This window comes from Pongo pygmaeus, chromosome 5 (assembly GCF_028885625.2).
Source record: "Pongo pygmaeus isolate AG05252 chromosome 5, NHGRI_mPonPyg2-v2.0_pri, whole genome shotgun sequence".
Lineage (NCBI taxonomy): Eukaryota > Metazoa > Chordata > Mammalia > Primates > Hominidae > Pongo > Pongo pygmaeus.
In genome coordinates this window covers 25,821,145-25,950,176 of record NC_072378.2, presented here as the reverse complement: position 1 = coordinate 25,950,176, position 129,032 = coordinate 25,821,145, and the positions used below count along the sequence as shown (strand labels likewise).

Genomic DNA, 129,032 nt, shown 5'->3' with positions numbered 1-129,032 from the left:
CTCACAGGACCAACCTCACTGCACTTAAAAATTCCTGAAGTTGCCAATCCAGAAGGCCCTAGTCCATAACACTCTCCACTTCCAATTGTAAATCTTTTATCTCGTGTCTTGTTTCAGATATTTCCTGGTATTCCCTCCCCAGGTCCCTGAATATTCAACTCCAATTTCTCACACTAATCCAGGAGCTATGGCTGCAGGGCCTTCCAAATATTCACTCCTTCTCAAATATCCTTTTTCTCCTTTTGTCTTCTTTGTCTGTGGGGTACTCTAAGTGCCCCCCCCCCCACCCAACCTCTGGCAGTCAGGCCCCCGTCGTCAACCTCACACATTGCCTCTTAAATCAGTCACACACCCCTCTTTCTTCCAACTGTTAAATTTGTTAGTCCACACAAATCCAGAAGTTCACGGCCCTTTCTATTAACCTAATTACATAACCATGGTCCAAAATAAACCTGCATCTTACCTACTCAGCCAATCCATTCCTGGAACCTGTTTATAATCTTTCTCAGCTAAACACCTTTCCCTCCAATCTATCAAATCCACTCACATCATCACACACAGGGTCGTCACCGTCCTTCACCTCATAACCTCTAAACTAAACATGTTACAAGCCTGATTCCACAAAACACCTCTTACCAATCCCTCCCCTCTGTGCTGGCCCAGCTTTTCCAGCTCCCTGGAAAAAAAATGCACACACAATTCCCTCAACTGCAATCTATATCCTTCTGCCCCATCAGGGCCACAATGGCTATTAGTCAACAAAAACCCATTTCTCTCTCTCTCCAAAACCAAACAGTCTTCACCTCCTCTCACACCAACATTCCCTATCAGACCCTCACAGGGGCTTCCCTTGCTAATAGCTATTCAACCTGGAGAAACAAAATGTTGGAACAAAAAGTTTGTCCAGGATTCAACCCCCATCTTCTCATAGCTCACTACATTCACTTACAACTTTTGCCTCTCAATCCCCGGTCTTTAATTTCTGTATGGCACAAACTCTTATCTTTGCTTGCCGGCAATTTGGTCAAGAACGTACACCCTGGTTTCAATCTTCAAACATTAGCATTTTGCTAAACAACCAGACCATCCAGATTCCTTTAGTAGCTTTTGTCTCATCTTCCTCCACACTCACTAAGCGGGCTCTACATCTCATTCCTCTGGTAACAGGATTAAGCATCTCAGATGCACTTGGCACTGGAATAGCAAGTATATCAACCTCAACTTCCCTATATTGAAAAAATCTCTACAGTCCTCTATAATACCTTAGAGGACATGCATACTTCCATTACAAGCCTCCCAAGGCAGATAAACTCTCTTGTGGGAGTCACTCTCCAAAATCAAAGGGTCCTAGACCTGCTAATCACTGAAAATGGGGGCACATGTGTATATCTCCAAGAAGAATGCTTTTTAATGTTTATGAATCTGGCATTGTTCGCGAAGAAGCCCATGGGCTCTGTAACAGGGCTGCAGAAATCCAACATCAAGTCACTAACTCTTGGTAGCACGGGTCATCCCTCCTAAAGTATATGCCTTAGGTAAACCCTTTCTTAGGGCCCCTAACCTTCCTCCTCCAAATACTAACAATTGGCCCATGTGTACTCACCTGCATATCCTGCTTTATCTCCCGAAGGCTGAACTCCCTTGTCCAGGCAACCACCCAGAAACCCATTAATGCCATCCTTCTCCTCCACGCCAAGTTTGGCATCAGCGCCTCCAGGAAAACAACTCTGAAGTCGAACACCCACTACTTCAAAACCCCAACCCTGATAACAGAGCCCCTGTTTAGCAGGAAGCAACCAGATAGTCAACAACACCCCTTTTCCTTTTATATTAAAGTAGAAGGCAAGAATGTTAGTCCAAACTACACGACTTTGTAAGCCTCCCCCACCGCCATTTCTCAGACCTTGGTCAAAGTGAAACATTCCACGGGGGTTTGGGCCATAAGAAACAGCCTGCCTCTTACCATATTCTGCTGGGAGAAAGTGCAAAAGTGCAAGGAACACTGCATTCAGCTGGAACAAGGGCTCAAACGGCCTCATCCTGGGAACACGTAATCAACATTTTCCCAGGCATTAGGCCATGCCCCCGCCAGACCCCTCCTGCCCAGACCTATAAATTGCCCCAGCCTTTAAGCAGCGGTGGGCCCTGGCATTAAGCTGGTCTCCCGCCTCTGCAGGTCTAATGCTGGACATAAAGCCTGCATTTGCTGTTAAACCACCCTCTGTGTGTGTGTGTGTGTGTGTGTGTGTGTGTGTCTTTCTTTAACCCTTGCCTTCCCTTCAAAACCCGATACCCTGTAGCCAACCACTGATGGATACTGGCATATAAATACTCTAACTTCTGTACCTTTGGTTAGGATGAATCTGAGGTGACGACTACACTGTTCCCACTGCTGTCTTGTAACATTAGTCCAAAATTACCTTCCTCCAGACTTGGCTTGTTTTCGTACCCTTGTTTGGTCTCCTTTCTTTCCCTGCCCGCTTCCCAACCTCCTTACTATTTTTGTTGTTGATTTGTTTTCCTGAAAATACCATTACACCACTTTAACATTAATCTTCATTTCAGGATCTGTTTCTGGGGAAGGCAGCAGTTTATTTTGGCAATACTATTAGTATTATTTTCATGTTAATATAGGCATGCTATGATAAAGCAAAAAAGTGTATTCATTGGGAACAAAGATATTCAACAAAAGAGAAATATGTAAGACTATAAAATCAAAGGAATTTTGAGAATAGCCCTAATCCTAAATTTGAATTAAAATATAAGGAAAAAAATATAATTTCTTTTCAAAAAATACCCTTTTCAAGTTCTTCCACTGAAAACGTCTAAAAGCAGTGAGACCCAGGAACAATGAGCACTTAGTGTTCAGAGTGTGGTCTCTAAACATTATTTCCTGCTGAAAGGAGCCAGCACTTCCTAAGAAAGCCCAGATCTGAGAATAGAAAAAAAAAAAAAAAAGAAAGAAAGTATATAAGAGGAAGCTGGAAAGTTTTTTGTGTGTTGGAAGACAAGGAAGCTATTCAAGACCACAAGAGTCATACCATAATGACATGGAAATCAGCTTGAAGGGACTCCCACTGACCAAAGAAGGAACAATTGGAGCATCGAAAAGGAATAAGAACTGCAATAGATTGTAAAACATCAAATAAAATCCATGAGGTCATGATAGTACTTGGTCATTTTTGCTAAGACACTAACTTATTCTAGAACTTTATCAAGTAACTATGGTAACTTTCCTATTAAATCTGTATTTCTAGCTTACTAAATGTTTGATAAGGTAAATTTCCTTTTTTATAAAAAAATTCTAGCTCGTAAATGAAGGAGACATGACAGAATTAGAAAATCACCATTTTATAACTTTTTTTTTTTTTTTTTTGGAGACAGAGTCTTGCTCTGTCACCCAGGCTGGAGTGCAGTGGCACAATCTTGGCTCACTGCAAGCTCCGCTTCCCGAGTTCATGCCATTCTCCTGCCTCAGCCTCCCGAGTAGCTGGGACTACAGGCGCCCGCCACCACGCCCGGCTAATTTTTTGTATTATTAGTAGAGACGGGGTTTCACCGTGTTAGCCAGGATGATCTCAATCTCCTGACCTTGTAGTGCGCCCGCCTCGGCCTCCCAAAGTGCTGGGATTACAGGCATGAGCCACCGCGCCCGGCCCATTTTATAACTTCTAATCAAATGATGGATCTAGGCAACATTTACTAACTGTAGCTAAAAACCATAGGTGAAAGGTTGGTGAAAACTTTATTAATAAGTCAGGCTAAGAATATCTGAAACTACTGATTAATCTTACCACCACTAAAAGTGAGACAACCTGCTATTATGTGCCTCCCAACACGGAGCGATAGTACCCTGTATCATCCCATATCCCTGTGAATTGTTTTTGTGCTGAATCTAACCAAGCTTCTATATATACCTCACAGTTTGCAGGATGTAAGGAAATACAAAAATATATTAAATGATCCTAAAAGGGAGCTCTTAGCCAAACCAATTAGGAGAGACACTCTGCAAGGGATCCTGTTTTATTGTTGTTGTTTTTAAGTAATGGCAAATGTAAACCGGGAGAGGGGATTATTATAAAATAAGAGACATGACAGCCTTAACAATTAAGTGCCATTATGTGGATCCTATTCAAATCCTCACTTAAATCAAGCAAATATAAAGGACACAATTTTGAAGCAATTGGGAAAATTGTCATAAAGGTTGGATATTAGGTGATGTTAAGGGATTATTGTTTATTTATTAGATGTGCTGATACCATGTTAGTTATATCTTTTAAAGTCCTAATGAATTAGATAGCCATGCTGAATGTTTTATAGAAGAAATGACATAATGTCTGAGATTTGCTTTAAAATGCTACAAAAAACAACCATTGAATGTTGTTGATAACATTCAAATGGCCAAATGAAAACTCAAATGGCCAAATATTGATAATTATTGAAGTGGGTGAATATGTACACAGTTATCTTAAACTGATCTACTTTTTTGTATGCTTAAACATTTCCATAATAAAATGATAAATTTTAAAACTTAATACATAAAACACAGAATCCAAAAGAAACAATTTCAAAGAATCTCACAGAGCAGCAGAAAGCACTGGGGCCAGCAAACAGAAAGATGGTTCTCCTTCAGGTAATCAGTACCCAGAACTGGGATACTGATGGCAGATGGGAGTGTTATTATTTAACACATGGACATTGAACAACTGCTGACCTAGGGGTTTCAATCACTAAAAGGGCTCCTCTTTCAGAAAATGCCAGAAATTGCCAAGCATGAAAGAGAACAGACAGTACAAACATTCTGCAGCATATAGAAGAGGACCAGCAGAATCTGGACTTCTGAAAAAGAAAAAATCCAACTGAATAACAACATCAAAGTCTCCTGGGCAAAGAGGTTAAAGATTTACAACATTTCTTTAGAGGAAAAAAATAACTGGTTCAATTTACAGAGCATCTGCTATGTGCCAAACATGTAATGAGCACTTTAAAAGCATGATTTAAAAAAAAAAACTTGTTAAGCATGAAATAAATTATCTATAATGCAAAATCACTGATTTTAGTGCTTGGATATTTTTAAGTAATTAGTAGATTACCTTCAAAGAGTTCTCAGTTAAAAGTATTAGGGGCCAGGCACGGTGGGCTCACACCTGTCATTCCAACACTTGGGAGGCCAAGGCACGAAGATTGCTTGAGGCAAGAAGTTTGAAATCAACCTGGGCAACACAGCAAGACCCTGTCTCTACCAATTAGCTGGGTACAGTGTTGCATACCTGTAATCCCAGCTACTCAGGACTGAAGTGGAAGGATCCCTTGAGCTCAGGAGTTCAAGTCTGCACTGAGCTATAATTGCACCATAGCACTCCAGCCTGGGTGACAGAGTGAGATCCTGTCTCTCTATTTTTTTTTAATGTTTCTGGATATTGCTATAACCAAGTGGCTGAACCAGAACCTACAGTAATTGCAGGAAGAGCCATGAGAGAAGCCACATCTTCCAGAGGACATGCCTCAATAAAATCTGCCTCTTTCTGAGTATGCTGAATGTCAAACAGATGTACTGTTTAGAGAGGAGTGTGGAGGAGACAGGGTGAGGGAAGGAGGGGAAGCAAGGAAGGAGGGAGAAGGAAGAAGGGAAAGAGAAGGAAGAAAGAAAGAAAAAAGGAAGAAAAGGAGGAAGAAAGGAAGGAAGAGAATTAAGAGTAAAAATTTAATAAGGCATTTATGGGGCATTTAGAAAGCCACAACATTCCTGTGAGAATAGCATTGTATACTCAGAGCCATCCTTTTTTTTTTTTTTTTTTATACTTTAAGTTTTAGGGTACATGTGCACAATGTGCAGGTTAGTTACATGTGTATACATGTGCCATACTGGTATGCTGCACCCATTAACTCGCCATTTAGCATTAGGTATATCTCCTAATGCTATTCCTCCCCCCTCCCCCCACCCCACAACAGTCCCCAGAGTGTGATGTTCCCCTTCCTGTGTCCATGTGTTCTCATTGTTCAATTCCCATCTATGAGTGAGAACATGTGGTGTTTGGTTTTTTTGTCCTTGTGATAGTTTGCTGAGAATGATGGTTTCCAGCTTCATCCATGTCCCTACAAAGGACATGAACTCATCATTTTTTATGGCTGCATAGTATTCCATGGTGTATATGTGCCACATTTTCTTAATCCAGTCTATGATTGTTGGACATTTGGGTTGGTTCCAAGTCTTTGCTATTGTGAATAGTGCCACAATAAACATATGTGTGCATGTGTCTTTATAGCAGCATGATTTATAGTCCTTTGGGTATATACCCAGTAATGGGATGGCTGGGTCAAATGGTATTTCTAGTTCTAGATCCCTGAGGAATCACCACACTGGCTTCCACAGTGGTTGAACTAGTTTACAGTCCCACCAACAGTGTAAAAGTGTTCCTATTTCTCCACATCCTCTCCAGCACCTGTTGTTTCCTGACTTTTTAATGATTGCCATTCTAACTGGTGTGAGATGGTATCTCATTGTGGTTTTGATTTGCATTTCTCTGATGGCCAGTGATGATGAGCATTTTTTCCTGTGTCTTTTGGCTGCATAAATGTCTTCTTTTGAAAAGTGTCTGTTCATATCCTTCGCCCACTTTTTGATGGGGTTGTTTGTTTTTTTCTTGTAAATTTGTTTGAGTTCGTTGTAGATTCTGGATATTAGCACTTTGTCAGATGAGTAGGTTGCGAAAATTTTCTCCCATTTGGTAGGTTGCCTGTTCACTCTGATGGTAGTTTCTTTTGCTGTGCAGAAGCTCTGTGGTTTAATTAGATCCCATTTGTCAATTTTGGCTTTTGTTGCCATTGCTTTTGGTGTTTCAGACATGAAGTCCTTGCCCATGCCTATGTCCTGAATGGTAATGCCTAGGTTTTCTTCTAGGGTTTTTATGGTTTTAGGTCTAACATTTAACTCTTTAGTCCATCTTGAATTAATTTTTGTATAGGTGTAAGGAAGGGATCCAGTTTCAGCTTTCTACGTATGGCTAGCCAGTTTTCCCAGCACCATTTATTAAATAGGGAATCCTTTCCCCATTGCTTGTTTTTTTCAGGATTGTCAAAGATCAGATAGTTGTAGATATGCGGCATTATTTCTGAGGGCTCTGTTCTGTTCCATTGATCTATATCTCTGTTTTGGTACCAGTACCATGCTGTTTTGGTTACTGTAGCCTTATAGTATAGTTTGAAGTCAGGTAGCGTGATACCTCCAGCTTTGTTCTTTTGGCTTAGGATTGATCAGTGATGCGGGCTCTTTTTTGATTCCATATGAACTTTAAGGTAGTTTTTTCCAATTCTGTGAAGAAAGTCATTGGCAGCTTGATGGGGATGGCATTGAATCTATAAATTACCTTGGGCAGTATGGCCATTTTCACGATATTGATTCTTCCTACCCATGAGCATGGAATATTCTTCCATTTGTTTGTATCCTCGTTTTTTTCATTAAGCAGTGGTTTGCAGTTCTTCTTGAAGAGGTCCTTCACATCCCTTGTAAGTTGGATTCCTAATAGAGAAATCTTGAGAGCACTTATGGCAGGCAAGCTCTACCTCCTGGGCAGGGAGAGAGACTAAGGGTGTCTGCTTATTATGCCATGAAATTACTGGCAGATTCCCAGTTTCTGGTCCACTGGATGATTTTGACCCACACGCCTTCCCTGAAGCTTTAAGGAAAAGGTAAAAGTAAAGTTAAAAATTAAGCTTTTAACTTTGACACAGTGATGTCAAAAGATTTGGTAAATGATTTATGGGGCTAAACTTGGTAATCCTAGAAAGTCAATATTGTGTAAAGTTGAGAGAAAAGTCTTCACAGCGGAAGAAGAAATCACTTTTTTGTCCCGAATCAAGGTTAGTGTCACTCTTATAAGGGGCTCATTAAATGAAATGAGCAATCAGTTGATTCCCCAGAGAGCCATAAGGGGGCATTCCCTGGCAAAGATATTATTGAAAGTACTCAGCAATAGGCGAAAATTTGGGGAGGGGTGGAATATGCCTTATCTTCTAAGGCTTTTCACAAGATTTTCTTTTTTAGAACATATTTTTAGCAATCAGTGTGAGGTTCACAGGGACGCAAGGAAAGAGAAGTATGTGTTGTACAGAGTGTGATGCTTGTATAGCTGTGGTGTGCTGTGTCTGTAATGTGTGTGGCACACTGTGTATGCCTGGTGCATATGTGCCCATTGTTTATGTGTGTGTGTGTGGTTATGCGTGTGGTGTTTGTAGTTTGTACTTCCGTTTTGAGGATGCAGTATTGTAACGTGTTTACATGTTTGGTTTGCTATGTGTCTGGAGTGTATGTGTGGAGAACATAAGGGGAGTTTGTACCATGTGTTTATGTTGTATGTATGTATGTGGTGCATACATATGGGTGGTTTGTGTGTGCGTTTGGTGTATATGTATATATGTATTGAAATAAAGAGCAGCCCCAGAAGAGGTTCCAATGTGTGATAATGATGGTTGACAAACTGCTTATTCAAAAATACTTTGCAAATCCAATCTCAGGACTTTGGTATCTTTGGGGCACTAGGTATCATATAATCTGAAATGGTAAAATCCTGAGGTCTAAGCTGACCAGCACATATTGATGCTGAATTCTGATGGTAAGGGGTTACCTGATAGGAGACTGCTCCATTCTGATTCATGCACTGAGCTTCCTGCCATAAAACTTTGCAGCAGTGGCTGCTCTATCCACGGAAACTGAAGATATGGACAGGGGCATGTGGAAGTATAACGAATGATTAGCCTCTGCTTGAGTTGGTCTTATCAATAAGCAGATAGTATCTTTCAGCTCTATTAAGATACAGGGGGAAGAAAGGAATTTGTTTTACCTTTGCTTACTCCTTTTCTGACATTCTTCCTTTCTTTTCGTACTGCCAAGTTTCTGACCTATAGCAATCTTCTGCCTCAGAGGCTTCTTTTAATGTTCCTTATAGGGCAGGTCTACTGGCAATGAATTCTTTCCATTTCTCACTTTGGAGGAATATTATCACAGATTAAGAATTCTGGATTGGCAGGGTTATTTGTTTGTTCTCTGTAGTTTTCAGGTCCTCCATATATTTTTAATCAACCAAAACAATCACAAAAGTAAAATAAATATCAAGGGAAGCATATAATGGAGGTGAATGGGCACTGCTGTGATGGAGCAAGTTATCCTTGGAAGCAGTTTTAAATCAGAGAGGAGTACTGGGTAGTGTTTGGTCAGTTGCCTCTCTACATTATGCTGACATCAACGTGTTTTGCACTCACAGTGGGTGGAGGCCAAACCCTTCAGCAAGAAGAGAAGTAACTTCAGCTGTGTATGCAAATGGATAACCGGTTGCCTCCCAAAAAAGGTAGCACTTTATTCTGTTCCATTAAACAGGCTTTCTCTTTCTTAAATATTACATCACAGATTCCATGTGGAAGAATATTTTTGTGATGTACATATGGGGTCTTAAAAATGTTCAGAAAAGAAGGTAGAAGAAACCAGTCCTACTATGGTTTTCCACCAGAAAAGCCCTAAATAAAAAGATTCTACATACTCTGGTGGCTCACACTTTATTTTCATTTTTGCACGCTTGTCAGTTTATCATTTAGTGGAAAATATCAGAAAAAAATTGGGCTATTTTGGTTCCATCTCCAAGAGAAGGAGAGATAGATCTGTAAGAGGAAGTAAGGCAGGATGAATGTTCTTGAGTCCCTGCATTCTTGGACGTCAACAGCTGAATGCGTACTGAATATTTTTTGAGAGAAGCTGTTTATTTTAGGCAGGGTAGTGTAACGACAATAAAGGATTACTGCTATTGGCTTAGCGTTGTGTCAATGTCATAGGGGACAAAATCCCAGAAAAGGAGATGAGCAATAGATTGTATACGTTTTCAACTTATGTAAAAGTTACTGTATATTTAAATTATGTATTTCTTCTTGTATCAACTTTGATACTTAATTATTTTGATTGTTTAAGTTGTCCATTTAATCTGCATTCAAAGTTTATATACATATATATGTGTATATATATATTCTCTATATATCATTCATTTCTGCCCTTATGCATTTATTTCCTTTTAGACTCTTTGGGTTTGTTCCTTTGTTCAGTTTCCAAGTGTTTAAATTCTTTCTTTTTTGATAAATATATTTACAGATGCACATTTTACTCTGTCCATGAGTTCAATATGTAGTATTCTTATTACTCAATCCCAAACACTTTAGAATTCCCCCTGTGGTCTTCTTTTTAACTTAACTTGTTTAGCCAAAATTCATGGACTTTCTGGAGCAATGTGGAGGAGAGAAATGAGTAAACCTCAAAAGTGTATCCCTAAATGACTAAGACAATGAGCCCTTCTCTGACATGGTGACAATGACTTCCCCTTTACCATGTAGAGACTTTTTTCTCTCCTGCAGGGGTGTTTACAAAGTTTCTGATAGCTTTCTAGATCCATTCACTTCCCTAAGATAATGAGTTTAGGCTGCAAATCAAAGGAAGGGCTGGCTGATGATTAAATTTCTCAGGGGTAATCTTTTACCCCCTTCTATTCAGCTCTTAAGTTCATATGGCACAAAATTTCTTGGCAGTCCACTGACAAGATAAGGGGGCAATGTGTTCATCCTCCATTGACCATGTAAGTCTTTGACATCCAAGCATTTTAGGAGAGAGTTTCCTACTATATGCTATCGCATTGCTAGGACCTTGGTAGTTGATTCCTGTTGTCCCCATATCATGGAAGGCCAAAAATCCCAAGATCAAAGTCCAGAGTGAAACATCTGACTTCAATTATCAACTTATGTTTTGAGGCCCCCATCTTCACTAAGCCTTTGGCCTGAATATTTCATCTTTCCTCTTAGATCACCCATGCTTTTAAAAAAACGGTTTATTTTAAACATATTTTATCTAATATTCTTATCTTTTAACAATGGAAGCTCAGGCTAGTCCAGAAAACTAGCCAACTATTTGTTGGGTACTAATGCTTTTTTTCAGTTAACAGTTTATCTAAAGAGTATTCCACAATTTTTGGCAGAGATTTTCCTTAGCATTTTTATAGCTGCAAATGACTTTGGTATGGATGGATATATTATAATTTATTTAAATGGTCACTGATTTATAAACATCTAATTTGTTTACAGTCTTTTACTAGTTCAAATGATTCTATAAGAATGTTGCAAAATGATATAAAATTCAATTCAATAAGATGATATAAAATATTTATACATCTAATAAAATAGCTTCCAACATATAAAGCAAAACAGTTTTATGAAAATTATAAAGATACCAAATCCTAAATAAAATATTAACAGAACAAAACAAATCTAAGGATTTATAAAAACATTAAAAAAGCAACCAACAACACTAAGTCAGATTTATTCTTCAAATAAAAGAGTAACTTAATGTTAGAAAATGTATACATGTCACTCCACACAGACTAATTGAAAGAGGAAAACTGTATGATTATCTCAAAAGATATAAAAAATCTATTTATGACATTAATATTTATTTGCAATAAAAAATTCTTAGTTAACTATGAATGTGCAGTAGACAGAATTCCAAGATGGCACCCAAGCTCCCTGGCCCCTGTTTTATTCTTGGGTGGAACAATGAGCACAGAGGATACAGCCCAAAGCCCAGAGGGTGGAGCCAAGAGCCACAAGAATTATCTCCAGACCTCATGAAAAATCCAACATTGGCCTGGCTGAACTTCAGAACCTTTATGGATCGATGACTCCTTTTCTCCTCTATTTTTCCCACCTTGGAACTGGAATGTCTATAGCTTTGTCCTATGCCTGTTCCACCATTATGTGGTAAAAGTGTTAGGGGCATATAACTCGTCTCTTTAGTTTCACAAGCCCACAGATAGAAATTGTGCCCTAGGATGGATTAATCATAGGCGCCTCTTCCACACCTGATTTAGATAATGAGAGTTTGGACTTTGTGCTATGAGATTTTGATGAGGTTTTGAACTTGAGCTGATAATGTAATAAGATGAAGAATTTGGGAAGCTTGAAATGGGTGAATATGTTTTGCATGTGAAATGAGCATGAGTCTTTAAGGGCCAGATGGTGGACTGTAGTAGGCAGAATTCTAAGTTTTCTCTCAAGATTCCCAGCCCCTGGTGTATACACACTTTCTCCCAGTTATTTAAGCAAACATTAAGCTAGGTGCTACTTCAAGGGGTTTTGCAGATGTATTATGGTCCCAAATCAGTTCATCTTAAATAGGGAAATTATGCAGTTAGGAGAGATCTAATCACATGAGCCCTTTAAATCTGGTTGTACAGGTCAGAGACAGAGTAGTTAGATTAAAAGTGTGAGAGGGATTCAACATAAAGTAGATTCCCATTGCTGATTTTGGAGATGGAGGGGGCCATATAGATTAACTTTGCCTGTTTTTGAACTTCATAAAACTAGATTCCTATAGTATATACTGTCTGGTGTCTAGCTTCTTTAACTGAACATGTTTTTGTTGAAATTCATCCAGATTTATCCAAATTGTTGTGTAAAAGTAGTTCTTTCCTTTTATTTCTGGGTAATATGCATTGTATTAACATACCATGATGTGTCCATTCTTTCCAAACATTCTGCTATTTTGAATAAAGCTTCTATAAACATTTCTGTACATGTTGTTTTGTAGACATATACCTATATTTCTCTTGAAGAAAATGCCATTTGTTGAAAAACACTTTACTTTCCTCCAATGAATTGCATTAGTACATTTATTTTTAAAAAGTTAACCATATATGTCTATCTGTTTCTGGACTCCCTACTTTCTTCCATCAATGAACTTGTTTGGCTGTACACCAACAGATTACTCTAGCTTATATCAATAAGTAATTACATTTTTTAAAAATGCCATTTTTTCTCTGCATTGGGCATATATGAGTCTTTCAACCAGAGTATTTTTTAAATGTTGGAAAAGGAATAGTTTTCTTGACAGAAAATGTCTTTGTTGTTATTAAGGGGACTTATGTCCAAGAGTAACACAGGGTATTTATAAAGGGTCTTTTAAAAAATAGACATGAGCCAAAGAACTTGAAAGATTGGCTTGATTTTCTTGGAATTTCTAGTTGGAATTATAATTTTAAGGAGAATATGGTATTATTACATCAGTCTCACATCTTCCTATTATATAATAATTATCAAAGGTCATTAAGTACAATAAAATTTTAAATTAATATCTAGGGCTCGAAATTTCTGAATGTCCCTCCTATAGTTAAAGTATGTTTTTATCTCAACTGTGTCAACAATTGAGGCTTTCTGTTTTACTTTGTAGTTCCAGGTTTCTGTTCCTTTCGCTATGGATTGTCTTTCCTTGTGCACTGTTGTAATGTTATAATAACAGCACAGCGCGCGTGCCTGAATCTCACAATGGTAGTCATGGTGAATAGCACAGATCCACATGGTTTGCCCAACACCTCCACAAAGAAGCTCCTGGATAATATAAAGGTATATCAATAATTTTCCTCACAGTCAAATGTTTAAAAGCCTGCCTTGCTAACTAATTTATGTAGATATGAAATTGTATTGATATGATAATATAATTGAAAAAGAAGCTCAAGTCTTCATTACCTTGCCAGGAGTGACCTGAATAAAATGTCCCATGATTAAAGTATGCCTCAATATTTCTGAAGGGCTTGTTGTGTAAATCCTTCTATGTGAGAGAGAATAAAACCCAAGAGTTAGGGCTTCTTTGCAATCAAGAAATTTGGACAAGAGAAAAAAAAGGAAAGCATTTTAAATCAGAAGTGGAAGGTGAAAACACATTATATTTTTTAAGTTTTTGACATGCGGGATATTTAAATGTTTCATTAATTTCATCTCTGGGAGATAATCAATTGTTATCTACCAGAAGATGTAGATGCAGGAAAAAATAAAAACAAGATAGGTAATGTCAGTAAAGAGATGGAAACTGTAAAAAGAATTAAAAAGCAATATTAGAAATCAAGGAAACTATAACAAAGAATGCTTTTGAGGGGCTCATCAGCAGACTCTACTCCACTGAGGAAATAATTAGTGAACATGAACATAGGTCAATAGAAACTTCCGAAGTTGAAATGCAAAGAAAAAGAGAATTTTAAAAAATTAACAGATCATTCCCAAATTGTAGACAGTATCAAATGGTGTAACATGTGCATGACCAGAATGCCAGAGAGAATAGAAAACAAATATTTTTTTTAAAAAATGGCTGAGAACTTTCCATAATTAATGACAGACATCAAACCACAGATCCAAGAAGCTCAGAGAACACCAAACAAGATAAATAGCAAAAAGAAAAACAAAGAAAAGCCACCTAGGCATACCGTATTTAAATTGCAGAAAACCAAGACAAAAAGAATATTTCAATAAAACCAGAGGAAGAAAATACCTACAGAGGAACAAGTATAAGAATTACAGCAGACTTCTTATCAGAAACCATGCAAACAAGGAAAGAAAAGTGAACTTTTTAATGTGTTGAAAGAAAGAAAACCCCTGCCAACTTAGAATTCTGTACTCGATAAAATTATTGAAAAAATTGAAAGACTGTAAAATTTCAAGCTGTAGCTATAATTTGAAAAAGACTTTATTGTCTTTCAATTTTTGTCCTTCAATTTTCCCTCTATATATATGAATTTACTGCCAGCAGGCTTACCACAAAAGAAATGTTAAAAGATGGTAGATTTTAATCCAACTATATTAACAATCACTTTAAATGTGAATGTTCTAAACACATCAGTTAAAAGACAGAAATTGTTAGAATTGATAACAAATAAAGATCCTCAAATATTCTATCTACAAGAAATCCTGTTAAAATATAAAGACTCAGATAAGTTAGAAGTAAAGGGATGAAGAAAGATGTGAACTATGCAACCGTGAAAACACAAATCAAAAGAAAACTGAAGTAGCTATATTAATTTTAGACAAAGCAGAGTTTATAGCAATGAAGATAACCAGAGATAAAGAGGGCATTACCCAATGATAAAAAGAGTGAATTCTCCAAAAACAAATGATTCTAAACATGTGTATCCCTAACAACGGAGCAGCAAAATATAGGAGGCAAAAACTGTGAGAACTGAAAGGAAGAATAGAAAAATACACACTTGGTAACTGTTTTCTATTTGTTAAATCTGTTCTTTGTTAATTTTTTTTCATTCACATTTTGCCTTTTCTGGGTTTAACTGAGCATTTTATATGATTGAATTTTATCTCCTCTCTTGATATTTCATTTATACTTGAAAAAAACTGTTTTAATAGCTTCCATAGGTTTTCTAATATACATTTGTAATAATATAAATCTACCTCCAAATAACACTATACTATTTCATGTATCATGAAGGCATCTTGTAACAGAATATTTCCAATTCCTCTCTCCCATCTCTGTGACTACTGTTATTCATTTTATATATCTATATGTTATAAACACTCAAAACATTCCTTCAACAAAAAGCTATCTTTTAGATCAATTCAAAATAAAATATTTTCCACTTTCATTTATTCTTTTCTAATGGTCTTACTTCTTAAACGTAGATCCGAATTTTTTAGCTATATCACTTTTCTTCTGCCTGAAGAACTTCTTTTAACATTTTTTTGTGGGTTGTGCTTTTGTTGCATATAAGAAATCTTTGCATAACCCAAGATCAAAAAAAATTTTCTATGTTTTAGAAGTTTTATAATTTTTCATTTTACTGTTAAATCTATGATTCATTTTGAATTACTTTTTGTATATGTTGCATTAAAGATTTTTTTTTTTACATATGGATATACAATTTTTTTCAGCCCAATTTGTTGAGAACACTTTTCTTTCTCCACTGAATTGCCTCTGAATGTTCATTGAAAATTAGTAGTTGGAGGTGTAACACTACCTACTACTAATTTTAAGACTTACACAGAGTTATAGTAATAAAGACAGTGTAGAATTAGTGTAAAGACAGAAAATAGATCAATGAAATATAATAGAGAGACTGACACACATATGAACAACTGATTTTTCAAGATATGCAAAAGAACAAACATAAAACTGGACTTCATCAGAATTTAAAATACTGTTAAGATAATGGAAAAACAAGTCAGCGACAGGGGCACATGTTTGCTAATCATATCTTGTAAAGAGCTTCTATCAACACTCAATTAAAAAACACAACCCAATACAAAAAATGGAAAAAGATGTGAACAGCTATTTCACCAAAGGAGATACACAGAGGAAAAATACTCACATGAAAAGATGCTCTATATCATTTGACATTGGAGACAAACATCAACTACAAAGACATACTACTGCACACTGATTCAAATGGCTAAAATTGTAATGATTGCAAATACAAAGTGTGCTCAGGAATGTGGAGGAACTAGAATTCTCCTACAGTCTTGGTGAGAATGCAATGTGGTACAACCACTTTGGAATACACTTTGTCATTTCATAAAAAATTAAGCATACGCCTACCATATGAGACAGCCATTCCACTGCTAGTTGTTTACTGAAGAGAAATAAAAGCATATGTCCATTCAGAGACTTGTACATAAATGTTCTATAAACATTTTTGTCTAGCTTTATTTCTGATAGCCAAAAAACTGGAAATAACCTAAATGTCCGTCAATAGGTGAATGAATGAACAAACTATGGCACATCCATAAAATGGAGTACTACTTAGCAGTATAATGGAATGAACTACTGACACAAAGAACAACATAGATAAAACTGAAGATAATTATGCCAAGTGAAATAAGCTAGACAATAAAAAAGAGTACATACCATAGGATTCCCTTAATATAAAACTTCTAGAAAATGAAAACTAAGTTACAGTGACAGGCAGCAGATCAGTGGTGGGAGAGGGCAGGAGGGAGGAATTACAAAAAAAATAGGAGGAAGTTTTTGGAGATAAAGAATATGTTCACTGTCTTAATTGTGGTGATAGCTTCACAAGTATATATATAGATACAGTTTATTGTGTCAATTATCTATTTTACATAAAATCTGTTCTGTATAAAATCTATTTTGTATAAAATCTATTTTATATAAAATGTTTTGAATTATATTCTTAAATATTTATGGTATTCCAGTGCTTTGGTTTAAATACTGAGAACCTCATATTCTAGAGAAATGGCTACTCACGGGAGTTGTACTTTAGAGTCTTCACTATGGCTCTAAAAGGGGAGGGAGCTCCTGAGCTATAGAGCTTGAAAGATCAGCCCACCACCCCATGAAACCTTTTGCCATCCCATGAAATTTCCTGTCACAATTCAGTTTACTGCTACATAAGGTACTACATTTAAAAATGAAGAAATATAATACATAATTATTCTAAATAGAAAATCTCACCAGAAAATTATTCCACAAAGCAGATCTAAATTGTAGTCTAACATTACAAAATAACCTAAAAATTAGTAAAGCAATTATAGCTATGGAAGGAACACCACAGTGCAGTATCTACAAGAACTCAAAGTAGACGTGGCCAGACCACAAGAGGCTTTGCTTGGAGAGCAGATGAATGAAAAAAGGAAATTGACAGGAAAGGATTATGAAAAAGTCAGAAAGAACATTTTAGAAAAAATGACGAAATAACAGGAAAAACAAGGAAGAACAGACACACACAGATATTTTACCACTCTAAGAAACACTGATTATAGAAAAGAAAATGAGAAAGAAGGTAGATGAAGAATATTCTGTAGTCAGTCTTCCCTCTTCCATCGAAATCAAGAAGATTGTGTCATTATTCTTTTTAAAGCATACCAACCTGACAGTTAGAAATTCTACCATAACTTTAAAGTATATATTCTTTTATTACTAATGGGATTACACATTTGTATATTTCTGTGACCTATGTTTATTGATCATTTCCATTTTGTTCTCTTATAAATTATCTATTGATACCCTGGATACATTTTCCTTATTGAGGTATCATATATTTCTTATTCATTTATATGACCCATACAAATGTGTATATATATTTATTTCTAAGATTTACATAGAGTCATTTATACATTTATATGTGGAGTACTTTGTTCAATGGCAACTAGTTAATGCACTGAATAGAAAAATATAAACTGAGGATTTATCTTTCTGGTGTGAGTAGTTTCAGTCTGAGCTCAGGGGATTTAAACCAATTCCGGTGAACTTTTTTTATTTTCTACATTCTGCTGTGGAGAGTGATAGCTTTAAGCCGTAAGAAAAACTATCCAAGATTTTGAGTGATCTGTTCACATGCACAGAGAGAGTTGAACAAATGCCTGCTGGCCCACCTGATATAGGTAAGGGTGAGTATTGACCTCCTTGGTGCTTCCTGTGATTAAAAACAAGAAAAACAAAACAAAACAAAACCTGGCTGAGCATTCTGCTTCATCTTCTGCGTAGCTTCCTTCCCCTCAGTGGAAAAGATCTGGAACTTCCCTGGCACCCAGGCTACTATACGGATGTGCCTCACTGATTATTATTTGGTATTCTCAGAGAGTCACGCCTACCAGATTTTTCCATGGAAGTCCTTTTCCATCCAAGAGAAATATTACACTCTAGAGGCCACAGCTATAGGGTGACAGTGACTTGAAAAGGAGAGAAATAAAGAGGAATGGAGGGATGATAGTGATGACAACAAACATAAGGATTCCTACCTATTTTATTTAATATTCAACCAAAAATAACATCCAGCACATTCACTGTTTATTCAGGAAACTCTTCGTTATTTAATGTGTTCCTCCTAATTATGCAAGTAACAGAGAAAGTTTAGAAAATGCCACTATCTTAGACACTTCCAAATAAACTTTATCCTGTCCTCCTCTACTACCATTAAGATTTCTCCCTGTTAAGTGGGTCCAAAAGCTTGTGCAACCTCCTCCCTCGTAGTCTCAACAATAAATTCAATATTAGGATTTTCTTTTATCTTTTTTTTTTTTTTTTTTTTTTTTTTGAGATGGAGTCTAGCTCTGTCGCCCAGTCTGGAAGGCAGTGACGCGATCTTGGCTCACTGCAAGCTCCGCCTCCCAGGTTTACGCTATTCTCCTGCCTCAGCCTCCTGAGTAGCTGGGACTACAGGCGCCTGCAACCACGCCCGGCTAATTTTTTGTATTTTTAGTAGAGATGGGGTTTTTTAGTAGAGACGGGGTTTCACTGTGTTAGCCAGGATGGTCTTGAGCTCCTGACCTCGTGATCTGCCCACCTCGGCCTCCCAAAGTGTTGGGATTACAGGCGTGAGCCTCTGCACCCGGCCATCATTCTTTAATAACGTAAAAAGAAACAATAGAAGGCCCTCTAACCTAGGAATGGACTAACAAATACATTTCTGGAAAAAATATGCCACATCAGAGCCAAGTGAAAGAAGAGAAATGGCCTTTTTCTTTTTATTGTTCCTTGCAGTTGTTTTCACAGCTCAGGCTGAGAACTCTTCATGGTTTTATCTGCTGTGTATCACGACTTTGCTCTCTGGGAGCAATATGTATATGGGGAAAAGTGTTTTGCAAATGAGCTTAAATTAATGGAGGAGTTAGAGAAAGCGAACAGGGAAGAGGAAATTCACAACTGCAGTATAAGTAGTACTATGAAGTACAGGAAATTAACTATTTTAATGTATGTATGCTACGCAGGAGGAGTTTACATGCAGTTTAGCAACATTCAAGAAACAAGCATTAAATGTCTATGCTGTGAAAGGTACCGGAGGGAGGTACAGATGGTGTCCTTGGCTGTGAGGACTTTACATTACTCCAATGATAAAATGTAAATATGTACAGAAAATGGTGTGATAAAAGAATAAAGAAGGTCCTGTGATAAAGAATACTAGTAAGAGGGGAGCTACTTCACATGAGGTGAGCCAGAACAGTTTCCCTGAATCCCTAAATGTCACAGTAAATTTCTGATATGCAGAGCGATTCAACATGTCCCCCCTTGTCTTTTAGAACCCTGTGTATAATTGGAGCCCAGATATCCAGGGAATCATCTTGAGTTCCACTTTCTATGGTGTCATCATCATCCAAGTTCCTGTTGGATACTTCTCTGGAATATATTCTACAAAGAAAATGATTGGCTTTGCATTATGCTTCAGCTCTGTGTTAAGCCTGCTCATCCCACCAGCAGCTGGAATTGGAGTAGCTTGGGTCATTGTATGTCGAGCAGTTCAAGGAGTAGCCCAGGTATTAAAATAATGCTAAAACTGAACAGAGTTTAAATTCACAGGAAGTATTAGAGATTAAATGTCAAAACTTTCTCATTTCAGGGGATAGTTGGAACAGCCCAGTTTGAAATATATGTCAAATGGGCTCCTCCCCTGGAACGAGGCCGACTTACTTCTATGAGTACATCAGGTAAAGAGTTAGAGCCTAGAATGTTTGAATCCTATTTTCATCTCATTGTATTATGTTCTTCCCTAGAGCCATAAGAAATGTGTGTTTTCAACGGTCAAGGGCTTTGGAAATCATCTATTTCAGCATTCTTGCTATGAAGATGAGAGAATTGTATAGAATGGAGAAGAGGCATCCTTATCTCAAACAACAGAGAAAAAGAGAGAAAAGAAAATATTTTTATTATTTTCTTCTGATATTTGTGTTATGATACACAAATTTATTTCATAGGAAATTGTTCATTGCTACAGTGAGGCTACATTATCTCTACTTTCAGATGCCTGCATTAATTAGGGGTGTTCTTTGTACCTACTGATTAGGGTTTTTGCTGGGACCCTTTATTGTCCTACTTGTGACTGGAGTTATCTGTGAATCTCTGGGCTGGCCCATGGTCTTCTATATTTTTGGTGAGTCTCTTTCTGTAAAATCCTAGTTATTATTCAGAATCTAAGAAAAATTTAAACATTAAAACCCAATATAATGTAATAATTCATATAAAGTTAATATTAAAAATCATGAACTCCACTGAGTGAAAGAGAGAAGTCAATACTCATTAAGTTCCTATCACAAGCAAGGTATTATGCTTAGAACTATACCTGTATTTTTGTACATAACTTTTATAATTCTATAATGTAGGTGATATAGATGCATATGCTTTTATATGAAACTCTCCAGGAAAAGGATGATCAGAATAAATAAGTTTACAGATTTCAGAAATATATTACTTTTTATACTTAACATTCAAAGCATGATGTGGAGCACTACCACATAATCAAACACATTAATTTCTACAGTAAAAAATGAAATCTGCGAAAACTAGAACACACAAAAAAACTATAAAGAAATAAGGTTTACAAATAAGTGATAAAATCACTTTCGGCTCTCTGATCTTGGTTTCAGGTTTGTGAATAAGAAAATGTGGATAGGTTCTATTATGCCCATTTGATATGTGAGGAAACTTCAAAAGGCTTAGGTAACTTGATCAAAGTCATACACTTAAGGCAAATTTGGAAGAATTTATTTACAAAATGATCAGTTAAAAAGGTAGGTATGAGATGCGGTGGAATCCTAGGAATAGTCCAGTTACCTGGGGCTAGCGATACAGGAGCTCGGAACATCTAGCATCCCCAGGTCCAGAGGCATCAAGCAAGGAAGTAGTTATCAGAATCCATTAGGAGAGCCCTATAGAGCAGGATGCCTTAAAAGAACTCATGATTTTTTATAAAAGGACACATAGATTGAGGCAATCATAAGACAGAGCTAACCAGGGTTTGAAAAGACACCTTGATCTCACTCAATTCTCTCCCTCTCATCTCTGCCTGGAATTTCTGTTGGCCAAATCCAGGTGGAAGCAGAGGACATGGGGGCCTACTGATGTTCATTCAAATCAGCCATCTGTAGCCAAAGCAAGGTGAAGAAGGATGAGGAGTACATCTAGGGGGACAAACAGAAGACATCCAATACATACAGTGAGCAGATGGCAGAGGCATAATCTGAAAACACATCTTCCATCCTCAAAATTCCATTGCTGTTAATGACTGTGTTAGTCTTCAGTAGTAGACGATGGTCAGTATAGTGATGGAACATAAGCCCCTTATCAGGAAAGGGGCTGAAAAAACTGAGAATGTCTAGCCTGAAGAAGAGAAAACTTGAGAGAACATACCTTGTAGGACTGTCATATAAATAAAGTGCAGACCTGTTTTGAATTACAAAACTAACCCAAATATGCAGAAATTACGAGGGAGCGGGGGAGCAGGGATAAGGTTTCAGCTCCATATAAGGAAAACTTTTGAATAACTAATGCTGCCCAACATTGCTGATCAAGGGTTGAATGATATCTAATATTTATGTTGTATTTCTATGATAAGATCATGTACAGCAATGTATGCCACTTAACAGTTATCATGGGTGGCTTCATGAAACTCAAAAGGTGTTACACAACTACACATTGTACTATGATAATAGCTTTACTGTGAAGTCCCTCACATGTTTTTTCCTTATCACTAAGAATTGAGGAAAAGGGATTAGATGACCACTGTTTAGGAATTTAGGTGTCTGCCTTCCACCACCTTTTTACTAGAAATTACATGATGTCCACTTATGTCAAATGACCTGTCTGTTAGTGGCAGAGGGAAAACTAAAACCAAGATTGTCTTAAAATTCCATTTGGATATTCTTGCCAAGAAAGTTGAATAAATCTGAATAGATACTGTTTTAAAGAATAAGACAATAACTGTATTTAAGCAGCTGATAATTGCTGGAGATTACCAAATAGAGTAAATTGAGTCACAGACTTACATTTGCACTTAAAATGGCCTGGCCAGCTGGGCTCAGTGGCTCACGCCTGTAATCCCAGCACTTTGGGATGCTGAGGTGGGTGGATCACCTAAGGTCAGGAGTTCGGGACCAGCCTGGCCAACATGGTGAAACCCCATCTCTACTAAAAATACAAAAAATTAGCTGGGCGTGGTGGCGGGCGCCTGTAATCCCAGCTACTCGGGAGGCTGAGGCAGGAGAATCACTTGAATCCGGGAGGCAGAGGTTGCAGTGAGCCGAGATCGTGCCATTGCACTCCAGCCTAGGCAACAAGAGTGAAACTCTGTCTCAAAAAAAAAAAAAAAAGGCCTGGCCATCCTGCTATATTTGTCTCCTAAAGACTATATCAAACTTCTTAATTCTTCTCAAATCTCTAAAATGATTCCCTTTCCCTGTCTTCTATCTCAAGTAACCTCCCTTTGACCACTGAAATCATTGCGTAGTCTGTCTGTACCCATTGCCTACATTTCCTAGCATCTCATACTCTCCTTAACTCACATCTGACTAGTGTCTGTGCCATTAGACACAGCTGTTGCCAAGATCACTTATGGTTTCTGTCACCGCTGCCCTGAGGCCCAGGCCAGAGGGCCCTTGCCCTAGATTCCACGCTGTGGAGAGCCCATTCTAGCTCCTCTCTAGCTAGGCTCTCTTCATAGGGCAGGTGACAAGACAGTAGGCTCAGTAGAGCCCATGGCTCTGCTTCTAATCATCATGCCTGGAATGTCTTGCTTAAATAGAATCAAGGCTATTGGTTATATTGGAAAAGACCGGCAGGGCTCTTCCCAATATCCATTGAACTGGGGAGTGACCAAGGGAGGTAGGAGGCACTATTTGCAGAAGATATGAATGGTGCACAATGGGGAAGGCAAGGGTTTCCACATATATCCATTCAAAGTACCTAGTGAGGTGGGAATGGAATGGATCTGGGTAGGAATAGGTCAAGCTTCAGTCTAGTCGCCAGAGATTTGTGTTCAGAATTCTAACTTTAAACATGACTCTTCAGGTCATTTATTTCCCTTTGGCTTCTTTCAAAATTGTCTTTGATTTACTGAAGTTGAATATTATATTGTAACCGAAAATCAAGTTAGTTGCTTACCACACGTAGAGTCCAATTAACAAGAGAGGGGTCTGGTACAAGAAAAGTGGATTTATTCCAAAACTAGCTTGGGGAAGGGACACAAAATTTCTTGCTTTTAAATGTGCCGTTTCTCCTTTGGAGCTGAAGTGGCAAAAAAAAAAAAAAAAAAAAAAAGTGAGCATTTTCACATGGTGGGGGAAGAAATGAGCAAGGGCAGGGGTCCCCTTGCTACCAGGCAATTATCTATTGCACAGTTGAGGTGGCACTTTCATGGACAGAAGTAGGTTGAAAAAGTGACCAAAAAGGGCATGTTTTCAATATGCTCTCCTGGTGGAAGAAAGTTCCAAGGCCACTCCTGGAGAGTGGAAGTTCTGAGGCCATGCTCTAGAGATGAAAGTTCCCTGTCAATTTGGTCTGCAAATTGACTGTCAGCTCTGAGGACAGCTATGTCTTGAAGCATGTAGTTAGGAGAATTTTTCTTATAGCGAATGTCTGGTGAGGGGAGGAGGTGAAACGTTATATTTGCATTTCTGAAGGGCTAAGTTGGAAATGAGGAGCAAGAGGAAAAGGAGAAAGGGGAAAAGAAAAGAAAATTTTTAAAAATAGTAATTCATCTCAGAAAAAAAAATAGTAATTCATTCCCTTTTTCTTAAAAAACTGGGGGCATTTGGTTACAACATGTCAGTTTGTAACTTTTTTTTTTATTTATTCTTCTTGGCATTCTCTGGGCTTCCTATATCTGTGGTTTGAGGTTTATTATTAATTTTAAGAAATTCTCAGTAATTATTGCTTTAAATATTTTTTCTTTCCCCTCCGTCCCTCCCTCTCTTCCTTCCTTCTTTCCATTCTTCCTCCCTCCCTCCCTCCCTTGCTACCTCCCTCCCTTCCTTCCTTGCTACCTCCCTCCCTTCCTTCCTTTTTCTTTCTTTCTTCCTTTCTTTCTCTTTCTTCTTTTTTTTCTCTTTCTCTGTTTCTCTATTTCTTTCTTTCTTTCTTCCGGTATGTTTCTTTACATGTATATTACACCTTGTGGTATTTTTTTTATTACATGTATATTACAGCTTTTGTAATTGTCCTACAGTTCTTAGATATTCCATTTTTGTGTGTGTGTGTGAGACGGAGTCTTGCTTTTGTCACCCAGCCTGGAGTGCAATGGCAGTATCTCAGCTCACTGCAACCTCAGCCTCCTGGATTTAAGCGATTCTCCTGCCTCAACCCCCTGAGTAGCTGGGATTACAGGGGTACATCACTATGCCCGGATAATTTTTTTGTATTTTTAGAAGAGACGGGGCTTCACCATGTTGACCAGACTGGTCACGAACTCCTGGCCTCAGGTGATCCGCCCGCCTCGGCCTTCTAAAGTGCTGGGATTACAGGCGTGAGCCACCGCGCCCAGCCCATTCTGTCTTTTTAGTTCTTTTTTCTGTCTTTGCAATTCAGTTTTAGAAATTTCTATAGCCATTTTATCAAGCTCACTGATTTTTTCTTGGTCATGTCTAGTCTACTGATGCATCAAAGGCATTCTTTATTTCTATTATAGTATTTTTATTTCCAGCACTCCAGCCTCCCCATCTAGTTTCTCCCCGGACAGTATAATTCATGCTTATGGGTAAACTACCACTCACTAACATTTGTGTCCCACAAATTATTTGATCTTTCTGAGTCTCAGTTTGCTCATTTTGAAAAAGAGATAATAAACAGTATTATATGAATTTTTGGGGAGTTGATTGAATAAAACAATTTTTTTCTTTTTTATCCACTACAAAGTCAACTCCATAAAGGCAGGGATTTTTGTCTGTTTTATTCACTGCTGTATCCCTAGTACTTAAAATAGGTGCATGGTAAATAATCGGCACTTAATCAATATTTGTCAAATGAATGCAAGTCTTCTGTAAGACTGACTGATGAGCACTATATACTTTCTGTCCCAACAGAGAATTCCTCACAGTCAAATTATTAATATAAAAAACTCATAGAAACAATTTGTCAAACTCTTATAGAACTCCAATAATCCCTGAAGCCTGGGCTGTATCTTTTGACAGCTGAGGCTAAGCTGTCAAAACTGGGTGACAATAGCAAAGACATGGAGTCAACCTAAATGCCCATCAATGATAGACTGGATAAACAAAATGCAGTACATATACACCATTGACTACTATGCAGCCATAAAAAGAATGAGATCATGTCCTTTGCAGGGAAATGGATGGAGCTGGGGGCCATTCTCCTTAGCAAACTAACACAGTAACAGAAAACTAAATACCGCATGTTCTCATTTATAAGTGGGAGCTAAATGATGAGAACACGTGAACACATAGAGGAGAACAACACACACTGAGGAGAACAACCTCTACCACTGGGTAGAGGGTGGGAAGAGGGAGAGGATCAGGAAAAATAACTAATGGATACTAGGCTTAATACCTGGGTGATGAAATAATCTGTACAATAACCCCCTATGACACAAGTTTACCTATATAACTAACCTGCACATGTATCCCTGAACTTAAACATTAAAAACAAAACAAAACAAAACAACTGGGCAATTGTCAAGCCCTGTGCAGGCTCAGCTGTGCCATCCTCTTATGGTGGAACACATGAGGAATTTGAAAAGATGAGGGCCTGAGGGCAGGGAGGCCCAGCTGTCATGAGTGGAGGGAGCAGAGGATAGGAGATCAGGAAAGGGCATAGGCGTTACCCCATTTCTAGTAGGGAGGGGTCCCTGTGGGTAGAAGAAGAACTGAAAAACACAAGCCTTGTTGCAAAGTTTCAAAAAAGAAAGAGGAGGTCCAGGTTCTCAGACTAATACATTGAAAAATGCCAATTTGGGAAAGAGATCCACTACAAACAGAAATTTCCAATTCTAACTTATCCTGCTTTGATAGGTGCTTGTGGCTGTGCTCTATGTCTTCTCTGGTTCGTTCTGTTTTATGATGACCCCAAGGACCACCCATGTATAAGCATCAGTGAAAAGGAATACATCACATCCTCCCTGGTGCAGCAGGTAGAACACAGTTCTCCATATTGGCATCTCCCAGATTCTACTCCAAACAGCATGTTCTAGTCTGTTCTAATGTGCTAATTATTAATGAATTTCTTTCCAGGTCAGTTCAAGTAGACAATCTCTGCCTATCAAGGCTATGCTTAAGTCGCTTCCAGTCTGGGCTATTTCCATTGGTAGTTTTACATTTTTCTGGTCACATACCATCATGACACTATACACTCCAATGTTTATCAACTCCATGCTTCATGTTAATATAAAAGAGGTAAGTATACTATTTGTTCTTTTTTTAACTTAGGAAAGACTCTGTGTATATTTTTCTGTCTCTAATGACCCTAGTCTCAGCTCTTGCCAGCTCCTCACACTGTCTGGCTACTGCTCTTCACCTGGAAACTAACTGTTTCTGCTCTTTATATGAACATTGCCCAAAACAGAAGGCGTTGATGTAGACATAAGTGTCTGGCACTCCAGCAACAGCACACATGCATCTATATTTCCACACATTCCCCATCTCCCATTCACTGTGTGACTCCCTTTGTATATTACTTAAGGCTCAACACCACCATTCCCTGCAGGGACTGGGGGCCTCCTATGAAAGTCACTTAGCCAGGCCCTGTCAGTCTGCCAAGTTTTACCAATCTTCTCCAAGGTAAGGCAATGAGTCTGGGCTATGAAGCCAAGGCTCAAGTCTTACTTTGGAAGGACTGACATACCCATTGCTCATCTGGCTTGGAGAATCACTGATATGGGCAAACTCCTATTGTTCGATACCATAATAACCAGACAAGACAAGACTCCTTTAGAAATGGAGTCTGTCTGGGCTTACCACTTTACTGCATTCTGTAATGAACTTACAGTAAACCAGCCTAGGGGCCGGCATAACAGTAAAGTCTTATAAACTCTCTCTGACTCAATTTTATACTTCATGAAACCCTGAAGTTGTTGCAAGGACTAGTAGCAGCTGGTCCAGTGTAAGCACCATACGCATGTCCGTAATTGTCATCTTTATCCTCTCTATCATTTTCCCCAAGGCCAGTATTTCCCATTCTGATGTAGTCTTCCTTCTCTATCATCCAGTGCTTTTATGTTTCATGATACTGAAATTGGAAGATTTAACAGATTATGACAAATATTACTGACCTCAAAGCTATTTTTCTCTTTCTTTTGGGTAATGTGGTCCCAGCAGTAATTCTGTTGTTGTATGTTGATGGTTTCCTATATGAAAGTACACATTTTAGATAATAAATTTTAGCATAGGGATTACTCTGTGTGTCAGTACTGCTTTACCCATCAAACTCACTACAAGAATAATGTTTCCTCTTCAGAATGGGTTCTTGTCTTCCCTTCCCTATTTGTTTGCCTGGATCTGTGGTAACCTAGCAGGTCAGTTATCAGACTTCTTCCTGACCAGGAATATTCTCAGCATAATTGCTGTCCGGAAACTCTTCACAGCAGCAGGTAAGCAACAGCCAGAACATTTAGGCACTTGGGAGATACTTCTCCCCTATCTTTAGGATGCACCTGACTAAGTTGTCTGAATCACTCCCCAGGATTTCTCCTTCCTGCAATCTTTGGTGTATGCCTGCCTTACCTGAGTTCCAGCTTCTACAGCATTGTCATTTTCCTAATTCTTGCTGGTGCAACAGGAAGCTTTTGCTTGGGTGGAGTACTTATAAATGGCTTGGATATCGCTCCCAGGTAGGATTTGTTTACATGCTTTTTTTTAACCTTTAACAAATAAATATTATATATATTTATTGTGTACAACGTGATGATTTAAAATATGGACACTTTGTGGGATGGCTAAAATCGAGCAAAGTAACATAAGCATTACCTCACACACTTAGCATTTTTTTGTGCGTGGGAACACAAAATTTACTCTTAGGAATTTTCAAGAATATAATATATTGTTTTATGCTATAGTCACTGTGTTATACAATAGATCTCTTAAGCTTTTTCCTCATATATAAATAAAATTTCGTGTCTTATGGCTAACATCTCACTCCCAGTGCCTAGTAATCACTATTCTACTCTAATTCTGAGTCCAATTTTGTAAGATTCCACATGTAAGTGAGATCATGCGGTGTTTGTCTTTCTATGTCTGACTTATTTCACTTAATGTCCTCCAGGTTCATTCAAGTTGTCACAAATGACTTGATTTCCTTCATTTTTAGACTGAATAGTATCCCATTGTGTATATATACCACATGTTTGTTATCCCATTCATCTGCTGATGGACACTTAGGTTGATCCTATGTCTTGGCTACTGTGAATAATGCTGCAATGAACATGGTAGTGCAGATAGCTCTTTTGACATTCTCACTTAATTTCCTTTGGATAGACACCCAGGAGTGGAAATGCTGGATCATATAGTGGTTCTACTTTTAATTTTTTGAGGAACATCCATACTGTTTTCTGTAACAGCTGTACTAATTTACATTCCCACCAATGGTATGCAAAAGTTCCCCTTTTGTCCACATCCCCATCAACACTTATCTTTTGTATTTTTGATAACAGACACTCTAACATGTGTAGGGGGATATCTCATTGTGGTTTTAATTTGAATTTCCCTGATGATTAGTGGTGTTAGACATTTTTTTCATATACCTGTTGATAGTATATCTTTTTTTGAGAAATGTCTATTCAGGCCCTTTTCCCATTTTTTAATTGGGTTTTTTTCTTGTTATTGAGTTTGAGTTCCTTGTATTCTTTGGATATTAACCGCTTATTATATGTATAGTCTGCAAATATTTTCTCCTATTCTTCAGGTTGTCTCTTCACTCTGTTGATTGTTTCTTTTCCTGTGCAGAAGCTGTTTAGTTTGATATAATCCCATTTGTCTGTCTTTGCTTTCATTGCTTGTGCTTTTGTGATCCTAACCAAAAAAATCATTGCCCAGGTCAAAGTCATAGAGCTTGTCCCCTGTGTTTTCTTCTAGTAGTTTTACAGTTTCAGGTCTTACATTTAAGTCTTTAATCCATTTTGAGTTGATTTTTATATATGGCACGAGATGAGTCTAATTCCGTTCTTCTGCATGTGGATACCCAGTTGTTCCAACAGCATTTATTGAAGACACCATCCTTCCCCCATGTTGTGTTCTTGGCACCTCTGTCAAAAATCAATTCACCCTAAATGTTGGATTTATTTCTGGACTCTCTATTCTGCTCCATTGCTCTATGTATCTATTTTCATTCTAGTATCATGTTATTTTTATTATTAAAACTTTGAAGTATATTTTGAAGTCAGATAGTGTGATGCCTCCAGTTTTGTTTTTTTGTTTAAGATTACTTTGGTTATTTGGGACCTTTTGTACTTCCACAGAAATTGTAAGATTGTTTTTCTATTTCTGCGAAAAATGTCATAGGAATTTTGATAAGGATTGCATTGAATCTTTAATTGCTTTGGATTGTACAGACATTTTAACAACATTAATTCTACCTATCCATAAGCACAGGATATCTTTACATTTGTTTGTGTCTTCTTCATTATCTTCCACCAAAATTTTAGTTTTCATTGTGGTCTTTCACCTGTTCAGTTAAATTTATTTTAAGAATTTTTTTCTTGTAACTATTATATATGGGATTGTTTCATTGATTTGTGTGTGTGTGTGTGTGGATAGTTCACTGTAACTAGGGAGAGTTTTAAAAAATCTCTTTCTTTCTTAAATCCAAGCTCTCAAAAGCATTTCTAAAAGTTGTTTGTTTTTGTATAAATTTAAGGCATGCAAATACAGTTTTGTTAAGTGGATATATTACGTAGTGGTGAAGTTTGGGTTTTTAGGGTAACCATTACTTGAATAATGTACATCGTACCTATTAAGTAATTTTTTAACCCTCACCCTCCTCCCACTCTTCCAAGTCTCTAATGTCTGTTATTCTACACTCTGTCCTTGTGTATACGTTATTCAGTTCTTACTTTGTAACTGAGAACTTGCAGTATTTGGTTTTCTGTTTCTGAGTTGTTTCACTTAAGACAAGGGCCTCTATTTCCATCCATGTTGCTGAAAAAGACATGATTTCATTCTTTTTTATGGCAGAATAGTATTCCATTGTGCATATGAACCACATTTTCCTCATCCAATCATCTATTGATGGACACTTAGGTTGATATCTTTGCTATTGTGAATAGTGTTGCAGTAAACACATGAGTGCAGATATCTTTTTGATACGGTAATATCTTTTCCTTTGAGTAGACACCCAGTAGCAGAATTGCAGGATCTAATAGTAGTTCTATTTATAGTTCTTTGAGAAATCTCCATACCGTTTTCCATAGAGGTTGTAATAATTTACATTTCCACTAACAGTGTATAAGCATTGCTTTTTCTGTGCATCCTCATCAACATCTGTTGTTTTTTGACTTTAATAATAATCATTCTGACTGGCATAAGATGCCATCTCATCATAGTTTTAATTTGCACTACTCTGAGGATTAGTGATGTTGAAAGTTTTTTTCATATGCTTATTGTCCATTTGTCTGTCTTCTTTTGAAAATGTCTGCTTATGTCTTTTTTTCCACTTTTTTAATGTGGTTATTTATATTTTGTTGTTAAGTTGGAGTTCCTTGTTAATTCTGAATTTTTTTTTTTTTTTTTGAGGAGCGCATGACTTTCTTTTATTTATTTATTTATTTATTTATTTATTTATTTATTTGTTTGTTTATTTTTTTCTCCCCCCTCCCCCCACCCCACAACAGTCCCCGAAGTGTGATGTTCCCCTTCCTGTGTCCATGTGTTCTCATTGTTCAATTCCCACCTATGAGTGAGAATATGCAGTGTTTGGTTTTTTATTCTTGTGATAGTTTACTGAGAATGATGATTTCCAATTTCATCCATGTCCCTACAAAGGACGTGAACTCATCATTTTTTATGGCTGCATAGTATTCCATGGTGTATATGTGCCACATTTTCTTAATCCAGTCTATCATTGTTGGACATTTGGGTTGGTTCCAAGTCTTTGCTATTGTGAATAATGCCGCATTTTTTTAAAAAAAATATTCTTTTTATTTCAATAGCTTTTGGGATACAAGTGGTTTTTCGTTACATGGATGAATTGACAGTGGTGATGTCTAAGATTTTAGTGCATCCATCATGGGAATAGTGTACATTGTACCCAATATGTGGTTTTTTATCCCTTGCCCTTCCTCCCATTTTCCCCCCGAGTCTCCATGGTTCATTATATCACTCTGTATGCCTTTGTATACCCATAGCTTAGCTCCCACTTATAAGTGAAAACATACGGCATTTGGCGGCAAACATATGAAAAAATGCTCCACATCACTAATTATCAGGGAAATGCATATAATAACCGCAATGTGATACCACCTTACTCCTGCAAGAATGGCCATAATTAAAAAACAAAATAATAATAGATATTGTCATGGGTGTGGTGAAAAGGGAAAACCTTTACACTTTGGTGGGAATGTAAACTAGTACAACCACTATGGAAGACAGTGTGGAGATTCCTTAAAGAACTACAAGTAGAATACCATTTGACCCAGCAATCCCACTACTGGGTATCTACCCAGAGGAAAAGAAGTCATTATATGAAAAAGACACTTGCACATGCATGTTTATAGCAGCACAATTCACAATTGCAAAAATATGGAACCAGCCTAAATGCCCATCAAACAATAAGTAGATAAAGAAAATGAGGTGATATATATATTATGGAATACTACTCAGCCATAAAAAGAAACAAAATAAAGCCATTTGCAGTAACCTGGATGAAGTTGGAGACCATTATTCTAAGCAAAATAACTTGTAACTCAGGAATGGAAAATCAAACATTCTACGTTCTCACTTATAATTGGTGAGCTAAACAATGAGGACATAGGTATAAGAATAACATAATGGACTCCAGGGACTCAGGGAAAAGGGTGAGAGGGGAGTGAGGGTTAAAATACTACACACCGCGTGCAATGTGCACTGCTCAGATGATGGGTGCACCAAAATCTCAAATATCCTCACTAAAGAATGTATCCCTGTAACCAAATACCACCTGTTCCCCCAAAATTATTGAAATAAGAATTTTTAAAAACATATGGCATTTGGTTTTCCATTCCTGAGTTACTTCACTTTGGTCTCCAGCTTCATCCAAGTTGCTGCAAAAGACATTATTTCATTTTTTTAATGGCTGAGTAGTATTCAATTGTGTATATATACCACATTTTCTTTATACATGCATCAGTTGATGGGCGCTGAGGTTGGTTCCATATCTTTGCAACTGTGAATTGTGCTGCAGTAAATATACACATGCAGGTGTTTTTTTGTTTGTTTGTTTTTACAATGACTTATTTTCCTTTGGGTAGATACCCAGTAGTGGAATTTCTGGATGGAATAGTAGATCTACTTTCAGTTCTTTTGGAAATCTCCATACCGTTTTCCATAGAAGTTGTGGTAATTTACATTCCCGTCAGCAGTGTATTAAGCAATCTCTTTTTATCACATCCACAACAATGTCTATTGTTTTTTAACTTTTTGATAATGGCCATTCTTCCACGAGTAAGGTAGTATCTCATTATGGTTTTAATTTGCATTTCACTGATGATTAGTGATGTTGAGTATTTTTTCTTATGTTCGTTGGCCATTTGTATATTTTCTTTTTTGAGAAATGTCTATTCATGCCATTTGCCCACTTTTTGATGAGATTATGTTTTTCCTGCTGATTTGTTTGAGTTCCTTGTAGATTGTGGATATTAGTCCTTTGTCAATGCATAGTTTGCAAATCTTTTCGCCCATTCTGTGGGTTATCTGTTTACTCTGATGATTATTTCTTTTGCTGTACAGAATCTTTTTAGTTTAATTACGTCCCATTTATTTATTTTTGTTTCTTTTGCATTTGTTTTTGGGGTCTTAATCATGAATTCTTTGCCTAGGCCAATGTCCAGAAGAGTTTTTCCTAGGTTATCTTCTAGAGTTTTTATGGTTTCAGGTCTTATGTTTCAGTGAAACTTGTCTCACCCACAGCCCACAGGCAACATGCAGACCGTAATAGCTTTGAATGTGGCCCAACTCAAATTTCTAAATTTTCCTGAAACATTATGAGATTTTTTTGCAATTTTTTTTAGCTTGTCAGCTATTGTTAGTATTATTGTATTTTGTGTGTGGCCCAAGACAATTCTTCTTCCTATGTGGCCCAGAGAAGCCAAAAGATTGAACACCCTTGATTTAAGTCTTTGCTCTATTTTAAATTGACTTTTATATAAGGTGAGAGATAGGGATCCAGTTTCATTCTTCTAGATGTGGCTGGTCATTTTTCCAAGCACCATTTATTAAATAGGATGTTCTTTCCCCATTTGTGTTTTTGTGTGCTTTGTCAAAGATCAGTTGGTTGTATTTGGCTTTATTTCTGGGTTCTCTGTTCTGTTCCATTGGTCTATGTGCCTACTTTTATACCAGTACCATAATGTTTTGGTAACTATAGCCATACAGTATAATTTGAAGTCCAGTAGTGTGATGCCTCCAGATGTGTTGTTTCTGTTTAGGATTGCTTTGGCTATTTGGGTTCTTTTTTGTTTCCATACGAATTTTAGGATTATTCTTCTAATTCTATGAAAAATTATGTTGGCATTTTGATAGGAATTCCATTGAATCTGTAGATTGCTTTGGGCAGTATGATTGTTTTCATATTGATTCTTCTAATCCATAGCATGGGATGTGTTTCCATTTGTGTCATACATGATTTCTTTCAGTAGTGTTTTGTGGTTCTCCCTGTAGAGATTTTTTCCCCCTCCTTGGTTAAGTATATTCCTTGGTATTTTTTGGTTTTGTTTCTGTTTTTGCAGCTGTTGTAATAGGGATTGAGCTCTTAATTTGATTATCAGCTTGGTTATTGTTGTTGTATAGCAGTGCTACTGATTTATGTATGGTCTTGTAACCTGAGACTGCTGAATTCATTTAGAAATCTAGGAGTCTTTTGGAGTAGTCTTGAAGATTTTCTAGGTATACAATCATATTATTGGTGAACGGCAATAGTTTGACTTCCTCTTTTTGAATGCTCTTTGTTTTTTTTATTTTGCCTAATTGCTCTGGCTAGGTCTTCCAGTAAAATGTTGACCAGAAGTGGTGAAAGTGGGCATCCTTGTCTTATTCAAGTTGTCAGGAGGAATGCTTTCAACTTTTCCCTATTCAGCATGATGTTGGTTGTGTTTGCTATATGTGACTTTTATTATTTTGAGGTATGTCCCTTCTATGCTTAATTTGTTAAGGATATTTATTACAAAGGATGCTGGATTTTATCAAATGCATTTTCTGTATCTGTTGAAATGTTCATATGGGTTTTATTTTTAACTGTTTATGTTATATATCACATTTACTGACTTGCATATGTTAAACTGTGCTTGCATTCCTAGGATGATACCCACTTAATCATGGTGTATTATCCTATCTATTTGATGCGCTGCTGGATTTGGTTAGCTAGAATTTTGTGGAGGATTTTTCATCTATGTTCATCAGGGATATTGATCTATACTTTTCTTTTTTTGTTACAGCCTTTTCTGATTTTGGTGTCAGGGTGATACTGGCTTCATAGAATGAGTTAAGGAGGATTCCCTCTTCCTCAGTCTTTTGGAATAGTTTCAGTAGGATTGGCACCAATTCTTTGATTGTCTGGTAGAATTCAGCTGTGAATCTGTCTGGCCCTGGGCTTTGTTGTTGTTGTTGTTGTTGGCAATTTTTTTAAATTACTGATTTAATTTCACTGCTTGTTATTACTCTGTTCAGGGTTTCTATTTTTTCCTAATTTAATCTAGAAGGGTTGTATGTTTCCAGGAATTTGTCCATTTCCTCTAGATTTTCTAGTTTATGTGCATAGAGGTGTTCATAGTAGTCTCTAATGGTCTTTTGTATTTCTGTGGTGTTAGTTACAATGTCTCCAATTTCATTTCTAATTGTGTTTTATTTTAATCTTCTCTCCTCTTTTTTTGGTTAATCTAGCTAATCATCTAATTTATCTTTTCAAAGAGCCAGGCTTTTGTTTCATTGATCTTTTGTACTGTTTTTCTTTCAATTTCATCTAGTTCTACTCTGATCTTTGTTATTTCCTTTCTTCTTCTAGCTTTGGGTTTAGTTTGTTCTTTTTTTCTCTAGTTCCTTGAGATGTGACATTAGGTTGTCAATTTGTGATCTTTCAGACTTTTTGATATAGGCACTTAGTACTATAAACTTTCGTCTTAGCATTGCTTTTGCTGTATCCCAGATGTTTTGGTAACTTGTGTCACTATTTATTTCAATCTTGATTTCATTGTTAACCCAAAACCCATTCTGGAGCAGATTAATTTCCATGTATTTGGATAGTTTTCATGGTTCCTTTTGTAGTTTATTTCTAGTTTTATTCCACTGTGGTCTGAGAAGGTACTTGATATAATTTTTAAATATAAGATACTTGATAAATTTTAAAAAATTTGTTGAGACTTTTTTGTGGCCTATCATATGGTGTCTCTTGGATAATGTTTCATGTGCTGATAAGAGGACTATATATTCTGCAGTTCTTGGGTAGAATGTTCTGTAAATATGTTAGATCCATTTGTTCTAAAGTGTAGTTTAAGTTTATTGTTTCTTTGTTGACTTTCTGTCTCAATGATCTGTCTACTGCTGTCAGTGGAGTGTTGAAGCCTTCCACTGTTATTGTGTTGCTGTCTATCTCATTTCTTAGGTCTAGTAGTAGATGTGCAAATAAATCTTGGAGCTCCAATGTTAGGTCCACATAAATTTAGTATTGTAATATCTTCTTGTTTGACTGATGTTTTAATCATAATATAATGACCTCCTTTGTCTTTTTTTTACTGTTGTGGCTTTAAACTCTGTTTTATGATATAAGAATAGCTACTCCTGCTCACTTTTGGTTTCCATTTGTGCGTAAGATATTTTTCTACCCTTTTATTGAGTTTATATGAATCGTTATGAGTTAGATGAGTCTCTTGAAGACAGCAAATATTTGTTTTGTGATTTTTTTTTTATTAATTCTGCCATTTTGTATCTTTTAAGTGGAGCATTTAGACCATTCACTTTCCATGTGAATATTGAGATGTAAGGTACTATTCCAGTCATCATGTTACCTACTTTGTTTTCTTCATTGTGTTATTGTTTTATAGGCCTTGTGTGTTTTATGCTTTAAAGAGGTTCTATTCTGGTGCAGATCAGCTTTTGTTTCAGAATTTAGAACTCCTTTTAGCATTTCTTGTAGGGATAGTCTGCTAGTGACAAATTCCCTCATCATTTGTTTCTGAAAATGACTTATTTCTCCTTCATTTATGAAACTTAAGTTTCGCTGGATACAAAGTTCTTGGCTGACAGTTGTTTTCTGTTTAAGGAAGCTTAGATAAGACCTCAACCCCTTCTAGCTTGTAAGGTTTCTGCTGAGAATTCTGGATAGTTAAGCTACATTGTTGTTCATAGCCACCAGGCCAAAAGTTCTGAAGAAATATCTATATAAGTCAGATATAATCTTTAATTAAAGATATGTTAATCCTTAATTAATGATATTAATCATTAACGATATATTCAGATGTATGCATCCGTCATATATGTATGTGAAAAGTATATCCTTATGATTAGAAGCACAGATTCTAGAGTTAGACAGTTGCATTTCAATATCAGCACAGCCATTTATATCAAACAAATTATTTACCTTCTCTGTGATGATTTTTTTCACACATAAAATCGATTAATAAAAGAATGTTTACTCATAGAGTTATTAAGATAATTGAATAAGTTAATGTAGGTCAATTATATAGAATAGTACCTGGCACACTCTGGCAAGCACTGTGTAAGGGTTAGCTGCTCCATAATTATTGCTATTATATCCATATTCATATATTATTAATTCTCATAACAACCTACCAGTTAGTCATATTTATCTTACAACTAAAGAAACTGAGGTTCAGATACTTAATTTTGAGCTCAAAATCTCACCACTGGTCTGAAATTTTACCTAGGATTTTAATCAAGACCTGTTTGGCAAAAAACTTTTGCTCTTTTCAAGATGTTATTTTCAAGATGTTATTATATCTCCTCTAGAGATATAATGAGTGTGACTAACAGAAGTAGCTCTGTCATTTTCAACTCTCAGGGAACACTGTTCACATTTTACCTTGTGGGGTTAGCACTCTCTGGAGAACATAAATCCAATATGAACAGAATTTTCTGAAGTTTTGTAGAGCAGTGGCCATGGGGTAGACAGGCAAAATCAACCAAGAATATTTCACTTTCTTACAATTTTATAAAAAAGCTTGCCCACTAGATCTACACAAACTCAGTGCTAGAGAAATGAGGGCATGTATTTATTTGATTTATTCAGTTCAAGACCTATCTTAAAAATGCCTGCAGGGCAGGGAGCAGTGGCTTATGCCGCACTTTGGGAGGTCAAGGCAGGCGGATCATGAGGTCAGGAGGTCGAGACCATCCTGGCTAACATGGTGAAACCCTGTCTCTACTGAAAATACAAAAAATTTAGCCAGGCGAGGTGGCAGGCGCCTGTAGTCCCAGCTACTTGGGAGGCTGAGGCAGGAGAATGGTGTGAAACCGGGAGGCGGAGCTTGCAGTGAGCCGAGATTGGGCCACTGCACTCCAGCCTGGGCGACAGAGCAAGACTCCATCTCAAAAAAAACAAAAAAAAAGAAGAAGATAGTCATTAAAACATCATAAATAAATAATAAATGATAGGATAAATACAAAGAAAATCACACCTAAACCTATCTAGTGAAACTGCTAAAATTGAGTGGGAGGAGGTGACAGAAAGAGAGAGAGAGAGACTGAGAGAGAACAAAATCTTTAAAACAGCCACCTAGAAAAGGCTCATTACTTCCAAAAAAGCAATAATAATATTGACATCTGCCTTCTTAACAGAAACAACGAAAGCCAGAGCCAATCAATTGATATCTCTAAAATGCAAAAAGGAAAATTGCTGTTAACCTAGAAGTCTATATCCAGCAAAAACTTTCCTTGAAGAACTAAGTTAAAATAACATTTCGAGGCAAACTGAGAGAATTCAGCAGTCATAGACCTCCAATGAAAGGATTACTAAATGAGAATTCTTCAGGCAGAAATGAAATAATTATAGATAAATAATCACAGAATAATAATTCCAGATAAATAATCACAGAAGTATAGGAACAAAAGAAGAGAAATGGAGAGGAAAAATATTAGGGCAAATCTAAAATAATTGAATTTGCAAAATGAAAACAATAATACCCTATGTGATATAGAATATATGTAAATTAAAATGCTCTAATAATTTAATAATCATATTTCTACCAGTTGCACAGAAGATATGGTATCTATGGCCTACAATATTTTTAGGAACTCATGAAAATATTTTCCAAATTGGAAGATAAAAAACAAACTCGTAGGTGGAAGAAAATGATTTAATGTATAATGTTAATGTATTTGCCTTTATGCCAGAGCAGTCATAAAATATAATTTTTAATATTTTTATAGGGGAAGAGGTTCATGAAAGCAAACATGGAAAGGGCTCACAAAAGTCATGAGTGGTCCCAATTCCCACCTAAACTCCAGGGGTTCTATTGCTGAAATGAAAAAGAGAACAATGAATAGTGGGGACAATTAATAGTTTCCATTCCAAGCTCTACCTGTGGATGTTCATAACCATAAATGTACTTCTTCACCCATTACAACACACTCCCTAGACCGTCAAAAAGAGACAACTCTAATCCTAACCAGTGACTGCATATAGCTCAACATTCAAGGACTCTAGGTCTTGATGTGACTCCTGTATGAACAGGGACCCATAAATTAATAAACAAAACAGGCACCTCCTCCCATACTCAACATGTAAAGGCAGAGTAGGAATGGGAAAGACTAGGGAAATAAGAAGATCAGAAAAAAAGAAACAAGAAACTCTGCCTCTCATAAAAGGGAGGACTTGAACACCCTGAACTTTAATGATGAAATCTAGAGGGCAGGAAAAACAGACTCCCAGCCCTGGATTGAACTCATTTCTTGATTAGACACTGATTCTGCTCTCCAAACAGCACCACGTTGCTCTTCATGGCTGATGGGTTTGACCCCTTTATCTATCGTTCACTGCAGCTTCACTGCTTTTGTAGCTAATTTCCTGCTGGAATTGGTTTGAGCTTCCAGGATTTGCCAATTATAGTTGCTTGTAAACTAGGTTTCTGATTTCCTTGCCCGAGTATTGGAAGCAATTTTGGAGGTCAGTAGCTCTGGACCTATGGGAGTGAACCAGGTGAACAAAGCCCTTCAATTTTTTATTAACCCCAAACCAGTTCCCATTACCAAAACATATCACCTTCTGAATTTCTCAATGGAACTTACATATTTTCTAATTCTACTGGGTTTCACTCTAAATGTAATCCCATCTTATTAATATCATCATATTCTTTACTGCTAATGCCAACCTTTCTGACTCTGTGGTGCCACTAGAAAGTTGCCTATATTCATATACTTTTTCTAACATCTTAATGGAATTTGAGAAGTAGGAACTTGCAAAATGAGCAATTATGTCTCTTAAATTTCATTTGATTAGGTTTGCATTTCCTGCAGTATTTGTACTACTTTACATTTGTGTATTATTCTTTTATGCATAGGTATTTTGGATTTATTAAAGCATGTTCAACTTTAACTGGAATGATAGGAGGACTAATTGCTTCCACTTTGACTGGATTGATCCTTAAGCAGGTAAGAAACATACAGACGTGTAGTTATTTTTCCAATATTAATTGTATAGAGAAAGATTACGCACATGAAAAATTGCAGAGAAGATGCCAAAGGAGATGACTTATGAGTTTTTGCATCATATGAAAATAAATTTGGTCAAATCAGGCATCTCTCCAAATCTACAAATAATACAATTTCTATCTCATTATTTGTCAATTAGATATGTTGAGAACTCTTTAGTAATTGCCCATTGGTACAGAAGTGGACTTCTGTTATTTTTGATAATGAATATGTGGATCGATCAACACAGGTATTTGACTGGCTGAGTGGTAATATAAGTAACAAGATACAGTTTTCTCAAAAAAAGAATGAAAAATCACAAGTAAATAAAGTTAAAGACTGACCTAAGTCTGACTATGAAGGCAGACTTCTGTTTTTGCACGTGTCATGGACAAAGTTACCTGAAATCTTCCTTTTAAGGACACTGAAAATGCCCTATCAAATTTTAACAGTTATTTTAAATGCATGCCTCATCTGCAAAAAAAGTAAAACAAAAGAACATTTCAGAGATTAAAAATGAAAGAATAGCCTTATTTCAGAGAGGTAAATGACCATTGAAGCCACTGGCTGCCTTGGGTCTTTGCCTATCCTGGGTAATCTATGTCTTCAGTTATAATGAACAAGCAGAAGATAAGAGATAACATCCTAAAGCCACTCAAATAAGAAGAGTCAGAATGGAAATGCTGGCATAAATCTGTACTCACAAAGGATTACACCTTCATACCACTAGCACTATGTGGATCACATATAAACTTTATTTGGAGGAACACTTACAACCAAAGGAATGGTAGTGTGTAGATAATTCCTCCAAATTCTCCTTATCCCAAAGTTGGGACAGGGAGAGACAGTCTGCATCCACCACGGCCACATTTCCCATAAAGAGGAGTCTTCCATCACCACAATCTCTGTATTTATGGTATCAGAAAAGAAGAAAACATCACTAGAACCATAGAAGCTCCCTGGTCAGAGAAGTGGCCTTATTAGAAATGGGAAGCACCAGGTGGCCATGGTCTGTTTCCTCCCTCTGAGCATAATGCCTTTATTCTTCCATTGAGTTCACTCAGGTGTGCAGAGCTGACTTCCAAAAGTTGTTAGCGGAGCTAATTTCTCTGCAAACATCCAAGATGTGGAAGGAAATGTGGCTCCAGAACTGTCCAAAATTGTCTCTGCCTAGTAAGTTAACTTAGACAGTTCTCATCTGCCCCGCCTCAGCTTTAAAAGGAGAGAAAAACTGAATACTCTTCTGAGCATTTGAAATTTGAGTGAATCAAACATTTGGTGACCAGAAGGCAAGCCTGGGAAGTCAATTATTGCAGCTACAATAACTTTTCTGGTTGTCCTCTTGGGCATTTCCCCACTTCTTTGAAGTTAGATGTATTCTTGTAAGTTATTTTGGCCAATGAAATATGAGAGGAAGTGATATGTGTAAATTCTGAGAAGAAGCATTAGAAACCAGGAGGCCATTCTTTCCTTTTGATGCACCAACTAGTATTATTCAGAAGGATGACTGCAAGGCTACTAACCAGGATCCAGGAATCCAGGTTATATGGAGCATAACTCCTAGCCCACCCTTTATGTACATTTTGTGTAAACAAAAAACCAAATTTCTGTCATTAAAAGCCACTAAGACTTGAGGGTATTGGTTACTATACTATAACCTACTCTACTCTTGACCTGTCAGGATCTATCCAGAATGAATCCCAGAAAGAAAAGCTGGTAAAAATACAGAATATATGGCATGAGATGGGGATAATCCAGTCAGAAAACCCAACATACAACTAACTGGAGTCCCAGAAGATGAAGAGAGAAAATAGGGCAGAGGCTATAAATGAAGAGAAAATGATTGTTTTCTAGTTTTCCAGAAATACAGAAATTCACATCTTTAAGAAGCCTAGTAATCACAAGTAGGATAAAAAAGAAACCAGAAATTGCAGAAAAGCAAAGACGAAAAGAATGTCATACAAGCAATCAGACAAATCAGAAAGATTGCCTCCAAATGAGCAACAGATAGACTTGTCTCTGACTTCTCAACCTCAAGAAAGGAAGACAGAACACAATAAAATTACATCTTCAGTCTGCTTAGTGAAAATAACTGCCAACTTAAATTTGTAAACAGTGAAAATTTTGCCAAAAGAAAGACAACATGTTTCAGGCCAACAAAAACAGGGAATTAAATTCACTAGTGGACATTTAAAAGTGTTTTTAGGTTTAAAGAAAGAGAATTAGAGATGCAGAAAAAAATGAAGAGCAGCAAAAGTAGTAAATAAGTGGACAATCCACTTATTCACCTATTTGTTTTATTGGGTAAACAAAAGTAATGCCCTGTGGAGTTTAAAAAACACTATATAGAAAGGATAAAATAAACAATAATAAGAGTAAATAAGTCAAGAGAAGATAAATAAGAGTAAATAACTCAAGAGAAGATAAATGGAGCAAAGTATTTGAAAGACTTCATGCTGTCTTGCCAGAGGATAAAATTACTAAGAGTAGAGTTTGATACATGAAGAAAACATGTTGTAATTTCTAATCTAATAATTAAAAAGAAAAAGTACATCAATTTCAAAGTAATAAAGATAAAAATGAAATGATAAAAATACCTTATCTAAAAGAAGGCAAAAAAAAGGAGAGAAAAAGCACCATAGAACAAGAGGTGCAAATATGAAACAATCAGAATAACTTGGTAAACTAGACGTGCCAGCAGCTACTTTAAATAAGCTAAAAGCTCTAACTAAAAGCAAAAGGTGGCCATATTGGATTAAGAAATGAAGCTTAACTCTGTGCTGCTTTCATATAAATATATAATAAAATATAAACCAACAGAAAAATTGAAATTAACAGAGAAAACAACATTCTATGCAATTTTTAGCAAAAAAGCTGGGGAGGCTATGTTAATCTCAGAGGACACCTTAAGGCAAACAGTATTACTAGAAATGAGGACAATCACTTCATAAAGATCTATGACTCAATTGACTGAGAAATATGTATATTTATACATATTTCTATGTATATGTATACATGTATACATATATACACACATATGTATACATATATACACACGTGTGTATACATGTATACATATATACACACATATGTATACATGTATACATACACACGTATGCATATATACATATACACACGTATGCATATATACATATATACACGTATGCATATATACATATATACACACGTATGCATATATACATATATACACACGTATGCATATATACATATATACACACGTATGCATATATACATATATACACACGTATGTATACATATATACATATACACACGTATATATATACATACACACATGTATACATATATACATAAACACATATGTATACATATGTACATATATACAGACATATGTATACATATACACATACACACACGTATACATATATACATACACACACGTATACATATATACGTATACACACACGTATACATATATACGTATACACACACGTATACATATATACGTATACACACACGTATACATATATACGTATACACACACGTATACATATATACGTATATACACACATATGTATACATATATGTATATACACACATATGTATATATATACATACACACGTATGCATATATACATATATACACGTATACATATACGTATATACACACATATGTATACATATATACGTATATACACACATATGTATACATATATACGTATATACACACATATACGTATACATATATGTATATACACACATACATATACATATATACGTATATACACACATACGTATACATATATACGTATATACACACATATATGTATACATATATACGTATATACACACATATATGTATACATATATACGTATATACACACATATATGTATACATATATACGTATATACACACATATATGTATACATATATACGTATATACACACATATATGTATACATATATACGTATATACACACATATATGTATACATATATACGTATATACACACATATATGTATACATATATACGTATATACACACATATGTATATTTGCTGTGGGAATTTTGTGTGTGTATATATGTATGCACACACATATACACACACACACATATATACACATACACACACACACAACATGGAACATTTCTCTCTGAGATTGGAGCATGAAAAAAATGCCTGCTGTCACTATTTATTAATATTAAACATTTTACTATGTCCTAATAAATGAAATAAGACACAGAAATATGAAAAAAAGAAGAAATATCATTAACATTTTTATAGGTGGCATTCAAAAAAATCAAAAGACTAAGACTACTTATAAGTTATTAGAATTAATAAGTAGGTTTTGGAATTGTGTCAGATATAGAGTAGATCTATAAATATACATTGTTTGCTAAATACCTGAATAAAGAGTGTGAAAACAAAAATTTTAAAAAGGATACTATTTTCAACACCATAATAAAAATCGTATATCTAAGAATAAATTTAATGAATTATTCATATGATCTCCACAAAGAAAACCATAAGAGAGAGACTTGAAAGAAATTTTTTAAAAACTAAGTAAATGGAGGGAGATGCCATTTTTATATACTAAAACACTCAAAATTATAAAATATCTCCTCATTCCCCTGAATCAACTGTAGATTCAATGAAATCCCAATCAAAACCCTAAGTTACTTTGGGGAAATTGAAAAGGCTTTTATATAATTGACATGTGTTCACAAAGGGCCAAGAATAGCAAAGAAAATCTTGAAGAAGAAAAACTGGAATATTTGTTCTACCTAATATTAAGATACATTACAAAGCTATGAAAATGAATACCTTATGTTATTGGCACAAGTAGACCAGTAGAACTAAAGAAAGAGTGTAGAAAGATCCCACATATGTGGACATTTAATTTATGACAGAACAGTGCCACCTTTGTCATAAAGAAAGGGCTTATAAAATGGTACCGGGTTAAAGAAATATCATTATGAAGAAAAATAAAATTTAACATATCTCACAACATACAAAAATGTGAAGTAGAGGTGGATTGTACATCTAAAAATTGCAGGCAAAATATAAAGTTTCTAGAGTATAATACAGAGGAATATTTTCATGATCTGACAGAGAGAATTATTTCTTAAAAAGGACACTAAAAGTACTAACATAAAGAACAAGACAATAGTGATAAATTTGCATTAAAATTGAGAACTTCTGTTCCCCAAAATATACCAACAATAGAATAAATAATCAAGTTTGAAAAGATATTTGCAGCACATATAACTAACCAAGGGCTTTTAGTAAAAATACAGTTAGTACAAATCAATAAGGAAATGAGAAAAAAAAAGACGTAAGTAGGCACTTTACAAGGTGAAATCCAAATAGCTAATAAATATAGTAAAAGACAAATTAAAAACCACAACTTGCTCACACTACACACCCACTAGACTGGTGGTCTATAATACCAAGAGTAAGTAATGATGTACTGAAAAGCAAAATTAATAACAAATGCTGGAATTTTAAATTAGTACAACACTTCTGAGCATAGATATTACCTAGTAAAGCTTAGGTTATGCAATCTTTATGATTCAGTAATTCCACTCCAAGATAAATGAATCTATATATATTGAGGAACATATACAAAAAAATTTTTATACTATGAGGTTGCCAGATTTTGAAAAAAATGAAAAAACCCAAGAAGATGAAGAGTGCCCAGTTAGATTTGACTTTCAGATAAACAAGAAATAATACAGGACTTTGTTTCATTACCAAAATGCATGGGACATACTTGTACTACCAAATTACTCATTGTTTATCCGAAATTCAAATTTAATCAAACATCCTATTTTTCTCACAATCCTCTCATGGCAGCATTGTTTAAAATAGTCCCGAAGTTCTTCGAAAATGATGAGAACAGGCCGGGTGCGGTGGCTCACCCCTGTAATCCCAGCACTTCGGGATGCTGAGGCAGGTGGATCATCTGAGGTCAGGGGTTTGAGACCAGCCTAGACAACATGGTGAAACCCTGTCTCTACTAAAAATACAAAAAATTAGCCAGGCCTGGTGGCACGTGCTTGGAATCCCAGCTACTTGGGAGGCTGAGGCAGGAGAATCGCTTGAACCCAGGAGGCAGAGGTTGCAGTGAGCTGAGATTGAGCCGCTGCACTCCAGCCTGGGCTACAAAGTGAGACTCTGTCTCAAATAAATAAATAAAATTAAATTAAATTACATTAAATTTAAAATAAATAAAATAGTCCCATTGAGGCAACATTCAAAAATTGTCAGCAACACAGGATGCAAGAGGACAATGGCATAAGAAAACTATTTTTAAGGATACAAGGCCACATAATGTCTCACACTTTAGGGGAAATAAATAAACTATTTAGAGAAGTTAAAAAAAAAACAGGAGATGTAATCAGAAAATGAGTGGAAAATAATAATATCAATTATCTTGATTATATTTTTGTTATCTTAAAATCAAGGATAAAAGAAAAGAAAAAAAAAGACTATCCATAATAATCAATAATGAAAAGTTTTTAAGAAATGCCAAAACAGGGCCAGGTGCAGTGGGTCCCGCCTGTAATCCTAGCATTTTGGGAGGCCGAGGTTGGATGGATTGCTTGAGCCCAGGAGTTCAAGACCAGCCTGGACAACATGGCAAAACCTCATCTCTCCAAAAAAAAAAAAAAAAAAAAAATTAGTTGCATATGGTGGCGCGTGCCTATAGTCCCAGCTAGGTGGGAAAATCACCCGAGTCTGGGAGTTCGAGGCTGCAGTGAACCATGATTGTGCCATTGAGCTCTAGGCTGCAATACAAAGTGAGACCCTGTCTCAAAAAAAAAAAAAAAGAAAGAAAGAAAGAAAAGAAAAAAGAAAAAAAAATGCCAAAATATGAACTGTTTGTTTGCATAAGGATGGGGATGGAGACAGAAGATAGGACTAAACGGAAATGAGAGCCTGCCAAATATTAGCTCTATTATGAAAAAAAAATTGATAAAATTTATATATCTGTCTTTCAATTTATGTAGTTCAATATGTATCTACTATAAATAGATATATTTAGCTATGTATTCTTAAATCTCTATAGCTATATATTTTGATCTACTTGTCAAGATAGCTATTTCAACTCGAGCATACATCTGAAGAATAATGTTTAATGAGTAATATAGATAACTTTAATAAACCAGTAGAAGAAAGCTCATTCTCTTCAAAATGAATCCAAAACTTAAAAAAAAAGCATTGCAATGGAAAATATGAAATAATATGGAAGTAATAAATCTTAACAAAATAATAGTTACGATAGATGAAAGTATGTTAAATTTGCCAATTAAAATATGAAGACACTGTTTCTCTATATATGCTTACAGTATACAATAATATGTCGGCTACATAAGATATCTTGAAAAGATGCAGAAAACTTTGAAATAATAGATCAGATTGAAAAAATCAGTTAATTATGAACTACAAGAAACTAGTAAACTTAATATCTGATGAAAATAGAATTTTAAACAACATGTATATAGTAGAAAGATAAAAGTGATTATTTCATAAAGTAAAATGATGATGTTTTTGGCTATGTATAAGTGTGTTTTTCCATATATGTTAAGTGACCTGAGTCTATGTTTTTAATATTACATTTTAAATGTTACAAAACAAAAAAAAAAGAGCAATAATTTACAATTACTTTGAATTTTAATTCCTTAGGATCCAGAATCCGCCTGGTTTAAAACCTTCATCCTGATGGCAGCCATTAATGTGACTGGCCTAATTTTCTACCTTATAGTTGCTAAAGCAGAAATTCAGGACTGGGCTAAAGAAAAACAACACACACGTCTCTGAAGGTGAGAAGTGATCAGATTAAGGACAATTTTTGAAACTGGGAATGCAGGAGACAGAGGAGTTAAGGATGACTCCTCAGACGGGAAGGAATAAGGGGTGCAGGTTTAGAGAAGAGGAGACCATGTTAAGCCTGAGAATATTAGACATCCTGATGGGAACGACTGTGGGACTCTGTGGGGATGCTAAGGCTGGAGATATAAATTTGGGAGGCTGGGCCTCTTTAACATCAAACAGTGAGGATGAAAAAGAGAAGTTTGCAAAAAAGACTAGGAAGGACCTTCAACGAAGTAGGAAGAACAGTTGTAAAATGGAGACTCAAAGTGAAAAATGTTGGGAGCAAGGACCTTTGGCGAGTGCTATAATATCAAGACATTAAATTATATAAGGTCTAAGAATTTACAAATGGGTTAGGCAAGAGAAACTTTAAAGGTAACCCTGACTAAAATGATTTTCAAATGAATGATGGAGACAAAGAGTCCATTAAGGTGTGTTCAAGGTATGATACTGTGCTTTGCTTATGTAAACTCTATCAGTGGTAAATAAATGGTAGGAGAAATGTCTCTTTGTAGAATAATTTTGGCTAATGCATAAATAAGAATTGAAAGATGCGGAAAGTCCTTATTTTGCAACCCTCAATAAATTAAGAGATCCAGGTGTTGAATATCAATGATCATTAGTATCACAAAAAGAGAGGCATGAAGACATCGTATACCTTCTGATGAAACAACACACCACCGCTAATGTCTTGCTAAGAAGATCAAACTGAATCTCATCAAACCTTGGATACAGCTACTGCTTTGGAAGAAGTACAGAAAACAGAGAATATGTTCGACAAAACCCAAGTGTATCATTAGCAAATCTAAACTGTAGGAGATTTTATAGGTCAAAAGGCTCAGGTTCTTTAATAAATAAATTACATATAAAGAAAAATAGGGAGGCCGAGGCGGGTGTATCATGAGGTCAGGAGTTCAAGACCAGCCTGGCCAAGATGGTGAAACCCTGTCTCTACTAAAAATACAAAAATTAGCCAGGTGAGGTGGCGGGCGCCTGTAATCCCAGTTATTCAGGAGGCTGAGGCAGGAGAATCTCTTGAACTCAGGAGGCAGAGGTTGCATTGAGCTGAGATCACTGCACTCTAGCCTCGGCGACAGAGCAAGACTCTGCCTCAAAAAAAAAAATAGGGGGTAGAAATGGATGCTCTAGATTAGAAAGAACTTAAATGACATAACAGATTTTTAAATATTGGCAAAATGAAACACTATAAAGGTATACATGTGGGTGATAAGTCTATAAAGAAATACAGAAAAAGATTATTATTATAAATGTCAAAGAAGTTGTTACTTTTAGGGGCAGGGAGTGACCATTTGAAGAACTTCAGGAATCCTGGCAATATTCTATTTTTCATGTCCAGGCTAGTGATTACAAATATTTATCCTATAATAATTCATTGAGCCAAATATTTGTGCAATTTTCTTGTCTCTGTGTTTTATTTTATAGTATGAAAAGAGAGATCGAGAGAGAGAATACGGTGTGAGGAAACTGAGACAGCCAGGATAGGCATTCCTATAAAGGAAATCAGAGAAATGGTGTGGTAGCTCTAAAGGGATGTAGAACTAAGGAAGGTTTTATTTGTTTGCTTTCTGTTTGTTTCAGAAGATAGATGCAATAGCAGATAAGGTGATGGTATAATTCAATAATGAGTTTCCACAATGTAGGAGATAAGGCACAATGACAGAATTAAAAAGTACTTGACTCATCTGGAAGGGATGAAATTCAAGCACCACAGCCAGGGTTGGCCTTGGGTATAAACCTAGAGCTTATCCACAGTGGCAGAGAGAAGGCAGTGTTGTATATGTGATGGGTTAGTATATAGGTTGGCATCTCATCTGTGCAATAAGCAATGAGGTTCTCAGTTAAGAGAGAGGGGCTGAGAGACAAGGAAATGAAGAAAATACATATTGGTGAAGAAAGTAAAATTATCATTATGAGCAGATGATATGGTTGTCTACTTAGAAAATCCAAGTGGGTTGACTGGAAAACTACACAAACAATAATGAATTCAGTAAGTTTCCTGGAAAATTTATTAATAAATAAATTTGTCACCTTAAACAAAAATAGCCAGTTAACAAATTTATGGAAGAAATGATCCAAATGATGTTTGAAGAAAATTTTTTTAAAAAATAGGATCCCACTCTGTTGCCTAGGCTGGAGTACAGTGGCGCAATCATAACTTACTGTAGCCTCAATCCCCTCGGCTCAAGTAATCCTCATGCCTCAGCCTTCCGGGTAGCTGGGACTATAGGCATGCAACACTACACCCAGCTAAAGGAGGAAAATTGATAGTGTCACTCAAAAATGAAATTGAGTCAGTATTAAATTGATCTAGTATTGCAAGTACTAAAAATTCCTGTAATGGTGTACTCACAAAAATTTGCCAAGATGCAAGCATAACTCAAGATTGTTGATTTAGAAATGGCAAAAATCTGGATATGGAATTAAGCATGTTTGTCAATGCAGCCTTAGTTAATACATTTTATTTAAGTGAATGGAATATAACCAGCAGTTTAAAAATACAAAAGCTTATCTGAATATTTTAATGTAGAAATATCTGAGACTGTCCTTATAAATAAGCATATAACAGCACTAGAAAATATCCCATAGACATTAGTGAAGGTTTATCCTCTATTTCCAAGACACAGAGTGGGGCACGGCTATGAGAACAATCACTTTACTTTATTCAGATTCCATAAATCTTATTTGTTTTGTATATATTTGACCTATTAAATATTGAAAGTTATACCAAAGTTTTCCATTATTATTTCTATCCATTTTTCTTTTATGTCTGCTTTCGCAGTTACTATTGAATACTATATTCTGATGTTACAATTTCAAAAAGATTTTGATGAGTATATCTTAATTTGAAATTTACTTTTAACTTTATAAACTTATGAATCCTTCCCATTCCATAATTTTTACTTTTAATTTACTTTCTGATATTGATATGACAACCTTAAATTGTGGGTGTGGGTGTGTGCTTATTTTAGATTCCCTGGAATACTTTTGCATTGCCTTTAAATTTCACCTACCTGAGTCATTTTATTTAATGTTTTTCTAGCAGAGGGTATATAGCTGGGTTCAATTATTCCACCCACTTTGAGAGCCGTCTCCTTTGTATAGATGACTTCAATCCAACTGCAGTTATTGTCATTACAAATATACTTCATTTTCTAGCATCTTATTTTCTATTCCCTTAAAAAAAATCCTCATCTTTTTGGTCCTTCTCCTCCTCCTGCCTCCTTGCCTGCCTCTAGTAATTTAGATTTGTAAAATATTTTAAATTTTGATTGTGCTTATGCTCTTTAACTCTTCTTTGAAAATGTGTTCATTTTTCTATTTACATATATATTAAATATATATATTTAAAAATATATATGTATTTAAAAATATATTCTTTTTCTGCTTTTTTTCTCCTTCCAAAATATCAAACACATTCAATGTTTCTGGCACACCAGGATTGCAAAAGTCCATTGGTTCCCAGATGCCCTGCCTCCTACCCAGCCTCACCCAGGAGGAAGTCGCTTCACAGCCCTGGAACTGCTGTTTCCACCTCTCTTCCCTCTGAATGTACCGAGTTCATGAGTTTAGTAGACAGCTGTGAGTTGATGTCCAATGTGACCCTTTATTTTGGCCCTCAGTGTTTTGAATTTATTATAGTAAATAGCCCTTGTTGATTTGGGTATGAGGTAGTTCTCTAGGTTTTGTAATGTTCTATTTTTGCTTCTTTAAATTTATTTCAGTGGATCCTAGGGACAATAGCTGAATAAGGGGCATGCATTGTGCTTGAGGTAGTTCCTTTACAGTGGGGCTGCTCAATCTCTTGTGTAATGAACCACAACTCAGAATATAATGCAGAGGATTCTAAAGGAGACTGATTATGTTGAAATAGTTATCAAGATACTAAAAAGCATGTTTATGATAACATGATTTTTATTAGTGCTTTAGTTTTAAAACAATATTGAACAAAACAAAGTATTTTGAGATATTAGCAATAATTGTCTGAATAAAAGTTCTCTGAAGAGAAATTTAGAGGAAAGAGGCTATCCTAGTGAACAGTTTGTGAACAGGGAGAGGCAGATTTAAGGTGCAGTCTAAAGAACAAAAGAAGAGTTTACCGTTTATAGAGAAAGTTCCCTCCCAGGTTCCCACTCAGGTCCACTTATGCAAATACATGATTCAGATTTGCTTAGTTCTGAGAGGTTGACACTTGCTGAATTCTGATTGGTCAACTCAGGCCACAGTCTATTTGTTGGTTCAGGCACATAAACAGGAACAAGCAGCTATGAACTTCCCAAAGTTAAGAAGGTGTGTGGGTTTTACGAAAACTCAAAGTGCGTGTGTGACCTCTAGTCAGCAAATGACTGCTTGGCTCTATTTTGATTTTAAGCCCAGTTAGCCAATCAGCATCCAACTTGAAGGATTTGTTCTTTCATAGTTCACAATTGTAATGTCATAGGAAAATACCTGTGATTTTTATTGATATCTAAGTGCTCAGTACTACCACTGCTATGATGTATTGCCTACATTCATAATGGAAGGAAAAGTTAAATTTTAGTCAGATGTTAAGGAATAAAGATGTAATTTTTTTCTGTGTAAATTCACAGACCCTAGATTAAGAATCCCTGCTATCTAATATTCATTCAGACAGTAAATAAACATATTTAAGCACTTTTGTAGGTGCTGGGATAGAGCAGTGAGCAACGTCATCAGAACTTCAGTGCCTAAAAGAGTTTCACATTTTGATAGGGGGAAACAAATAGCTATATTTAAACAGGGTAATTTCAGGCACTGATATACTAAAAAGAACATGAAATAGGGTAACATGATAGAGCATGTTCAGGAGGGCTGTATTTGCTGGAGGTCAGTGAGTATTCCGAGGATGAAAAATAATGTGCCTCTCTTTCTCATCACTGAGGTCTCAACACAAATGTCACCTACTGGGCAAAATTTGTTCTCACTTGCACCCAGCTCTCACTATTCTATCCCAGCACCTATAAAAGCGCTTAAATGTATTTCTTTACTGTCTGAATGACTATCAGAAAGCAGGGATTCTTAATCTAGGGTCTGTGAATTTACGTACTCTGGGAAAGAGTATTCCAAGCATAAACAATAACCAAGGAAAGTAATCTGGGATGAGAGTGAGCTCAGTATTCCTAAGAGGCAGAATGGAGGGCAGGGTGGTTGGAATCTCGTAAGTAAAGAGAGATAAACTGTGTAAGTGGTTAAGGTTAAGTGGTTAATGTAGTGCTTCCAGGTCATAGCAGAAGCTTGGTTTGCATCCAATTCTGTCTATAATCAAATCCATTGGATATTTTTGAGAAGAGTGACTTTCCTGATCAATGATTTATAAAGATCATTTTTGCCACCTTCTAGAGGAAGGACTTTAGGAAAACAAGAGTAGAGGCAGAGAGACCAGGACAGATGCTGTTTCAGAGGTTCAAGTGAGAGATGTTGGCAGTGCAGACTAGGATGCAGGCAGGGAGATGGTGAGAAGCAGCCAGATTCAGATGAGTTCTGGAGGTACAGCAGGCCAGACAAGGCAGGGAGATTGTGGACTATGCGGTAAGAGAAGAAACAAGGATGGGACGTAGATTTTGGCTTTAGCAACTAAAGAGTGTTTATTACTGAGATTGGAAGGCTTGACAGGGAGGAGGATGGGGTAGGATTTTGTCCACATTAAATTGAAACGTTTCAGAGATCAAAAGGAAGGCTCTGGTTTTATAGCAAAGTTTCTGCTCAGGTTCTCATCCAGTTCCTTTATGCAAATGAAGGATGTTGGGTCAGCATGATCCTGATGGGGGTCTTTTGCAGACAGTTGTTAAAACAGGCTAGAACAATTTTAAAGGGGAGTCAAATGTATAGCCCAAATATGTGGAAGACTTGTAGACTGGTCTCAAACTCCTTACCTCAACTGATTCTCCTGCCTTGGCCTACCAAAGTGCTGGGATTACAGGCGTGAGCCGCCATGTCAGGCCCCACCTAGGTTTTTAATCAGGTTCCTTTATGTAAATAAAACATTGAAACACATTTAGTTGTGATTGGTGAGTGTAGTTGATTTCTGATTGGTTGGCAAAAATGAGTTCTGGTTGGTCAATACAGCTGAACCCTGACTGATTGACTGAGGCTGCTGAGCTCTGATTGGTTGGTTCAGGTGAATGCTGGAAGTCCCAAATATAAAAATGCAGATTTTCAGGGAACTGAGAGTATGTGTGTGACGCCTACCTGGTCAGAAAATTGCTTCTTGGCTCTATTTTAAACTTAGGCCCAGTTAGCCACCTGGGATCCATCTTGAAGAATTAATTGGCTTGAAGGATTCACATTTGTTCACTATGTAAATAGATTTTTAACAGTAGATTTAGGTGGATGCTTTCGGGTCTGCAAAGAGAAATGGACTGTACAGTTCTATTCCTTGAAGGCAGAGACAGCGAATGAAGCCACGTGAGTAGCAGGAAATGTTCCCGCCACCTTTGCACCTGCAAAGGGACTGGGTCGCTTCACAGGCCTATTTCTCCTTCAGACATCGTCACAGCCACATGGGCAATGGGCAGGAAAGAATTTCAGGACTGTGATAGTATTTTAACCTCCTGTAGGCCTGTAAAATTTTCTGTGTTAACCACTTAAAGCATTCAGTGGCTTTGGAGTCATCCAGAAGGTGTGAGCTCACGCAGAGCCAAAAAGGAGAGAAAGAAGAGTGTTTCCTTCTAGATAATTCATAGACTTTAGTTCATCTGTAGACGTTTATTGCATGGCTTAAGTGAAGATTTGGGTTTGTTTTCCTAGTGTTTGAATTTTACCACCATTGTTTTTTAAAAAATAATTTGCGTTTTCCTCTCTGACTTAAAATACCAACTTTTAGTAAAAGAAATCTCTGTATATTTATGTCTATTTCTGGGCTTAATATTTAGTTTAATATCTATTACTAGACCTATTATACAATATATTCAGTGGTCTAAATTTTAATATATGTAAATATCAGGCAGGTCAAAAAACATATCGTTTTCACTTTTGAAAATATTATTTTCTAGTATCAGCTGTTTATTCTTCCAGGAAAGTTTATAATCAGTGGACCATATTTAAAAAGACCTACAGCAGTGTTTTCAGAGTTGCACTGAATTGCAATAAATCCAATGGGAAGAAATTGGTAGTTATAACAGTACTCAATATCAATATTCAATATCAATAGTACTCAATAATTCTGATATAAGAACATAATAAGACTGCTACTGCTGAACTTGGCTTCAGGTTTTCCTCAGTCAAGTATTAGTTTGCTTCCTGCATTTCCTATGCATTTCTTACAAAACTTAAGGCTGTTATCTTATATTTTCTGAATTTGATTTTTATTCATTGTATTTTCAGGAATATTGGAAAGATATCATTTGAATATATTTAATTTTTTAACTGAAAAAACTATTGCTAAGCTATCTTGTTAGTATAGTTTTGAATAATAGATTCTTGTGTTTTAGGGTAGATGATCCTCACATTTGCAAATAATAACAATAATAATGGGCTAATATTGGGATTCCTTTATTCTTTATGGCTTTAATTGCACAGCCTCTAGGCATCTTCTTAAATAATAAATTGGCTGTTAATTTAAAATAGGCATTTAATTATGTTAATGAATTGTCTTTTTGTTCTTTTTTAGATTGAAAATCAAAAACCAAGAATAGAAATTGAGTTTTGTTAAATGTGTTTGTAGCTTCTATTCAGATGATTGCATATTTTTCTTTGTTGTGATTTATTGATAAAATACACTTTTAATATTAAAATCAGACTTCCATTCCTGATATTAAAACTTTTTAGATCAAAGAAAGTTAATATTACAAGGAACTTGGGATTAGTTTGATGGGGAAATGGAGCATTATATTTAGTTCTGAACTTCTTAGTATCAAAAATAAAATAGAAAATGCAATTAAAAAATATAAGCTCTTTGTCTAATAAAAATATATCAACAACATTGCTTTGAGGGAAGAAAAGCTTTCCTGGGACTGAATTCTTCGAGTGAATAATGTTGTGGACGGAACATAAATAGGAGTAAGAGCTTCTCCACCGTCTTCCAGACCCATGGATCTGGGCTTTATTAATCTGTTGGGGTATTAAATCAGATGTTTACCAAATACCTGGATGGAGTATTGTTAACATTATAACCATTGAGTTGAACAAAGATGACTTAAGGGATGTAATCAAAATGCAATTCTATTTTTTATCTCCTACCTTCACTATTTGTTTAACTTGAAAAAAATCTCAAGGTACAGGAAAGTTTTTAAGAGTAGTACAAAGAGCTTTTTTTCCTTAACCATTTGAGGGTAAGTTGCTAGCATGATGCCCTCACCATCATCTTCACACCACTCACACACTTTAGGGTATCCTACAAACAAGGACATTTTTCTACTTAACCACAAAACAACCATAAACATCAGGTAACTAATGCTGATACATTTCTACCATGTAATTCTGAGACCTCATTCACATTTCATCAATTGTATCAGTGATACTCTTTTCCGCCAAAAGATTCACTTCAGAATTTCATGTTGCATTTAGTTGCCATGTCTCTTTAGTTTCTTTAACTCTAGAAATGTTTTTAGTCTTTCCTTGACTTTGATGACATGATTAGAGAGTGCAGGCTAGTTATTTTGTAGAAGTTCCTCAATGTAGGTTTCTTTGATGTTTTCACATGATTAAATTCAGGTTAGGGATACCACAAAGATGTCCCTGTTTTCTTCTCAGGTCATTATACCAGGAGTCTTATGATGCTGATATGTACCATTTCTGGCTCTTCATTTGATTAAGGTGGGGCCTATCAGGTTTTGCCTCTGCAAAGTTACTCCTTCTCCCATTGAAATTAACAGGTAGTTTGTTAATTTGGAACTATGTAAATATTTACATACTTTGGAACTATGTAAATATTTCATCCTACATCAGACTTTCAATTTATTCACTTATTTATTTTAGTAAAGCTCATACTTTTCTGTTTTATTTAGTGATTTATAATATAGTACTATTTTTGTTCACTTTGATGCTCAATTTATCTCAATTTTGGCCAGTTGGAGGTTCTTCATCATTCTTTGAGCACTTTCTTACTTTGTGGCACAAAACAAAATTCCAGAGTCATCTTGAGTTTTTCCCTGACCAAGCCCTGAAATCAGCCCTCCCTCTAAGAAGCTCTAGTTCCTCTTAATGTTTGAGAATTGTATTTAGAAACCAAGATCTCAGTGGTAGATGTGTTCATAGCTTCTGGGGCCTCTGCCCTCAGGTCCGCTAGGGAGACAAAGTTAGGGACTATATGTGTATACATACATATCTATCTACCTACCTACCTACCTATCTTTCTAGTGATACCCACGAATTTACACCAGTACTTCCATTCCAATCCAACACAAAGTTTCTTCACGTTTTCTACTTTTCCATATTTTAAACTTTCTTTTCCAGCAGCGAACTCCTATTAGCCTTAATGTTTGTATTTACTTTGTCAATCCCCTTGTGTGCCACCATCATCCCATTTCCAGACATCCTTCTCATTCTTTTCCCAGGCCTACACCCCTCACTCTGATGCCCCCTTGTGGATGCCCTCCTTTCCTGCCCATGCTCTGATTCCCTGACACAGGCCACACCTCCTGGACCAAGGCAACCTTCTTCATCTCTGTTGGACACTGACATCTTTGCTAAGTTGTACAACTTTGCCTAGAAGCTTTCCTCAACCCGCTTCAGTGGGCGAGGCTGTCACCCAGCTCAGACACCCTCTGCACGTGGTCAGGCTTCAGCATCCTATGCCAGGCTGTCCTCCTGCATGAACACAATCCTCACCCTGCACAGGCTCTGACACCTCTCACTGGGCCACTGTGGCTCCCCGCACTGTGTCCTGCTGGAGCATCCCCAGGTTAGCCATTAAGCAAAATAAGCTTGTGTTTAGGGCACCAAGAAAAGAGGGCACCACAGAGCTTTCCCCCAGTTGTCATGCCCTTAAGTCTTTCACTGGTCATATGATGTTAGTAACATTTTTTGTAATTGTCTTTATTTGCTGTTTAGATTTAATCTAAAATTTTTTCAGATGTGCTCTTTGGCATGGTGAGTGACTAAAGTTTAAAAGTTTGATTTGAAGGTGATATCAGATATAACATTTGTTTCTGTCTCATGCTCTGAGGGTTTTGCCTCCCTGAAACCTGGCTGGGTCTGGCTAGCATTTAACTCATCAGCTGATTTGTTTAAGGAACATTTAAGCTCTTTATTTTAAGAAATGGAAGGGCCAAGGGTGTTACAGAACCACCAGATTCATATTCCCACTACTCAGTAACAAACTAATGCACTCAGCACGTAGGTTTTGCAGCAGAGAAAGAATTTAATGAATACAGGGTGACCAAGCAAGAAGACTGGGAGAATCCTCAGAGGGATCTCCATTTCCAGAGGAAACTCCTTTTGCCCCAAGAACTCTTGTGCTGGGATTTTTAAGGGAGTCTTGGAGGGCAAGGGCTAGAAAACTGAGGTTACTGAGTGGTCAGGGTAAGGGGGATGAAGCCATCAGGGTGTATTCTTTGGTGAGCCAGCTCCCTGTGGGGTCCTGTAGACCAACTGACACAGTAGTTTCACTGATAGGCAGGACCTGAAAGAATAACTCAAATAGAAAACTTAACGTTTCACAATGCTTAAGTTGTTATCTGCAGAGCAGCTAAGGGAAACTGTAATCTTTCGACAAGGTCTACATGATTTTGAGGCAGTAGGCAACAAACAAGTATGAGAAAGCAGGAGAGAATAAGCTGACTTCATGATTAATGCTGGATGTGCTGCAAGCTTGGTTATTTTCATTTCTTCCCCTCCCTTCTTCTCTGATTAATTTTGTAAAGTTTATAGGGATGGTTTCAAGGTGGCAACATGGTCGGTCTGTATTTAGGGCATCATTGTTCTTAATCTGGCCCTGCAGTGAGGCAGCCTACCTTGCTTATTATTTCCCTACCCTATCCCAATAACTTTTTTTTTTTAAAGTAGAGATGGGGTTTCACTATGTTTCCCAGGCTAGTCTTGACTCCTGGGCTGAAGCGATGCATCCACCTTGGACTCCTAAAGTGCTGGAATTTCAGATGTGAGCCACTGCACCTGGCCCCCAATAACTTTTGAACAAATTCAGAAAATTAAGTGAGGATGCAAAGGGTTTACCTTTTCCCTTTAAACCTGCTCAGTGAAGAAAGAATTTTAAAAGTCTAGGTTATCCCACCCCCACTATACCCCACACATTTATTTATTTATTTATTTATTTATTTATTTATTTATTTATTTCCTTGTTAAACCCTCTTAGGTAATAAAAAGTACTGTGGTCACTTTAAATAGCAAGCACACATTCCCAGTTAGATAACTGAAAATCTTTATTTAAATAGAGAATTTAGCCAGTCAATTGTCATACACATACAAGACTCCTTCCCTGTGTCTCCAGCTGGGACAAAGCTGCAGGCGGACCTCCTCCTTCAGGGAGAGGGGTGTGAGCACTTTCTTCTCTCTGGCTTTTCTCCTCATCCTCTAGGATGCTGACCCCACCTCTGACCCCTCCTGAGGTGTAACCAGGAGAGAAAGGAGAGGAAGCAGGCATGGAAATTTCTGGCTTGTTTGGCCCCATTGTCAGTTGCCCTCATGCTCCCTGGGCTGGTAGGTGTTGAAAGCAGACCCTTTTCTTCATGCATAAGAGGCTGACAAGGCAGGAAATGCACTTGGTTTTTCCAGCTGCCCTTCTCCTTGGCATCACAGATCCACTCCACACAAATCTCCCTTTGTGGATATCCCTTCTCCCTTCTAGGTGGTCCGTTGGGGCTGGCTATCACTCCTCTGTGACCTGCATCTAATCCACGGGAAACACGCATGTAGCCCTGGTCCAACAAAATGGAGAGGTCCCGTCCACTCCAAATGCAGTGGTCACTGTCTTTCTGCCCTGTTTCTCTGGTGGAAAATCAGAGCCCCTCACTCCCAGATTCCTCGTGAAAGCCAACAGCTGACCCATGGGCCCACCCAAACACAGACTAGGCTCTAAGCAACCGTTGATATAATTTGTCTATATTGATTTGCCTATTCTGTACATTTCATGTAAATGAAATTATATAATATGTCTGTGACTGGCCTGTTTGACTTGACATGTTTTCAAAGTTCACTCATGTCATAGCATGTAGCAATACTTCATTCTTTTTTTGTGGCCCAGTAGTATTCGACTGTATGGCTATGCTACATTTTGTTTATACATTAATCCACTGAGGAGCATTTGAGTTGTTTACACCTTTTGGCTGTTGTGAATATACCACTATGTGCATTTGTGCATACAAGTTTTTATGTGAAGGTATGTTTCAATTTTGTGGGGTATATACCTAGAAGTGGAGTTGCTGGTCATGTGGTAATTCTGTGTTTAACATTTTGAGGGACTGCCAAACTCTTCTCTACAGCATCAGACTATTTTACATTCTCACCAGCAATGTAGAATTCCAATTCTCCATATCCTCATCAACACTTGTTATGTTTCCTTTTTTTCAGTAGCCATCTCAGTGAATGTGAAGTGGCATCTCATTATGGTTTTGATTTGCTTTTCTCTAATAAGTAATTATGTTGAACATCTTTTCATGTGCTTATTGGCTATTCTTCTATTTTTTTACAGAAATATATATATTCAGTGTATTTGCCCACATTTTAATTAAGTTATTTGTCTTTTGATGTTGGGTTAGAAGAGTGTATTGGATATTCGAAATACTAGACTCTTATCAGATATGTGATTTGCAAATTGTTTCTCCTATTTTATAGGTTGTCTTTTTACTTTCTTGTTAATGTCCTTTGATGCAAAGTTTGAAGCAAAGTTTTTAATTTTTTATGAAGTCTAATTTATCTATTTTTTCTTTTACTGCTTGTGGCTTTGTTGTCATATAGAAGTAATCAATGCCAACTCAAAGGTCATGAAGATGTACCCCTAAGTTTTCTTCTAAGAGTTGTATTGTTTTAGCTCTTACATTTAGGTCTTTGATTCATTTTGAGATGGTTTTTAAAAATAGTGTGAGGCAATAGTATTTTGTTATAGCAGCCTTAGCTAAGACAGCTTCTTTAATTTCTTTCTACAATATTTTGAAGTTTTCAAATATAAGTTTTGTACTCTTTTTGTTAAACTTATTTATAAGTATTTTATTATTTTTTATGCTACTTGAAATTGAATTGTTTTCTTAGTTTCATTTTTGGATGGCTCATTGCAAGTGTATAGAAATATAATTGACTTTTGTATATTGATCTTGTGTCCTGCAGCTTTGCTAAACTCATTAGTTCTAATATTTTTAGTAGATTTCTTAGGATTTCTGTAAGCAAGATTGTATCATTTGTAAAATATAGTTTTACTTTGGTTTTTCCAATCTAGATTCCTTTTATGTCTTTCCCTTGCCTAATTGCCCTGTATAGAACCTCTAGTATAATGTTGAGCAGAAGTGGCTAGAGTAGACATCTTTGTCTTGTTCCTGATCTTAGAGAGAAAACACACATTTTAAAATTCTTACAAAGCCTTTCTTCATCTGCACTCTCTTGAGGCTTTAACTTTTATGTAACCTGAACTGTTTTAGAGCCGTATGACTGGCTTTTTATGACATCCTGAACAATATCTGTAAAGTATGGTTTGGATGTTTGTCTCATCCAAATCTTATGTTGAAATGTAATTCCTAGTGTTAAAAGTGGGGCGTAGTATGAGGTGTTTAGGTCATGGGGGCAGATACCTCATGACAGCTTAGTGCTGTCCTTTGGATAATGAGTGAGTTCTCACTCTGAGTTCAGGAGAGAATATGGTTGTATAACAGTGTGTGGTACCTCCCATCTCTCTCTCTATTGCCCGTGCTCTCACCATGTGATGCACTGGCTCCCCTTTCACCTTCTGCCATGATTGGAAGATTCCTGAGACCCTCACCAGAAGCAGACGCTGGCATCATGCTTCCTGTACAGCCTGCAGAACCATGAGCCAAAATAAACCTCTTTTCTTTATAAATTACCCAGACTCAGATATTCCTTTATAGCAACACACATTGTCTCCCTAGGATAAGATGTATCATGATTGCCTATGTGAAGGCAATACATATATTCAGCTAACATGTGGAAACATCTGCAGCATGTTTAGACAGTTATTAGGCAATGTAAGCAGCTGTTTCCACTGGAAAACCCAGAAAATATCTATTTGTATGGATGCCTTGTTTTAATAACTAATAAAACTTCAAATACAAAAAGGAAGAAAAAATTTTCAATACAAACGAAAGATAGTGTGTGCCTTCCTCATTGTTACTCCAGATAGGCCCCTGGATTGACACCCCAGTTTAGAACCTTGGCCACTCCCCCTTTTCAGGTTTTGGAGAATATGACATCGGAGGAGCTAATCTGGACACCTATTAACTAGGTAAAGCCCAGTTTCAGCCCAACTTGCCAGAGACCACTAACCCAGTTAACACAGATGACAGCAATTGTTCTTTGAAAGGACTAGTGACACTTTTGGGTAGGGTCCAGAAAAAAAAAAGAGTGTGTGGTGGGTGCAGGACCACAAAGGGGGGCTTTATTTTCATTTTCTTAATAGCAATTTGGTTTACAAAGAATGGGAATTTGGTAACAGTACAAAAGGTATGTCTTATTATCGCTGTGGATAAAATATATTCTTATTAGAGAGAGTGGCAATATCAAACCACTTGAGTGTCAAACCCCACTGGTGTGCACTGTGTTTTTTTGCTTTGTTTGGATTTGTTTTGTTTTCAGGATACAACATAGATAGAGAGCAACTGATGGATGGTTTCATACCATGTGCCTGGACCTAGCAAAATGTTGGAGTTGTTTGGATCTTTTACATAAAGATTTTTGAAAATAGGGAAGAGGAAGGATAATAAACTTGCACAGACAGCCATATTTATTTTTATGTCCAGAGGAGAGAAGTGTAAAAAAATGTTTAGGATAACCTATCACTGAGGCAAGGAAGACAACTTGAGAAAAATATAATACATGAGACCATCTTTTTGAAATGTTGAAAAGCTTTCTTATGTCCTCTGTGTACAAGGACTCACTAATGACATTTGTGTGCACTATTTTTTTCTTTGTTTACAAAACTTAGTGTGAAACAGAGCACTTGCAGAGCCTGGGACAACCTCCTTATTGAAGGGAAGAGGGACCAGCACATGAGGCTGAGGCTGAGGGGCAGTCACCAGCACCAGGAAGAAGGTGGTAGAAGGAGTCCTAGGGGCCAGTTTTACCCTCCCACATATCCTGTGTGCAACGTTTTTTAACATGTATTGTTTGTAACATGTAATATATCTGAATTTTAAATGGGGGTGATGATTTATCTCAGTCTTCCTCTCTGCATCAGTTGCTTTATAAATGATTGTTAAACCAATAAATACACACAAGATAAAATTTTATTCTAAGGCTTCATGAAAGACTTTTTCCACAATTTTTAACTTTTATTCTTTCTCGTTGTAGATGTGTGAGCTAGTGCAAAATTTTAGGAGATTTCCATAATTTAAGGATGGCCCATTTTAGAGGAAATAGCACAAGTCAGCTCCCTCGCTGGTGGGCCCAGGGAGAAATGTAACTCATTTTCAGAAATAACTAAAAGTGACAGATAAGAAAGAAAGAACAGGATCCAGGGAAGGAAAAGAGATGAATAAATGCAGACATGGGGTGTCTCAGAAACAAGTAAGTGATCTTGTTGTGCCCTGGTGGGCAGCATCTTAATTGTCACTGATGAGAGCCTAGGGTTGGCTTGGTGACTGTTGGAGAAATGATATGGAGAAGACCCAGTCTGTAACATCTTAATTCCAGATGAAAAAAGATAATCCATAGGTTTAGATGACTCGATGCTCAGAAAACAAATAGAATTAAAGAAAAATCTGGTCCTTTTCCTTCCTATCCATTTCTCCCATAACTGTTCTCCCACCACTCTGGAGCTGTTCATTCATTGATTCATACTGTGATTCAGTAGCATTTACTGGCACTTACTGTATATGATACTGTTGTTATTTGTGTTAAAGATGCTACAAAATAATGTACGTCATGGTTCCTGAACTTTAGGAGCTTGTATTCAGACTATATAGATGAAACTGTCATAAATGAAGCAGTTGAGGAACAGTGTGGCGATAGCCCTGCCAGGCGACCTGTAGGGCCTCTCTCCTCTGGTCTGACAAGAGCACTTCAGACCTTTTTCTTTCTCCACTTACTGCCTCCCTTCCAAGTAGGAAGAAAGATTTAAAAATAAGACCCTCCCTGGATCTTGCACTAGCAGATGAAGACACCATCTTGGGCCATCAGGTGAAAAGGCAGGAGCTGTCCTCACACATCTCTCATCATTCTCCTAACTGGGCTTCAAGTCACAAAATTCCTCCTTTGTCACATCCTTCTCGGGAACTTTCCGTTAGTGCTTTGTGTTTTTTGCATATGCGACTTTTCTCTGTCAGCTAGCACCTTCTCACAATCTTAAACATGTTTGTTTTTAACTCCTTCTTTGAGCCCATATGCTTTTGCAGCTACTTTCTTGCCTCTTTCCTTCTGCTATGGTTTAGATGTCTGTTCCCTCCAAATCTAACATTGAAATTTGATCCCAATGTTGGGTCCACTTGCAGGAGGTGTTTGTGTCATAAGGGTGAATCCCTAGTGACATTAAAGCTCTTCCTCAGGGGTGAGTGAGATCATTCCTACAAGAGCTGCTTGTTTTAAAAAACCTGGCACCTCCTCTCCCTCTCCCAGCTTCCTGTCTCACCATGTGCTTTCTGTACAGGCCTACACTCCTTCACCTTCCACTATGAGCAGAAGCTGCCTGAGGCCCTCGCCAGATGCAGATGCCCAATCTTGAACTTTCCAGCCATCACAATCACAATCCAAATAAATCTCGTTTTCTTCATAAGTTACCCAGCCTCAGGCATTCCTTTATAGCAACACAAAAGCGACAAAGACACCTCCCTTTCATACCCAAACTTCTCAGCAGTGGTCTCCTTTCTGTACTTTCTGCTCACTTCTCATCTGGACTGTTCACTGCAAATTTGGCATTGGTAACTACTCACTTTTTTTGGAAACATTCTCTCTTCCCTTTTCTTTCTTAGCACCATATTCTCTTGGTTTTCCTTCTATCTTTCAGGCCCTTTCTTTTTCTTTCTTTCGTTTTTATTTCCTCTCTTTCTTTCTTTCTTTCTTTCTTTCTTTCTTTCTGTGTCTCTCTTTCTTTCTTTTCTTTCTTTCTTTCTGCTAATCATCCTCCAGCTGACCATTAAATACTGGAATTCTTTAAGGCTTATTCCCAAGCTTCCTTTTCTTATGTCACTTTCACCCATGGGATGTCTCATCCATGCAAAAATTGTAATCACTACCTATATCAAGATGATTTATACGTTTGTAAATGGAGCCCAGACCTCACAAGAGAAATCCAGAGTCATGTGTCCATTTTCCTTTTTGTTGTCTTCACTTGGATATAATTGCTATCTGTGTTGCTGTCTGTGTGAGAGGCATCCCCATTAATATAATAGCAAACCAAAACTCAGGAGTTACTCTGGACATCTTCCACTCTCTCACTTAGTAATAGGGCCTGTCAGGTTTATTCCCTAAATCAAATAATCCACCTAAATCAAATAATCCATTCACCTCTCACCATGTCTATTGCCTCATGCCAGGGGCCATTGTTCTCTCCTGGACTACACTGTAAGCTCCTACTCCAACCTAATTTCTCATGCAGAGTGCCTTTGAAAACCAGGACACTTCCTACTGATTTCAAAATAAAGACCAGTGCACTTCACTGGGCCTACATCATCCTGTGTGCTCCTGACCTTAATTCTTCTACAGCCTCCTCACAAATCATACTTTCCTTATTCTCTACACTCTGGCCATAGCTAATTTCTAACCTTCTGCCATGAAACTTTTGCTTATGCTGTTCTTTCTTCCTAAAACGTTCTCCCCTCAGTCTCCCACACCAGTTAACTATTATCCTTCAGATCCCAGCTCAGCTGAAACTTTGCAGGGGTGGCCCTTCCTTACGCTCAGATTAGTGCACTTATCATCCACTCTCATAACCCATGTAACCACTCATTATTTCTACAGTTGTTATTGCATATTTACTTGTGTGATACTTTGATTAAAGTTATCTGCCCTCCCGAGATACTGAACTCCTTAATACTGTGTATGGTTTTGATTTCTGCCATCCCCACAAGGTGTGTGTACATTAATATTCATTTAGTGTTGAAATGGTTTTGCTATCTTATGATCCTCCATGCTGCTCATATAGGGGCTTTAACAAAAGCACTAGCCACATTTCTCCAGACACTTGGAGTGAGGTTAGGGTAGTGTGTGTCTTACATACATCTTTAGGAGACATTTTAGGTTAATGAGGTGAATGTTGAATGGTTCCACATTGAATTGAATCCTACTGAATGGTGCGTGGGATTCCAACAGTCAGAGGGGCAAACGAAGGCAGATATCATGGATCACTGTCCAAAAGCAGTGATACATGAAGAACTGTTGGAGGGGCTAGAAGAGACACTGGGCAATGTCTATTCACTAACATGTTAAAGATCTGCACCAAGCCAAAAAGCAGATGTGGGGCAGAGGTCAAGATGGCCAGAAAGAAGGTGACTGTCCAAAAGCTGACTCTGGAAGCACAGGTATTCCAGAGGCGGCTCTGATTCCAAAGCTGGCATCCACAGAATGCAAGTTGTCTGAAAGAGTTAAAGTGTACTATCTTGCTCCCATTAGTTGCAGACACGTTCATTCCTCTTATCATGATGGAATCATTATTGTTCTTTCCTCCTTGACATTTTTCACCAACAATGGAAAACACTATACTTTCTGTTGTTTGGGGCTTTCTTTTGAGGACAGCTCAGAGGATTCATCTTCTGCATGTTGGGCACAACTCCTTTGTGATTCTCAGTTCTCGGTCCCAAGGTCTGGCTTCCTCTTTTGCTTTGGAAAGAAATTGTCCCCAGCACCTGATGCTTTTACTAGGATAACAGTGGAAGAGTGGAGAACACAGAAATCTCAACACACCTATGCTTTTAGTAGCTTGCAGTTAAATAACTAGCCTGTTTTCTTCCCCTGTAAAATTTCCAGGCATGGTAAAATCTTTAGCATTACATAGTCAGGGTCTAGCTAATGGCTTATCAGTCAAGCAGGCATGAAAGAGAAATGTCTGTGAGGGAATACAATGATCAACGAAGCACCAGGATCTAGCACATCTCTAGGTTTGCTCAGAGGTGGGTAAATGTCTGCTCTTTAGCCCAGTCCTGCACGTCTGCTCGGCCAAAGATGAGGTAGAAAACCAGGCCTGATATATTAACAGCAGCTGAAAGCAAGAAGACATTTCTCCAACCAAACTCTGAATCCTGGAAGCAGAAAATTACAAGTTATTAACGGTCACCCAGTTCTTGACCCTCTTGGTTCAGAAAGGCTTTGGCTCTGTGTCCTCCTGCTCCCTCCCCGACCTCCACTCTGGCTTCCATGGGCTTCCCAGTTGGTCCTAGAATACTTAAGTACATTTCTGCCATGAGGCCAAAGCACTGGGCATTTCCATGGCTGGAACGCTCCTCTCCCAGATACCTATTTGTCTCACACCTTCACTTCCTTTCAGTCCTTGCTTAAATGTTTCTCTTTAAGCAAGTGATTACGGTGAGTCCTTCCTTGATCATTGTAGTTAGAAATTCCACCCCTTGTGCTTTATTCTCCTCTTAGCATTTGCTAAGCATTTGCTATTCTCCTGTTACCATTCAATATATCATGTATTTTACTTTCATAAGTTTCTTTCTGTTTCTTTTCTACAATATAGGTTTCACAAGGAAAGAAATTGTGTTTTATTCACTTAAATAGCACGTGGCACATACTAATGTTTAATACTTATTTGTTGAATGAATGAATGAATGAATGAATAAGTCATTGAATGACAGGAGAAACAAGAGCAGTTTGAGAATTTCCATTTTAAACAACCATTTCTTGTCAGTGTGTTAGTCAGTGCCTGGGAGGGAACTGAAGCTTCAAAAAAAGATAAAGGACTTGATTTCATAAAGAATACTCTTTCTTTGTTATTCTTCATTTATTTTTCTGATTTACCAGTGCAAAACCACAGGAAAGTAATTCTTTAACTTTCCTCTGGTTTTTCACCAGTAAGTGAATGGTATATGGCAGTGTTTTTCTCCAGTAAATGAAGTATATGGCAGAAAATAAGAATGCCACATACTTCTTTATTCACGTAAAGTTTATACCAGTAAGATTCTTAAGAAACTTAAGAATCTTAAGTTTCTTTAATTCTTAAGTCATCATGTAAATTAGTTGATTTTTGACCACTTTAAATGCATCTTCTAGGATACAAGGCTGTGCAAATGTGAAAAAACCATGCCTCTATAGGTTTCTCTTATGAATATTCATCAGAACATTTGACCTCACCTGACTGATGAAAAATCCAGCAGCAGTAGGAGAGATGGCTCCAGCTATGTGTGCAAAGACTTGCAATAGTCCTTTGAGAAAGCCAGTGTACCTGAGAGAAAGAGACGGTACTCTATTATAACCAAGTATACCTACGTTTGAAAGTCTCAATACCCGAGAGAGGGAGGCAAACATTCCTGTGCAAACAAAGGGTTAATATCAGCTGGTCTGTTGCAACTCTGTGCTTATCTCTGGGGATGACTGGAATTGCATAAGCCTTGGTGAAACCTGAATGAAATGTACTGACCAATGATTAGTATAATCCTGTGCTAGGGATTGGTACTCCCATGGGGGTAACCTCTATTAACTTGTCAACATTGTTTATGCAAGATGGTCAGATTGATGGTCTGCACCTGGTTTGTAAGGTTTTTGTTGTTATTGTTTTGGCTTCTGCTGTTGAGTCTGATCTTGTAACTTTTATACCCTCCGTGGGTATAAAAGACCCCTCACCAGATGAGACGTCGGCTCCCCTGAGGCAAAGGCATCGCTCACATTTCTTGGTGGTTCATTATCTGAAGATGAAGGATGTCCCATTGACTGGGACAGGACCCTGGGAGCTATGTTTGGAAGTCTCAGTCAACTCTGTATTTACTGTCTCGGAGACAGATATTTCTCCTGCAGTCCTGTGTCCTTTGCCTTTATTAAAGATTTTCATGAGGATACCCTATAGAATCTCAAGAATTCTTTCAGTGATCCCACCTTAGGCAACTGCTGCATTCCTCAACAGAGAGAGATTTGTGTGAGTCTCCCTCAGTTGACTCTGAGCATGGCCACTGACTCCTCTTATTCACGCCCAGAAAAACTAAGTTCACAATGGTCAACCAGCTTAGAGTCTCTTCCAGGAATTATTTAGATGTAGGGTGTAGAGCTGGTGCTGACATTTCCTGCAACCTGTTGTACCTGCCACATTTTACTTTCACATCAGAGTAGATTTAGGGCTGCTAGACTTGAATTGAGTGTCTGAAAGGATGAGGCAAAAGAGGTCCCTACCGAGGAGCAATATCCAAGAAGTTAACAAGGGCTCCTGATTCACAGAAGCTGCTGATGGCAGAAGACAGCACCAAGAAGGTCATGGTCATGCTGTGGCTGGATCTGACCCAGGGCAGGGACACGAGGATCACAGATGGGAAGAGAACCCCTGGGGTAGGAGGACAAACACAGAGTAAACTGGAGGCTGCTCTGAGCTTCCCACGTTCACCCCTGTGTCCAGCCTCTCCCTTACCAATGGCAGTGAAGAGTTTCCTGATGGTGATGAGTCTGAGGATTTTTCTGGAGAGAAGAAAGTCTGCCAGTAGACCTCCAAGGATAATGCAGATACATCCAACAACAAACGGCAAGGCAGACAGGATCCCACTCTGAGGACCAGAGTCTAGGTCAGGTGCATGTGCCCTTACCACCCCCACCATGACACAAATAACCTTGGACAGATTGTCCACATTTGTGGCTTTTCTTTGTATACACATCACTTTTAATACAAATTCCATGTTACTATAATGAGCCAATATACTTTTAGTATGTATATGTTCATAGCTCTGCTTGCAAAAAAAAAAAAAAAGAAAAAAGAAAAAAAAGAACTAATGCTCTCTTTATATATAAAAATCACCTGGAAATAAATATTTAAAAGACCAAAACCCAGTAGAAAAATACGCAAAGGATAATAACAGACAATTTTTAAAAAGAAAAGAAAAGAAGAAAAAAAGAAAAATAAGTGGCTCCTAAACATGTTAAAAGGTATCCAACTTTACTCATAATGAAAGAAATACAAAGTAAAACTATGGTGAGATATTATTTTTCATGGATCAAATTGGCAAAAATACCCTTTTTTTTTGGCATGCTCTGCGCTAACACTGTGGAGAATCAGATTCTCACAAATATTACTGGTGCTCTATTGAGGGCAATTTGACAACAAATATAAAAGTTTATAGTGCATTTACCCTTTGACTCAATAATCTCATATGCAGAAATTTACTCCACAGAGAGTTGCACAAAGGTATGACAAATGAACAATGTTTTCACTGCAGCATTGCTCAAAGATGGGAAACAATCCAAATACTGCTCAGCAAGGTTCTCATGTACTGACATGAAGATTTCCGTGACATATTAAGTGGCAAAAACCTAGTATATAAGCATAGCGGCATATTACAGAGTATACCGTTTTGTATTTAAAAAGTTGGGAAAATAAGGATACACATTCATGTATGCTTGCATTCTCATAAAGAAACAAAGAAAGAATATATATAGGAAACTTAGGCCAGCCATGGTGGCTCACACCTGTAATCCCAGCACTTTGGGAGGCTGTAGTAGGAGGATCACTTGAGCTCAGGAGTTCGAGACCAGCCTAGCCAATATAACAGGATCTCATCTCCAAAAAAAATTAGCCAGGCATGGTGGTACACTCCTGTGGTCCCAGCTACTCGGAAGGCTGAGGTAGGAGGATTGCTTGAGCCTGGGAGGTCAAAGCTTTAGTGAGCCATGATTGAACCACTGCACTCCAGCCTGGGCAACACAGTGAGACGTTGTCTCAAAAGAAAGAAAGAAAAAGAAGAAAGAAATTTAAATAATTATCATTGGAATGGGCTGGGAGGACAGGGCAGATTAGGAACAATAATGAAAGAAAGATTTTTCAGTCCTTTTTTTTTTTTTAGACGGAGTTTAGTTCTTGTTGCCCAGGCTGGAGTGCAATGTCATAATCTCAGCTCACTGAAACCTCCGCCTCACCAGCTCAAGCGATTCTCATGCCTCAGCCTCCTAAGTAGCTGGGACTACAGGTACACGCCACCGTGCCTGGCTAATTTTTTGTATTTTTAGTAGAGACAGGGGGTTCACCATGTTGGCCAGGCTGGTCTCGAACACCTGACCTCAGATGATCCACCTGCCTCAGCCTCCCAAAGTGTTGGGATTACAGGCGTGAGCCACCACACCTGACCCACTCTATGTTTCACTATAGTTTTTAAAATGTTGAACCTTTTTGTTATCAATTAAACTTCTAAACTAATATTCTATTGAATATAATGCAATGAAAAGGAGACTCCTCTGTTGTATATAATCCAAACAATGGAAAGGATTCAGCACTCACCTGGTTCAAGTAGTTCATTTTACAGATGAGTAAGCCAAGGCTGTCAAGGTTATGTGACTTAGTGAGAAAATGCCCTGAAGGCAATGAGAATCCGGGTCTCTTGTCTTTTTAGCCTGGAAAGCTCTGCTTTCTGGTCACAACTTGTCTTTCCATTCATTTTCCCATCTTCCTCTTCCTCAGCCTTGGCCTCTGAGGGTCAAGCCCACCCAGCCTCACACCAAAGACAAATCATTCCTAACAGCCAGCCTCAGGAAGTCTATTGCTTAGCACTGGACTCCTGCTTATCTGTGTCCCGATCCCCTGGATTAAGGTTCTGGTTTAATTTCTGGCCCTCCTCCTCTTTGAAAAGACCCAGAGCCACTCCCTCCTGGGGCTTTCTAATCTCAATACCTGCAGCTTGCTTGCATGCAGACTCTGACTACTGCTAAGAAGGTCAGCTCTCTCTTGGCTACTTAGCACATTTTCACCAGAGGAACCCAATCAATATGAGAAGGCTTCTTCCTGAGTACAGAGTGAGAGTACAAGAGTAACACTGGCTTTGTGAACTGTCACTAACACGTTATGAAATCTGATAGCCACTTTTAAGACATCCATCCAGCAGGAATTGAAAGGCTCCTGTCAGCCATTCAGAGCATCTGTCTATTTTGTGAAAATTCAGAGAGCTGTGCACATATACATACTTTTCTTTCTCTATGTTATACTTGAATAAAAATGATTTTTTAAAACAAACATTACTCCACAAATGTCTATGTAAGTCTTATATGGGACTTTATGTCCTATTAATGTCTTATTTTCAGCATACGTTGTTTATGTTTCTCTGTCACAATTTTCTCAAAGGCATAATTTGTTTGGTTAATCTTTATGATTTATGCTGCCAGCAGAGCATCTTGTTTGAAAATTTTGATGGGATTGAGTATAAAATTTTTGCACAGGGCCCTTAAAATATGATAAATATGAATAGTATATGAAAATAGTATAATAAAATATGATAGTATATGAAAATCAAACTAGAACCATATGTATCATCTTCCTGCAGTAAGTAGTGAACCACATCGAGATCAATCAGAATCCAAATTAACTACATTGCATTTCCTATATGGAGGTCCTGGTCCTAATCCCCCGATTTTGGGGGGACAGACAGAGGATTATATATGAGCGCTCATTATTTAAGCATTTAAACAGAAGATCAGAATGAGCTTTCTGTATACTTACATCTCTGAGGTTGGCTTGAAGTACTGAGCTGATGTACGTTGGTGTGTATGCCATAATGGTATAAAAAAGCCAGTATTCACAGAAATAAGAGACTAAAATGGCCCAGAGTGGTAAGGATTTGATCATAGCCCTAATGGGAAGAGACCAGCCTGGTGAACAGTCCTGGAAGAAAGCACACATCAATGTCCCCTCCATCAGAAGGCAGCTCTCTCTATCACATTCTTCATCTCTGAGACGTCTAGAGGGACATAGACAAATGTCAGAGGAGTTCCTCAATGTACCTGCTGAGCCAATGAACACACAATGTATCTCTTCTCACCAGCACTGATAAAGGGATGATTCACAGGTTCATCATAAATGAGAGGAAACCAGAGAAGACAACAGGCACACCCAATTCCTCCTAGGAAAAGGGGATCCAGTTAGCACTGGATGGATTGAAGTACTTCTTTCAGTTTGACTCTAAGATGATTCCTGTGGTTGACAGAGTGACTGGCCTCAGTACGCCACTCTTCCTGGCATCTATCCCTTGCATGGCCCTATCATAGGGGGAGGGTACTTCCTCACCACTGGACTTTGGCCTTGGCCATACAACTTGCTTTTGCCAATGGCATGGAGGAGTTTCAAGCCTAGGCATTAAAAAGCATTTTTTAAAACTTATCCTCTTGTGTCTTGCCCACTGCTATTGGAAGACTATGCTCCAGCTCATCCATTGACCAAGGCAGATGACAAACACAGAGAGTGGAGCCACCCAGCTGTCCCACACAGAACCATCGGAATAAATGATTATTGTTTTAAGCCACTTAGTTTTGGGAGGTTTTGAAATGCACTATTATTAAAGCTGCAGCACCCTTACAAGTTAGTAGCGTGTTTGCCCCATGTGCTTGAAAATGCCCTCACCATTCACATACCAGTCAGCATCCCTCCTGCTAGTCATGCTTTGCAGAGTTCCTTTCATCATTAAACCTTTCTGTTTCTATCTCTTATCTTCCTCAAAGCACATAAGAGTGAGCAGCAGTACATTAGGTGAAATTAATTACCCAATTTGTAGATATGAAATTAAATTAATCCTCAGCAAAGACATTTTTTCTAATATATACATTATTACAGTGTTGGGAATTTAACATTATCAGTATTGAGTGGAAATGTGGCCCATCTTCAGATTCCCTTTTTAGAATCTTAAGAAATCTTATGGGCTCTCTTTTTTTGGCTAGCATGTCATTTACAAATTCCTTCACAAACATCATACAGCAGCCACTATACACCAGGCTTTTTGCTAAATTTTGAGAATATAAAATGGCAAAGACACAATTTTGCCATCAAGGAACCTAATCAAGTGGGGAGGGATAAATATGAAAATTAGCAATGTTGCACATTGGGGTTGGAGGATGTTAATATTTATTCAACAAATATTTAGTGAGTTTCTATTGTGTATATGCTCCTTACTGTTTCTCGAAACCATAAGCACAGTAAGATTTTCTTGTTGTTTGAATAATTTTTGTAACCTGCCCTTTCAAAGTTTTCATGATAAAAACTTTGAAGGTTGGTATGCTATGGAATCATTACATATTTTATTTTTGGTGAATATATTGACCTAATTTTACAGAAACCCTTGATCTAACAGGCCTGTCCTCTAATGAACACACTAGTGGGACTACAAGGAATTACCATAAACAATTTAAGGGTGCGATTATGGAGAATGTTTCAAATATTAAACAAACTTTAGGTAACAGCAGCTAGGCAGATTCCAACCACAGCTCCATGAAGGTAAAACTGTAATGTAGTAAAATACTGCCTCTGGAACTTTCCACGTGTCTTTGGAACCTTTCTGCAGCATCTCTTTGTGTATTTTGTCCACTCCTGAACCTCACATAATCTGCCCTGTCCTGCAGTCTCCACTAGTTGATTCTCTACCCTAATTAGTATTTTACCTATGATTAGGTCACAGTCACACAGTTTTCTAGCTATGATATTAGATTGGTGCAAAAGTAATTATGGTTTTTGCCATAATAATAACTGCAGAAATTTTAAAGAATATATTAAATTAAAAAGGATGACTAAAATGTAGTCTGACTAAAATAACATTTTCTTTTTTTTTTTCTCTTGAGACAGGGTCTCACTCTGTCACACAGGCTGGAGTGCAGTAGTGTGATCTCGGCTCACTGCACCCTCCACCTGCTGGGTTCAAGCGATTCTCCTACCTCAGCCTCCTGAGTAGCTGGGATTACAGGCATGCACCATCACACTCGGCTAATTTTTGTATTTTTAGTAGAGACGGGGTTTAACCATTTTGGCCAAGCTGGTTTCAAACTCCTGACTTCATGTGATCCACCTGCCTCAGCCTCCCAAAGTGCTGGGATTACAGGCATGAGCTACCGCACCTAGCCTAAGATAATATTTTCAACATTTTATAAAATAATTTGCTCTGAATTCCTTTAGGTCAAATTTAGAAGCAGTAAGGAATGTTATGATGCCTCTAATATCATAAGATTATTCTAGCTACACACTCGGGCTGCTGAAACTTAAATGTTAAACATAGTTGGCTCTGAACACTACCAGCTTTAGCTGTGTAAATATCCATATCTATTAGGATTTGGTTAACCATAGATAAATTGCATCACAGAATTCTCTGTCATAAAAACTGGAGATTTGAAAAGCACACTCACCAAAGATATAGAAGACGTAAGGCCATCCTATGGTCTGGCAGAGGAGACCACCAGCAAGTAGAACAATGAAGGACCCCAGCATTGACCCTGAACAGAAGGGACGAGGATGTTCTGGGTGAGAGGACTCGTCTTGGGGCTCTATGTGCTTTCTACAATGCGAGTTGCACAGTGAGTGAAGGTATGAGTTTTAAGCCAAACTACCTAGGTTCCTTCACTTGGTAACTACGTGATCTTGGACAAGTTATTAGTCTATTTGTATCTGAAATTCCATATGTGTGAAATGGAAGTAATTATATATAGCTGGCTTATAAAATTATTTTGAGGATAAGATGAAAATATGTGCAAAACACAAGAATGTTTGGCGCATAGTAAGCATTCAGTTCATTCAGTTACAATCAAGTAAGGCAGTATGGGGTAGTGCTTTAAGGAAAGGACTATGAAGACACAGTGATTGATTGATATATAAGATCTTGGTTCTGTTGGCAGGACTTTGCTGAGTTCTCTTGGACAGTGCATGTAAAGTGGGGTTTAGGGTATCAGTTACCTGATCCAGCAATGGTGGTGAGTTGACTCCTTTCCAGTGGGGGAGCCCATTTGACCCAAATTGAATACTGACCAGTTAATACCATAACCTGGAGGGGAAAATTCCATTCTTGGAGATCTGAGGTCATTCTCGAACCTATATTCCACTTATACCTGGAAAACATCTTGGTACCTGGGCTATGCCTTGTACAATCCGGAGGAAAATGAGCAAGGCCACTCCCGCATTAGCTGCCAGTGGAATGAAGAGGGTCAGGAATGAGGAAATAAACAAGCCAGCACCAACCACATACTTGGCTCCAAATATTCCAGCCACATAGCCACTGGGGATTGGAGCCAAGAATGAGCCATAGTTGAGGGAGCTGAGGAGGATTCCTTGGATTTCAGGACTCCAGTCATATGCAGGGGCCTAGATGACAAAGAGAGTTACTGTTTGTCTTTAGTTGAAGAATTGACAGTTTTCATTTTGAGGACTTGAGAGGCAAAAATTAATTGGCAGTTATCTTTCTTTTTACATTTCTCCAGTTCCTCCGATATACCAGTATCATGTATTTAAAAACCCTAAATATATGCCCAACATACTCTTTCCACTCACCCTGACACAATTAACCAAAAATTAAAATATAAGAGAGTTTGTAAAGAAACAAAGGCTATAAAGAAGAAAGCATCATAGGCAAGGTAATAAAAAAAATACGTGGAAGGAAGAAAAAGCAGACAAATCTATGAAACATATTTAGTAGTGATTTTCATCATTGTAGGGGAAGAATTTATGTCCACTAAATGGTAAAATGTTTCATTTATTCTAACTTAGTCCCTGGTTACACTCATAGACACTAAGTAGGGATGCAATCCCCTTAGATACTTATTATGTTCTTTATTCCTTTCTTTTCTTTCTTTTTTTTTTTTTTTTTTTTTTTAAAGACAGAATCTCACTCTGTCGCCCAGACTGGAGTGCAGTGGCACGATCTCCGCTCACTGCAACTTCTGCCTCCCCAGTTCAAGCAATTCTTCTGTCTCAGCCTCCAGAGTAGCTGGGATTACAGGTGCCTACGACCATGCCTGGCTGATTTTCATATTTTTAGTAAAGATACCTCAGCCTCCCAAAGTGCTGGGATTAAAGGTGTGAGCCACCATGCTCGGCCTGATACTTAGGTACTTGTGCCATTCCTGGCACATAGTACATGTTCAGTAAATACTTAGTGGTTAAATGAATCTCACTCTTTTATAAGATAACTCTTTAAGTCAAATTATTTGAGTCAAAGAAAGAGTCCAGAGTCTCATTAAACTTACCATTGCTTTAAATTCTTTTAGAGTTTCATTCCAGTAGTCCTGGGAGTCAGTGGAGGGCCGTTCTGTGGAGGCATTGGGCTGGCTAGGTGGGGCTGTGTTGTTCACCATAGCTGGGATGGCAATGCTCAAGTTCATTTGTTGGGTGTAAATTGAAAAATTACAGAGCTGCAAGATGAGGGCCAGCCCATGTCGGACTGAACAAAAGCCTGAGAGGAAAAGGGCATGAAAAGTCACAATCAGAATGCTTTTCTCCCACTCTCCCTAAGTCTGGAAGAAGGAGAAGATTGGTATCTGTCTGAGATGCAGAAATATAGGGAGAGCAGACATTCCTCTGTAACTGTGTAGTGGACTTCTGTCCCCCTGGGATGTAATGGGGGAAGTGGCTCCCTCAGAAGCATTTCTCAAATAGAGACTGGAAGAATGTGTGGAGTTGGTCAGAGCAAGCATTAGGGGAGAGCTTTTTAGGCAGGGCTCTGGGATGAGCGGATTAGAATGGGAATGGGAAGAAATTGATTTAGAGAAAGAATTGGCTGGGAGCAGTGACCGATTGGATATGGACAGTGGGAGAGAGGAAATTGCTGGAAATGACTCCCAAGTTCCCTGCCTGGGCAGCTGGAATAGCTGGAAGTGCCATTTATAACCAGGAAACATGGAAGATTAGCTTGTCTGGGGCTGGGGAGAAATGAAACTTGAAAGATAGGCTGTGGTTAGATCATAGAAGTATTTAAACTTCATCTTAATAGTATAACCTATGTTTACACAAAATTTGCTAGTGTTCCATAGGAGCTCTGGGGATATGCCTGTGGCTGAGTCCAAATACATTAGTTTGACAACAGCAGGAAGAATTCATCCACTATCCCTGCAGAGAAATCCCAGAGGTAATGAGTGATCACAAGGTATGAAGATGCCATTTTCTTGGCTCCTGAAAGGGAGCAAATGCTCTTGGAATGGACAGCATGGTTTCATCTTGTGTAGCAATGCTCTTGCTAAGTTCCAGCTCTTACCTTTGGTTCAACTCTGAGAGCATTTAGTTCCCCACCCCCAATCCAGCCAATGCACCACCCATGAAAATCTACATTGGAATTTTGATCAGTCATATTGATATGACAGATTAAATTAAGAAGGATTGCCACATTTGTAGTATTGTCTTCTAGTCAAAAAGGGATACCTATGCATGTACGAGTACTGGTCTTTTACTCAGTCCAAGGTGGAATTTTATAGTTATCTTCAGTTAAGGCCTTCACAAATTTTGTAATTTTGAAAAATTTTGAAAAAATTTCACAAATTTTTATTGTGTAACTGTTCTTTGTCCCATCATATTCATCAGCTTTTCCCCCATTGAGTTTTGATTCAGTAAAGACAAATTATGTACAAATAATGAAAAATATAGTTGATTATGTTTACTGTTTGCAACACTTATTTCTTTCTCCTGGGTAATTTAATTCACCAGCATTTTCAAAAAAATGGACAAAGCAGGAATGGTAAGAATGGGCACCTCAGCTATATTTGCATTTACTGAGAATGCTTCTCACATTACACCATTAGGTATGCTGCTAGTTGTTGGTGTGACATGTCCTTTAATGATGTTAAACTACTCTCTTCCTACTTTTAAATATTTTTATGGGGATACGTAAGTTTTATAAAATGTAGTTTAATCCTGGAATCAGACACCTGCATTCCAATTCCAGCTTGTGTGGTCTACTTATAGCTGTGTGTTCTGGGGCAAGGTACTGAGCTCTCTGTGGCCCCCAAATTTTGCCTGAAAAATGAGATTAATAATAGAGTCTACCTCAAGGTACTGTGATAACAACTGAATAAGTTTATGTAAGTTTATTATAATTATAATAGCCTACCACCTTTGTATTATTAGGATGATCTCTTCTTATTCTTAATAGGCTATTACAAAATTTAAAAACATGATGTATTTTGCTAGCATTTTAGCTAGAATTTTATTTAGTATATATAGTTGAGCTTAAAATGTTGTTTATGTATGTATGTGTGTGTTATTTTTTGCTATACTAGCTTTGTTTTTCTTTTAAAGTTATAAGCTTCCGTCTCAATCTATGATCTGAAATGTTTTAGGTACATAGCCATTTTTCTTAATAAATTTTTAATTTTAGGACAGTTTTAGATTTATAGAATTGTTGAGTTCCTCTATATCTCACACAAAATTTCCTCTGTTATTAACATCTTATGGTGCATTTGTTGCAATTAATAAACCTGCAGTGATATATTATTAACTACTAAGGTCCACAGTTTATTCAGATCTCTTAGTTTTTAACTAATGTCCTTTTTTCTGTTCCAGAATCCCATATAGGGAACCACATTACACTTAGTTGTCACGTCTCCTTGGGCTCTTTTTGGGTATGACACTTTCTCAGACTTACCTTGTTTCTAAAATGTATTCTAAATACCCTGTAGTCTAAAATGTCTAAAGACCTTGAGAGTTTTGAAATGCACCAGTCAGGTGTTTTGTGGGGCATCCCTTAATTGAAATTTGTCTGATATTTTTCTCATGATTAGACTGGGATTATGTGTTTTTGAGAGGAAGGCCATGGAGGTAAACTGTCATTCTCATCACATCATATTAAGGCCACACACTGTCAACAAGACTTCTTACTGTTGAGTTGATCTTGGTGCCCTGGCTTGAGGTAGTGTTTTTCAGGTTGCTCCACTATAAAATTACTCTCTTTTTTCTTTTTCTCCTTTTAATTTTTTGTATGAATTAATATGTACAAATGTACTCTGGAAGAAGTCACAAGCACCAGTCACACTTAAGGAGCAAGGAGCTAAGAAGGTAGAGTGCTATATGAACAATTTGGAACTCTTCTGCACGGGATAAATAGGCATTTTCTTCTCCTTAAAAATCTCATATAATTTTTCTAGTGAAACTACTAGAATATATTTGTTTGTTTCTGTGTTTGTTTTAAAAGGAATAACTTTTTGACAATTTTCTTCATTTCTTAGACGTTTTTTGACATGTATAATTTTTTCTTTATTCATATTTATAAATTAGAAACATAAAATGTATAATTCCTAGAAATAATAATTTCTACAAAATTATAATAAATTATATTTAAAATATTAAATTTTAATAAGTTAATTATGATTATGTAAAGTTTTTATAATTATAAATTATAATTCCTAGAAAATAATTTACTTATGTACTTTCCCTATAATTAGCATATTATACATTTTCAATGCTTCTGTCTCCTATTTTCTCATAATTGCTTGTATTTAATCTCTCTGCCTGATTAATCTGAGTAGCAGATTGTTTGTTTTATTGCCACGAATAGCATCATTTTTATCAAAGAACCAGCTCTTGTATATATTTTTAATCCAATTTTTTCATGATTTGAGTTCACATTATTTTCTATATTTAAGTTGTCTATTTCATTTTTCTACGTGATTTCCTTGAAGTTGTAGGCTCAGTGAATTGGATGTTTAATTAACTGGTTTTCATGTTTTATTACACAATCTTTGTTTTCTTCCCTTTCTCAAATCTGTCTTCTCCTTGCTGCTGCTAATTCCATTTTAATTCTACAGTGACATTTTTTTCCTCCTTAGTTTCCTTTCTCATCTATATTGGGACTGCTTCCATATTCTTCTGTTGAGTTACTTCCTACACTCTATGTTTTATTATTATTGTTGTTGTCATTATTGAGAGCTTTAAGAAATTGAAGATGAAAATATTCCTCAATTTCCCCATAATAACATAAGCACAGCAGTGTGATGTAAAAGCTAACAACAGCTGGTTTGAATCCAGCTGCTACCTCTTTGTGCCTGGATGATTAAGATGTGTTACTTCATCCCTCTGTGCCTGGGCAGGCTCCTACAAAATGGGGATGATGCTAGTAGTACTTTTTCTGAAGGATTGTTGTGAGAATTCAATGAATTAATACATACAGACTGCTTAGAACAGTGTCTAACACAGGGCATGCACTCATTATGTGACAGCTATTATAATGAACTGTTATCTTTCATAAGTGTACCTGTTGATTTCTTTTTTATCTAACACATGCCTTACCTTATTCTTTCCTTTGTGCAAACATATTTATGTAGGTTCCTTGTAGTCCACCCCTACAGCCTTGGACTATAAAAGCCAGTCGTATGTGACTTTGTTCTCACATTTTGAAACCCCTGCACAGGGCCACCCATGCTGGTTTGAGGCTCAGCTATGATGTGGTGGTATATGTGGGTGGACTGGTGGCAGCGGGTGGGGAGGAGGAGGTAGGGAATTCTTTCACCAATTCAAGGGAAGCTAACTACTGTACCATTTTAATTCTGCAGTAACCTTGTATAATTTGAGAGAAAGCCTTCCAAATTTCCAAGTTGATTTCTGCAGTTACTCATATTTTCCTCTGCTTTGTCGCACTGGCCCCTGGTGCTAAATTGCAGATCAGAAAGGCCAGTGAAGCGCGAGGGGAAAGCTGCTGGATGTGGACCCATGCACGCTTCACCCACCACATTCCAGCACTGCAGACCCTTGAGGGACTCATGGGGTCTGTGGTCTGCCCAGCTTCTGGACACTGCCACTCCAAGCTGGGGAGCACAAGCTGAAGCTCCACAGCACCCTCTTTGTTCTTCCTATAACACTGCACCATGCCTCAAGGATGGGAGTTTTATCAGCCCTTGGCTCCTCTCTCAATTTCTTCCAAATTGTATTAAATCTGTCTGCGAGATTTCGAGCTTGTAGTGTGTGGTGGGAATAATTCCTTAGTTTCAATCTAGATGGAAGTACTTTCTCAAAGTGTTGTGCTTGTTTTATTCATTTCCATGGCTTTCAGGAGGGGGTGCTATTGTAAATTGGCCTTCAGATGGCATTCTTCCCCATGGAGGGGGGCAGTATATCTTTCCTGCAGGCATTTGATATGGAGAAAGGACATTGTCCCTGATATTGTTCTCAGTGCCTTTCTCACCCTTCTCTGGTCTCCACAGTAACAGAGGGACAAATATCTGGAAGCTACAATCCTCAGGATTCCATTCAGATTCCACAAATGAGGACATTCTGGCACAATGTGACAGGCCGAACTCAATGAGAAACCACTATGCTCTGGAGATAGCTGCAGGTGGATAAGCAAGGATCAGTCATGTTAGACATGGGATTTCTGCCTGTGACTTTGGGGTGTCCTCCTGAAAACCACCCACTTTGTGATGCACATGGCTGGGATCATTGGCAGTGTCATGTCTCAGATTTTCTGAAAGTAATCAACCTGACTTTTGCTTCCCTAGCCTTCCAACATCTGTGGAATCTTCCAGTACCCTATATTAACCTTCTTTCTTCTCAGAAATACCTAGATTTGCTTTTGATTTTGTGATATAACCCAGACTGATACAGAAGCTCATAGACTTCTGGGGGAAAAGGGGATCAGAAGGTCAAAGTGATGTCTGTCTCCAGCCTGGCCCCAGAAATCCCTAACTGAGCCTGATAGAGAAAAACTACTGATCTTCAGGCAGAACCTGAAGGCCCAAATTTTTTCACTCAAGGTTTCTGGGTTATTGGAACAGTTACTTTGTGTAACCAGGTGACCAGATAATGGAGGAGGGGGCATTTCTCCGCATCCCATGGAACACCTGGATTCAGCTCACTGAGTGTCTTAGAAACACAGCAAAGACATCAGTAGCCTTTGGGGATGGGGGTTCTGGTACCCAGAGAAAGCCCCAGCAGTGCCCTGGGAGTCTAATACAGAAGATCCAGCCATGCCCAGTAAGCATGAGCCAGAGAAGGAGATGAGAGGAAAAGTGATATTGGACACCAACTGACAAAGCAATCTGCAAGGTTTATTCCTAAGCATTTGTGAGAAATACTTGGATATGCAACAAAATAACTTGGTAAGGCTTGGAGGAGTAGCTGGGGTTCTGCCTTATTAGGTAGGATGAGACTGCCAAAAAAGGATGAATGTTAGTAGCATGATGCTGTTTGAAACAACAGGCCGGGGTAAAGTGGGTTACAAAGTTGTTGTCCGATATAGCTATAGCCCAGAGTGGTCACCAGAGGACTGGGTGGCATGGTAGGCCAGATGTTGTAGGAGACTATAGAAGGAACCAGGAAGACCATAAGAGTTCCACTTTAGACAAATTATAAATGAACTTTCCAATGACTGCCCAAAGGTGGGCTGAGGAAGGGACACTATGTGAGTGGTAATAATAAGCTCATAAATGGCAGAATCAGGATTGCAAACTCAAGCGTTCTGATTTCTGACCTGTGCTTTTTCCCAGTATGCCATACTGCACCTTGGTAAAATTTTACACATAAGTTCTTCATATTACTGATTTTGAGGGAAAGACAGAATGATAGGATAAAATAATTTGGCCAATGGTATAGTCTAGTAGACTCTGAAATCCTTAGAAAGAGATGAGACCTTCAGCCAAGACTACTGGAATAGTATTCATTCTGGGTCAAATGGTGACTAGTTGTAGGATGAGTACTAACATGCACATTTCCTGATTTCTTCTGTGATGGACGAGATTAGGAGAAATCTCTTTTCTTGAAGATATGCATAATTCTTAACAGACAAACTGGCTAAAATGTTGAGTATTACAAAGCATTCCATCTTGGTTAGTGTTTTGCCTTTTAAAGGCATTATCTTATGAAATGACTATATCCTTAAAAGAATTAACGGATAACATAGTTATAACTCATTAAGCATTTAGGGTAAAATAAGATGTTCTACAGTTTCCCTTAATGCATATTATAAAATGCATGATGTTGTAATATAGATAAGAGAAAGGGAGAAAGGTGACTTCTATGACATGGTAGAAACAAAAAGCCCATCTTGGGGTCAGGGTCAGGTCTGGATTTAACATGAGCAGAGAGATCTAATGGGACATGTCTTGGACTTAGAATCAGACAAGCCAAGGTTGGTTTCTATATTTCCTACTTAGAATCTGCTCTGATTTTTTTCCTTCATCTCTAAATAATGTCATGATACCTGCCTGTCTTATATACCTTCAAAGTTTCTTATGAGAAATGAAATAATTATCAATAACAATTTATAACCATATAGAATTCTTGGCAATTGGTGGTAGCAAGGAAAATGATATGTATCAACAAAAGATGCCACAGACCCTAGTTTTATTTACTACCACAAGTCAAGGTGCCACAGATCCTAGTTTTATTTACTACCAGATTACTGTGCATGATTTTACCCTTCTTGGAGCATTCCTCTTGAGCCATGTTTAAATTGCCATCATTGGAAATATCCCCCACTGTAGCCTTGACATCTGGTCCAGTAGACATTTTTGTCTCTCTTCCCAGGGACTGGCATTTACTTACTGAAATAAAAAGAATACAAAAGCAAATACAGACAGAATCTTATATGATATCACCCCAATTCTTTCTAAGAACTAGGAGCAAATGTTTCTCTATAAGAAAAGTGGTAGATTAGGGTTCACGAAAACTGATTTGTCATCCTGGCTCTATCACTAACCAATTGATTGGTCTTTGAAAGGTCGCAGTTTACCCAGGGTCTTAGTATCTGTATCTCACAAGTGAGAAATCTGGTCTGGATTGCCTTCATAAATTGTAATATCCTTTCTAGTTCTGTGTTCCCATGTCTCTAAATTGATATTAGTACCAAATGGACATGAAAACTTGACAACCTTATTTGAAATTTCATCTAGGAGATTCCAGTGGATTAAATTACCTGAAAAACTATTGTAAACACCTATACATATTACATAAAATATAGCAAACACCCTTTTACATAGCTGCAAAGACAGTAAGAGATATCTCCATCGAGTTAGATGTCTGCACTAACTTCAGTGACCATGAGATTGGGGCACAGAAGCATCAATTTCAGTGATGTGGGGGCCTGAGATCTAAGCCCCTGTGGGGATGAAGGGTGAAGCCTTAGGCCCATGCCAGGGAGGCAATTATAAGGGAGATTCTAATATAGAGTCAGATGCCTCACAGGGGTTCAAAACTTAGTTAAAGAGGCTCTTCCCCTTTCAACAATAACAGTGACAACCCTCTTTGTCATGAGTTGTGGCTTGAAAATAAAGTACTTCACCTGAAAATTGTGAAAGTTCATATCTAGGTTATGGAGAATTGAGGGTTGGAATTCATACTGTCTTCATTGTCTGAGAACTCATCACCAGCTAAAAAACTGACCAAAGATTCAAGCCCAGTCTGATTCACTCAAAACAGATTACACAGAATTACTGCAGATGAAGCTCTATATATTATGAGCTCAAAATAAAAAATTATAAACACTCAAAGAAGTGATCCATCCAAAACAAGTTTTCAGACTCAATGTGTAGCAAAATTAAACTACTGAGAACTTCCAAAAATAGAATAAACTGACAAAGACATTACGTAAGTATGCTTTAAATAATTGAAGAAATAAAATATGGACCCTAGAACATAAAAAGATACCAAAAAAAAATAGGCAGATTTAAGAAGGATACTACTTGAAATACAAAAAAAATTAGGCATTAAAATTTGAAACTAAGTGACTAGACACAGCTAATGAAAGAATTAGCAAAATCAACGGCAATGAGCTATGTAAATTGTACAGAATAAAGCTCAGTAAGATGATGAGGGATGACAGCAAAGTTAAGAACCTGGAAAATGGAGTGAAAAGGTCCAATGTATGTTGAATAGGACTTCTAGGAGGACAAAAGAAAGAGAACTTAGAAAAGGCAATACTTTAGGAAATAACAAATAGGAATTTTTCAGAATAGATGAAACCACAAGATTTCTCAGATTCAGGAATCAAAATGAGTCTCAAGCTAGAGAAATGAAATGAAATCTACACCTAAACATATTTAAGGATACTGCAGGACACAAAAAGAACAAAACTTATTTATAATAATAGATACCATAAAAGATCACTTATAGAAGGGGAGAAATTAATTACAGCATTCTATCAGATATGGAGCAGCATTTGTTCAACTTCTTCAAGCTAATAAAAAAATAAAATACAGTAAATTGGTAAAAAGTAGGAAACTATTGGAACAATATATGAATATAGATTAAGAACAAACATGGAAAAATGTGCTTCACTTCGCTATCAAGGACATGGATATTAAAAGAACCAGATCCTATTATTTCTTACCTATCAGTTTTCATAAACATTTTAAAAGACTATGATCACCAAGCTCAGGCAAAAATGTGGGGAAATGAGCTATTGTTTGAGGGAGTCAAGCTGCATCCTCCCACTTGTATTGCTGCTTCATGGTGTGTACCAGAGACTAATAAGCACAGCCACACAGAATAATATGTTTCAGGACATTCCTTAAAGCAATATTTGTAAAAGCAAAAAGTCAGGAGCTAACTAATGATTATTTAATATTTGCATAGTTAAATGCAGATATTTTCTGGAATACTATATAGCTATCAAAGAACTGGATACATATAAAAAAGCATATAAAGATTTAAAAGACAGGTAAACAACCAAGTTATCTATAGTCTTCAAGAGACTCACCTAACATCTAAGGATTCACGTAAACTTAAGGTAAAGAGGTGGGACTAGATATTCCATGCAAATGGACACCAAAAGCGAGCAGGAGTAGCTATTCTTTTTTGTTTGTTTGTTTTTTGTTTTTTGAGACGGAGTGTCACTCTGCCTCCCAGGCTGGAGTGAGAAGTAGCTATTCTTATATCAGAGAAAACAAACTTATAAGCAACAGCAGTTGAAAAAGATGAAGAGAGACATTATATAACAACAAAAGGACTAGTCCAACAGGAAAATATCACAATCCTAAATATATACATACCTAACACTGGAGCTCTTAAATTTATAAAACAATTACTACTAGACCTAAGAAATGAGATAGACAGCAACACAATAATAGTGGGCGACTTCAGCATTCCACAGACAGCACTAGACAGGTCATCAAGACAGAAAGTCAGCAAAGAAACAATGGACTTAAACTATACCCTAGAACAAATAGACTTAACAGATATTTACAGAACACTCTACCCAACAACTGCAGAATATACATTCTATTCATCAGCACATGGAACATTCTCCAAGATAGACCATATGATAGGCCACAAAACAAGTCTCAATAAATTTAAGGAAATCGAAATTATATCAAGTACTCCCTCAGACCACAGTGGAATAAAATTGGAAATCAACTCCAAAAGGAACTCTCAAAGCTGTGCAAATACATGGAAATTAAATAACCTGCTCCTAAATGATCATTGGCTCAACAATGAAATCAAGATGAAAATTAAAAAATTCTTTGAACTGAACGACAACCATGACATAACCTATCAAAACCTCTGGGATACAGCAAAAGTGGTGCTAAGAGGAAAGTTCATACCATTAAATGCCTACATCAAAAAGTCTGAAAGAGCACAAATAGACAATTTAAGTTTACACCTCAAGGAACTAGAGAAACAAGAACAAACCAAACCCAAACCCAGCAGAAGAAAAGAAATAACCAAGATCAGAGCAAAACTAAGTGGAAATTGAAACAAACAAACAAAAAATACAAAAGATAAATGAAACAAAAAGCTGGTTCTTTGAAAAGATAAATAAAATTGCCAGACCATCAGCAACATTAACCAAGGAAAAAAGAGAGAAGATCCAAATAAGCTCAATTCGAAACAAAACAGGAGATATTACAATTGATACCAGAGAAATACAAAATATCATTCAAGACTACTATAAACACCTTACGTGTGTAAACTAGAAAACCTAGAGGAGATGGATAAATTCCTGGAACTATAAAACCCTCCTAGATTAAACCAGGAAGAAATAGAAACTCTCTCTGCAAAGGAATGGGGAGGGCGGGAACGGCCATGCAGGCGTTGAACTTTGTCTTTCGTGTTTACATGTGTTACAACAATAATGTAATTTGAATTATTACTGTAATTAAAAATAAATTTCAGGGACACAGGTAGGCTGAGATGAAGAAGGTGAGAATTTTCTTAGAGGCAGTTGCTGGTATTCTCTGACAGGTATTCACTCTCACTCCAGGAAAAAAAGGAGGAGGGCACTGCCCCGTCACTTCAAGTCAAATTATAGGAGCTGCCTGCAAGGGGGTCATTCAGGGAGCTTGACATATGTCCCCTGTGTGTGTGCATGTGTGTGTGTAGAGGTGAGTGACACATGCCTTAGAATCTAAGGGCATGAGGTGGTGACTCTTGGTCTGAGGCTGCAGAGCACAGCAAAGGTCTACACCACACTGGAGGTTGTGATACGTCCCACGGCAGCAGGGGTGAAGATGCACAGGTAGAGACCAGCAGGTCCCTTGTGAACCAGATACGGATGACTCAGGAAAAATCCAGTTTATAATCTATTAAAATGAGAACTGTCTGGAGAAGCCACATGACCCCAAAAGACAGGGCGGACTGCCTGATGCCCAACACCTGAGAAAGGAACCCTAACTGCTGAGTTAGTGAACACATATCACCCCTGACATGGGAGGACTGGTGGATGCCCCCAATGGGGTACAATAAAGGATTCAGCATTGAACATTCATCCAACCCAGAGACCACCAATGCCAGGTCACAAGAGTTCCAGCTAAGAAAGACACTTCCTGCTTCTTGCTTCTAACTCCCTACCCACCAGCCCTGGGAAGATCAGAAGCCATAGCTAGCAAGAGGGGTGAGAGGAGTTGCTGACAGAGAAAGGGAACAAGAAACCAACCAAATGATCCCTTCCCTCCCCAGGCCCAAACTGGAGCAGCGGGTTGCAGGGCAGGGGAAAGAAGGTTTACTTTTAGATCAAGTTTGGAATTTTCTGGTTTTCATTGGACTGGACCTATTAATTGCAAATGAGATTATTTGAAGACTACAAATAAGCAATAAACCTATTACTACTGAAAATGATCAGAGAAGTTACAGCACAAAGCAGATATAAAGTTACAGCACCAAGCAGATGTAAAGGAATAAAATGTAAAGGGATAAGCAGTAGGTGCTGGTGAAATGAAATCATTTTCCACGTGCTCTCTGTGAAGGACTATTCTTATTAATATAAAAGAAAATAGACCTGATCCTTTGGTGCTATTGTGTTTAAAAATAAGTGGAAATGTTATATAATGTCACCACTAAAGTTGGTAAGTAAGCAACTGACAGCGAAGTTGCCTCAATGATGTCGTTCAAAACCACAGATGTTAGACCATGGAGCCCTCTAGTCTGCACTGGAATTCAAAAACACACTCAAAATTGAATTGAAATCCAAACGAATACTCATTGGCAAATGGAATAGTTCTGGTAACTCTGAAAAGAAACTTGGTAAAATGAGGGGACTGACTAGTCTGCTGGAAAAATAATTTGCTTATCATTTATTTTCACACCTCAGGGCAATTAGTTGAATTGAAAAAATCGTATCAGTCAGAACTAAAGATATAGCTTTCAGGGTAACATTTTTTTCCACAGGCTATACCCACACAGACTCTTCGAGTGTTCCAATGTCTAAGAGTTCACTGGCCGCAAGTTCATTCATTGATTCAGTAAACATTTATTGAATCAATGAATGCAATGTTGTGCTTTTATAGCTCCATCTCCTGCATGACTGAAGGACTTAGTTCTCATTAAATTGCCCTCTCCTTGTGCGTATTATAACCAGAAATCAATTGCCTATTTTTTCAGTAACGGGCGATAATGGTTTTACTGGCATTAATGAAAGCAGTGGGAACAGACAGCCGAGGGTGAAGGGAAGACAGCGCTGTTGTGGGGTAAGGGATGCAGGCACAGACAGTACACTTGCGAGAAAGTTACATCCCAGGAGGGGCACATATGAAAACAAAGAAGTAAGAATGCCACATGGTATGAAAAAAACAAGAGTGGCATTGACAGCAATTAGGTCATTAGCATCAGGAGAGGAGGGCAAGCACTCTGCCTAGTCTAACCACTTTACCTGGTGTGGTTGTGTGAAATGGTTATATTTGAGCTGAAATGGGAACACTGAGAATGAGGCAAGGCTGAACAAGAACATTCCAGGCCAAGGAACCAGCAAGTTTGTCACGTTTTTCTAGGCAGAAGGTAGTCCAACACGGCGATGCAGAGTGAATGAGGAGGTTAATGGTAGGAGATGAGATCAAACGGGTGGGCAGGGGCCAGACCATTTTGGGTCCTATAGGCCTGGTAAGGGGACTGGATCTACTATGGCCACTGTGTGGCACATGGGCTATAAAGGACAAGATTGAGAACGAAGAGACTGAACAAGAAGCTGTTTCTTCACCTGTACAAGTGTTGATAGTTAATGGGCTAGGCTAGCTGTGGTGAAACAGACCACATCCAGGACCTGTTTTGGAGATATGCCACTAAGACTTGCTAATGAGATGTATATGGGAATGAAAGAAAGGGAAGAATCATCAGAGACTTCTGGACTTATGGCTTGAGCAAATGAGTGAATAGTGTTGCACTCAAAGAAGTTGGGGAAATGAGCAGAGAGGGCAGCAGGTTTCAGAGGAAAAGCAAGAACTTTATTTTGGACACACTGGGTTGAGACTCCTGTTAGACCCAGAAGGGAAGATTGACAGGTAAGTTTTGTGTCTCTGAGTCCATAGCTAAGAACAGAAGGGCCTTGGTAGAAATATAAATTTGTAAGTCATCAGCCTTATCTATTTATTTTGAAACCAGGTAAATGAGGAAAAAAACAGCAAAGAAATGGAGCCAGCCATTCTTATATCAATTTCTCATCAGTTTTTCTTGCCAAGACTGCTTGTGTCTATTCTTTTTGGATTCATATGCATCCTGTTCCTCTGCTAGTTATCAGCTCACTGTAGAATGAGACTTTTCCTTAAGGTGCTGTGCAGAGCTATTAATAGCTCAAATGTCATCTTATGTGGTCTCAGCACTGAACATTTTTCCTCCTTATGAGAAACAGCCCATGGCTCTTATTCACAGTTTGCAAATAAAGTCCTCTGCCCTAAACTCTTTGTCATTAACTACTTCCCAGCGCCATATTAGATTTCATTTATTTTGCTTTCCCATAAATTCACTGGAACCAAACCAGAACAGTTTGGTTTTCATTAATTTTTTAGGCATGATGAAAATCTTCCTCTCTGAGAATTCAGTATTGGCACTTATTGTCTCACTGTGGATTTAATCAATGCTTAAAAAAATTAATGTATTTCACAAAAACAATCCAAATATGTCATTTAGTTTCTCTCTCTCTCTTCCTCTCTCTCTCTCTCTTCCTCTGTGTGTGTGTGTGTGTGTGTGTCTGTCTGTCTGTCTGTCTGTCTGTCTCTGTTCAGCTATACTTTTAGAAAATTTCATTCTCTTGAATTTATTCCCTGTAGTTCCAGGGCTCTTAATGCAACATCCCTTCTCACTTACCAGAATTACCTAAGGACACAGGCATTCTCTTCTCCACTCCCACAATCTCTGCCCCCAAACAGCAAATTAAGCTGCTCTCTAATGGAAACAGACTCATTCCCATCATCTCAAAAGCAGAATATTAGGGGTAAAAGTTTGAAAGTTAACTAACCTGAGAGAGGAAGAGTGCAGGATCCTCATTCCTTTCAAATAAATTTTCTAAGCTCTTTGCAATTGTCTAATTCTGGGAGGTAAATAATTATCCAAAACCTTTAGCCCTTATGTTACCAGCTTGGAGAATTTTATTGGCTCAGTGGTTTAATTTTTAACTTTACATTTTATTGTTTGATTGATAAGCAAATCAAGCTCCTTAAATCTTCTTCATGCTTCAAGCCCAGCTGAGGTCACCTATGTCTTCCCTCATCCTTAATCAGAATCAATGTCCCTTCTTATAAGGATCCTGACACCCCCACATGTTTCACTGACAGCACTGTCCCCTTCTGGGGTCTCTCAGAGTTATTATAATCTTCATGGAGATGGGGTATATTTTGTCCCTTTTGAGTCCCTTTTCCACCATCCTCCTGTTTAATAGAACTGAGCTTTCCAAAGAGGAGAGACTTAATACATTTTGGTCGACCTGAGTGATTTTTATGGTTTTCTGATTGTAATTTTTTGCACAAAGGCCATTGAGTTTTCCGTGAAAATTAACTCTGTGATTCTCCTCCCTTTTATGGCAAAACATTTCAGAAGACTCATACATATTTGCATTCTGTTTCCCCACCTCTAGTTTTCTCATGAATCCATCAGCAACAAGACAGCCCTTAGCAAAGCCATCACCAGCCTCTCTGCCAGCAAATCCAGTGTTCACATCCCAGGCCTCATCTGTCAGTGCTTGACAGATTCCACTACTCGTTCCTTCTTGATGCCTTGTTTCATTTAATTCATTCAGATCTGATTTTCCTTGTGTCTCATTGGTTGTTTCTTCTCAATACGTTTTGCTGAATCCTTATCTTTTCTCTGGTTTCTAATGTTGATATGCCTAAGACTCTGTCCTTGAACTTCCTCCCTATCTAAACTCACTCCCAAGGAGATCCCAGCCAGTTCCCTTTCCTTTCACACCCGATTCTGACCTCTTCTCTGAGTTTCGACTTCAACTTCATCCATCTCTCCTTGAGTACCCATTAGGTATCTCAGTCTTATGACTGCAAGCAGAACTGAATCTCCCTCCAACCCTACTCCTGGCCCAGGATCCCGCATCTTGGTTAATGGCATCACCATTTCCCTGTTAATCTTGCCAAAAAAAAGTCAGCCTTCATTCTATACTTTCCATCAACATTAATTCCAACAGTATGTTCTATCAGTTCCACCTTCATCTCTTTCCATTATTTTTTATTTCCTCCATTCCTATCACAGTCATCTATCACCAGGGTAAATAAAATGATTATTTACCTGGCCCCACTGTTTCCATTCTCTCTCTTTTAATCCATCCCACATAGCAGGCAGAATGCTGGAAATGTACATATGATCATGTTACTTACTGGTATAAAAGTCTTCCAAAGCCTTCCCAGAGAACCTAGGAAAAAAGAGAGCAAATTGGCCTTCCTGAAGGTGCTCCAACGCCTTACATCACCTTGGACACACCAACCTTACTGACCTCTGCCCTGCTGTTCTTCCCTCACCAAATTCCAACCAGTTCTGCCTTGTCCATGAAGTTCAAGGCCTTTACACTTGCAGTTCCTCCTGTCAGTGATGCCCAATTCCCCAAGATGATTGCAAGTGTTTTACCAATGTTGTTAGAAAAGTAAGACACTTGAAAATAGATTTTCCAAGAAGCCTCTAATATGGTCTTGATTTTGTGTCAGCCTAGGCTAACTTGCATATTTGTGTCTTAGTTTTAATAAATCTTTTTTAATTTTTAAAAATTAAAAATAGATCAAAGCTTATAGAATAAGGGTATAAAGAAAATATTTTTGTACAGCAGTACAATATGTTTGTGTTTTAAGCTGTGATTACAAGAGCCAAAAAGTTCAAAAACATTTAAAAGTTTATAAAGTCAAAATGAAATAGTAAGCTAGAATTTATTATTGAAGAAATAAAATTTTTTTATAAACTTAGTGTAGCTTAAGTGCACAGTGTTTACAAAGTCTACAGCAGTGTACAGGCATGTCCTGGGCCTTCACATTCACTCACTGCCTCACCCAGAGTAACTTCCAGTCCCACAAGCTCCATTTATGATAAGTGTCCTAGACGTACCATTTTTTATCTTTTTACTGTACCTTTTCTATGTTTAGATATGTTCAGATTCTCAGATATCACTGTTTCAATTGCCTGCAATATTCAGTATAGTAACATGTGGTACAGGTTTGTAGCCTAGGAGCAATAGGCTAGACCACATAACCTAGGTGTATAGCAAGCTCTACCATCTAGGTTTGTGTAAGTGCACTCTATGGTATCCACACAACAACGAAACTGCTGCACAGCACATTTCTCAGAATGTATTCCCATGGTTAAGCGTCGCGTGTTTGTATTATAGCAAATATACAGCACATGCTCTGTGGGGAGAAGAAGCAGTAGATGAGTTTCTGTGGCAGGCACTATTAATTGGCTAAGCCAAACTACATTTCCAAATTTCTGTGCCCTAGCTTGTATCTACTATAAGGCATATAGAAACAAAAACTTCATTTCTGTGGCTTCCTTGAAACAAATGGGGCCTACACATTTCTGGCCACTGATGCATAAAAAGAAGTAGGCCTGTGTCTCATCTTTTTTTTTCTTTTTTCTTTTTCCTTCTGCCATAACAGTGGATATCAGGTCTCCAGGTGTGGCAAGTACCTGATGCTCATGAGACAAGAGCAAGATGAAAGCCAAAAAACTGATGATGGCTCTATCAGTCAGGATAAGCTAAGTTACACTGGGATAACAAATGACCCAAAAATCTCAGTTGCTTATAATAACAAAGTTTTATGTGCTGTTCACAACTCATGACCATTGTGTCTTGGCTACAGCTTCTCGCCATGTTTTCCTCACTTCAGGGCTCAGTTTGACAAATCAGGCTTTATTTGGAACATGGATGGTCTCCTGGCAGAAGTAAAAGAGAAATTGTGGTGAGCCAAGTGCTTGCTCTTACAGGTTTTGCCTAGGTGTCACTTCCACTCAAATTTCATTGGGCAAAGCAATCAGATGGCCAAGCCCAATAGAACCAAAATAGAGAAATACAATTCTTTCCAGGGGGGGGCCAGGGAAAATTTTCGAACAGTCATATAAGCTATCACTGTCCAAGCTTCAATTCAAAATTATTTAGTTAGTTAACTATCCTTTCTGCACACAAAATATACTTACTCCTTTCCTATGAAAAGCCAACTCAAAGTCTCATTTAATTATAGCTTCAGGGCTGATGTTGACAATTTTATGATATTATCTCATCAGGTTGAATATGACTTGTCTTGCTCAGGAAACTCATGAACTAACGAGACAAGGTGTCTGATTCCCCTACACACCCATGCACACCCAATATGTCATGCTAGGACACAGAAAAGATAATTGCAGACAGAATTGCACAGTAGTTTGTAGTTCAAAGAAATCTGAGATCATGTGGGTAGCTATGTCAGTCTTCCTCCTATCTCCCCATATGAGATAGTCCCTAATTAATCTGTGGCTCTGCATGCCATGCGTAATTCCCCTAGGATGTTATTTTTCACAGGTCTTGGCTCCATGCTCTGGCCAATCCTTCCTTTTCCAATATCTCCTTTGACCATATTTGAATAGTCCTTGCAGACTGGGCAGAATGCTCGGCCCATTGCTGACAAAAAAAATTTTTTTAAAAAGAGGACATCCCCCTCCCCGCAAACACACAAGAGACATAACCCTTGATGAGTCACAGTGTCCTTTATCCAGGTTGGTAGTTCTGTGGTATTATGTCACTCAAAATCATAACCAGTTTCCTATATAAGTGCTTCTCCTTCCCTCCTTTCTCTCTCTCTCTCTCTCTCTCTCTCTCTCTCTCTCTCTCTCTCTCTATCTCTGACATGGGTTAATTTGAGCCTACCAGGCTTCAATAGAAAAGCCATAACATTTCCTTCATCATTTTTATGAATGGTTACCACCTTGATTTGATACTTGCACAAGACCAAGCTTTAAAAGGACTTTCTTTCTTAAACCATTTCTCAGTTTTATCTTTAACCATTGGAAGTTGAGAAATAGTGTCTTTCAACTCAGTAAGTCTAGAGTTTTTAGTTTCTCTCAATTTCCTTCATTCTGATTTTCAAACCAGCTAATTACTTTTTGAGATTATGTCTTGTTTTATTATATTTTGTGAAATATAGTCAATAGTAAATCACACAATTTACATTAATTATGCCAAGAACTTCACCAACAATAATAAGCTCAATAGGGAAATTACCTATAAATTCATTTCTAAAGTTTTCTAAATGTTTCACCTGCGCAAATTAAGTACTACTGCCCTTCTAAACTCTAATAACAGCTTCTTTTCTGCTCCTATCCCATCCCTGAAGCCAATGCCCCAAAAAAGGCGGTGCTTTGTTTTACTTTGTTTTTAATCTATGGCAACACTCTATGCTATGCCTCGCACTAATTTCTGTATTGATTAGGAAACAAGAAGTTAGGCTGTGGTAAGAGATGAAGCCTTAGTTAGTGGCATACAATGTAATTTTATTTCCTGCTTCAAGATACATGTCTAGCACAGGCCAGCAGCAGCTGTGATCCACATCATCTTCATGTTGAGACCAGGCTTATTGGCAGCTTCCATTTGAAACACTGCAGCCAGTCTCATGGCACAGAAAAGAGAGAATATGTGGAGAAACTTATGGCTGGAAACATGTTATTTCTAATTAAATTGAATTGATCAAAGTAAGTCACATGATCCAGATGGACATTAATGCAGCCAAGAAGTATGAAGAAGGCAGCAAGTATCTGTGAACAATAATATATTCTACCATAGGGTCAAGTAGAAAAATAAAAAAAAAACTTGAGTCCCTCTGTCTTTATTGAACTGGTATACCAGATCTGAACTGCCTATAAATTGGGAAAAATAAAAATCTATTTGTTTAAGCCATTACCTGTATACAGTTCAAGAAGTAAGCACTGTCTAATTTGATATCAAACTTACTTGTATTGAGTTTTATTTTCAATGACTTCATTTTTTTAGGTCTTATTTGTCTCCTTGTAGGGAAAAGAAAAAGAGATCAGACTGTTATTGTGTCTATGTAGAAAAGGAAGACATAAGAAACTCCATTTTGACCTGTACCCTGAACAATTGCTTTGCCCTGAGATGCTGTTAATCTGTAACTTTACCCCAACCTTGAGCTCACAAAAACATGTGTTGTATGGAATCAAGGTTTAAGGGATCTAGGGCTGTGCAGGATGTGCCTTGTTAACAAAATGTTTACGGGCAGTATGCTTGGTAAAAGTCATCGCCATTCTCCATTCTCGATAAACCAGGGGCACAATGCACTGTGGAAAGCCGCAGGGACCTCTGCCTGGAAAGCTGGGTATTGTCCAAGGTTTCTCCCCATGTGATAGTCTGAAATATGGCCTCGTGGGATGGGGAAGACCTCACCATCCCCCAGCCCGACACCTGTGAAGGGTCTGTGCTGAGGAGGATTAATAAAAGAGGAAGACCTCTTGCAGCTGAGTTAAGAGGAAGGCCTCTGTCTCCTGCCTGTGCCTGGGAATGGAATGTCTCAGTACAAAACCCATTTGTACATTTGTTCAGTTCTGAGATAGGAGAAAAACTGCCCTGTGGCGGGAGGCGAGACATGTTGGCAGTAATGCTGCTTTGTTATTCTTTACTCCACTGAGATGTTTGGGTGGAGAGAAGCATAAATCTGGCCTATGTGCACGTCCAGGCATAGTGCCTTCCCTTGAACTTATTTGTGACATGGATTCCTTTGCTCACATGTTTTCTTGCTGACCTACTCCCCACTATCACCCTGCTCTCCTACCACATTCCTCTTGCTGAGATTCTTTCTCTATACTTTGTCTCTGTGTCTTATTTCTTTTCTGTCTCTCGTCCCACCTGTCGAGATATACCCACAGGTGTGGAGGGGCAGGCCATCCCTTCACTCCTCCCATTTTTTTCCCTTTTCTTCTAGTCTTTGTAAACAGTTTATTGGTGTTTTATATATCTATTTTCTTAGTTTCTGTAATTTCTTATGATGTTTTATTATCTCAAGATCTGGAGTAGGATGTCCAGTCTTTTTGTGTTCTCCTGACTCTTGCTCATATGGGATTGTTTCAGGTGTGTTGTGTAATTTCAGATTGTGAGCTCATATTTAATGAGTTTCACCTCAGCTAACCCTGTCATGGATTGAGAGATTGTTTCTCCAGAGAGATTTTGTGTTTGCCTCTGTTCAGTAACACCAGTCTGAGACCGTTTGTGTTCCTGACTGTCATAGACATAGTACTGATTTTTCACCATGAAACAAGACATTGGGGTTTAGGTTAAGGTATATTTGGCCCATGTATTAAGAATAATGTTATTCTTGTTTTACTAAGCATTTTTTCATGTAAAATAAGTAACAAATATACACATATGCCCTTCTAGCAAATTTTGAGATTTTTGAATTCACTTTTTTGAATCTTTGGCTTGGAATTATAAATTCCATATTATAGATTTCCAAATGTCAATATATCCTAAGCATCTTAGTCAATTTGGGCTGCTATAACAGAATACCATAGACTGGATGGCTTAAACAACAGAAATGTATTTCTCACAATTCTGAAGGCTGAGAAGTTCAAGATACTGCCAGACTCAGTATCTGATGAGGGCCCACTTCCCAGTTTGTGGACAGTTGTCTTCTCCAACTCCAGAGAGTTGTATCCTCCAGTGGTGAACAAAAGAGAAAGCATGCTCTCATGTCTCTTCTTATAAAGGCACTAATCTCATTCATGAGGAATCCAGCCTCATGACCTAATCATTTCCTAATCTCATCCCATTGGTGGTTAGGATTTTAACATATGAATTTGAGGGAGACTCAAACATTCAGTCCATAACAGTAGGTTTCTTGGAAGAATATTTTTGGCTAAAAGATACTCGAAGAATTTGTGCAGCTTTGGAGGTGTAGTGTTATTTGTTGGCTGATTTACTGATATCCTAGAGTCATATTCTCCAATCAGACAGTTGAGCTGAAGGCTGCAAGTTTACATGCCTCCTTTCATTGTTTCTAGTCCAACTAGCATTTAAGCCTACCTCTTACGTTGTGGAAATGGAAACCATAAAATAAGATTTCCCCATGGATTTACCATGATCTACATATTTATTCTTCTTTCTTAGGAACTGTGTTGTTGTCAGAATGCCAGAACAATTGCACTTTGCTCCTTTACCCTGAATGCCCTAACCCGGAAGAATGGCTATGATGCTGCAGGAATACACTGGGTTGATTACTCTGCTACCTGTAGGAGGTGCTAAAGTAGATCCACTTTGATACTGGCATCCTCTCTGCAGCCTTAAACATCATGAGTTTCTCTGTTGGTGATATCGTTGGTGAACTGCTTTGAGAGGCCCCTGTTATTACAATCAAAGATACTTTTTAGCATACTGAGAACTTACAAGAGTTGTGACAAAGTACTCTTTTTATTGTCAGTCTATCCCTGATGAATCAGTCAGTAGCTTTGTTGGCTCTGTTTCCTACTTTGTGACTAAAAGAAGTTGCATTACGTATTATAACCTAACCTCGAAAGTGGCATACCATCAATCCTGCCATATTGTTTTTCATTGGTTGCACAGGCCAACCCTGGTACAGGGTGAGAAGAGGATACACAAGGTTGGAATAGCAGGAGGCAGGAATAATGGGGTGCCACCTTAGAAGCTAGCTATTATACTAGGACTACAATTAAGTCATCCAAAAGTATGATATTGTCTTATAGTTGACCATGGCTAAATTCTATGCTTAATAACTTATCTAATATTCCACAACAAGACATATGGTGGTGATAAGAATTTGATTTTTTGGGGGATGTTTCTGATTCTAATGGCAATAAAACTATCTTACTACTGAACTTAGGATGCTGCTCCTTCTTTTGGGATGTATTCATTCAACAATTGTTATAACTTATCCCATTACCCCCAGTTTATTAAGAGTTTTAAACTTTAAAGAACCCATAGCTAGCATTTTTAATGCATTTTAGCAACTATTGTCAGGAACATAATATTTTATCAGTATTGACTTATTTAGTTAATTATCTTTATAAATGTTGTTATACTGGAATCATGGATGTCCCTTCACTTCGAAGAGGAACTCCATGAGGACTCCACCTGAAAATAAGCTGCTGAAAGATCATCAAAACGAAAGATTTTTCGCAGCAATTAAGTTTTAAAAATAAGAGCTGTGATTAACTATGGCTTCCTTATTTATATGCTTTCCATATTTATATGCTATTTATGAATCATACAGTTAATTTGATAAGACAGGTAATATAGATAGGACATGATGCATTTTTGTTGAATTTATTATCTGAAGCTGCAGTAAACATTTAAGTTCACTAGATTGATAACGGCTAATACTATTTATTGTTAGGATTGCAAAATCTGCTCATGAGTGATCCTCTCTGTCTTTTAAGTCAAATATGTGAATTTACTTCCAAGTATATCTTTAAAGACTTCTGAAGCAATCTTGTGCAATGGCACTTTTTCTACAAAGCCTATCAGAATCTGTTGGCTGAACTTTACAGATGAAATATGGTAGAACCAATTTTTCATATAAGGGAGAAGCTCTAAAGAAACAACTAATAAATGCCCTGATGATGCCCACATGGGTTTGGTCCCTCAGACCTTTCAGCCACAATACCAGAGTATTGTGAGTACTGGATTAGTTCCTTCTAGAAAGAGGCCAGATCATCTGTTTTGGTTACTTTGATGATTTGTTATTCTGTAAGTCTGAAATAGAAAGACCTGGAGCCTAAGAAAAGGCCTCCAACTTAGGGAAGTCCGTAACACAAAGATTGAGCAAGTTTTACTTTTTCTGTATGTTTTTTAGTGAAGGGAAAAGGTGTTCTTGCTATGATCTGGCCTTACTCACATTGGGAAACATGTGAATTTCAGACCAAAGACCAAGTAAATATTGAAGTATTCCTTTCTCTCTCATTGTCCTCCATACGCATATTTCATTTGGAGGCCTCTCTCAAATGTATAGTTTGTAGATAGTTATGAGCTGGTATGTTTTTAACAACTGGCTCTAAGAGAAAAGTGAATATGCACATATACATACACAAAACATTTACACACCAATATCCATACATATATGTGTTAATAAAATCCATGGTACCACTTGCAAGTTAATGTAAAAACTTCCACTAACATTTCTGTATATAAATTGGGAAATAAATTTTAAGCTAAACTGCTTTCTTGATTTTCAGTTTAGACCTATAACTTCAGAGGAATTACTATTTCTTGTAAAAATTCTATCAATTTTTAGAATTTTATTGCCAACAATGGTGTCACCAAATCAGACTGCAAACTGCTTGATTACTATCTGTTTGATCAGAGAAGTCATTCACACATTAACTAATGGGTGCAGTCCTGACATAAATGTTGGTTATGTGCTTTAATTTCAGATTTCAAAAAAAAAATGAAAGAAAATGAAAGTATATCAAAACTTTGCTCAGATGTCAATGGCATGAGCAACTACTTGCTGAATTGGATAATAGTTTTGGGGTACTGAAATAATATTTCCTTAATATTTTGCGCTATTCAGAATGTGATAGCTATAGATATGTCACACTTTTAAGTTTAATATACATTATTAACATTTTCTCCAAGATTTTCTTAAGTCTAGACAATCAACAATAAAGTCCTAATTTATAGTGTTTGTTGATTTCCATGGTGTGAGAATGTCCACCAGGCTGATTTCCAGCTACCTACACATTAGTGAATGCAGATTTGGGAAGAGATGCACAATAGCATACCATTAAATAGCATTTCTACTATTCAGATAAAATTGACAAAAATAACCTCAAGAGCATGGAGAGCAAATAGTAAAATGTACTGTATTTTCACCTTTCTAAATTTAATTTAATTGTAGTTTTATATAATTTAATTTTTAATAATGGTGGTGTTTAACAACCAGTTTGCAAAATTCCTGCAATTTTAGTAATTGGTCCTTGTGAGTAAGACTGCATTCATTTGAGCCAGCTCCAGCACAACCCCGGCTCTGTGACTGCTTATAGAAATTAAGATTAAGTGACTCCTTAAGATCCCAACTTTCTGTCTGAAGCAAACTGGACAGGTGTGTTTGCTCATACTTTACCACTTCCCCATTACAATCCATTCACATTGATGCCACCAGTTTCTTGATTACTCATACATCTGACCATTTCACTCCTGTACTCAGAAGCCTTGGATGTTTACTTTTTAAATTAGAGGTTCCAATCTCCTTAGCATGCCACACAAAGGTTTGTGTCAACTGACCTCAAGCTGCCATCAAGTCGTATCTCCCCACTCTATGTCTATGTTCTCTAGTCATATTAGATTAGTCTTTATTACTCAAAAGAAGCCATGGCTGGCCACACCTTAGTGCCTTCGATGACTCTCTGCTATCTCCCTGAATGGACCTTGCCCTTTTCTCTGCATGGAACTTAGTGACACCCTTTTCCAGATCTGACTCAAATATTCTTCTCCTTGGGAAACTTTTCTCACCCTCTTCTCCCTCCAGTCAGAACCATATGCTCAACCCAGTAATTCTCATGAACTTTTGTACATGTATCTGCTATAGCACAGCTTTCTTTCACATTTATGATTTTCTGAAAGCATGTGGTTTATTTGTTTGTTTATCCATTTTATTACACATAAACTCCTTGAAACATTATCTAATTTACCCAGGCCAGGAGCAGTATCTGTCATATATGCATGCTCAGTAACCCTTGTTTAATGTGGATGACATTTAAGACCTTAACTATACTGGCATTGCAAGCATAAATCAAATACTTTCACAATATATTTTTTCTTAATAAACTACTTAATTGAATTTCATATTATTCTGTTTAGGACTTCTGCATCTACTCTAGTAATTGAGATTAGCTTCAGGTTGTCTTGTGTTTCCTTCATCTAGTTTTGATTTCATGGTAACACTAACTCACAGAATTACATAGAAGGTGCTATATTTTCATATGCTTTGAATTGGTTTATAAAACCTACAAAGTTTTTTTTTTAAGTTTCTGGCAGAAATAGAAGGCATCTCATAAAGAATGTATCATCAGAGAACTATATTCAAAAGTCATTGGAAATAATCTATTCTCTGTGTAGTCATGTTACCAATACAAAACACAATTTGTTTCATTCATTTCAGTTTGCTTTCAGTGTCAGAGTTTGCTTATTTTCCTTTTGATTTAATTTATTTCTTGAGCCTGTAAATCATTAACATGGTTTAAATTGTTCCTCCTTTTTACAAAAAAAAAGTAGTACTCAATACACAGTTTTTTCACCTTTTTTATAAAAACTTCAAATATATCATGGAGATTTCTGTACCAACACATGAAGATGATTCTCATTCATTTCCATGGCTTCCCAGGTGTTCTACTGTGAGTCTGTTCTAGACATTACTCAACATTTCCCCTGTGGATAGACTTTAACATTATTTCCAATTGTTTATATTACAAATAATCTGCATGTACAACCTTGTACATCTTTGTTGTTTCATATATGTGGAGTTGTATTTTCAGGATAGATTGTTAGGAGAATTCCTGGGTCCATGGTTAAGGCATATGTTATTTTGTTAGGTTTTACTAAATTCCGCACAAAATGTATTAATTTGTGTTTTTATTTTATTATTATTTTTTGAGAAATGGGGTTTCCCTCTGTTGCCCAGTGCAGTGGCAGGATCATAGCTAACTGCAGCCTTGAACTTCTGGGCTCAAGGAATTCTCCCACCTCAGCCCCTTGAGTAGCTAGGACTACAGGTGTGTGCCACCACATCTGACTAAATTTTCCACCATACGTGTTATACCATTGTACACTTCCACCAGCAGCTGTATAAGTGCGCCTATTTCTCTTCCAGCCTTGGCCTCCCCAGTAACTAGGATTACAGGTGCATACCACCACACTCAACTATTTTTTTTTTTTTTTTTTTTTGTAAAACAGCATTTCAATATGTTGCCCAGGCTAGTCTTCATGGTCTCAAGCCATCCTCCCTCCTTGACCTCCCTAAATGATGGGATTATAGGCATGAGTCACTATGCCCCACTGGGTTTTGGTTTTATAACAAAAGTTTCCTGCCCAGGTTCCCAGTGAGGCCCATTTATGCAAATAAAGGATTTAAATTCACTTAGTTCTGATTGGTCAATGTAACTTAATTCTGATTGGTCAATACACTCAAGTCCTGATATGGCTGAACTCTGATTGGCCACCATAGCTGAACACTGATTGGTTGGCTTCCAAGCCCAGAAGTCTCTGTGCCGGATGATTCTTTTAAGCTTGGGAGTGGTTGCCCCGAGGCTCTGGCTGTAGTTTTACCTTGGCACCAGCAATGACCGGTTTGGCTTGATTATAGAAGGGGAGGTTTTGTGATACTTCTACAACATTTTTCTGAGAACACAGAGTATTTGAATGCTCCCTAACCCTGCTGTGGCCCTCTGGTTCTGTTTGAAGTTTGAGAGCCTCAGTTTGTCACAGGGAGTCCATTTTGTCTGTCGGCCAAGGATATACTTCAACAATGTGATATTTTGTATACATTTTTTTTTAGACAGAGTCTCACTCTGTCTTGGCGTGATCTCCGCTCACTGCAACCTCTGCCTCCCAGGTTCAAAGGATTCTCGTGCCTCAGCCACCCGACTAGCTGGGATTACAGGCATGCACAACCATGCTTGGCTAATTTTTTTTTTCTTTTTGTATTTTTCTTGTTGTTTTTGAGACAGAGTCTCGCTCTGTCGCTCAGACTGGAGTGCAGTGGCGTGATCTGGGCTCACGGCAACCTCTGCCTCCTGGGTCCAAGCGATTCTCCTGTCTCTGCCTCCTGAGTAGCTGGGATTACAGGCGGCCCATCACCACGCCCAGCTAATTTTTGTATCTTCAGTACAGACAGGGTTTCACCATGTTGGCCAAGCTGGTCTCAAACTCCTGACCTCAGGTGATCCACTCGCCTCGGCCTCCCAAAGTGCTGGGATTACAGGCGTGACCCACCGCGCCCTTTGTTTTTTGGATTCTTAGTAGAGACGGGGTTTTGCCATGTTGGCCAGGCTGATCTCAAACTCCTGACCTCAAGTGATACACCCACCTTAGCCTCCCAAAGTGCTGGTATTACAGGTGTGAGCCACAGTGCCCAGCCATATTTTGTATACTTTAACAATGTGATATTTTGATACATGCATTCAATGTGTAATCATTAAATCAGGGTAATTAGGATATCCATCGCCTCAAATGTTTATCATTTCTTTGTGTTGGGAACATTACAAATCTTCTAGCTAATTTAAAATATATAATAAGTGATTATTAACTGTAGTCATCCTACTGTGCTATCAAATGGTAGAAATTATTCCTTTTATTTTCTACCTATTAACCAACCTCACTTCATTCCCTACCACCTCCTCCACCTTTCACAGTCTCTGGTAACCATAATTTTACTTTGTCTCCATGAGATCAACTTTTTTAGCTCCCCCATATGACTGAGAACATGTGATATTTTTCTTTCTATGCCTATCTTATTTCACTTAACATCCTCCAGGTTCGCCCACGTTGCTGCTAATGACAGGATTTCCTTTTTTAAGGCTGAATAGTATTGCACTGTGCATATATAGCACATTTTTAAATTCCAGTCATCCATTGATGGACACTTAAGTTGATTCCATTTCTTGGCTATTGTGAGTAATGCTATAATTAACATGGAAGTGCAGATATTTTATATATTTTCTTAATGTGTTAGAATTGAGATTCATTTTTTGAACCATTTTATTTTCAGAATTATCTTTATAAAAATCTGAGAATAAACTCACTTTTCTGAGAAAGGAGCTCATCAGTAACGTCAGCATCTTGCATTCCATATAGTCCATTCTTTGGTGGTTAAATTTTTTGCAACTTACATTTTATTGTAATTTTGAACCACCCCCATGGTTATTTATTCTTTTCCTAATGAAATTAGAAGTTCAGTCTAATAACTGTTGTAATACAACAAATAACTTATATTAATCAATAATTTCTAATATTTGAGAAACCCAATTTAAAAAAAAATGACTTTGTAGATGCTTGAAGTTGTTATATCTTGTAAATACCCAAGTGTTTGGTTTGCTTTTTCCATTGTCTGGAGAATGTGGATCATATTTTAGTTTTCTTATGTAACTAAGGTTTAGGATCATTGTCTTCCCTTATGTCAGTCAGTTCCTGCTCCAGCCTGTGACTTTACATTTCTCTTCATAAAATTTTAATTTATTTTTATAATGTTATTTGATCCCAGATTTCTCCAGCTCTGGCTTTGTTTTCCCTAGTAACTAATGGATATGAGTTATACTGTTGCCTCGTAGCTAAAAGGGGCTGGTTTTAACGTTTTGTTTTGAAATAATTATAGGTTCACAGGAAGTTGCAAGGCTAGTATACAAAGGTGCCCTGTATCCTTCATTAATTTTATCCCAGTGGCCTTATCTTAATTACTATAGCACAATTTCAAAACCAGGCATGTGACATTGGTACAATGCGTGAATAGTTCCATATAATTTTATCATGTGTGTAGATTTGTGTAACTATCACAATCAAAGTACAGAACAATTCTATCATCACAAAGATCTCCTTAATGTTACACCTTAATAACCACACCTCATGCTATCCCCTCGGCCTCACCATCCCAAACCCCTGGAAACCATTAAGTTATTCTCCATCCCTATGACTTTATTTTGAAATGTTATATAAATGGAATCATACAGTATGTAATCTTTTGATATTGGCTTTATTTTTACTCAACATAATTTCCTAGAAGTCCATTCTACTCATTCTGTATACCAATAGCTTTTCTTTTTTGTTGCTGAGTAATATTTCATGGTATAAATGTACCACAGTGTGTTTAAACATTCACTCATTAAAGGACATCTTAATTGTTTCTAAGGCTTACCTATTAAAAACAATCTGCTATGGATATATGCATACAGATTTTTGTGTGAGCATAACATTGTAGACTGAATATTTGTGTCCCTTAGTTCATATGTTTGTGTCCCCTCAATTCACATGTTGAAATTCTAACTTCCAGTGTGATGGTATTAGGAGGTGGAGTTTTGGGAATGTAATTATGTCATAAGTGTAGAGCCCTCATGAATGAGATCAGTGCCCTTATGAAAAGAGAATCCAGAAAACTTGCTTTCTATCTCTCTTCTCTCTCTGCCACGTGAGGATACAAGAAGGCTATCCACAAACCAAGAAGAGTTCCCTTACCAGAGATGAGATCTGCCAGCACCCGGATCTTAGACTTCCCAGATTTCGGAACTATGAGAAATATTTTTGTTTGTTTGTTTAAGCCACTTGGTCTATAGTATTTTTGTTGTAGCAGCCCAAACTGACTAAAACACATACATTTTCATTTCTCTGGGATGAATGTTCCATAGTGGGAGTACTAGATCACGTTGTAAGTATATGTTTTGATTTTACAGAAACTGCAAAATGTTTCCCAAGGTGATCTGTACCATTTTATAGTTTTACCAGCAATGTATGGGAGATCAAGTTTTCCCATATTCATGCCATCATTTGATGTTGTCAATTTTTTAATTTTAGTTGCCCAATAGGTGTGTAGTGTTACCTCATCCTAGCCTTAATTTACACTTTCTTAATGAGCGTTAATGTTAAACATCTCCTCATGTGCTTGTTTGCCCTTTGTGTGTCCTTGGCAGTGAAATGTTTCTTCATGAATATTGTTCATTTTTTACTGGGATAGTTTGGTTTTTTATTGTTGAGATTTGAGAATTCTTTATATTAACATAGATCAAGTATTTTACCATATATATGGTTTGCAAATATATTCTGTAAGTCTGCAGCCTGTCATTTTTTTCTTCACGGAGACTTTCACAGAACAAAAGCTTTTACTCTTTTTTTCTTTTCTGGATTGTTTTGATTTCATATCTAAGAACTTTTTGCATACATCTAGACTCAAAAGACTTTTCTCCTACATATTTTTTCTAAAAGGTTTATAGTTTTACATTTTTCATATTTAAAGATATGACCCATATGAGTTAATTTTAGGCAAGGTGTAAGGTTTAAGTCAACCTACATATTTTTGCCTATTGCTCTAGCATCAGCTATTGAAAACGCTATCCTTCCTTCATTAAATTGTTTTTTAATCTTTGTCAAAACTCAGTTGGTCATACTTGTGTAGGACTATCTGTGTGTTCTCTCTTCTGTTCCATTGATCTATTCTGCCATTACTACACAGTGTTGATTACTATATTATATAATAAGTCCTGAATTTGGTTACATTTATCCCTACCACTTTATTCTTTTTCAAAATAGTTTTAGATGTTCTAGTTCCTTTTACTGGTACTTTTAAGATTTAGTGTGATTTTTCACATAAACAATCATATCATCTGTGAATATAGGGAGTTTTATTTTCTCCCAAATCCATATGCCTTTAATTTCTTTTTCTTGCCTTGTTGTACTAGCAAGGACTTCCAGTATACAGTTGAATTTAACTGTGAGTGAACATTTTGCCTTGCTCCTGATCTTAGATACCAATCTAGAATCCAGGTAGAATCTGAATGTCTAGGATTAAGGGGAATCGGAAGAAACATGTTAAGAATGAAACACTTTATATAATGTAGGACTTATATTTCTCTGTCCTAACAATCGTAGAGAAGACTCTTTTGAAGGAATTCCTAATTTTGTTATTATATTTTGAAAGGGGGAAACTGTCAGTGATCTAGTAACATTGTTATATTTCACTGGAAGGCAGTAACTTTTATTTCCAAAATCATGTTATTTGGGTGCCATATGATGGTCATATATTACTGGTTGTAATAGCAGTTGTAACCACCCAATGAGTTTCTTTTGCCTGCTACCCAGATAAAGCCAATTTATCAATATAAGGAAATTGCAATAGAGAAACAGTTTAATACACATAAAACAGGCTAGAAGGGAGACTGGAGTTTTATTACTACTCAAACTAACCTCCCCGAAAATTTGGAGGCTAGGGTTTTTCAAAGATAGTTTGGCAAGCAGGGGGCTAGGGAATGGGTGCTGCTGATTGGTTGAGAAAGCAATCATAGGGATAGGGAAAATGGCCTTCCTGAAGCTGAGTCCACTTCTGAGTAGTGGCCATAGGACCAGTTGAGCCAAGAGTCATGGATCCAGTGGGGCCATCCAGTCATCAGAAATGCAAAAGCCTGAAAAGACATCCAAAAATCCAATCTTAGATTCTACACTAATGACATTATTTACAAGACTAATTGGAGAAGTTGCAAATCTTGTCACCTATAGAATAATGGCTGGTAATGGAATAATGTTTCAACTACAAATTAAGACCCTCTCATCCTCTTAACCTGGTAGGCTTTCATTAGTTTTACAAAGGTGGTTTAATTTATTGAGAAGGGCTACTATAACTTAAACTATAAACTAAATTTCTCCCAAAGTTAGCTTGGCCCATGCCCAGAAATAACCAAGGGCAGTTTGGAGGTTGGTTAGGTAAGATCTAACAAGATCTAGCAAGATGAAGTTGGTTAGGTCAGATCTCTTTCACTGTCATAATTTTCTCACTGTTACAATTTTTGCAAATGTGATTTCATAATGAGTTCAGTTGGACCATGTAATTTTGTACAATTTAATGGAAAAGATAATAGGGTGTTAATTTTATTTTTACTGTGTAGAAAGACCTTGAGAACAATTTAGTTAAATATGGTCCAGTTCTGATAAATTTCAGGATTTTAAGAGAATCTTGGTGTAACAGAAGACACTGAGAGTCAGACCTGCCCATCCCACTGGTCTGATATGGGTTCTTAACAGTAGAAGGAAGGAATGGGTTAATGACCCCATGGAAGGGAGTCAAAATGTTCTGAGGATCCAAAAATCTTCTCAAAGCACCAGCCATACCCCTTGTTTGGCTCTAAATTTGTCTTCTAATTGCTTTACAGTATTAAAGGAAAGAGAAAAATTCCATCTTTTAGCTTAATTTCATGCTTCTTCCTTATTCTTCATTTATCCCTTCTGGCACACCCTGATTAAGAACAAAGCCATTTAGTCTCACCGAAATGAGTACTGAGATACGGGGCCATGGTTAAAGACCAAACACATTTAATTGACTATGATTTTGGGGAGGGGTTTTTATTGTGTCAAGCTGAAAATTTTTGCTTAAATTTGTCAGACAGATGTTCTTACAAAAGAAACTCATTATTGAGATAAATTAAGGAGGAAAGGGTGGGGCCCATTAACAGTTCTCTTCTAGGGTAACCGTAGACTAGAAAGAAAAGCTGCTGGGACCGAAGTCCTCAGAGAGTGGAATCTGAGATACACAGACATTCCCCCTACCACCCCACCCCCACCACCTTCTCTTTCAACAGCCACAGAAGTTTTTATTTCTGATGTCACCTTTATTTTTTAAAGTGCTCCAAGAGCAAGAGATTCAGCCACTGGCAGCTCTGGATTAATTTTCTAAAATTTTTTATTTGTCCTGCAACCCTATAAATGTCTCTTCAATCTCCAGGTCTGAATATATCAGAAAAGATTCTTACTGGCTCAGCTTGGGTGGCATGCCCAACCTTTGAACCAATCATGGTACCCCAGTGAGTGCAGTTCCTTTATTGACTAAACCTGAGTGCAGAGTGGACTGCCCTGATTGACCATTTTCATCATCCCAATCTTGTTCTGAAGAGCAAGTCATGAACCACTTGTGAAATAGAACATACAATAAAACAATAGAACACAACACAATAATTTAGAAAGTAATGTCAGAATGCTTCCACCATAGCATATTGTTTTTGAAAACTTGTTTTAGCTCTTGGTATGTACATGTTTCCCTAACTGTGACTTTGGTCATGCAATGAAAGGTATTTCTTAAATGTTTGTTGTAGTTAAAAAAAAAGTGAAAAAACTTTTAGCTCTACTGTACAGCTTGGGTACTTGAATTCAGTCAATGTTGATGTTTCCAGATTAGGAGTTTGTGATGTGTTACAGCAGTAAGACAGTTCCCTTGTTTCGTCTTTTGCAGAACAGACTGCATTAGAGCATGATTGCTCACTTAATCTCTCTGCTCCTCATTCACCCACTTTAGAGGGTAATCAGATGTACTTATGTCTCTTCTGGGCTTTAACACAAAGTATTATGTGTCCTTGCTCATTGTCCACTTCATTTGTCTTTAATCCCCCTACATTCCCTATTTTCCACAGTATAATTACAGTAGAATATTGTCATTTCCTTTAGCAAATGTTTACTATGGCTTTCTGAATGTATAAATGAAAAACAGCCAACACTCACCAGAAATGTTCTGTTTCACTTTTTAAAATTACTTGTCCTATAATACAATCTGCATGAACTAAGGATGACAGATTAATGCCATCATTTTGAAGCAGCTGCAATTACTACATTGAACATAAGTGAGTTACTGAAATGATATTTTTTGAAACTTGATCACAGGTCTTTTTCTGAAAGGGTGTATGGCTCTGAGGAGAACTGTTGATTTCCAATAATTATTTCCCAGTTAATTGTGGGGCATTGCCCTGCAGATGTTACTTAAATCTGATTTTATTTTCCTTCTACTGGTATAGGAGAATCTTTTTAATACCCTTTTTAAAGATTTGTCTAATCATAAAGAACATTATTAAATAACAGTGATTTTAAAAGTCCTCTAACAACAACTACTAGTATTCCACTAAGAAACAAAGATTATCCATCTAAACATATTAACAAATGCCTTTTAAGCATCTACTGAGTTTAAGATTTATTTTTCCTTTAGCAAACAGGTTTGCATTTTACTCAGCATTCAAACATCCTTACACTCGTAGATGGATCCCGGTTTATCACTGTTAACTTTTTAATTGGCTACCAGAGTTGATTGCTCATATTTAATGGAAGATTTGTGTATATTTACTTATAACTGAGAATGTGCTGCACTTAGTAGCATGCCTTCTTCATTCACTTTTGGGATTTTTTTAATAATTTGAAACCACTTCGTTGGCTGTAGATTTATCCTTTTCTTAAATGTCTAGGAAGAAGGCTGATATTTGAGGATGTTAGCTCATTGGTAACCTCATTTTTTTCCCCGTTCATTTTAATCCTCACTGCTTTCTAGGTTTAATTTAAGCAATTTCTATTTTTTCAGAAACTCTTACATTTCTTCAATATTTTCAAATATGTTAACATAGGTTTTTTTAAACTATGTCCTTGTAACCTTAAAACAATTCCTAAATATCTCTATCTAAATTAAGTTCTCAGGAGGTTTAATAATTGTTTTCAACAAATAGTTCTTATATTTATTTAATTCTATAGGTTTAGGGTAATAATTTTATGGACACAAGCATTGTGAAGAAAATAACTTTTGGCAGTGCGCAGTGGCTCACACTTGTAATCCCAGCACTTTGGGAGGCCCAGGTGGGCAGATCACCTGATGTCAGGAGTTTGAGATCAACCTAACCATCGTGGTGAAACCCCGTCTCTACTAAAAATACAAAAAATTAGCCGGATAGAGCGGCACGTGCATGTAATCCCAGCTACTTGGGAGGCTGAGGCAGGAGAATCACTTCAACTCAGGAGGTGGAGGTTGCAGTGAGATTGTACCACTGCACTCCAGCCTGGGCGACAGAGCAATACTCTGTCATAAACACACATACACACACACACACACACACAGTATTAGGCTTTGGTTTGAGATATAACCCACATACTAAAATATTAGTATCTTTATACTTATAAATATTAGTATTTATAAGTATGAACATATTTATATCTCAGTGTGTCCATTATATCTCAAACCAAAGCCTAATTATAGGTTTGTATCTTAATGTGTAGGTTATAAACCTTATAAACATTATAAATTTTATTGTAGTGTATTAGGCACTTTCACATAAGTAAGGTATCACATATCTGTATGTACCTTTTATCTTTTGGTTTATTAACATGGCATGGCTACGTTCTTCTAGACATATAACCATCCTAGAATTCTCGGAAGGTAATTCTTTGGCAGAAGAAAACATGCGCCCTAGGAGTATGTTTAGATATGCCCATTCCTTGACTGATGTCCATACAGTCTCCCAACAAGAGTTGTGCTGAAAGCCGCAAGTTTACAAATCTTCCTTTGCTTCTAATCATTTAGTCTAATTCGACACTCTAACTAAAATTCAACCCCCAAAATAGGATTCCCCATCTTCACATTATTTTTCTCAGGAATTACATAGGGTGTCACAATGACGTCCTAATTTGTTTGTTCATTTTCCCAAGAAGAATGGCATTTCCCCTTCCAGGAGCCTGCTATAATCACTGCTCTGCCCACCTGAAGTAGGTGCTGAAACAGTTCCACCCAGAAACATCAAGTTCTGCTGTCAATACTACCGAGTATGAAAGGAAACTGCTTCGGATACCCCAATAACCAGAACTGTTCTGAGTCCTGTTTACGAAAGCTGTAGTCTTATTGACGAAACAGCATTTTGTAATCCTTTTGTAAACTAGCTCTTTCTCAGAAATTGAGTGGCTCTGAAAAGGGCCTTTGATTTCAGCTTTGGGGATTTTTTTGTTTTTGTTTTTGTTTCTTCTAGACATTAGACATTCAAGTCACTTCGCTGGCTTTTACAACTTGCGTGGTTATTCATAATGGACTTTGTGGTAATGGCTCCCAATCCTTTGGGACAGCAGCACAGCTTGGATTTTGGGCAAAACGTCACCCTAAGCCATTGTCACTCGGCCCAGCGCTTGTTGAGCTCCTCGTCGTTGCGGATGGCCAGCTGCGGGTGGCGCGGGATGATGCGGGTCTTCTTCTTGTCCCGACGCCAACTGCAGGGTGCCGGAGGCCAGGTACTCCAGAACCGCCGGCAGGTACGCTAGCGTGCAGCCCCCGACCCTCTCGGCATCGTTGCCCTTGCTGAGCAGCCGGCTGACACCGCCCACGGGGAACTGCAGAACCTCTCTGAATGAATAGCGCGTACCTTTCCCTCGAGCTTCCCTAGTCTAAGACATAGCCCAAAACTAAAAGTTATAACGGAAAAAGACACCCGTTAAAACGGGTACTCAGCGTATTTCTAGTCTGACAGCAGATTGTGGATTATCTGATTGATTGGCTGACAGCCATCTATCCAATCAGAGAACCTTACTGCTATTGCCTTATTTACATACTCTACCTAATATCCAATCAGATGTTGGATGCAAATGACGTAGGTTGAGGGCCATGCCTATAAATATCATGCTTCGCTCCAGTCAAACATCAGTTAGTGATCTCCCCGTGAACTTGGAAGATAAACATGCTGGAGCTTGCTTCAAAGGGGACTACCACTTCCAAAAAGGGCTTCAAGAAGGCAGTCGCTAAAACTCAAAAGAAGGAGGACAAAAAGCGCAAGAGATGCCGCAAAGATAGCTATTCTATTTACGTCTACAAGGTGCTGAAGCAGGTCCACCCGGACACTGGAATCTCTTCCAAGGCCATGAGTATCATGAATTCTTTTGTTAGTGACATTTTTGAGCGCATTGCCGGTGAGGCTTCCCGCCTGGCACATTATGACAAGCGCTCGACCATCACCTCTAGGGAGATCCAGACGGCCATGAGCCTTCTGCTGCCCGGGGAACTAGCCAAGCATGCTGTGTCGGAGGGCACCAAGGCTGTCACCAAGTATACCAGCTCCAAGTAAAACATGATCCAGCCAGCAGATGAGCTCCACAAACCAAAGGCTCTTTTAAGAGCCAATGAAAGTTTCTAATAGGGCTGTAGAATGTTTATTATAGAGTATGCCTCATTGCCAGACAGATAATTTTTTCCTAGACTAGGCATAACATGGTTAACTTTAAGTCTAAACTTTGCATTAATCAACTGTATCTGCAGCAGTATTGGTAAAAGCTAAAATCTCACAGCGAGGCAATTAAATGGGAGCTCCCATAATCCTGGGTTCATGGGGATATTCTTTCTGTGGACAGTGCCATGGGGAAATATGGCTTGCCTTTTGTCAAGACGTTTTCTACTACAAACCCTCTACGATGACAGCAAAAAAGGCCTGGAGCTCCCCACTTAGGGAAGTCTGGCACTGAGCATTAGGCTGTTTGCTTTTTCTTGACTTTGGCCATAATGTGTGCAAAACATCCTCCAAGTCCGGGTGGACCTGCTTCAGCACCTTGTAGATGTAAACAGAATAGCTCTCTTTGCAGCATCTCTTGTGCTTTTTACACTCCTTTTCTTGCACATTATGAAAAGTGATCAGGCTAACTCCCCTTGAACTGCTGGAATTTGAGGTCCAAAGCCCAAGGTTTCTGCGTCTTTGTGAACTCCAGTAAACTGCTTACTCAGTATCACAGTTCTTATGTTGCTTAGCCCCTTAAGAATTCTCTCCATAGGGATTTCCAGTTGATCCCAACAGAACTGTTCCTGAACTTCTGCATTCTCTATATCCATGAGTACCACCCTATTCACATGGTTGTCCAAGCCAGAAATGTATTTTTTCCCTAACAGTCTCTGTTCAACCTCCATCCACTTCAATCTCTCAATATATGGTAATTTTACTTCCTACATATTTCTGTTGTCTGATTATTCACCATCTCCACCGCTACAATTTTTGTCTGCATACTCATGATCTCACACTTGAATTAGTTTCTAATTAATCTCACTGCTCTTAATCTTGCCTCCCTAAAATCCACTCTCCACCCAACTATTTTCATTTTTTAAATTGACAAAAATTATGTATTTATTGTGTACAACATGATGTTTTGATATATGTATACATTGCAAATCAATCTAATTAACATATGCATTACCCCACATATTTTTTATGAAAACACTTAAAATCTACTCTCTTTGCAATTTTCAAGAATACAACATATTGTTACCAACTATAATCAGCATATTGTACAATAGAGCTCTTCAACTTATTCCTTCTAAGTGAAATTTCATATCCTTTAACCAATAACTTCCCACCACTCCCCAACTGTAGCCACTGGTAACCACCACTCTGCCCTCTACTTATATGAGTTCAACTTTTTTTTAATTCCACTTATGAGATCATACAGCATTTGTCTTTCTGTGCCTTGCTCATTTCACTTAACATCCTCCAGGTTCATCCATGCTGCTGCCAATGACAGAATTCTTTTTCTTTTTTGAGGCCAAATAGTATTCTATTATGTATATATGCCACATTTTCTTTAGCCATTCATCTGCTGATGGACATTTATGTTCTTTCTATATCTTGTCTATTGAGAATAATTCTGCAGTGAACATGGGAGTACAGATATCTCTTTGAAAAACTGATTTTATTTCCTTTCAATATATACGCAGTAGTAGGATTGTTGGATTATATGGTAGTTCTATTTTTAATTTTTTGAGGAAATTCTATACTGTTTTCCACAATGTATGCACTAAAATATTACAATTTTCAATCTTATTTGAAGCACAAATATTACTATATCATACATTTTTAAAAATATTTTGAAAACTCAATTTGGTATTGTTTTATTAATAGTATTAAACATATTTTATTGCATGCACTTAGAAATTTATATTAAGCTGTGTATAGGATCAGCTAGACTTGCAAAGAAATCCATAGTACAATAAAAGTTTTGAATGTTGGAGCTTTTTGGATTACGGATGCTCAACCTGTATTGCAAACATGTAAAATTCAAGAAAATCTACCAGGAAACCAATAGGAAAATAAGTCAATTCAGTGAGGTGTACTAGAAGGATATAAAAAAAAAAAACAATGCACAGAAAGCAGTCTTACATATACAACAACAAAATGTTAAAAAAAAAATAACGAATAGGAAATACCTCATTTATAGTAACAACAAAAGCAAAATACCCAGAACTATACTTAACTTTTTAAAATGCCAAATATATATGAAGGTAGATGATCAGTTCACACCCATCCTGTGGTTTTCTGTAGGTGAATGACTCAGGCAGCACCTGGACTAGCTCAGTTCTAGAAAATGGACCTGAGAGGAACAGGGTCCTCTGGGAAGACTCCTCTTGCTCTCAATCCAAGACCCAGTGGAATAGGCTGACTCTTCCTGCCTTTACTTTATCCTATCCTCTCTGCATGAACACTTGGAACTGTAACCAGTATGATTGCAAAGTCACAGTGTGGAGAAGGGCAGAGGCATGACTGCAGGGTAGTGGAGCCAGGGCTGTGATCATCCTATTGGTGGAACTTCTCTGCCTTTATGTTGTCCTGTTTGGTTGCATTACTTATCTCAACCAGTTCAGCCAGCATTTCCTATTATTTGCAGCAAAAATACATCTGATATAAAAGCTACATGAAGTTTGGTCTGAAAAGAGTTTGTATTTGCTGGTATTCCTACTTATCTATTGCCCAAATAAGCCTAAAAGTCCTCGGGTAATCAGGGTAGTCTACTGAGAGTGGTCACAAAGTTGACAGGTTATTTGGCAGCTATGTGATACCTGCTGTTTTCCAAGGTGTTAGAGAAGCATGAATCCCTGATTAGAGATGATCCCATCCCCTATACAAGGTGAGCATAGATGCTAGATGCCCCTTCCCCCCGATTTGTCACCTCCTTGGAAGATTTCCCAGCTGAAGCATGCAGGGGCTTTGCAGGGACTGTCTTACTGTGCACAAAAGTGTGGGGGCACTTATTTTAACGCGTCTTGTTGTACATTGATATATTTTTTTTTTGTTTTTGAGACGGAGTCTCACTCTGTCACCCAGACTGGAGTGCAGTGGGGCGATCTCGGCTCACTGCAACCTCCGCCTCCTGGGTTCAAGCAATTCTCCTGCCTCAGCCTCTCGAGTAGCTGCAATTACAGGCACGTGCCACCACGCCCAGCTAATTTTTTGTATTTTTAGTAGAGACAGGGTTTCACCGTGTTAGCCAGGATGGTCTCGATCTCCTGACCTCGTGATCTGCCCTCCTCGGCCTCCCAAAGTGCGGGATTACAGGCGTGAGCCACTGCGCCCGGCCGGTACTAACTTTTTAATGTAAAGAAAGCACATATACTTATCCAAAATTTTGTTAAAAGATAACGGTTAAATGAACATACGTTAAACAAATTGAGAATTCCAGCTAACCACAGGTTTCCAGGAAGTAATATTTGATCCATTTTTAAGGTGGCTGAAATCAGTTTAATGCTTGAGAGCCCTTACAGATGGAGTCCAACAACCGGTAACACGACAATGAAGGAAACTATTATAAATTTAAGAAAATTAAAGGACATTTTAAATCCCTTTAATTCCTGCTAACCAGATTTGTGAGTTCTCCAAAGAGTTCGCATAATCATTTCCACACCTTGACTTACTTGTGGCACAAAACGTAACTTCCTCTCAACTATTCCCTTTTTGTGAGGTCTTAAAATTTGGGATCATAATGCAAGTTATACTGTCTACGTCGCTGCGCTTTTTAGTTTTATATATGTAATGCTAACCTTAAATATACCAGTATCAGCATGTAGCTTTTACACAAACTAGGGGTTTTTTTGGTTTTTTTGAGACAGTCTCGCTGTCACCAGGTGACATCTCGGTGATGATCTCGGCTCACTGCAATCAAGCAATTCTCTTGCCTCAGCCTCCCAATCAGCTGGGACTACGGTGCACACCACCACGCCCACCTAATTTTTGTATTTTTAGTAGAGACGGAGTTTCACCTTGTTGGCCAAGATGGTCTCCATCTCTTAACCTCGTGAACGCCAGCCTCGACCTCTGCAAGTGCTGGGATTACAGGCGTGAGTCACGGTGCCTAGCAAGGATTGTCTTGCTGCAACTAGTTCGTCTACCCACCCTTTTAAGAGACTCAAGTCTACCCTCAGCCCACAGCTGATGTGAGTATGTTCGCGGTGGCTCACGCTTGTGATCCCAGCACTTTGGGAGGCCGAAGCGGGTGCATCACGAGGTCAAGAGTTTGAGACCATCCTGGCCAACATGCTGAAACCCCGTCTCTACTAAAAACACAAAATTTAGCCGGGCGGGGTGGCGGGCGCCTGTAGTCCCAGCTACTCAGGAAGCTGAGGCAGGAGAATGGCGTTAACTCAGGAGGCGGAGCTTGCAGTGAGCCGAGATTCCGCCACTGCATTCCAGCCCGGGAGACAGCGAGACTCCGCCTCAAACACACACACACACACACACACACACACACAAAGCTAAGCTCTTTCACAGTATGTTTAAGTGGCTCTGAAAAGAGCCTTTGGGTTAGAAATGACGTTTACTTGGCAGGCTTATTTGGAGCTGGTGTACTTAGTGACAGCTTTGGTGCCCTCAGACACGGCATGTTTAGCCAGCTCTCCCGGCAGGAGCAGGCGCACTGCTGTCTGAATCTCTCTGGAAGAGATGGTGGAGCGCTTGTTGTAGTGAGCCAAGCGTGATGCCTCACTCGCTATACGCTCAAAGATATCAGTGACGAAGGAATTCATAATACTCATGGCTTTGGAAGAGATTCCAGTGTCCGGATGGACCTGCTTTAGCACCTTGTAAATATAAATAGAATAGCTCTCCTTCCGGGTCCTCTTGCGCTTTTTGCCTTCTTTCTTCTGGGTCTTAACGACAGCTTTCTTAAAGCCCTTCTTGGAAATGGTAGCACTTTTAGACGACAACTCTGGCATAGCTACCACACACTTCTGTAGTGTTACACAACTCTTCTTCAGTGTTACACAGCTCTTCAGTGTTACACAGCTCTTTTCAATGTTAAACAGCTCTTCAGTGTTCAACGGCCCCAAACGACCTCAGCCCCCACCTTCACCAAGTAAACGAACAAAGCGGGAAGATGAAAGACGCGGTATTTATAGGCACGGCCCTCAAACGCCGCATTCGGTATCCAAAATCTGATTGGACAATGGGAAGTGGCGTGAATGCAAATGAGGCGATTCTAGTACGACTTTCTGATTGGGTAGACGGCCATCAGCCAATCAGATAGCAAAGTCCAACCTCAGTCAGACTATAAATAGGCCCAGTAGCAGCTTTAGAAGTCTGATTTTTCCATTGCTGTAATTTAGTGTGAGGAGATGTCGGGACGAGGGAAGCAGGGTGGAAAAGCCCGCGCCAAAGCTAAGTCCCGCTCTTCTAGAGCGGGCTTGCAGTTTCCCGTAGGTCGGATCCATCGTCTGCTTCGTAAAGGAAACTATGCAGAGCGGATAGGGGCAGGCGCACCAGTGTACTTGGCGGCAGTGTTAGAGTATCTGACAGCAGAAATCCTTGAACTGGCTGGCAATGCTTCTCGCGATAACAAGAAAACTCGCATTATTCCCCGCCACCTGCAGCTAGCTATCCGCAATGATGAGGAACTCAATAAGCTTTTGGGCGGCGTGACCATTGCCCAGGGCGGAGTCTTGCCCAACATTCAGGCAGTGCTGCTGCCCAAGAAGACTGAGAGTCACCACCATAAAGCCCAAAGCAAGTAACTTCGGGTTGTCATTGATAATGACGTGTCACAAAAAACAAAAGGCTCTTTTCAGAGCCACCTACCGTCTCAGAAAAGGCTGTACATTACAAAATGTTACTGCTGTTAGGCAGCCATCTTACGTGCCTGTCAGAAGTAATGCCCGTTTAAGCGCATTTCGGGAATGTACGGGGACTGAATTTTCAAGGAGCGTTGCATCGACCATTAGTTTGAAGTAGTTTTGGTTATATATGTCACTGGGCGAGGTGGTTTAACGCTTGTGAGCTGTCAATACTTGGCAGTTGTGGAGGTTGGAGCGGGAGGGTCGTTTAAGCCCGGGGCTTAACTGTTAACATAATTGCGACCCTGTCCCCATAGAAACTAGCCGGGCCTGGTGGTGCAGGCCTGTGGTTTCAGCTGCTCGGGAGGCTGCGGTGGGAGGGTTGTTCATGAGTCCGGGAGGCGAAAGTTACAGTGAACGAAGATTGCTCCACTGCACTCCAGTCTGGGTGACATGAGCGAGACTGTATCTCAAACTGGAGTTACGTATGTCAGTTATGTTAAGGGTTACACATGGAAGTGAAAATTGCATTACAAGCAGGAGAGGGGTAATCTTCCAGTTTAAATCCAGGCAACATCAGTCTGGCTGGTTAAAGTACATTTTAGAGAATTTCCTTTCAAATATGGTAGTTTCACGAAACATTCATAATTAAATGTGGCATGTAAGTAAGTTAAAATTTGGGTAAACGTATGTTTGATACCTGTGGCTTCACGTACTTTGTAAAGAGTAATAGAATTATTTCTTAAAATGTAAGTAAAATATGTTTAAAAGCCTTACACCATATGTGATGGTGAGATACTAGTGTCAGACTCAGGCAGGAATGGGACTAGAAGGCCTAACATAATTTGAAGTTTAGAAATTTGGAACAGTATATGCTTCAAAAGTTTTGACTGTTGAAAAGAGGCAAAATAGTTTGTTGATCTGTGTTTGTAGTTTGTGCTGTAAACACCAAGAGAAAGTGAAAAACAAAACCCATTCAGTAACACTGGCAAATAACTAAATTAAAAATTACTGTACGATATTCAACAGCTGACCTTACCTCGAAAAAAAAAACTCATTTGGTTACAAAAAAAAAAAAAACTGCTAAACACTTGATATCTACACATAATAAGGCGTGTATAGAAAGAGGTAAAGTTCTGTAAAATAAAACATGCCGAGTAAGGACAATCAAGTTACAAAAGTCAGTCATCCCTTGAATTAACCTGCATACATAGTAAGTAAGGGATGCAATTAGGGAAGGCAAAAACTGAAGACATTTCTGAAAACAGAAATGGCAACTATATGTTGAATAAAACTGGGTAATATTTAGAACATGGCAAATGTGAAACTTAAAATCAGGATATAAGACAAATCTAAACAGATGAATTCCAAGTAATTAATGTAGATTCTTTGTCAAGGAAGTGGCACTTAACTTCCCAGACTTGCCAAGGCAGAGGAGGAGGGACTTGACTTTATAGAAGAGAACCTGTGTATTCTTCTATTCCAAATGCACTACATAATACTTTTATTTCCATCTCTAATGCAATCCTATTAAAATTGCATTAAACTAAATGTTTAGATAGAATAAAATATATTAAAAAATTATTAATACATGTTAAAGGAGACATGCCCCTTGATTTTTCAAAACAATTTACTTGCAGAAGTTTCTGATTCTTCTTTTTTTGGAGCCAGAGTCTCCCTCTATCACCCAGGCTGGAGTGCAGTGGCACGATCTCGGCTCATTGCAACCTCCGGCTTCCGGGTTCAAGTGATTCTCCTACCTCAGCCTCCTGAGTAGCTGGGATTATGAGTGCCTGCCACCATGCCCAGCTAATTTTTGTATTGTTAGAGAGACAGTGTTTCGCCATGTTGGCCAGGCTGGTCTCCAACTCCTGACCTCAAGTGATCTGCCCGCCTCAGCCTCCCAAAGTGCTGGGATTACAGGTGTGAGCCACCGCACCCAGCCTTGATTTCTTCTTATAGAACTTTCACACATTTCTTAGAGTTTATCTCCAGGTATTCTTTTTTATTACTGTATTTTGGGGAAATATTAGAAGGGTTTCTTATGTTTTCTGATTGACCATGTTTTACAGATAGAACATTCTTGATTTTCGTACTGGTTTGTATTTCCTTCCTTATTCTGTCATTTCTGTTGTCCAGCTTTTTTCCTCTGTGGTTTTCCAGGCAGGCAGAAAAATCATATAATTTTGTCCTGTTGTTTTAAATAGTTGACTTTGTCTAAATGCATTGTCTAATAGTTATTCGTGATAATAAAAATGGTGATATTGACTTTTTTTTCCCCCGACAGCCTTCCTCTGTCGCACAGACTGGAGTGCAGTGGCCTGATCTCAGCTCACTGCGCCTCTGCCTCCTGGATTCAAGCGATTCTCCTCCCTCATTCTCCCAAGTAGCTGGGATTACAGGCGTGTACCATCATGTCTGGCTAATGTTTATATCTTTAGCAGAGACAGGGTTTCACCATGTTGGCCAGGCTGTCTCGAACTCCTGACCACCCACCTTGGCCTCCTAAAGTGCTGGGATTACAGACGTGAGCAACCATGCCCAGCTGACTTATTTTTTATTATAATCAGACTAATATGACACTTGCTCATGCCTAATGCCGGGTTTTTATGTGATTTGTGTAATTCCAAAATTTCTAAGAGTTGTTAATTAAAAATAAATATTGGCTATTAACAAAACTTTAGCAGCAACTGAGACAAATATATGCCACTTTTTTCCCTTTACTTTTTTTTTTTTTTTTTTTTTTTTTTTTTTTGAGTGGTGAGGGCAGGGACAGAGTTTTGTTCTTATCACCCAGGCTGGAGTGCAATGGCACCATCTCAGCTCACTGCAACCTCTGCTTCCTGGCTTCAAGCGATTCTCCTGCCTCAGCCTCCTGAGTAGCTGGGATTACAGGCACCTGCCACCACACCCAGCCTATTTTTTTTTTTTTTTTTTTTTTTTTTTTTAGTAGAGACAGCGTTTTGCCATGTTCAGCAGGCTGGTCTCGAACTCCTGACCTCAGGTGATCCGCCCGCCTCGGCCTTCCAAAGTGCTGGGATTACAGGCATGAGCCACCGTGCTCAGCCTCCTTTTATTTTTTATGATAAATCACGTTGAAGGAATTCAGAACACACCACTCCAAAATATGTCACTCTGACATATTGACTATTTGGAGTTAAAGACACTTGAAAAACAGCAGATGCACATACACTCTGACCTTCCTTTTGTTTCTTAAAAGCAGGAGATGAAAGATGCCCTCCCTATACCAGAAGGAAAGTATCATTCTCATCAAGGACAGAAAATTAAGGCCAAGGAAAATCTGTACAAATAAACCTTGTTACACCAACCCTTACCTCTCTAGTCACTTCTCCACCTAATTAATTACTCTAACCCAAGCCCCTTTGCTGTCACATTTTCACAACTTACTGCACTGTGTCAGATTCTTCATATAAGCATTCCATTCTTTGTCTTTGGGTCTTAATTTCCTACTCCTGTGCCACGTAAAACTTGCATTCAGTAAATTTATATGCTTTTCTCCTGTTGACCTCTCTTACGTCAATTTAATTCTCAAGCTCAACCAAAATATCCTGAGGGTAGAAGTAAAGTTTTGCTTCCTCCACTACATTATGGATTTCTCATCAGAAATCACAGAAGTCATGGAAGGATAGAATAATACCTTCCGAGTTCTAAAGCAAAATACCTTTCAATTTAAAATTCTGTGCTCAGATGAACTTTTTTGTGTGTAAGGTGAAACAGTTTTTGGACAAAGATTGGAAAGTTTTGCCACTCACAGATTCATACTAGAAGAATTAATGCTAAAGAATGTACTGAAATAAAAAGACTGAACTCAGAAGAAAGACTGAGATGCAATAAACAATAATATTGCCAAAGGAAGAGGTAAAAGTATAAATACATCTAAATAAATACACTAGTTGTAAAAAAAAAAAACCTACAATAATACCACAATATTAAAAAACAATGAACCAAAAACACTGGACAATAGTTACAGAAGATGAAAGGGGCTGAAACAAATGAAAGCATGTTGATGTCCTTGTACTGTTTATAAGGAGGACAGACATACTGATATATTTTCTTAAGTCAGGTTTATATTTTATGATATTAAATGTAACCACTAAAATAATAATGTAGACTAGAAAGAAGGGGGTAATAGCAAAAAAAATGAGTCCAGTGGAAAGCAGGAAATCAGAAAGGACTGGCATGACAAATTAGAATGCAAAGTCAAACATTAGAAATGAGTCCAAATATCAAAATGAAGGTTAACCGATTAAATTTGCCATTTAAAAGACAGTATTTGACTAGGAGTAAAACATAGCTATACCTTGGTTATAAAATACCTAAAATTTATTGGCACAGAACATTTAGAAGAAAAGGAATGGAAAAAATATATTCCAGACAAAACTGTCCCCCAAAAAATTGTTTTGCAAAATCAATAGCAGAGATATTTAATGAAAAAATAATTTGAAAATTAAAAGCGGAAAAATTAGGTAGATACACTATTTCTCATTGTGTTAACACCCCAAAGCACAGCTTTATAGAAAACAAACAGCAGAAATGTATGACAAAGAATACATTCACAATTATACTGTATATTTTAATATGTCTGTCTTGGAAAAAGGTAATCACCCCTACCACATATTGGAATGTTAAAAACACACTAAAGCATAATTCATGAGTTTAATAGCAAAACCATAAACCTCTTACTGTGTCTCTGTCTGTCTCTGTGTCAGTCTACCAGTATGCCTCTGTTTCTATCTCTCTCTAAAATGTATGTTATTAATTGTCATCTATATGCTTAAGCGTCCCAAAGAAACCTGAGTCCTCTACCCTAAACTTTATTTATTTTTTAAAAAATATATTATTATATATATATATTTTAAAAAATATATTATTATATATATATTTTTAAAAAAATATATTATTATATATATTTTTTTAAAAAAATATATTATTATATATTTTTTTTAAAAAAATATATTATTATATATATTTTTTTAAAAAAATATATTATTATATATATATTTTTTGAGAGACGGAGTTTCTCTCTGTCGCCCAGGCTGGATTGCAGCCACACTATCTTGGCTCACTGCAATTGCCGCCTCCTGGATTCACGCAATTCTCTTGCCTCAGCTTCCCAAGTAGCTAGGACTATAGGCTTGTGCCACTACATCCAGCTTTTGTATTTTTAGTAGAGACAGGGTTTCACTATATGTTGGTCAAGCTGATCTCCAACCCTGACCTCAGGTGATCCGCCCGCCTCGGCCTCCCAAAGTGCTGGGATTCTGGCCGTGAGCCACCGTGCCCGGCCTCTTCCCTAAACTTTAGAGTCATAGATTTATGATTTGTTCCACAAATATTGAGAGTTTACGAAGTACCAGGCGCAGTTCTAATCGTTTTACTATTATAAATAATGCTGAAACAAACATCTACATGCATACGGTGTTTTCTTTCTCCTGCAGTGTCTTTTTGATAGATATTTCCAGCATTGGAGAAACAGTGCTGTACAAATCAGATGAGATCCTGTCCTCCTGGAGCCGAAGTTCCTTATTCTTACTCACCACCCACATACCCGCCATCATCAAGTCTTACATACATAAGGTCTTCTCTCCCTTTGCCATTTCTCCGATTAAGATCTCTCAACTGCTCCCCCTAGCTGTCTCACCAGGCTCTTACTACACTATCCTATGCTGTGGTCATAACTAATCTACTTGCAGTTCCTTGAACCCATTGCGCTTTAATTCACCTGTATCTTTATGAGTTGTGTAACTTTTCTAGAATGTTCTTGCCGTTCTTCGCTTAATTAGTTTCTATGCGTCCTTCAAGGATACGCTTACACATTACATCATTTGTGAAGCTTTCCTTGACGATTCCCCCCACAATCTTAGAGTCATTTAGATGTCCCTCTGGTGACCTTGTTGCACATTCTAGTTAAAGGTGTTAATGTTTATGTCTGTCTCTTCTACTAAAATATAAAGCTTTTTATTTTTATAAAACTATAAAGCTTTTTATGAGAATGTTTTAATTGTTGAGCCAAATTTTGCAGTGCCTAAAATACAGAAGACACCAATTAATGACTGGTTGAATACATAAATAAAAACACTTTTTTCTGAGTTCCAGCTGCTTACTTTTTAGTATTTAAGTGATAATAGTAAAATAGAAAATTGAGAGTGGAAAGGTCATCAATCATTTCCCATTTTGACATATTTATTCTTATTTTTGTATGTTTTCCACCAACCTTTATGCTTATAGAGAACATTTTTCTCTTTCAATATCATGTTTTTTAAAATATATCATAACATTAGATTTTTAAGTGGTTATGTAATTTTATAATTCTTAATTTTTAATTCTCAATTTCGATAGCTGCATCAAGACATATACTGAGCACTTTGTACTACACATTTTTTTCTAAATGTGTTATGCACTTGATCTTGTTTAATCCTCAAAACAATCCTATAGCTAGGTACTACTATTATACCCACCTTACCAATGAAGAGATTAAACTTCTTTGGAGCAACAGAACTAGCACAGGAGCCAGCATTTCAACCCAGATAGTCTGACTCTAAAGCCCACCTTAACTGCGACTACACTAAAGTGGTTGTACCATAATTTAGTTAAATATACCATCTTTCATTGATTGGGATATTTTGGGGGGGATTTTTTTTTTCTTTTTTTGAGACGGAGTCTCACTCTGTCACCCAGGCTGGAGTCTAGTGGCACAACATCCCCCTCACTGCAACTTCTGCCTCCCAGATTCAAATGATTCTCCTGCCTCAGCCTCCCGAGTAGCTGAAATTACAGGCACGTGATGATTCACCTGCCTCAGCCTCCTAAAGTGCTGGGATTACAGGCGTGAGCCAAGCTGATCATTGTTAACTACTTAGGCTGTTTCCAATATTTTATTATTGCAATCAATGCTGTAACGAACATCTATGCAAAAATAGCTTTCACTCCTTCTGAAATATTTGTTTAAACCATTCCTAGATATGAGATGATTAGGTCAAAGAATACACAAGACTTTATGCCTTTTTCTACATATTATTACTATTCCAGATTATTGCACCAGAAGGCCAGTAGCACAGCATGGCAGTGTTTCTGTTTTATTTTGTCCTCACATAATTTGGTGTTATTTAAAGAAAAATTTGTTTAGTTGGTAAAGTACAGCATTACCACATTATTTTAGTTTGCACTCGTTTTCATCAAAGTGAGACTGAACATTTCCATATATATATACACACACATCTATCATACATATATATATATATATACACACAATCTATCATACATTGCTTATCAACAGGGATACACATTCTAAGAAATTTATCATTAGCTGATTTCATTGTATTAACATCAGAGTGTACTTCCACAAACTTAGATGGTAGAGCCTGCTACACACCTAGGCTATAGGGTATAGCATATTTCTCCTGGGTTTCTGTACAGCATGTTACTGTGGTGAACACTGTGGGTAACTGTAACATAATAGTAAGTATTTGAATATCTAAACATAGAAAAGGTACAGTAAATATATAGTGTTATAATATATGGGACCACCGTTATATATGTGGTCTGGCATTGAGCAAAACATTGTTATGTGGCTCATGACTGTATATGTTTGTTTTTGCCAGTTACTCCCATATTCTGAAATGTCTCTTTGGGTCCATAAAAAATAATTTAAACAACAAATTCAAATTAGTTGTTTTGTAACATTATAAAACTTAAGTTATATTAGGCCCTTAAATATAATATTTGCAAAATCTGAATAAAAAACAATTTTATAACGCAATCAATGAGAGCCAGTTGAATTTTTTAAACTGCCTCTTAGAGAAAGCTCTCATTAATTTGAAATGCGGTCACACATGAGCTCCTTTAAAGTCAAATATAATCAAAGCTAACACCAGGGGGAGCCCAGTAGTCATTCCATGTGAAAATATATCTGACTTTTAATACATTTCTGAAGTGACACTGGAGAAAATGTACAGTGAAATTATGAATACTGCATTTAATAGTCCTATGGAGAAAAAATAGAAATCAGTGCTTAAAATATACATTCAGACTTCAACCTTTTAGTAAAGTGAAAAAGACATGAGAATGATGATTATGTGAACAACAGTTGTAGAACACCCACGAATGCCTGTACAGATCTTGTTTCCGTTGTTATTTCTGCCTCCTATCAGCATAGGAATCTGACAGGCCTACTTCAGAATCTAACTCTGCTACTTCTAAGCTGAGAGTTCTTGAACCAGTTACATAATCTGTGCCTCAGTCTGTTCACCTGTACATGGTAATACCTACCTCACAGGGTTATTGTGAAGATCAAACTGAGCTCACATCAATAAAGCATCCGGCACATAGCCGAGGCTCAGATATGTTAGTTCATTTCTTCCTCTAAGGTGGTGATTCTCAACCAAGGGTGATTTTGCTACCAATGGTCATTCAGCAATGTTGGGAAGCATTTTTGGTTGTCACAACTGGTAGTAGGTCCGGTATCTCATAGTCAAGGCCAGAGATGCTACTAAACATCTTACAAAGGACAACTCCCCAAAACGAAAAATTATCTGCCCCCAAATGCTAAAAGTGCCAGGTTTGAGAAATCTTTATCTATCCAGAGAAATCTAATATCATCATTAATACTCCTTTGCTGAGAGCCTATTCTATGTTGGATTCAATTTGAGTTTCTGGAAATACCATGAAATATAAAGATCTTGCCATGCAGGGGATTACGGTCTAATAGTGGAACTATGGCTTATCACAGTCTGCAAGTTTGGAGACGGGAAAGAGTGAGGAAAGTTCAGAGAATATCCCTTTTTCAGTTTAGAGTAAGCACCTTCAGCACCTCCACTTCTGTGAGCAAAAGGTTGCAGAGCACCCTGAGTGCCCTTTGGCTGTCTCCATGCTAGTGGAGCAGTCCAGAGTTTCCTTCCTGGGGTTT

At 37.7% G+C, this 129,032-nt stretch overlaps 5 protein-coding genes and 1 pseudogene across 6 annotated transcripts; 3 read left to right on the top strand and 3 right to left on the bottom strand.

Moving 5' to 3' along the window:
* The first annotated feature begins 7,796 nt into the window (after positions 1-7,796).
* On the top strand, positions 7,797-122,827 carry SLC17A1 (solute carrier family 17 member 1). 2 transcript variants are annotated; one of them, XM_054491734.2, is made up of 13 exons: positions 7,797-7,860; positions 9,261-9,344; positions 13,253-13,425; positions 19,837-20,070; positions 20,154-20,241; positions 20,598-20,684; positions 26,551-26,669; positions 26,770-26,931; positions 27,992-28,124; positions 28,217-28,364; positions 40,230-40,320; positions 48,029-48,165; positions 122,394-122,827. In XM_054491734.2, the coding sequence occupies exons 2-12, from the start codon at positions 9,311-9,313 to the stop codon at positions 48,161-48,163; spliced, it is 1,404 nt and encodes a 467-aa protein (XP_054347709.2). In that variant the 5' UTR covers positions 7,797-7,860; positions 9,261-9,310; the 3' UTR covers positions 48,164-48,165; positions 122,394-122,827. The 2 variants fall into 2 exon arrangements, with proteins under 2 accessions (XP_054347709.2, XP_054347708.2); XM_054491733.2 differs by lacking the exon at positions 122,394-122,827 and adding an exon at positions 63,297-63,581.
* On the bottom strand, positions 65,349-91,855 carry SLC17A4 (solute carrier family 17 member 4). The gene is made up of 12 exons (XM_054491739.2): positions 91,810-91,855; positions 84,566-84,691; positions 77,417-77,622; positions 76,302-76,535; positions 76,131-76,218; positions 75,587-75,673; positions 73,205-73,323; positions 72,924-73,085; positions 69,858-69,990; positions 69,626-69,773; positions 68,597-68,687; positions 65,349-67,542 (listed from the first exon to the last, which is right to left on the bottom strand). Exons 2-12 carry the CDS (start codon positions 84,654-84,656, stop codon positions 67,408-67,410), a joined length of 1,494 nt encoding a protein of 497 aa, XP_054347714.1. The 5' UTR covers positions 84,657-84,691; positions 91,810-91,855; the 3' UTR covers positions 65,349-67,407.
* On the bottom strand, positions 112,739-113,919 carry LOC129038993 (histone H2A-beta, sperm-like; annotated as a pseudogene).
* Positions 113,991-114,586, top strand: LOC129038571 (histone H2B type 1-A-like). The gene has a single exon (XM_054491738.2). It carries the CDS (start codon positions 113,991-113,993, stop codon positions 114,372-114,374), a length of 384 nt encoding a protein of 127 aa, XP_054347713.2. The 3' UTR covers positions 114,375-114,586.
* LOC129038570 (histone H2B type 1-A) lies at positions 118,836-119,422 on the bottom strand. Its single transcript, XM_054491737.2, has one exon. The coding sequence runs from the start codon at positions 119,270-119,272 to the stop codon at positions 118,889-118,891; it is 384 nt and encodes a 127-aa protein (XP_054347712.1). The 5' UTR covers positions 119,273-119,422; the 3' UTR covers positions 118,836-118,888.
* Positions 119,645-121,870, top strand: LOC129038569 (histone H2A type 1-A). The gene has a single exon (XM_054491736.2). It carries the CDS (start codon positions 119,672-119,674, stop codon positions 120,065-120,067), a length of 396 nt encoding a protein of 131 aa, XP_054347711.1. The 5' UTR covers positions 119,645-119,671; the 3' UTR covers positions 120,068-121,870.
* Positions 122,828-129,032: the final 6,205 nt, after the last annotated feature.

Bases quoted from the DNA above. Each gene is read 5' to 3' on its own strand.
- SLC17A1 (XM_054491734.2), top strand. From the start codon at position 9,311: ATGCAAATGGATAACCGGTTGCCTCCCAAAAAAG. The intron at 20,242-20,597 runs GTAAAGAGTTAG...CCTACTGATTAG, and splicing joins TACTTCTATGAGTACATCAG to GGTTTTTGCTGGGACCCTTT. The intron at 28,365-40,229 runs GTAGGATTTGTT...TTTTATGCATAG, and splicing joins GGCTTGGATATCGCTCCCAG to GTATTTTGGATTTATTAAAG.
- SLC17A4 (XM_054491739.2), bottom strand. From the start codon at position 84,656: ATGTCTACTGGACCAGATGTCAAGGCTACAGTGGGGGATATTTCCAAT. The intron at 73,324-75,586 runs GTGAGTGTGCTT...CCCTTTTCCTAG, and splicing joins TTACGTCTTCTATATCTTTG to GAGGAATTGGGTGTGCCTGT. The intron at 69,774-69,857 runs GTAAGGGAGAGG...CTCCTACCCCAG, and splicing joins GAAACTCTTCACTGCCATTG to GGGTTCTCTTCCCATCTGTG.
- LOC129038571 (XM_054491738.2), top strand. From the start codon at position 113,991: ATGCTGGAGCTTGCTTCAAAGGGGACTACCACTTCCAAAAAGGGCTTC.
- LOC129038570 (XM_054491737.2), bottom strand. From the start codon at position 119,272: ATGCCAGAGTTGTCGTCTAAAAGTGCTACCATTTCCAAGAAGGGCTTT.
- LOC129038569 (XM_054491736.2), top strand. From the start codon at position 119,672: ATGTCGGGACGAGGGAAGCAGGGTGGAAAAGCCCGCGCCAAAGCTAAG.